The sequence below is a fragment of the Cyprinodon tularosa genome, unplaced genomic scaffold, assembly GCF_016077235.1.
Source record: "Cyprinodon tularosa strain WSP-4 unplaced genomic scaffold, ASM1607723v1 ctg1005, whole genome shotgun sequence".
NCBI classification, from domain to species: Eukaryota; Metazoa; Chordata; class Actinopteri; order Cyprinodontiformes; family Cyprinodontidae; genus Cyprinodon; species Cyprinodon tularosa.
Genome location: NW_024037789.1, coordinates 1 through 142,476, shown reverse-complemented (window position 1 = coordinate 142,476; position 142,476 = coordinate 1). Strand labels below are relative to the sequence as shown.

The 142,476-nt window shown below is 37.8% G+C and overlaps 5 protein-coding genes and 1 long non-coding RNA gene across 16 annotated transcripts; 3 read left to right on the top strand and 3 right to left on the bottom strand.

Annotated features, from left to right (window-relative positions):
* Window positions 1-6,945: 6,945 nt before the first annotated feature.
* On the bottom strand, window positions 6,946-35,392 carry LOC119777612 (transient receptor potential cation channel subfamily M member 4-like). Of its 2 annotated transcripts, none has more exons than XM_038276569.1 (28): window positions 35,164-35,392; window positions 27,167-27,228; window positions 26,905-27,082; window positions 25,689-25,869; window positions 24,104-24,273; window positions 22,224-22,401; window positions 21,176-21,240; window positions 20,842-21,075; window positions 20,392-20,494; window positions 20,188-20,309; window positions 19,764-20,060; window positions 19,564-19,665; window positions 19,329-19,457; window positions 16,499-16,628; window positions 15,389-15,534; window positions 14,230-14,342; window positions 14,030-14,137; window positions 13,346-13,392; window positions 12,996-13,234; window positions 12,697-12,812; window positions 10,960-11,092; window positions 10,698-10,872; window positions 10,243-10,408; window positions 9,982-10,163; window positions 9,220-9,352; window positions 9,028-9,100; window positions 7,270-7,363; window positions 6,946-7,108 (listed from the first exon to the last, which is right to left on the bottom strand). In XM_038276569.1, exons 1-28 carry the CDS (start codon window positions 35,227-35,229, stop codon window positions 7,077-7,079), a joined length of 3,774 nt encoding a protein of 1,257 aa, XP_038132497.1. In that variant the 5' UTR covers window positions 35,230-35,392; the 3' UTR covers window positions 6,946-7,076. The 2 variants fall into 2 exon arrangements, with proteins under 2 accessions (XP_038132497.1, XP_038132505.1); XM_038276577.1 differs by lacking the exon at window positions 35,164-35,392 and adding an exon at window positions 27,302-27,378.
* A 17,378-nt stretch (window positions 35,393-52,770) lies between these two features.
* LOC119777576 (synembryn-A) lies at window positions 52,771-66,790 on the top strand. Of its 4 annotated transcripts, none has more exons than XM_038276536.1 (14): window positions 52,771-52,888; window positions 55,119-55,213; window positions 55,304-55,351; window positions 58,214-58,231; window positions 58,351-58,440; window positions 59,958-60,565; window positions 60,681-60,816; window positions 60,891-61,079; window positions 61,742-61,836; window positions 63,237-63,387; window positions 63,522-63,617; window positions 64,464-64,608; window positions 64,682-64,961; window positions 66,321-66,790. In XM_038276536.1, exons 2-14 carry the CDS (start codon window positions 55,124-55,126, stop codon window positions 66,454-66,456), a joined length of 2,082 nt encoding a protein of 693 aa, XP_038132464.1. In that variant the 5' UTR covers window positions 52,771-52,888; window positions 55,119-55,123; the 3' UTR covers window positions 66,457-66,790. The 4 variants fall into 4 exon arrangements, with proteins under 4 accessions (XP_038132464.1, XP_038132445.1, XP_038132437.1 ...); XM_038276517.1 differs by lacking the exon at window positions 52,771-52,888 and adding an exon at window positions 54,606-54,721; XM_038276509.1 differs by lacking the exon at window positions 52,771-52,888 and adding an exon at window positions 54,653-54,840.
* Window positions 66,463-75,670, bottom strand: irf3 (interferon regulatory factor 3). The gene is made up of 11 exons (XM_038276558.1): window positions 75,359-75,670; window positions 74,160-74,326; window positions 73,040-73,211; window positions 72,863-72,930; window positions 72,693-72,750; window positions 72,552-72,620; window positions 72,186-72,434; window positions 70,511-70,601; window positions 68,652-68,941; window positions 68,451-68,569; window positions 66,463-68,319 (listed from the first exon to the last, which is right to left on the bottom strand). Exons 2-11 carry the CDS (start codon window positions 74,322-74,324, stop codon window positions 68,206-68,208), a joined length of 1,395 nt encoding a protein of 464 aa, XP_038132486.1. The 5' UTR covers window positions 74,325-74,326; window positions 75,359-75,670; the 3' UTR covers window positions 66,463-68,205.
* A 1,229-nt stretch (window positions 75,671-76,899) lies between these two features.
* Window positions 76,900-102,906, bottom strand: LOC119777573 (proline-rich protein 12-like). The gene is given in 16 exon segments (XM_038276495.1): window positions 76,900-78,020; window positions 78,147-78,242; window positions 79,670-79,801; window positions 83,536-83,633; window positions 84,049-84,168; window positions 84,250-85,064; window positions 85,677-85,810; window positions 85,951-86,067; window positions 86,165-86,655; window positions 89,829-90,513; window positions 90,658-90,885; window positions 93,607-96,325; window positions 96,327-98,280; window positions 98,523-98,684; window positions 99,905-100,062; window positions 101,798-102,906. Coding segments are annotated over 16 exon segments (8,124 nt in total). The 5' UTR covers window positions 101,878-102,906; the 3' UTR covers window positions 76,900-77,885.
* Window positions 102,907-106,309: 3,403 nt separating this feature from the next.
* Window positions 106,310-108,452, top strand: LOC119777526. The gene is made up of 2 exons (XR_005279928.1): window positions 106,310-106,436; window positions 108,350-108,452. It is a non-coding gene; the product is annotated as an uncharacterized LOC119777526 (long non-coding RNA).
* A 6,071-nt stretch (window positions 108,453-114,523) lies between these two features.
* Window positions 114,524-135,191, top strand: brsk1a (BR serine/threonine kinase 1a). 7 transcript variants are annotated; one of them, XM_038276443.1, is made up of 19 exons: window positions 114,524-115,701; window positions 115,804-115,898; window positions 116,111-116,196; window positions 116,370-116,510; window positions 116,711-116,827; window positions 120,285-120,318; window positions 120,757-120,825; window positions 120,930-121,076; window positions 123,766-123,797; window positions 123,929-124,093; window positions 126,311-126,408; window positions 126,792-126,945; window positions 127,031-127,091; window positions 129,040-129,670; window positions 130,485-130,533; window positions 130,627-130,750; window positions 131,104-131,314; window positions 131,835-131,924; window positions 132,658-135,191. In XM_038276443.1, the coding sequence occupies exons 1-19, from the start codon at window positions 115,617-115,619 to the stop codon at window positions 132,867-132,869; spliced, it is 2,601 nt and encodes an 866-aa protein (XP_038132371.1). In that variant the 5' UTR covers window positions 114,524-115,616; the 3' UTR covers window positions 132,870-135,191. The 7 variants fall into 7 exon arrangements, with proteins under 7 accessions (XP_038132371.1, XP_038132366.1, XP_038132408.1 ...); XM_038276438.1 differs by having other exon boundaries at window positions 130,470-130,533; XM_038276480.1 differs by having other exon boundaries at window positions 114,525-115,701; window positions 129,394-129,670; window positions 130,470-130,533; window positions 131,061-131,314; window positions 132,658-132,792.
* Window positions 135,192-142,476: the final 7,285 nt, after the last annotated feature.

The window sequence follows — 142,476 nt, the reverse complement described above, 5'->3', positions numbered from 1 at the left end:
TTAAGAGCTTGGTGCTTGGTTTTGTGCTGGCTAATTCCTGGTGGCTGCATGGTTGGGTGTAGATCCCCTTGTTCCGTAGTGCCTTTGCTGGAGCACAGTGTTCCCTTTAGCCCCTGGACTCATGACTGGATCTGCTACAGAGTAGCCAGCTGTCAGGGGGGGTCTACAGGCTAGCCGCTGCAGCCCCCTGTGGTTTTCACAATGTGGCTTCTGGGGAAATAAATCTAAATAAAAATGGCATAGTATTATGAGCTGAGAGTTTTACAAAGCCAGATAAAAGGTTTTAAAATGGTAGCTTGTAAAACGATCACAGGCTCAGACAGAAGTCAGAACAGGAAGACAGAGTGTCAGTTTGATGTATGGAGTGGATTTAAATAGAAATGAAGAAGATTGTAGTGTGCACATTCCACAGTTACATTTTTAGACATGCAGTGTTTTAACTTTCATGTTTGTCTATCAAAGCATTAAAGCAGGTAAAAGGGTAAATGTATTTATTTATATATCTATTAACTATATTTAGATAAATAGTTTACAATGGAATCTTTTAAATATTCCTCGGCTGTATATCTGCATTATCAGGGCAGCTATGGATCAAAAAGTGATTACTCTTTCTCAGTGTGAGCTGCTGCTTCATGCAATTGACAGCTGGTCCAGCAAACTATTTAGAGTAAAGGCTCCTTCAATAATTTGCTCCACTATGTGACCTTCAGTAGAGCCATGTCATGTTGAAACCAGGCACCATGCACCTTTTGTAACATCTATGACACTCCAGTCCTCAGTATATGCTGCTCCCACGAGTTTTAAATGACCTAAATATAATTGAATGAGAAAAGCCAAACCCTAATATAACCTTACAGAACTAGCCATATTTAAAAAGTGCTTCTTATCTCTAAAGAACTCAGCTGTCAGTTGCCCTAAAGGTTTTTTTTCTTTTCAGGCACTGAAATGTGACAGCACCCTTTCTTTTTTCATTCAGATACACGTAACTACAGAATACGCCAGTCATTAGCCCCCTGGGGAAGAGGTTTAAAAAGCCTCACAGCATTACTCATTTTTATGGTAAGGTCAATGTAAGGAATGTAGAAAACCTAACCTTTTTCAAAAATTTTTTGGTGCGGGAAAATTCCACTTAGGTTGTCTTATCTACCTTATCTAACGTTTCCCAACATTTGCACACACAGAAAGAATCATATTTGACCAGGACTCTTAATATAGTCTAAAAACAAAAAAACAAAAAATCTTCCTTTGCTATCCTCCACAATCTTTGCAGTGGTAAAAAGAATCTTGGTCTGGGTCCAGCTTTGTTTTTTCCAATTTGAGCGATTAAAAACTTTTAGATTATGCTCTTATTGTAGATACGGGAAGGTTTCTGCACATTCCAATTCACTCGTAACCATTTTTCTAGGCCTTCAGAAAGTGACATGATGTTTGATGAGCGTTACATGCTTTTTGATTTCTTCTCTCTAAAAAGTCATGTTGACATATTACTTGAAAGGTTCTTCCTTCTTGCTTTGGATGATGTACAGTTCCAGGGGTTAATTTATTTTTTTATTTTAGACAGGTGTTACGATGCATACTAATACAAAAAAGGCAGCTATACATAAAAAAAAAACATGCATGTACCAAAAACCAATCAAACATGTACTAAGTTATCACACCAGTATATTTATGTGAATGCCAACAACAACAAACATTATAAAAACAAAACATAATTTCATGTACAGGTTTACTTTTTCTTGCCCTTCTGAGGCTTTGTGAAGGCATATCTGTGTTTTGCATGGTCCAATATTGTGTCACAAACCTAAAAAAATTATTTACCAGTTTAATAACTGAGAAGCTATTAGTCAGTCTTTATATATTTCTATTGTATAAATGAGAATGTGTTTATTTAAGAGCAACTATGCAAATTAACAAACATCTAGAAAAAGTACACTATATTATATTATTTTCCTTGTGAGTCCCAGATTGTTCATGCATATTTTACTTTTTTTTAAAGTGCTTTAAAGCAGTCCTACCTGTCTTTATCCATGCTGGGTCAGATCCTGAAGTTAGAAAAAAGAAAAAGGCAGGCAGTCAAGGCAGCAGAATAAAGCCTTAGCCTCGCTGCATGCAGTTAGCCAAACCTTGTAGCTAAACCAGGTCCGGGAAAAAGACAGAGGGTACCATCTCCAACTGTCTTTGGACTGCTGATTAATTTTGATGTTCGGCTGATCAGGTGCAAACAGTTTCACTTCCAGCTTCTCTTGGTAAGTTTGCTTCCCTCCTGCAAACTCGGCCTGTCAATCACCCACACAACAATGATAGTTCCTGCCACCCCATAGGCGGTAGCTTTGGTGCACCCAGAATTATCCTATACATCTGTATTGCAGAGGAGCCGATGCGCATGGACAACTTTTAACGAGAGTCAATGAGCAAACATTTTTCCTCCCTAAAGCAGAAATATGTCAGCAATCCGCCAAAAATGAAATTACTCTTTACTTGTCATTAAAGATTAAATATTTATCTTGCATATATAAAAAAATATACCGGTATTATATTTAAAAATATTTACACTTTATAATTTAATTTTAATTTGTTTTTTTATGTCTTAATCAAGGTCATTGGGCTGGTGGGGCGTCACCCGAGCGTCCTCTATCGGCCAGACGCCACTGCTCTAATCTCAGAAGAACAGTTAAAAGCAAATATGCATTCAGCTTCTTTTTTTGAGTGTATGTCATGTTATGCCAATATGGATGTCCCAGAACTAGATTATAGCCCAACAGCTTTGCTTTCATAAGCAGACCATCAAGATTGCTGCCATAAGGCTCCGCTTGGTACTTGTATATGATACTTTATTGAAAATTATTTCAGGCGGAAAGGGAGGTAAGAAATTTTTTTTTTTTTAAACTGCTAAAATAGACAACACAGAAGATATACAATAACTCCTGGAAGTCTGCTTCCACACCTGTATGAGACAAGAAAAAGAAAAAAAGAACCTTAAAGAGCAGCAATTATCCCTTAGATATCCATGTGTGTGGAAGACAAAACCTATGGTGATTACACAATATTATTCAGGGTGGTATATATCTGTAGGCCTCCACCTTCTGACAAATAAAAAATTCAAGTTATGTTAAAAAATTCAAGCTAGTTCTTGAAACACTCTTGTTAAATAAACCCCACTTAATACATTAGATGGAGGAGATCAATATTTTAGGCTAAATAACACATAGACTATGACAGCTCTTGTAATTAACTCAATAGTTACCGAACGAAAATTTGGATCAAAATTCAATTAAACATACACCTAAAAACATAAATTGAAAGAATTACCATAATTTCATCAATTCCTTAAATAAAAAAATCTCAACTTTTATTGTCAGTACACTGTCACAACTACAGAGCAACGAAAGAACTCTCTGCATTTAACCCATCCCCTTGGGGAGCGGTTGACTGCCATTATGCAGCACCTGGGGAGCAGTGTAGGGTTAAGGGGCTTGCTCAGGAACCCAGAGTTGCTCTCTGTGGTATTGGGGCTTGGACTCAGAACCTCCAAGACCCAAGCGCAATGCTATCACCACTTGCGTGTGTCTAAGTGTTTTTAATAATTTGTTTTCAAATCTTGTCATAATGACGGGTGGGTACGAATGTTAAATGTGAGACATTTATGACTAAGTCTGCCCCGCCAGTCACTCAAAACCATTATGATTTTTGGGTGTGAACTTGATTTTGCAATATCGCCCCTTTTTTCCTCATGGATCTACCTTTGCATCACCTTAGGCAGTAAGGATTGGCTCAGTGACACATTGGGTGTTTGTTATATAACTGTTAACTGCTAAGCCTTTCCCACAGACACGCATCTGACTTTTGTTTTAAATACTTGAAAGTGATTTTAGTTGTAGGTGACGTCATTGTGTTTTAAATGCATCACCTTTTGCTGAAGTATCTGCAAGTCTCTGCAACACCTTAAGCTGTCTTCTGTTACGTCTTGTCATTCATTGTTGTTATTGGACTTACAGTTATCAAGATCCACTGAACCCAAGCAGTCCACAAAATGTTTCCAAAGTTAGTGATTTCACTTTTTGTAGCGTCAATAGTAAGAATTCTGTCATTGGTAGGAAAGGAAGTGGGGGATAGTGTGCAGAATGCGGGCAGCCTTTAGCCTTCCGAACAACGCTTCCTCAACTAAAACACATGTGGATAATGCCAGCCAAATTGGGACTACAGCCTTCTTAAAAAGAACTACAAAATTACAAGTTACAGAAATATAGTAAAGAGCTGATGCTCTCCATTATAAAACCAAAACCATATGAAGTGTGTACATTTCGATGTATCACAGAGTACATATGAAGAAATAATATATTTTTCTGGTGGTCTGGGCCTTTAAGTCCTGAAAGGATTGTGGGACTCATTACAGCTCTCTAGCTCCAGATAGGAACATTTCGAGGTCATTATGCAAAAAGAAATAGAAAATAGAAATAGAAAATCCCTTTATTGTCCCACAACGGGAAAATTGTGGTGTTGCAGCAGTAAAAGGTTATAGAAGTGGACCTTAGAAAAGTATATAAAAATAAGAGATAGAAAAATATAGAAAAACATCAATAACAGCTGTGGACATTTTAACAGTAATGGTCATTTGAAAAAAAGCAACAGCAGCGCTTTGCAAAAATGACAGCAGCATGTTATTTAACTGACTAAGACAGAAACTGTACAAAAATCAGCATGAATGTTATAACTTATTGAGGTTGTTGGGAACAGTGATGGTTATAAAGTCTTACAGCTGCTGGGAGGAAGGATCTATGATAACGCTCCCTGGGGCATTTAGTATGCAGCAGTCTGTCACTGAAGGGATATCCAGTTCAGCAACAGCGTCATGCATTAGGTGGGAGACATTATCCAACAGATATGTTAATTTAGGTAAGAACCCTTTTGTTTCCCTCCTGCACTGAGTCCAGAGGGCATCCAATCCAAAGAAGCATTTAGGCTCTTTCTCTCACCTCCTTCCTTACTGCCAGCACTATTGGGAAACTAATCATGGTGAACCCCAGCGCACTTCTACTTTAGCTATAGAGTCTGTATTGTGACTGAGCCTTAGAGTGTAAAAGGAAGTTTTTCAATGGCTTTAGAAGGCACCAAGCCATTTTGAAGTCTGCAGTTCAAAATCTATTGGAGGGATTCACTCAGATATATGTGTAAAAGACAAAAGATGCTGCTGTAAACCAAACTTGTGGACTTCTTGTGTTATACCATGGCTCCAAGAGACATTTTTGAAGTATGCTGCGTTAATTTCTTAATCCTCAGTGACAGCATGGCTAATGAAAGGGTCCTTTGGAGTAATTCAACACCAATTGTTTGCCTGGATAAGTTTGGGACAGGATTGGGATTGGTCATACTAAATATGATTAAAATCAGATTATATAGGTGAAAGTTAGAGCCAAATGGCCAATGCCGGTTGTTGGGCGTCACCATACAGCCACAGTAACTCCTTCAATGAAAAAAGCAAAAGCATCATGTTATCCGTCTTATGACAGGACTGAAGTGGATTAGGTGACAAGGGTCAGAGAGGAACCTTTCCAAGTGGAAAAATTGCCTCTTTTTCTAGGGAGAGTGGGTTCATCGTACCGTTGGGCATCAAGTACAGCACAGTTACTCATGCTGTAATTCTGCCTGTCTGTAGAAAAGTTACAGGGATATTTTTTTTTAAGCAGGAATAAAGACTTGACCTGGTCAAGCCCTATTTACATTTACCAAAAGGTTTTTCTTTTATTACACATTTTAATTTCAAATGTCCTAAAGGGATGCTTACCAAATTTGAAGCCAAAACCATAAAATCCATAGGTGGAGTTTGTCATCCCTCAACATGTGTAAAATCTGAAAAACCTTCCTCTTAATTTTAGAAGATTCCTTTAGAAAATACATCTGAGTCCTTAGGAAAAAAATGCATACTTATCTGGTTATGACTTAGGCTTACTTGAAAGAACTTTTTGTTTACTGGACAGAGCAGCTATATTTAGGAAATGTGTGTTCTGCTTTCAAACTTGTAGTGCCCCAATCCCTTAAAAACATCTACACAGATTCCTCAGTTTTTATTCAGACCCATTTATAATCTGCCCCTCTGTCAGCAGTTTTAGAAACATTTTTTTTGCAGAAAGATGTTGCATGTATTCTCTAGGTTGTTTTTTGGAGAAGGTGGTCTCTAATGAAAACATCTGTTGGGGTTAGCAGCATCCAGGCCAGTCATTTAAAAATGCTGAACATGCTAAAAGGCTTCCTCTGGTCTGAGAACCATTATGAAAAGGTTCAGAGATTATTTTGGAAAGACCGATTTGTGACAAAACAAACCTAGGGTTTTCTCATTACGATACCAGAATACCCTGAGATATTGTCTTCAAATAGAAGCTTCTTCAGAACTGCATTAATTTTTTTTTATCTGTAGAACTTTAGGAAGGGAAATAACTAATGAAAGAAACATGCAGGAATAAAATCTTCTTAAAATTTTTAATAGACTGATTTAAGAACAAAACTGGCCTGGTACTTTACAAATGTAACAGAGTATAAAACAGAAATACAGAGTAATAATGTCTTTAAATACCATTTCAATAAAAGAAATTCCACTGGCTCCTACCTTCTGAAAAATCAGTTATTATGAACAGTACAAAAAGGATCCAAAAATCGACCTAATTTAATAAAAGTCATAAGACAGTAAAAGTAAAATTCTTAGGCTGAATGACAGTTGTAACTTGCCTTAAACAACCACTAATGATTTAAAGAACACCAAGTAGTTTTGAAGCATTAAAGTAAGACTGCATATACTTTTAGCTTACCCCTTCAATTATAGTACAAACAATATAATGCTTATAATGTAAACATAAGGAAAATGTAACTATAACAAGAACAATGAAGGCAATAATATCAGAGAACGAATACTGTTGCAGGTTAGGGTGTGCTGAACGATCATTAGCACTTTTGTTTTCTTTTTAATTTAATGATAATGATGGGTGGAAACAAGTGTTAACAGTTTGTTGCCTTAACCAGCTGTTAGTGTGTCATTTCCCTTTCAGGCCAATCCTTTCTGGCTCACAAATGCTGTCAACAAGGATTTATGATGAACTGGAAGAACTGGGAACAACATCTATGTGGGAAACAGGAGAAAAGAAAAGAAATTACAAGACTTAGAAGTGCATTCCAGCGAAATACCTTCTAGTATGGAGTAACGAACTAAAAAGACCGATATAAATGTGTCAACTGTTCCTAAAGACAGACCCAGCCTTCATGCTTATTCTTGTGATTTACCTCTGAATGTAGGTGGCGGTCGGGGGGGCTTAAATGTACCACTTTGAGCTAAAGTATCCACAATCCACCTCAGGGCATTTGAGCAGTTTTCCATCTAGGCAGAGGAAGAGGGGGGCAAAGTTGAGTTTATTTCGTTATTTTTTCTTAACAGAAGTAAATTTTACCCAACAAAAAAAAAAAAAAAACAATCCTGATTTGAGGATTTTATCATTACTATTTTTTTTTTTTTACCTTAGTAGTGATTATTAAATTCCTGACATATACCATGCCTTATTCATAGGGCAAACTTAGCAGAGGCTCAACTGAGAGAGAAATGTGACCCTAGGAGAGAAATGTGACCATGCTAATGCAGTATAACCACAGTCTTTGACGAGCTGTTCCTTTTAAAAGCAGGAGAACAACATTGTCTGAATGCAATTAAATGGAACAGAGATGTAAACATGATCTGAGCTAAATCAACATGTCATCTCAAAACGGAAGAAGCAAGCTAATATTAGCCTGGAATTCTGACAAGCAAAGACTCAGAACAGTGATGTGCGTTTTCACTGAGGGTTCTTTTTTTTTTCCTAGAAAAAATATGATTAATGTAATGGAACTGTTAAATCTTATATTACACAAAGGAGGAATTTTCTTTTGAATACTCAGAATTGAATGAAAATCAAAAAAGTGGTAGAAAAGTGAAATACACTTTTTTAGGCCTTATACTTATTAATTAGGCAGCTGACAGGAGGCATACATTGCAACATTTTAGCTTGATATGCATGTATAACATTTAGTTATACCTTTGACTATAAAATTTTTACTCATATATATATATATATATATATATGTATAACATTTAGTTATACCTTTGACTATAAAATTTTTACTCATATATATATATATATATATATATATATATATATATATATATATATGTATATTATTTAAATCTGACTGTTACTGCTCTAACAAATAAAATACTTGTCTGTTCAGAAAACAGACTTCAAGTTCAGGGTTCTACTCCCCAGTTCTTGCTCAATGCGTTTTTTTTGCCTGCATCCTAACCCATCTCCTTTTGTAATAGTCATCTGTGGGAGAGGGCTTGGATTATGTGGATCATAATGAAGGCTCTTTTCAGTTCAAAGCAATTGTAAAAGAATAAACATATGGCACGCCATATATTCACGCACCCTGTCTATCAAATAGACAGCGTCATGGAAATTTGGCAAACTAGGACAATGCCAAGAGGCTCGGGTTACACAGACTGCAACTATTTGTGGTATCAATCAGTTTGAACCTAGTTTCACCGATATTACAACTTCCTTTTAACTTGGATAATTCATTTACTGTAAGTGATTTCTTAAGGGGCATAAACAGTAACATCCGTACTAATGTTCTGGAAAGTTCAATAAAATGATTTGGATATTTAACATTTTTGTTTATTTTTTATTTATCTACTACTTGTTCATCACGACATCTCCAATTAAGATTTAAAACTTTGAACATTACATTTGAGAACTACTTCCTTATAACTTCATAATGAAAGGTAAAGCGGTTATTTTCAGATATCCATGTTGGCCCTAACAATTAAAGTACTTGTTGATCTTAATAGGCTGTTCAGATGCAGTGATGCATTCATTGCCAGAATGTAGCTTGGGAATTTTATTATTTTAGGTTTATGTTATTCCTGTCTCTTTTTTTTTGTCATTATATTTTTTAAGGTAAGGCCCGAGCCTTTGCAGGTTCTTGGAAAAAAAAATTTCAGTTGATTTTCACCTCATTCTCGAGAACCCGAAGTCTCTGGTCAAAGTCTCTGTTTTCACTCATATGTTTAGCAACACCATCCATCCTGGGGAGGTAAATAAAAAAAGTAAAATATATATCTAAAATAAATAATCAGTTACAGAAAACAGCATCTTGAACATATTCACCAGTTTAATTTAACTAAAATACGTTATGGGAACTCACTTGACCGACATCCTTTTAAGCCTCTCAGAGTCGCTGCTTTTCTGGATTTTGTTTTGGGCCGACAGAAAATCTTCCTTTTGGATGGTTTCCCATGTCATTAATCTGTTGGCATCCTTCCTATTTAACTGCAAAACTAAAACAGACAATGCAAGATGGTGACGTAACTGTAAATAACAGTAGCCTTTTTCAGAGGGTGGATGGAACAAATGACAGTGAACAAAAGCAGTAAGAATGGCATGAACCATGAAGGGCAAATTATTGACACAATACACCTCAATAACATTTGCTTACTAAAAAAATACCGGGTCAGACACTAATGTTGGACAAGAACGCCTGGCTCATGGTTTGCTCTATTTTAGCCAAAAGGTTCTTTTAACGCAAATATTTTTGTGAACCAGTGTCTTAGAACAAAAATTAAACCATATTTCCAAACAATTAAGCTGCAAAATTTGGTCTGATAGAATTTTAAAGTCTGACATATTGACTTATCAAATCTCTATAATGTTCTTGTTGGTTGGATATACTCCTTATGTCAATGGGAACATTTGGCTCAATTGTAATCAGTATCGCTGTGGCAATTCACAGCATTATCATAGCAAATATTGTTTTGTTTTTTGTGTAACCTTACTTTTGATACAATGCAGTTAGGAGGATTTTTTTTTATCTCCTGGGAACTGAAACTCAAAACATTTACTTGCTAAACAGAAATGCACTTTTTCAAATCAATTAATAGAACACATCTTCTCTGATCAAAATACTGACCAAAGTGCTGAACTTTGACCGAGGGCACTTTTCGGATCTTCCTCTTGATAAAGAGATTGATGTGGGAGAGGATGATGAAGGGAGGAGCCAGTGACGGTCTGGAGTGATACTGAACAATCAGGTTGTAACGTTGAAACTTCCAGTAAGACTCGCTGTTCGCTTGCACTTCAGTGAAAGTGTTGCTGTGTGAATATGACAAAGTTGGTGTAAACATTGAATCTAAAAAAAAGAAATTCAATTGTACGGTCCCCATTTACCTACCTAAACATTGCAATGAGCAGGTTGATGAGAAGGATGTTGGTTACCAGAAGGTAAACGACCAGCAGAATGACAACTAACCAGTTACTCAATGATGTTCTGCATGGTTCTGAACCTCCTTCAATCAGTGTCAGGTTGGTTGTGCATTCAACATCCCAATCTTTTTTAACTGAAGCAGGAAAAACACTGGCATCAGTGGAAATCTCAAAATACACTTTCATTCTTTCATGATTTTACTGGAGGTATTATTTTATCAAGGCCAAAATCAACTCTCCAAAAGCCCATAAACTGACTAAAAATTTATAGATGAACAGACAAATGGAAACAGGGATGGATGATGAAAAGGCAAGTGGACAAAAAAATGGACCGGGAAGATGGAAATTATTTACCATTCTAAACTTTTATTTCTATTCTTCTTCAGACCTGCAAAGTATCTAGATCAAACTCGAACATCTTACCATCTACCTCCTCCACAGGAATCTGTCCATATATGTGCAGGTAAGGCCTGTAGAAAACTCTACGAAGGATACGATCTAACTCAGGATCGTAGGAGTAAAGTAAAGCCTGATTTGTTACGCCATACGCCATGATCCACACTCCCAGGAAAAAGAGGAAGAAGAAGACATCTTTCACCTTTAAAGAAAAAAAAAAGTATCCTGTAATTGTTGCACTATATAAAAAATTAAGTATAATCACAATGTGCTTGAGTAAAATTCTCACCATTTTGCCAACAATGATAATTTTTGGCCCAAGCTCTTTGTGAATGGCAAAAATGTGAATGAGACGAAGAGTAAAGACCATGAAGCCCACGCACAAGACTTCCCTTCCAAACTCAAGAGTCCACCGAAACATCCTAGGACAAATCAAAAGTTCTTTTTAAATTATTGAAGCAACAGCACCATCTAGTGGTCGATCTTTAAATGACATTGAAATCAGTGAAAAGGGGTAATGCTATATAATCTGTAGATATTGTCCAGTGAAATGTAATGAACGAAGTTCTGAAATAAAAGTCTATATTTTTTTTATATAAAGAATTCATTTTCAATTGGAATATTGCATAAAGGTATAGTGGAGGATGTTCTTTTTCTGGGTTGATCATCAAAATAAGCGGTCCTCTTATTGTCAATCATTCAGGTGATGTGTTTACATAATGCCATCTAACGTGCTTGTCCCAATTTTCATTTACTGGTGGAGAGTCTGACATAGTGGTAAAATAGCAGATCTTTTGAAAAAGTAAGCTTGTATGAGCGAAGCAACTATTAAACAGAGCTTGCACAAGGAGAAATGGGCTTGACTACTTTTAATGGTTCAGTTATGGAAAACCTAGGGTTTGAAATGCAAAATCCACAAAGAGTTAAGTTTTAGAACAGTTAGACCTCTCTGGTAAACCCAGGCAAATGAAATACCTCATAATTATATAATTATATTGTGTTTTCCTAGCATAAAGTTACTTAGATACAGACTAATCTGAGCCTTCGCTTAACATGGGAAAAAAATCCTTCAGGAATTTAGGGGACTCTGTCCATATTTGTGCACCATTTGGCATCTTTGACTGGAATCAAGGCAAATAAAGTGAGATGGACAGACATGTTTTTCAGCAATAATGGTGTCCATAAGGCTTATTTATTAAACATTGCTTGTGATCTATACTATAAGTGTGGTTACAAGGAGTGTAAAGATAGATCAAAATCATGCTTAAGTTCACACACTGGTTTAAAATTCCCCAACTGATCAAAATACTTTTTTGCTTGTTTTATTCACTCAATTCTTTAAAAAAAAATTTTTTTTTTTACTTGTTTATAGTGTTGACTCATTGTCAACACTATTTCTCTCATTTTCTCATGTTTCTGAACATCGAATAATTGCTCATGCAGATAAAAATTAAACACTAAAAAAGGGATCACCAATGCCAAGTAGTGGTAGAGGGAGTCTATTTGCAGTCCCTAACTCTAGTCTACCCTAGTCCATGTTAATTAGCGACCATATGGCTAATTAACACATCATTGGGACTCAAATTATTTCTGAAACTTTTTTTTTTTTTTTTTTAATAGCGTTTTCTTTCCCCCTCTGATTTGCATCATGAAGTAGTTTTATGAATAAATCCAAAAAAAGTTGTTTTTTTTCCGCCCCCTTAGGGCTAATTTCCTTAACATGAACATCCACACACCTCTGTTATATCACTGCACTGTTTTAGATATTATTTGTTTTCAGTTCTATTCTTTTTTTAAACCCCTTTACTGCTTTTATCCATATTCATTCTAGTTTTTATTATTCTTTTTATTTTTAACTAGTAGCTAGTTAATAAATGATTAGTCTAGTTTAAGAGTTTTGCAACCAAAGTATTTTAACTAGAGGTAATATGTGCACAGGGCCCCATCCCACAAGGGGATGTTTTTTTAATGGGATAAGTTCAACTTTATGGAAGCTTTGTAAATTATCTACAGCAATATTTAATACCTGCCAACTAATCCCAAGATGAAAAGAGTAATAGCAAGGAGGTCAAACTTATTCCAAACATCCTGAATGTAGACTCGGAGCCTCTGACGCCAGTTCATCACCCCTGAAAAGAAGGTCTGAAGGGGGTAAACATTACAGTAACTGATTGGAAATAAAACAAAGAAACAAGCGTCTAAAGCATTCTAGAGTTTAAACTCATGGCATGGAGATTAAACAACTGACAAACTAGATTATTTCTGTTTTAACAATAACTGGACATTAATCTTTTAAAGTCATTTTACACTGATTATCACACTCACCTCTCTTATCTCCTCACACACCATGGTGAAGACCCAGAAGTACAGAATGTACTCCGTTATGGCTGGACCAGATGGAGGTGGCGGCTTGAAGTCCACCAACAGAACATACGCATACAGGAGGAGAAAGAGGAAGTACATCAAAACGTTCCCCATGAAGGCTGTGACTGGAGCAAACCAGAACTGACGCCAGCGGGACAATATGAACGGACGCTTTGGTGGGGTGTAGATTTCAGGGACATCTGAAATGAAACAAGAAAAGATCTTGAAACCAGCACCAATTATGTTTACTTTTTTTTTTTTCTTCCCTTCCACTTTTTTAACTAACTTTTAACTTCTTTAACATGCCTCACCTCTGCTGATAGGAGTTCCGGGAATGTGGGCCTCTCCGTCAGCTTCCCTAAAAATAAAAGATTTCAGTGAATTAATTCAGTTACTACACAGATGTGTGACTGCATCCACATATTTAAAGTGATTCACTGATTTTATGCAAAACAAGCACAAAGTAGTAGATTATGGTAATGTGAATAAAAAAGCATTTGGTTCCTAAACCTTTTGCAAATTAAAAGGTATGCAAAATTGTGACATATTATTAAGGCTCAGGTTTTAACACGCTTGAAAAACACCTTCAGCCTGGTGAGATTGGACTGTGACCTTCCTCTGCATGAATTTATTTTTTGCCACAGAATGAAATTCCTTTTGATCTGGACTTGTATTTGATTGGATCATTCTAATGCCATAGCTCTAGATCCTGCTTCACTGTTTATACTAAAGCTGCCTGTATCATCATAACACCACCACTAGATATCACATGATGTGTAAAAGTTTCCACAGCAGCATTTCCACAAAGGCTCAGAGTAATTGCCAATGAAAAACTTCACTTATTAATGGTTCACTTTGTGTTGGTCTGCCATGGTTAAAAAAACAAATGTAAAAATGGATTCCCACTTCTACAGAGAACTATAAATCATGCTGAAAATATAGAGAAACTGAGGACAAAAGGCAGAGTATTGAAAATACTTCAGTATAATCCTTACATGTCCTTGATTTCAGAGTAAGAGAAGACAGTTGTTCCATAGTGACTGTGTGCATCTTGACTTGGCTTATCTTCACCATTTTGTTCTTCCTCTTGGTTAATTGTTTCCCTATATGGTAAAAGTGAAGAGTATATCAATGGTTACGATGAGTTTTACACATTCAGAAAGCTAATGTCAATCCTGATATTTGTAGATTTTACCTGAAAGAAATTAAGTCTGTGTAACAGAGGAAAGGGCAGAAAAAAGTGAGCAGAAGCTTCCAGACCTCCGTGTCTCTCTGCATGTCACCCCACCAGATCTGGGACAAGAGAGACTGGAAGAAAAAAAACAAAAAAAAAAAAACAATCATCATAAGACCATCACGGGTTTGATTTGTTTATACACGATACAAAAAAAAGTTTGGCTGTTCTGGTTACCTGCAGTGGACTTAAAGATGGCAGAAAAGGAAGAAAGAAGGACTCTAAAACTAAGACCAGTTACTGTAGAATAGTTTAATGGTCCTTTTACTTTAGTAACTTTTAGAAGTAGACGTACTTTACCAAATCTTTAACTTGATATTCTTGTGAGATCACTCTTACTTGAATTAAATTTCTGTTTACTCAGCATGAGTAACCTGAGTTATGAGAGATCAGCTGGAAATACAGTAAACAGTAGATATTGTACCTGGAAGATCTTTTTACTGCCTAGACAGACGGATATTAATTATTTACTGTAAAGAATGGTTTTATAAGTTTGGGTTGCTAAATGCAAGTAAAAAGGGTTTCTTTTTATTTTTTTAATCATGTTATTTTTTGGGTTGCACTTTATTTATTGAAATAGAATTTGTACTTAAATGCCAACAATTACTCAATGCTTGAGTAGCCCTTTAACAAAGTTCTATTTTACTTTTACTTGAATAACTTTGATTACTAATTACTACTTCTACTTGAATAAAAAAATAAATAAAAATTGCTCTACTCTAACATAAATACATTATTTTTGGCTCCTCTACCACCTCTGTTGACATATGTAAATATATTAACATGTTTAGTTGTCATAAAAATGTTGACAGTCTCACCAGTAGGTGGCAATGGTGGTAACATTAACATAAAAACCTGAAAAACTGAATTTAAATAGCCTAAAGATAAAACAAAGCTTATGTTTCCATGGATGTGATACCAAATTGTATTTTTTAACAGCTAAATGCATGTGCTTTATTATATTTTCAATGGAAACATGAACACAGACTTTAGGGAATTTTTACTTAAGATTGACTTTTCTACCAAAAGTTCCCATTATACACAACAGAAAAAATCCTGCTAAATCTTTTTTTGTGTGTGTGAACAGAGACAAATCAAAGGCCGTAAATTGATGACAGACCTGCACTCCATCATGGCTGAAGAAAGTTCTTGCATCAGCACTCATGCCCATCTGTAAACAGGTGGTGCCTCCCCAAACAGCAGATTTCATTATCAGCAGATCAAAGGAGCGATTTTCATTGCTGCGATAGCAAGAGCTGAAGATATCTTGGACAAAGAAAGGAGGTCAGTTTGTTTTGTGGTTACCGTTAAAAAAAATTCATAAAATGTATTCCTTTACAACTTAATTGAGAACATCGCTGTATTCAAGTTAAGATTACTTTTACAGAATCAAAGCATCTGACAAATAATGAGGTACGTGATAACTAATGCTAAAATTGCATATCTCTGTTTAATCTGAATACACTACAATAGTGGTAAAATTATGAAGTTCAATGCTATTGAAGTAGATATTTAAATCATGTAAAAATCTAAATAATCAAATCACAGAAATATTACTTTATTTCAAATTAACAGTTTCAGGATGGCTGACTATATTATTCATGAGAAGACTTTGAAAAACTGTTATAATGCATGGATATTATGTTGTTGTGCAAACAAATTTGGATTTTATTTGACTATGAAGTGTTTTTCATCCTCCTCACTTAGGTTAAGAAAAGATAGAGAGTTCAGACTGGGACAACAGTGAGCAGAAACAGTAATCATCACATTTTCTAACGTCTAGAGCAAAGGATTGATGAGGCAAGAGCCGCAAGTTTTGCCAATGGCTGATTCACTGTACACAAGTCTAAATGTATGTGGAGCAGAGATCATTAACAAGTCACAACAAAACAGGGTAAACCTGCTAATGTAGCCAAGCTCTTATTTGCTCCACAAGAACGCACTGTCTGTAGAAGGAGTGAAAGATAGGTTTATAGGTTTATCTTATGCACCTCATTACATCACTTTAGCATTCATAACAAATTTTGTTTTATGTTTCTGCTAAAAAAAAAAAAAAAAAAAAAAAGGCTGTCCTGATGGGAATCCAGTTAGGACAAAATATATTCTATCAACAAAGTGCCAACTGCTATTCCCTGTCATAGGTTGGACACAAAAGTACAAATTATTTCTCAACAGCTATATTTATATTGTTTAATAGAAAAAAGTGATGCAGTTTCAGTAACCAGCTCACCATGTGCCCGGTTCTCAAACGTGAGGGCCAATTCTTTCATAGAGAGTTTCATTTCATTTTCCGACTCCAGCTTGGACAGTTCTCGAAGGATTTTACAGCCACTTAAAGCAGTAAGCACCGTCTCTCCTGCCTGACACGGGCGGAAAGGCAAAGGGTTAGAACCAAAAAATAAATAATTTAAAACTTTTTTATTGATTTTATGTCAACACAAAGATTATTTTATACATTTTTTGGTTGAATTATATAACAAGAGTAATACATCAGACAGCGTATTATAATTTTTTAAAATTTCTTCATTATCTAAGTAAAAACAACAACAAAAATCATTATGGGCTTTAGTAACTTATAATTAGTATAATTATAAGCTAATAATTTTGATTTCTGTTAAATAGTATAACAGTTATAAAATATAGTACTTTATTATTATTCAAAAGGAGATTATTATTATTTTCACCAGTTGAAAAGTTTGGTCGGTGGAAGTGGGGATACTTAGGTGGTGCAAAAACATTTTAGTAAACCAAAGAGCGGACTGGGAAGAACAGTTTGGGAACAACTAAACTAAGGTAAACAAAAATGGTAATAATAATAAAAACAACAAAAATGTTTAACTTTATATTCACCAGGAAGGCCCTTAAATATAAACTGCTCTGAAGGAGATACAACCCCCTATCCTCACCAATGTATACTTAAAAATGGAAATACTCCCTCCACTACTGTGGTGACAATGGATGAACACTAGGTGGCACCCCATGAGAACACAGTAGCATTTAATGTTATGACAAACTAAGTAATCTTCAATGCCACTTAAACACAGTCTAGCATTGGAAAGTTTCTATAAGAAATTATTGATATCATAACATGAACTGCTTGCAGTATTGGAACAATTATGTGATGATAGGGTTTGCCATATAGACCATGAGCATATCTTGTCTCTCATCTGGTAAAACTGAAAACCTAACCAGTTCATGCTAAAACATAGACATCTCCAAGCCATACCACCTGCTTTAAAAAGTTCTGCAACTGGCAGCTCTGAAAATTATCCATCATTTCTTTTACAAATGATGCCAAATTGCAATGCAATTTGGCTTCAGAGCAAACCACTCCACTGAATCAGCAAACAGCTTTTTTATAGAAAAGGTGAAAAGTCAATTGGATATATACCCCTGTGTTGGTGCAGTGTTCCTTGACCTTAAAAAGGCTTTCGACACTGTCAACCATGAACTTCTTCTAACAAAATTGTCAGACTTCAATTTCTCACCAGAGGCAATTCAGTGGCTTAAATCATACCTATCCTCAAGAAAACAATGTGTAAAACTTGACAGTATAAAATCATCGGTCTTGGATGTCTCTGTCGGTGTGCCGCAAGGATCAATACTAGGTCCCCTGTTATTCTCCCTGTACATAAATGATCTTCCCAAAATATGTAATAGTGTGAATTTTCAAATGTATGCAGATGACGCTGTAATTTATACTCATGCAAGAAGTGTTAAAGAGGCAGCTTCTATTCTGACCTCAGCCATGGAGCAAGTAAATAACTGGCTTTTTAAATCATGTTTGCTTCTCAATTTCAAAAAAACGGTCTGTTTGATGTTCTCAAAGCAATCAAAAGAAATAAAAAGCTCCGGAGTATTCTTGAGAGGAGAAGAATTACAACTAGTCACAGAATTCAAGTACTTTGGTGTGATACTTGATTCCACTTTGTCCTTTAAAAATCATATCAAAAAACTTGCCAATACTGTCAAATTTAACCTTAAAAATTTTAAACAAATCAGGTCTTTTTTAACACTTGGTGCTGCTAGAATTGTTCTCCACTCAATGATTTTATCTCACATTGAATACTGCATCACAAGTTGGTCTCTCACCACAGTTACCAATTTAAAATTAATTGAATCACTGTACAAAAAATCTCTAAAAGTGTTTGACCAAAAACCTAATTCTTTCCATGTATGTAATATTTTAAACAAGTACAATCTTTTAAATTTTATAAATTTTAAGTATGTATGCTTCATTTATAAAGCTCTACATGGACTAGCCCCACCTCCTATGTCTACTCTGTTCAAACACAAGACTTCAAGTGGCCTGAGAACCAGGGCCTCCTCCAGAGGAGACTGTGAGGTTCCTCACAGAAGAACAACTTTTGGTCAGAACATTCTCTCTGTGAGAGCCACTAACATCTGGAACAGTCTTCCTCTACACATACGGGAGAGCCCTACACCGATCAGCTTCAAAGCCCAACTCAAACTACAGATGAAAACAAACCAGTCATGTAACCACTAAACTCTTAACATTTCCTTGTGATGCTTGTATTGTATGTTATGTTCTTTCTTATGTATTTGCCTGCCTAGGGACTACGGATGGAAACTAGCTTTGTAGCTATAATCCGGCATATTTACATTTGTTTTTATACTGATGTTCATTAATGTGCATTGTCCCTATTCAAATAAATAAAAATATCAAATATCACATTCATGTATTTTCAAGATATTGATTGGCACTGCAAGAACTATCAGACTCCTCACTGAGAAACTTCCAAATGATTAAGGGTGTTCAAACTCCTGTGTTTAACCATTATCACCAACTTCTGCATTAGTTGTACTGCTGAAAGGTTTAGATAAAACAGCCTGCTAATTTTTTGTACCGACACCTTAAAAGAAGGAATAAAAAAACAGTCTTCTCTGAATAACAGTTATCATCCGTCATCTATGTTTACTCATAGAGTACTTGCTCTAAAAAGAAAAAAAAAAAAAAAACCTGCACCTTTGTGATGCAAGACTTTCAATTTCTAGGGATATTTATTATGTTTATGCTTTGTGTCCTAGTGAGATTTTACCATCTCCCAGAAGAAAGTGGCCATTTCACTGCGGTTCTGCAGAACAGCCCAGATGAAGAGTGAAGCCCAGGGGAAAGAGCAGCGCCTGTTCTGATATCTGCGATCTTCACGCAGCAGCTTACTTGCACGCTAGGATCAAGAAATAATCATACAAATATGGTAAGTAACAAGAAAAATTTTAATTTCATGGTGTTGTCTTTCAAACACAATCTAACTATTGAAAAATAAAATGTACCTTGAGAGCTTTCCTTTTGGAACTGATATCCGCTATGCCCAAAACATCATAGTATAACGGCTGGCAGATATCACCCCACAATAAATCCAGGACACCTGACACCTAAAGATGTTGACCAAGAAACATTCAATCATTTTTACTTTTTTCCTCATATTATTTAAGTACTGGATGGCTGTATAGGACAATTAGTAAAACCTCACCTCAAAAAGAGTTATGTCTGTCATTGGTCCACTCACAGGGTTATCTGGATATTTAGAGGGTGAATTTGGCTCACTAGGTGCTGCAGGCACTGTTGTTGTAGTTCCAAGTCTGACCACTAATCTGCGCTGCAGCAGCTGGTATAACAGCGTTGAATCAGGAATAGAGCTGTAAAGCTGTTCCAGTCTGCCATAAGTCAGGTATTGTGCAATGTTTAGGCCATTCTCAGTGAAAAGCTGCACAAACTGGGGTTTATCATTGATCAGGACATCCGTCATGGAATCAATCAGGTCATCATACTGTTTGATGAAAAGTGGGAGAATTACACATTTATCAACAAAAGGCTTTTGATGACCAAGAGAAACGTTTTTAGTTTTTAACTAATAGAGATAAGATGTACAGCATTATGCACTTCTTTCTATTTACCTCCCAATTAATGTCTCCATTGAAAAGTTCACTCTTGGCAATGTCCACCCGGTTCCATGCAACTGCTAGTTTAAGCTCTTCACTGTAAGGACTGTCCTCGACTGATGCACAGTGTTTACTTGCTGTAGGAAAAAAGAAACAAAAAAAACATGTCTAACCACATTAAAAGACACCTAGATGTCTTAGTTCAAAAGTTTTACTCACCTCCAACCAAAGCTTTCAGGAGGACAGTGTCAAAGTCCGTTGGGCTCTCCTGCTCTCCATGGTGAATTAAAATCAGGTCTCTATTTTGATAGATACTTAGAGCCTGGAAACAGATCAGAAAAGAGACATATTAGAAGAAGATAGAAAATGTGTGGGGAAAAAAGTTAACTGGAGGAATAAGAGTCTTTAAAAAGTTCTATTATCTAGGCTAAATGGCTACAGTGGCAACAATACAGGATTATCTTGGACTCCTTAAAGAATAAACATTATTAAACTCTCAGAACCCTATTGTCCAGAAGGTGGCCAAGTGGCTTAAATGCAAACCTGTATATACGTCAACCTTTATATTTTTTATGCATTTATGTCACAGCAGAGAATAGAAGAATGGGAGTGATCAAGATGGATCACTCCCATTCTGCTCACCAAAGAAAGGAAACGTACAGAACTCACCCTTTCTATATGTTTGTCAGTGTCTGATTCCATAGGAAAGTGCTTCTTGACCCGCTCTGAAACTTTCTCTTTCAGATCCACACTTGGACCGGGCTCACCATCCCCTTCACTGGAGGACTGGAGAACTGGGGCAGAGGACACATTTTCCAGGAGATCTGTCAGGAAGTCTGCAAGGCCTCCAGAGCCAGCCAGCACCAGCCAAGGCTTTGAGTTCTTCAGAGAAAGATCCACTCTCTGGCATTAAGCAGAAGATTCATAATTTATCAGTAAAGCAAACATAAAAAATAGCCTGGTTTCTACAATGTTTGATAATCACAAAAAGCAGTAACTCTACCTCTAAAAGGCTTGCGTCTCCTGATATCAACATGCAAAGAACAGGGATGTCAATTGTGCCACTACCTGTTGGGAAAAAGAAAAAAATAATTAGACAAGCACTCCGAGTGTGGATCTCCGCTGAGCAGCAAATTTTGCCCCAAATTGTGACCGACACCTATAGCTAAAACTCGCACATGATCTCAGGTACTGATATCTATTCACTGTATTGCTGATAGGCCGAAAACACTGAAGGCACCTGCAGCCATCTAGGTACTCACCATTCTTACAGAGTTGTGCCCTAAAAATGCCTACGTGTGTGTCCTTTGGCAGCAAAAACAAGAAGTTTCCTGGCTCTGCAAATATGTTTCTCAAGTAATTTTATAGTAAGTGGATGCAATGCACAGACACAGTATAAAATTATATGGCGTCATGCATGTACAATTTGCAAATTTAAAAATACTATAGCATTAACATACATGTACTTGTAATTCAGTCTTGATGTAAAATCTTGGAATTATATGTAATAGATAATTACCATAACAATGTAATCAATACATGTATATTACATGTACATCATCAATTTAGCACATCACATAATGTGTGCTTGTGTAATATTCTTATTATCTGACTACAGTATTATTATACTCCATTAACACACTGCATTTGTTGTGATGGATTTGTATAATGTGTTATATTACAAGACATAGACTTCATACCGACTATGCAATGTAAGGTGCCTATTTTTTACCATAAATTACGATAATCTACAGATGCTATTTGAAAATATTTCAAAAGTCTTAAGCCCCCCTGAAAATGAGAACTTCATCGTTGTTCGATGCTGTAGTGCACATACTGTTTACATTCTGACCAGTCTAACTGGGGAGTACCAATATAGTATGGTTAAAATGATGGGGGAAAAAAAGCATATAGGCAGTGTTGAAATCAACCAAGGTCACAGGTGCATTTTACAAATGTTAGCTAAAGAGTTAAGACAAGTGGATAGATTATTATACTATTCATATTTTTATTCCATTCCTCCAAGTAATATAAAATACCACACTTCTTACCCCATATTCCTGTGGGCTGGTGGGAGATGTAGTCCTCCAGTTTGGTTCTGAAGATCATGTCTCCACCTCTGCGGCCAACACTCCCATCATCCACCAGCAGGAAGGCCTGGTAGTTTTTGTCCAGACTGCAGGAATCCCGAACTGGGTTTTGTACAAAGTACTCTGCAGGAAAGCTGCCCTGCTCAAGGAACAGTTATATTAGATTGGCATTTCAGATAAGAAACATGCAAACTAGATATTTGGGTAAATAAATGTACATTTCTGTATTTAATCTACAGTGAACTTGAGACACCTTAGTTAGAATACCAAGTTTCTGCAAAGTACAAAAAAATAAGGTGCAGATAAATCCTTTTTCACTTTTAATGAAACCCATATGTGTGACAAACAAAAAAATAAACTACAATAATGGGTTTACATTTCTATAAATCCAATCCTAAAACAGAATTTCTATTGAATCACCTTTTGATTATAATACAGCCGGCCTTTAAGTATATCTGCCTACTTGTAAAATTTAGACTCAGGTCTCAGGTCCATCCTTCTAGCAGAAGCCTGGAAGTTCTGTGAATAGCAATGACTGATACCATACTTGGAACTACTTTGACTAAGGGTTCAATTTCTGGCTGAAAGCTCCAAAGTATACCACCACACCTTGATGTCACTGCTACTTATTTTCCATGTTGTAATATGTTGGAGCAATAGCTTATCTACAGCTGAGAGGAACCAGTAAGATAACCTCATCAGGAAGGCAAGCTCTGTCAGTTGATGTCCCCTTAATCTGCCCCAGGTAGTGTGAGATAGATGGACTCTGGCTAAAATATCACTGCTGGACAAAGTCAGCTCTCTAGTTCAGCAACAGCTTCATGAATGGGGTGGAAGACTAAGCGACAGACTGCTGCATCTTAAATGTGTTATCACAGATCCTTCCTTCCAGTAGCTCTAACACTTTATAACCATCTCTGCTCCAAACAAGCTCAATAAACCTTTACATACGTGCTCCTATTAGGACTGTTTTTCACTCAAATAAAATCTCTTGCAGTTGCTGCTATAATTTTCACTTATTTGAAAAAAAATGTTTTAAATTAACCTTTACCATTTAGTATACGTTAACTGCACAGTATTCAACTCAGCAATTTTTTCCCCTAGCTGTACAGCAATGTTTTCTTCCTGCTTTTGTTTATTCACCTTTAAAGTTTATTTTGTGTGAATCTTATTTTAAATGCCTTTGAGTTTGATGCTTTTGCACTGAAATATCTCCATTGCGAGACAAAGGAATTTTCTGTTTTGTTTTATTATGATGCTGTGTAGACTATGTGCAGCTCAAATAGTTCAACCTTGGTGTCTTTGCACTGTAACATTATTTTCAAACTGCATGGTTTTTGATCAGTCTAACCATGCATGTATGGGTTTTTTTAGTAAAACCAAAAAAAAAAAAAAAAAAAAAAAAAAAAACACAACTACATCACAACTACATCATTTTCAAATCTCACAGGCAATTAATTTTGGTCACATTACATTTTACAAGAGTAATTCAATTTAAAAATAAGACACTTCCTTTCTTACTCCAGCCCTTAGATGGCGGTGTTGTCAGGAGTTTAGATACCTTTTTATTAATCTAAATATGGTGGTTTATTCTGAAAATAGAAGCAGCCCCATTTAAGAGAGTTTGTACCTTTACACAGCCACATGGTTGAAAAGTTTTAATAAAGTTTAACAAAGTTCACATGTCATTTATCTCTGTTATTTTCCTTATTGGGACAAATTGCTTTTTAAATGGGTTTGCAGATTTATTACATCTGCTTTATTAGTAAAGATCTCACCCTCTTGAGGAATATTGAAAAAATTGCGAGAAAATGAAAACATTAAAATCTGAAAACAATCACCTGAGGGTTTACGAGTTTCTCTCGTTGGTGTACTAAGCCCCATGGAGCGATGCCTACAGCCAACACCTTGTTGAGGGAGTCTGATGAGGCTGCGGTAGCGTGATCTCGAACTGCCTCACCAACACACTTGCCAACGCCTTCACGTAGGCCTGTTGTCAGGATCCACGCCCCTGGACAGAGAGAATTCAACAGTCATTTACCGAACTCATTATGGGTTCAATATAATTCAAACTGATTTTAGAGGTGCGTGAATTAAACTCGTCCTACTGATTTCTATTTATTCCCTGTATTGCTGATTGGCCGTTGGTAGTACATGGTACAGTACTGTGAGGTCACAAGCCATCATAATGGTACTTAGTTAGACTAATCAGAGTGTAACCAATACATGCGCTACAACATTGAACAACGATGATATTCTCATTTTCAGGGAGGTTTAAGACTTTTAAAATAAAGATAAAGTCATCGCTTTGACACTCACTTGATGTTTCATAGCATTAGTAGATTACTGTCATTTAAGGTAAAAAATAGGCACATCAGAATGCGTATTGAGTACAAATTCTAGAAATCATGTAATATAACATATACAAATCCATCATAACTAAATTAGTGTCTTAATGGAGCATAATGCTGTACTTGGATATTAATATTACACATGCATAGACGCTCTAGTTGATGATGTGCCAAAAGTGCTTAATTGATGATGTACATGTAATACATGCATTTATTACATTGTTATGGTAATTACATTACAGACATTTTTATGGCGTGACTCGATGAAAGTTTGGAGTACCAAGATGGCGGCAGGTGACTTAAGTTTTATCTGTCTATGAGCAATCCAGTGAATAAATAGGGATCAGGGAGTTGTCCACCATAAAGAGTGTGTTAGGACTCTAAAGCTTCCAGTGTCCCTGGAAGCTGAAAAACCTGACTGGTATGTCAGGAATTTTGCAAATGTCTGATTTCTAAATATTCATTAGATCTAGGCGTTTGGTGCAGGCCTCCATGCAACGGTTATAGGAAAGTCAGATTGTGGTTGTAGAATGTCAATGTTTGAGGTTTGCATTAGGTCCAACCCCTCTTCCTCTCAGCTCAAAGATTAAGTTTAGCTTTTCTAAGATATTCAAATTCTTATTCTTAGATGTCACTGACCATTGTAGGTGAGAGTTTAAAATTATGAGACTACGATTAGTTTTATAAGTCATGTCTATTTGTTCAACTGCTTTTAGCTATGCTTGACCCTTAAGCCCTGTGATTATTTGAATGTGGGGGTGTGAGGAGTCTCTCACCCTGCTTCTATAAATGTCTCAGGAACAAGATCCCTCTGGAATCTGTAGTCTGCTCTGTCATGGTAAACCTGTCTTTCCCTATTTTGCAGAATAATTGAAAGGTTTTTGCTTTTTTCTACTTTGCTTAAACAACCGTCTGCTGCGTTCCTTGGTCTTCATGATATATTAAGCTTATTAATGTACACCTCAGAGGCACAACAGCTTGATTCTAAAAATTAGATCATTATTTCAGCTGGATTTATTGAATATTTTAGAATTTACAGAGAAAAAAATACAGTGAGCCTTCATGATGCATTCACCTGCTCTTTGTGAAGCTTTCACGAGTCCCTGTCTGATGACTTCCCTCACCCAGGTCTTCACCTTTGTTCTGCCCTCTCCCCCCACAACAGAAACCACCAGGTTTGGTTTGGAGAGTTTCCAGTGATTCGTCATCAAGCTGTAGACGACAAGCGGCTTGGTGTCCCATGACAGGCGGACAAACTAGGTTCATTAAAAAAGAGATCGAAGCAAATGCAGTTAATTTAAGTTAACAAACACAAATCTTATTGTATCTTAGGGGGAAAAAAATCTGAAATAATCTTTTATGCATTTATAACCATCATATTTCTGCTGACATACTAATATCTGTAATACCTTAAGGTGGATCCATATCATCACTAAATTTTAATAATCTGTTGCCTAAATAAAAGCCACTGAGAAAAGAAAAAAAAAGGGTCTCTTGTCTTCCAAAAAGCATCTTCATAAATATAAACATGTTTAAGAATAAACTGCAAAGACTGACAAAAAAAAATTAAGTTAGAACCTTTGGAAAAGGTATTCTCCCTTTACTATTTCTATAATCACTTCCAGCCCTGACTACCACCTCCAGGATTACACAGAGATGGTGGTATGATGGTTTGGTGCAATCCTGCAACCAGGTATTCTGCTCTTTAACAGAAAATCTTGGTTGAAAAAGGTTTGACCATCATTTTATAACCTAAAGCTTGAGTTGTAGAATTATCTAAAATACTAAAAATGAACTCTTAAATAATCAAGCCATCTGAGCTGCCCTAAAATAATAGCTCAATTAAAGAGGTAGTAGTGATCCCCCCAAGGAAAAAAAAAAAAAAAAAGGACTTAATTAGTAGTCATCGTAAAGATGGGGGGAGAATTAGTCCTGCAGAAGCTGGCATAAGTTATGAGCTTTAGGGGCACCGACTCTTTCATGAGACAATTTTATATTGGGAGGATTACCTGACTGAATAAAATCATTAATCAGAAGATTTCCTTTGTATTACCTCAGGTCATTATTGCTCTTTATTACTTATTATTGCTTTTATCATGTAAAACATTTACATACAACCTGGGGTGCTGAATTTCCTCATCTGATATCAAGCATTGTTTGCCAACGTGTGACCAGAGGTCAGAGGGCAGGATTTTCAAATTTGCTGACAAGCACAGTAAACTCTCTTGAAAACAAAGAACTTTATTGACTTGCTCAGATAAGCTGTATCAAACCAACAGAAAGTCACCTACATAGCTGTGTCTCTTGCTGGCTCCTCCAAATTTCACTTCTCCAAAAGCATCGGTTGGATATTCAGACGAGTGTTGGGCGCTGTCCCAGTGGTTCACAATGGCTGTGCTGAAATAGTCGCCGAGAGCCACGGAGGAGTGGGCTTCTCTCGCTCCCCCACACTGACATAGTGCTTCATTACTGACAGAGAGAGAAAGAGGAGATAACATGCATGACCATCTGATCACCACCCTGCATTTAAAAATTAGCATACAGCAGATTTACCTGGAAGAATCCTCCACAAAGGTGGTGCAGACTCTTTTCTTGATGATCTTTTTGATCCAAGTCTGTAGAGATTTTCAAGAGTTAGATAAGCTGAAGTTATACATTCCCTGCGTCCAGTTTAAATACATTTCTTACCCTTTTATGCATGTTGCTTTCATGTTGCTAAAAAATGCTGCTGAGCGAAATGGCTGCCTCAAGTTCTGACAAGTTTACAGAGATGAGCTGCAGAGGTATGCTCAACCCAAACACCTGAATGTGAATTATAACATAGTGCTGCTGATTCCGCACATGTTTATGGGTAACTACCGGTGCACTGCTGACATTAATCTATTGAACAAACCAGCAACATGCATCCCAAAACCTGATTTCCTAACATATTTCATCAAAAGGAACATATATTTGTTTTGGTGTTTTTTTTTAGATCCAATTTATTTTGGCTATTTTTTATTTTATTTTTTTAAGATAAAAGCCATTCATAAACTGCAACCATTTTTTGGAGATGAAATATCTCCTTCCATTTTGAAAGATTTAAAGAAACCCATATTTTAAACAAAACCAAATCAGTGTCTCCATTAAGCATCTCAGTACAGAGTAGATGATGTGATTAAATCTTCCAGACAGATTGCTGCTGGACCTGATGGACCACAGTAAACCAACGCCAGCAGATGATTTGGCTTTTCTTCAAATTCTCTGGCTGATTCCGGGGATACTCATACCCCTAATGGCCCGCGAATGCATTGCAAGAGGTACATAAATATATTTTTTTGATATGTAGCTAAATTAAATAAGGCAGGGATCTGTTTTTTATTTTCTGGTGACCAAAAAGCTTTTAACAACCAAAAAGTAAGTTTTTCTTATATGTTTGAGTTCACCTGGGGCTGTGACACACATCAAAACCAAACAGAGGAACAGACTGGATGAAGAGAACAGCCTGGGATCAGCTCTTTTCACACTGATCTATTGGAGCTCATCAAAGCAGCTCAGGTGTCGTGATGAAAAAGTAAAACTGATTAGGTCAGTCCGACTATAATTTTTGTTCCGTAGTTTGTTCTCAAATAAACAAGTGATAAGAGTGTTACTCAGAGGCACTCCAGTTTTTTAAAATACAGTTTCATAATATTTAATTTTGTAAATATTTTTATTCCTAACCAACTTTCAGGCAACATATTTATGTTGTTTTTTATTTGAGATGGGAAGAATAAAATGCCTAAGAATTAAACACTCAAATTAAAATATTAAGTAAAATAGTTTTACCTTATAAATCAGCTATTGTACGTTCCACTTTGCGACAATCAATACTTTTGACTGTGAGGTACTCACGGTAAGATAAAATTAACAAAGTGGTACAGTCAAAAAGGTTTGGGAAACCCTGCTCTAAAGGCTGAAGTTAGCCATGCTCCATTACACCCATGTTCTACCCCACTTTATTCTTCCACTAAACTTTCTTTAATATGCTCTACCTTATTGGTATGCATTCATTTTTGCCAAAAGTTAATCTCTTATAGTTTCCTTTTCAGTCGGAGTTGCTAATGTCAGCAGGTCCTAGTGTCATGCAAACTTTGCAAGTATCCCTGCTTCAGGGTTCAGATTTATCAAGTTTTGTGGGGGAAAAAAAAATATTCACATACACCTGGTGTGAGACTAAATTACTTTACTATTACTTTTAAACAAGCCCCATTCGCCAGAGATCAAACATTAACACTTTAATCTGCAGATCAGCATTTGTACTTATACCAAAGACAAAGGAGCAAACAAACAAAACCGGATCCCTTTCCACACAAACTTGCCAGACTCTGTAGGTATGTATCCAACAATCCAGAACATGTTTCTGACATGAGCTGACATGCTTAACATGTTGGGTCTGCTCCATTTAGTCCCTTCACAGGACATGGCTCATCTCTCACATAAGAAGCCTGTTAAAACTGACGCCGATTAAACAATGTGGCCCAGCTTTTATAGAAAATACAGTAACTGCGTTTCTACACAGCATTTTATGGTCAGAGCGTCAGACTCATGGTGTGTTTAGGTACAACTCGTCTATACATAAAAGATCATATAAAATGTGTCCCGTATTGTGAACAGTTGTTTAGAGAATATATATATATATTTTTTCATTTTCATATTCAGGAGATCAAATTCTGTAAATGAAATAAAATTCTGATAATCAGAAATTTTTGGCACCATCATGATTGGACGGTGGAGCTCTGTCCCCTAGTAGTTAGGGGATAGAGCTTGGAGTCCTGAGGTTCTGAGTTCCAGCCCCACTCCCACAGATTGCCACTCTGGGTCTCTGAGCAAGACCCTTAACCCACACTGCTACCTGGGCGCCGTATGATGGCAGCCCCTTGCTCCCAAAGGGGATGGGTTACATGCAGAGTTAAATTTCTCCAACGGTAGATCAATAAAGTAAAATTAGTTATTATTATTGTAAGCCAACAAGAGCACACAATTGAAATTTAGGAGTAAGTATTTTCTAAAATTATTGGGAGTAAAAAAAAAAAAAATGCCACATGTAGCAGCTCAGATGCTGGATTTTTTTTGTCCTCAGAAAGGTTAAACACCCCCTGAAGTCAGACTTCAGCAAATAGCAAAAGGTCCTCAGATGCAGAATTGGTATGGTTGCAGTGCATAATGTGACGTTTGCAAGAGTATAGAATGTATTTAGACTTTTGCTAGGTTGTAATTTTAAATTACACACCATGCAAAGAATGAGGAGAAATATATGGCTGTTGGCCTTTACTGCCAATTTAGTTAGCCTCATGATTTTTGGACAACAATAAGCATATTATGCGAGTTTTCTAACTTGCAACTAGGAATCGCTAAACTTTTATGTGATTCCACTCCCAGGTCATATTTCCATCACATGTATAAAAAGTTGCTGTGCCCAACAAAAGAATGGCTCTGAATCTGTGGTCTAATTTAATAACTCCTCTTTAAGTTAAAGCAAAAAAAAAGTGCTAAACAGTAAAAAGAAGCAGGTTAATGTTTGTTTAGACCAGAGTTTTTTTTTTAACTCTGGTTCTCAAGGCATACTGCTCAGCATCTTCCAAATCTATGTGCCTAATATCCCTGATAAACATGAATGCAGATGTAAATCAGCCATTAGTTGAAAACAAAGATGTGCTTAACCATCTAAAGTATGAAGGGTCTTAGGTCTTAAAGACCAGGCTGGAAAAACACTGTAAAATACTTTCCTAAGAGTAATTCCTATTTGTACAGTTTTCTTTCGGTTTTGTTGGAAATGGTTTGTTGACCGAGACAAAATGTAACCTCCAACTTGCAAATGCCTCTGGTTACGTCATGCATAACAATGTAACCTGGCCAACCAGACTGACTTCCACAGGGCGTAAACCAGTGCGGCAAATCTCAATACTCTCCCATCTAAAACAGACCGGACAAAACAGCGCAGAAGGAGGGCCCATAATACGACAGCAATTTCTGTCACGATAAGTCAAGATTGCAGCTGCAATGGAGTGATGTTTTATGAATGCCTAAAAAAAATGATCGCATCATTAAATTTCAACAATTGGCTGCTGTAAGAGCAAAATAAACTAAGTTTTTGCATCACACCTGTAGTTATCTGATTGGTTCTAACCTGATGACATTGACCCAGTCCGTCCCACCTTTGAACTCGAGCTCTACCAGCTCTTTACCAGACTGATAGTCTGGCTGGCTAGGCTGAAAAGACAACAATGCTTAAAAGAAGTGTTTTGAGCATTTCCACACGTTTTCTACTTTTGTCTTTATTTGCATAAGGTGGTCCTCTCTTACCCATGACTTTAGTGTATTGGAGCGTTTTTAGTGCTCAGATGAATCCATTGCCCAGGGGTAAATGTAGGGTTTTCCATAAAAAAAAACACACGAAAAAAACCCCAGGCCTGTTCAGGAGCTTTCATGATGACTCATACTATGAGGCAAGATGTCGGCAGGTACAATGGAGTTGAGGCCTAACCCTGAAGGTCTGGGGCAGGGTATCAGCAAGCACCTGGTGCCCAGGCTACTCCTCAGGAGTTGTTCCACATATGTCCCTCCAGGAGGAGGCAAACTACACTCCCATTTCTTGTGTTGGAGCCATGTTTCACGTTACTTACTACCACATTTTTTTTCTAGATTTTTTTTTTTTTTGCGCATTTCTTAATGCCAGACAGCTGCCATTTTAATTGCTCTAAATGGCCTGTACTTATATATTGCTTTTTCAAGTCAGGAGGCCCACTGACAGAAGCAAGGCTGCCGTACACTGGCGCCACTGTTCCCTCTGACCACCATCAGTAGGCAATGCAGGTGAAGTGTCTTGACGTAGGACAGGACGACATTGAAAGCCGGAGCTTTAACCGTTAACCATTCGATTTCAGTGCAAACTCCTATACCCAACGCCACTGTCGCATTTAGTTTTGAGTCATGTCAGATCTTTTTTTCTACAAAATTAAACAACTTAATGAACATCCTCCAAGGCTGACAATTCCATATTTTTTGCCAGGGATGGTGCTAAGAGGGAGGCTCAGGACATGCCGGAAGTACTGCTTCTCTTGGATGGCCTGGGACCGTCTCAGGCTTTCCCCACAGGAGCTTAAGGTGGTATTTTTAGGAGATGAAAACCTGCTAATGAGGGGGGGACTAGTATCATCATGCCTTCTATTGCATTTGTTTTAGCTGATAGTCAGTGCCGCCTCCAGAAATGTTTCATAGGGGTGGCCAGATGGGGCCACTAAAAATCTTGGGGTGGCACACTGAAACTAAAAGCCATAATTTCGGGGTTTGAATCTACTGTTGTGGTAAACGCACCTGTAGAAATAAGCAAGACTCAAGTAAACACCTATTCATATCTTGGTTTATTGTTTGATCTTTAATGTTACGCTGCTGGCTGTGCATAATGGGATCAAATGCTAAGCTGATGCTACAACTTACACTGGCCAAGGCAGGACACAGGGTGGCCGTGGCCACCCCGGTCCTAGCCCGGTAACACCACTGCTGATGGTGTAGATATATTATTGTGATGTATTGTAAAAAACACAATGCTCTGCATTACGTATATAATAATTTATGTTAAAATTTTGCAACAACAGATGCCTTATGTTCAAGCATTAAAGGGTGGCTTTGGTTGATCAAACTGAAGTTTTAATTTAATAGAATCAAACTGTAATAGATCTTAGAAATAATTGAATATTGGTTAGAATTATATTTATGAAGTTTCAAATGAACTGAGGTTGACGGTGTTAAATACAAACATACATTTATCAACTGCAGAGGCATAGCCAGAACATTTTTATAAGGGTGGCCAGGCAATAACCAATGTATACTGAGGTGTGGCCAAATGTGGATTGGTGCCAGAACCTCTGGGTAAATCTACACTGTTCCAACAGGAAAATTAATGAGCACAACATCCATATTTTCTAAATAAAGACAAAATATCCTTTCCTACAGCCCTCGCTAAAAAAAATAAACTCATATTTAAACATCTTCCTAAATAAAAGGTATAGTGGATACAATTGTTTCAGGTTTGAGTTCTGGGGTGAACATCTTTTCCATTGTCATTAGTTACTTTTATCAATAATCATTCTGCAAAAAAAAATAAAAAAATTAAAAGTACTAATATCTACATAAAGTATTTAATACCTTTTTATTAAAATATTTATCTATGATTTCACTGAATACTCTTATGGGTTGCAGAGAGAAATCATTTTCTCTTTACCCCATAGAACACAAAATGTAGATCTGAAAAGAGCTTGAATTCTGTACCCATCTTTAATATCAGTACATTGATGTGCATAATTAACCACAGTGTTTTTGTTGTCAAATCCATGTTAATATATGAAATTTTTAAATGTTTTGAATATTCCACTTGAGAGTATTACTGCTGCCACCATCATTCTGTATTACAGGTGCTGGTCATAAAATTAGAATATCATGAAAAAGTAGATTGATTTCAGTAATTCCATTTAAAAAGTGAAACTTGTATATTATATTCATACATTACATACAAACTCATATATTTCAGATGTTTATTTTGTTTAATTTTGATGATTACAAATGACAACAAATGAAAATCTCAAATTCATCATATCAGAAAATTAGAATATTACTGAAGACCAATAAAAACAAAGGATTTATAGAAATGTTGGCCAACTGAAAAGTATGAACATGAAAAGTATGAGCATGTACAGCACTCAGTATTTAGTTGGGCCTCCTTTGGCCTGTATTACTGCAGCAATGCGGCGTGGCATGGAGTCGATCAGTCTGTGGCACTGCTCAGGTGTTATGATAGCCCAGGTTGCTCTAATAGTGGCTTTTAGCTCTTCTGAATTGTTGGGTCCTGTGTATTGCATCTTCTTCTTCACAATACCCCATAGATTTTCTATGGGGTTAAGGTCAGGAGAGTTTGCTGGCCAATTAAGAACAGGGATACCATGGTCCTTCAACCAGGTACTGGTAGCTTTGGCACTGTGTGCAGGTGCCAAGTCCTGTTGGAAAATGAAATCTGCATCTCCAAAAAGTTGGTCAGCTGCAGGAAGCATGAAGTGCTCTAAAACTTCCTGGTATGTGGCTGCGTTGACCCTGGACCTCAGAAAACACAATGGACCAACACCAGCAGATGACATGGCACCCCAAACCATCACTGACTGTGGAAACTTTACACTGGACTTCAAGCAACGTGGATGAAGTGCCTCTCTTCTTTTCCTCCAGACTCTGGGACCTTGATTTCCAAAGGAAATGCAAAATTTACTTTCATCAGAGAACATGACTTTGGACCACTCACCAGCAGTCCAGTCCTGTTTCTCTTTAGCCCAGGCAAGACGCTTCTGACGCTGTCTGTGGTTCAAGAGTGGCTTGACACAAGGAATGCGACAGCAGAAACCCATGTCTTTCATACGTCTGTGTGTGGTGGTTCTTGAAGCACTCACTCCAGCTGCAGTCCACTCTTTGTGAATCTCCCCCACATTTTTGAATGGGTTTTGTTTCACAATCCTCTCCAGGGTGCGGTTATCTCTCTTGCTTGTACACTTTTTTCGACCACATCTTTTCCTTCCCTTCGCCTCTCTATTAATGTGCTTGGACACTGAGCTCTGTGAACAGCCAGCCTCTTTAGCGATGACCTTTTGTGTCTTGCCCTCCTTGTGCAAGGTGTCGATGGTCGTCTTTTGGACAACTGTCAAGTCAGCAGTCTTCCCCATGATTGTGTAGCCTATAGAACTAGACTGAAATACAATTTAAAGGCTTTTGCAGGTGGTTTGAGTTAATTAGCTGATTAGAGTGTGGCACCAGGGGCCATCAATTTTGAACCTTTTCACAATATTCTAATTTTCTGATATGATGAATTTGAGATTTTCATTTGTTGTCATTTGTAATCATCAAAATTAAACAAAATAAACATCTGAAATATATGAGTTTGTATGTAATGTATGAATATAATATACAAGTTTCACTTTTTAAATGGAATTACTGAAATCAATCTACTTTTTCATGATATTCTAATTTTATGACCAGCACCTGTAGAGGTAAAACATGGTAGAGGTGGTCACCCCTGGCCCCCGATCTAGCCCCGCCCCTGATTAACTGAGGGTAAATAATCCAGTGTACATCTCGTGAATTTAGCGTGCAACCGTAAAACGCTGAATAGAGGCGCCGTGGGATATACCCAAACAACAGCGGTAACTAGTAAAACTAGACTTTGAGGTTGTCAGATGTTATATGTGTTGCTGATCGGTGCTTTAGTTCAGTTGATTAGCAACAGATATTAGTCAGCAGACATTCGATTGTTAGTAGAACACGTTTAGCAAGGTTTGGAAATCACCATGATGTTTGCAGCCCCTGTAAATCCATACCCTGCGCGTGACAATCGATGACAGACAGTAATTAGTCTAAATAAGGTTCAAGTAAGGATAAAGTTGCTGTACTGTCAACAATACATACAGTCGCGCGCGGACACATCCTACTTCTGCCATTTCCACTTCCCTCTGCTGTCATTATGAAGTTTCTTTCATTTTGGGTATTTTACCAACCTGCTGCTTCTCAGGTTTACCGCTTTGGTCCGTTTGTCCTCCAACTTCTGCGTTGGTATCTTTCATTTCCTCTCCCGTTTCCGTCCCTGTCAGTGGGTGTTTTTTTTTAGGGTAGGGGGAGAGAGTTAGGGTCTCTTTCTGCCCATTTTCCTTTGCAGTTCCTGATTGTGCTGTCCGCAGTCAGAGAGGAGAGACCTGCAAAGCAGACGCGCCCAACAGGTGAGGGTGTGGTTTGAAAGGAAGCGGCTGGTCGACTTATACAGTAGGCTTGGCTTGTTGAAACCACAGGTATTTGATACTCACAACGTTGAATGCTGGTAGATATCATAGCTGTTCAAACAGACACATATGATGCACTTAAAGTCTATAACACCTTACAACAGGGATGCTGTAGTTCAGTCCTTAAGAGCTACTATCCTGCAACTTTTTGATGCCCTCCATGTTAAACACACCTGCATATAATGAGTGGCTAATTATACAGGGACGGAGCTAGATGGGGGGCCAGGCCACCCTTAGCTAATCATTGGCCCCACTATTTTTTTCCCTCTAATACAGATGGTGGCAGCAGTAATACTCTCAGTTGAACCACACCCCATACCAGTAAGTGGTGGTAATATTACTAAATTTTTGTTGCCAACTGCCAATAAATCCAAGAAGAAGAAGTTGTTGCCGATTCGTAGTAGGTGCGTTTCTAAGTCGCTTGTGGAGAAATGGCCTGGGCTGTCAGTAGCGAGGAAACAGGAAGCGATTCTTGTTCGATGGAGGAAGTAAATAGTGAAAACGACGAAGATTGGAAGAGGGTAGTGTCAAAAAATGAGAAAAAGCAGAAGGGGGGTCCAGTTCAGAACAGTCCAGCGATGAGCAATGTAGAAATTCCACAGGAAAACAAAATGAGTACAAAGTCATATTCAAACTAGTTAATCAGGGAGACTCTTTTGATTGGAATCCGGTTCAGTTAACAAAATTGATAAATAAACTTGTAGGAGAAGTCTGAAGTGCCAGAATACTCTATAGTAGAGACCTATTAATCAATTGCAGAGACAGCGCTCAGCAAGGCAAAGCTATACGAATTAAAAAGATTGAGGGGAGAAGAGTTCAGTAGGCTTAGTGGAGAACAAAAAGATTAGCAGGGGAGTCATTGGAGGAGTTCCTCTAAAAGTATTTGAAAAAGAGATTCTAGAAAACATAAGTGGTGCAAAAGTAAAAGAAGTGAAACGGTTGAAAACAACAAGAAATAGAGAAAGGTGTGAGAGCGAATCTGCGTTAATTAGAATTGAAGAAGAGCAGTTGCCCAGCAAAGCTTTCATTTGTTACATGAGCTACAATGTCAAAGTGTACAATCCTCTGCTTCTGAGATTTTATAAATGCCAAAAATTCTGACATATAGCAGCAGTATGTAAATGAAAACAACGGTGTGGAAGGTGTGCTCTAGAGCACAAATATGGAAAATGGGGGAAAGAAGTTAAAATCAAATGCTGTAACTGTGGTGGAGAACATACTGCTGCATATTGTGGCTGTGAAGTGAGTAAAAGGTCTGAGGAAATTAGAAAAGTGACATTTTAGCTTGGAATTTCATTTGCTGAAGCTGCAAAAAGGATCCCATCCCAGTCAGAAAAACCCAAACCAACAGTTCAGCAAATGAAAAGTTCAAAACCTCTGGAGCAGCGTCCCAAAATGGCAGAAGATTCATCGATTGTAAAAAAAAAAAGAACGATTTTGTTTTTTTTATGGTAGAGGTAATCAATTGTAGTGCTCAGACGACAAGAAAAAACGAAAAAACCAAAATAATAGTGAAAGCTGCAGAAAAGTATCTCGAAGTTAGAGATTTAAACTGGGAAATGGTGAAAAACATGATGGGAAAACAAATAGGACCATCAGAAACCAGCAGAGTGATGATGACTTAAAGATAAATTAGAAATTATGAGGACAAATTTGATGAAGTATTTATTATGTTGGGTTAAGTTAAACAGTTTCGAAAAATATTATTATTATTTTATTATTATTTATTTAGTTAAATGGGGTAAAGAGAAAATCATGTGTCTCTCTAGGAGTCTGCAGTGAAATCAAAGATAAATAATAATTTAAATAAAAACTTATCAAATAATCAATTTATTTAGATATTAATGCATGTAAATATACATTTTATGCAGAAAGTTTATTGATAAGTAGGTAAGTAATGGCAATGGAAAAGATTGATGCCCCAGAACACAAAACTGAAAGAGTTTTATCCACTATACCTTTTATCTATAAATTACAGATGTTTAAATATATGCGTCTCCTTGTTAGCAAAGGCTGTTGGAAAGTATAGTTTGTCTTTATTTATAAAATATGGATGTTTTGCTCGTTAATTTCCGTTTGGAACAGTGTAGATTGACCCTGAGGTTCTGGTGCCTATCCGCTTCTGGTCACCCCTCAGTGTTCATTGGTTATTGCCTGGGCACACTTATAAAAAAATTCTGGCTACTCCTCTGTGGTTACCATGCCTCTGCTGAGCTAAATTAGGGAGATTCAGGTGTGTTGGAGAAGAGATGCATCTTAAATTTACAGATTGGAAGCTCTTGAAGACTGGATTTGAGCACTCCCTACAGTCACCATGCTTGTCTGTCTGTCTAAAATGTCTCCTAATATTTTATGTTTGTAAAAAACAACCTACACAGTAATGGGCTTGACTCTCCCCTAAAGGAAAATTTCACCATGATGTCCCCAGTTTAAAACCCTTAAATGAGATGCTGCAGGAATTGCAGGAGTTACCATAGTGCGACAATGATGCACCACAAGCATCTGCTGTGCAATGCTGTCCAGCCAGTTGGCAAAAAGATTCCTAAAGTTTTCCCTCCCTAACAAATGACACAATTTTCTGTTTTGGAAACAGTTGTGGTCATGAAAAACACATGCAATTACTGCACCAATCACTGCTGTTTAACATGTATGAGGATAAAGAGGCTGGTTTCCAGTTTATCTCAAAGCTCAACCCCACCCCCCAAAAAATTGTTTTTTATACATTTGTTGATCGAAAAAAAAGGTTAATCAGTGAAGTATCATGGCACATTGATTATTGAATACTAATACTAATATATACAGAAGATCAAATTAGAATCTGTTCACTTCACTTTAAATCTATATATGATGAAACTACATGTATATTTTTTGTTATATGAATTGGAACTGCTTGTTTTCTGGTGTATCTTCAGGAGACGCTTGTTTTGAATTGCATGGAGATGGACAGTTACTGTACAGAGTGAACTCCGTTTAGCCACCTCCAAGAATAAACGTTCCCTCAGAGGCTGAGTTGAAGGACACTGTACAATCCCTCTCTTTGGAAACTTGGACCACTGCCCTGACCTGCATGTCCACTGGGGTTGTCCCATCCTCAGTGTTACTCTGAAGAGCCATGTCAGCTGGGACATCCCATAGAGACTCCAGAAGTTTCAACATCTAGGAAGCTATGTGACAGCCCTTGTTTGTTAACATATGGTCTAATAGTATTAGTTTGTTGTTTAAGATGAAAGAACATATAGATAAATATAAATCATTTTAGCCCATCTTTTATTTAATTTTAAGAATTGTCTCTAAAACTTTGAAAAAACAAAAAGAGCAGAGTATTTATCCAAAATTGTACAAAAAAATCAGAAGATCTAATAGTACCCCATCTAAAAACTATCACTCTAGAATCCATTCATTTGAAAAAAACTGGAAACACAATCTACAAATATGTTAAACCAAATATATTTCAAATAGAGGCATACACTTTCATTATTAAATATATACCAGTTTTTTTGTTTGTTTTGTTGAGGTTTTTTTTTTTTGTATTTTAGTCAATAAAGTAAAGGTTTAGGGTCTTAAGGCCAAGAATAAGTCTGATTTGCTGCAGTTTATACAAGCTGATAGATATATAAAGCTCAAAAGTTCTTTGTTTTTTCTCCTGATCCTTATTAAAAAGGAAGTTTAACAAAAACAAGATTGACTAGCAGAGGTGGATGAGGCATCAGTTTAAAAAACAAAACAGTAAAAATGAAGTAAAATGAATCAGCTTTACTTGACAAGCTTAAACAAACAAAGAATTAAATTTTGGTTCCGTTTGGCTCACACAGAAGATATTTCACATTTAAATATATGAATAAAATGGGGTAAATTCTGTTTGAATTCTAAATATGTATAGTCATTTCAATACGCACAGTTCAATTAGATTAAATATGCATGAACTGATCTTGGTACCCTGACTATTCATGAGTGAGACATCCTGGGGAAAGCAGCTGTCTCTGTGGCAGCTAGTTTTTGGAAAACACTGACTGTAGCCTGAACCTGAAACTTAAGTCCTAAACAGTTTTTTAGGATGTGAGGTCTGCAGAGACTTTCGAGGACAGGTTCTGAGAGAGATCAGTTAGAACCTCTGTCAGGCTTTCTGGGCCAGCCACCTCCAATAAGGATCCACAAAAATCAGAACGTTTTTGATATGAGGTAAACTGCAGATTTTTAGTGGCGATCGTTAAAAGGAGTTACATTACATTTAGCATGCAAGTATCTCATCTGAATGCAAAAAGCATGGGTGGCAATCGTGCCTCCAATTGCCAAAAACAATGTTCTATGGAGGATGTAGGAAGTCTAAGGTAGGATGTGCATTTGAACATGACCACCACAAGGGGGCATAACAGGACAAATAAAAGATTGAGATAACCATTAACAGTAAGGAGAAATTAGTTCACTATCTCTAACCCTGAATGTTTGTGTGCTGATGGTTCTCCAGCTTGGTTCCCATCTGTGGAACACTCATTCTAATTCAATTTTAGGCCTTTTTACCTTTTATAACTTTTTTTTTTTTTGTCAAAATGTATTTTTCTTCAATAGTTTCCAGGTTATGTGACCCACTCACTCAAAGTTATAGCATTTAATTCCATTATACAAGACTGATTTATGAAAGATGGAGATAAAAGCTCTGAGAACTATACAGTAAAGTGATTTTTTAATATTCAATAAAATTTGTCCTAAAAAGTCAACGGTTGCCAACATTCAAATATTTCGATTACATTTCTAATAGTGATTTCTTATTGCCAAAAAGGTATAAAATTGATAGTAATGTGTGGACAAGTAATTTTATAATATTTTGCCCAAATTTAAACAATTTATTAATGAAAATGTATGTTTTAGATACATTTTTAAACCTGTTTTATTTCAAAGAAAGGCCTTGCAGCTTATGGGTATGTATAGCGAGTCAACTTTCAATGAATTAGGTCTACTTGAAATACTGAAAAGAAAAAAGAAATGCCTCTTTAAAAAACATATGATTGACTTAACTGATATGTCTTGTCTGAGAAAAACAGCATAAATAAAATCAGTCAACATTCTGAGATTAAAAACTTGGTGTTTTTCCTTAGATGCTTTCTATTGATAGTTAGCTTCATACCTATATTCACACTAATATTAGAGGAAATGTTGACATTATTAACTATTCAGTCTAGCAGCTTTTTGACAACAAAAACAAATGAAAACATGTGTAAATTCAGGTGTTAAGGGGTTATTAAGACCTCTTTGGGTCAAACAGTTATGTGTCTCAGGATTATACAACAAGTGAGTCAGTTTGCAGCTGGGGCTGTTATATGGATTGGTTTTGAGGGAACAGTCAGTGACCTTAGATAAGAGAAGATCAGTATCGCTGTGTGGCACCTACTCCTGGTAAAGCTGTCAGGAGGAAATGTCCATTGTTGAACCAAATTAGACTCAGTCCCCTGAGGGTCTTTTACTGAAGGTTTAGTACTTCTTGTAGCAGCTCTAAGGAGTAGAGCTTTATGTATTAAAACATATAGATAATTTATAATTTGAAAGTTTGTCATTGTTCAGAGAAGATTTCATTTAAATGCATCAAGGGTGAATTAGCTTTCAATGGCTTTATCATCCAAGAAGATAATCCAGCTACTACCAAGGTTCCAACCTACCATGCGCTGAACACTGTTAGAACGCCAGTGTTACTTTCAAACTTTTTTTTGTGTTTCTAAAAGAGTCCCTACCAGTACAGACATTATTCCTACAAAATTTCAACCTAAACTACAATCTGCAGCTTAAACAAACAAACAAAAAAACATCTGGAGACAGGATTATTATCAAATAATAAAAGGATTGAGCTATTTAGCCGTATAGGTAAAGGTAAAAAAAGTGCTAAAGAAATTGAGGCAAATTTTCTAAACCATCACTACACTGGCGTTGGCTTCCAGTGGTACTATTGTACTGTACAATGTTATCTAAGCAGTTCCTGTTACTCATGGGCATTAAAATGAGTCTTAGCAAGTTCAACTTACAACTACAGAAGCATGTTACATGCTATTATGAATGTAATGAGCTATTAGAAACCAAAACTATGGCTGTGTTTTAATCACCCCTTTTTATTTTGCGTCTATGTTGTTTAGCTGCACTTCAAACTTGGAACCCAGAAATATACACTGTAACTTGCTAATAAACCTGGACACTTGGCTTCAAATCAAATGAAGTCGACACTTGTATAAAAGCATAATGAACGTTTTGGGAAACAGTTTAGCTGCACTTTTAAGGAATCGTTTGTACCTGTAGAGAAAAGTATTTTATCCCTGAGATTGTAAGCAGTCGAAAAAGTCTCTAGACTAGATTATTTTTAGGATTTGGTTTTAAAACATAGTCAAATTAGATACAAGGCTTTTTCAGACAGTTCCTGACTTTCAAGGTAAATAGACATTAGTAGGAGGAAAACACACAAATGGTCAGACAGCTCGACCACAGTGACGGAGTGTCTGTTGGAATTTTCCATCTGATTTTTCCGTTTCATTTCACCATAACCGAATCGACATAAACAGGTCTTAAAAAAAGTGACTCTGGAGAACTCACTTCATCAGTCAAATAAGTCCCCCCTCTAGTTCCTGCTAGCTCACTTTTATTACCCACAAAACATAAACCTTGGCCAGTCGACAAACTTAAATGGAATGGACAGACATGTCGCACAACTATCTAGACTTTTTTTTTTAATTTTCCCCTGGAAATATTCTTTATTTCTTATCTCTTCCTCTCATATTCCTCTCCATTCTTAGGGAAATTACATTTAGTCTTTTCCTAATGAAAAAAGAGACTTCTAAATTTCCCTCACAGCAGGAAATTATTTATTTCTTTTTATGAAAGTAAATGGTCCCTAGTGCCAAACCAGGCATGCAGCTCTTTCTATTTTTCGGAAGGCATCTGTAGGCAGCAGAGAGAGAGAAAAAGAAAAAAAGACGTGTCTGTCCGACTGCCGAAACTGTTGGACTCAAACCAACTTCTCTTCCTAGTATGCAGTTCTGACTAAAAACCACTACGTACAACGACTGGAAAAACTTTATTTCTTCATCTAATCTTCACATTTGCAACTAATCCACTCTGAGTAATTTTCCTGTCTTTAAATGTATAAAAAACTCACTTAAAGCTACAGTGTGTAATAATTACAGGGATATAAAGTCAGAAATGTAATATATTATACATAACTATGTTATTTATCATCACCTATGAGCTCAGCCTTTTAACCATAATATTTGCGTTGCCTTAGAATTCGTTATTTATAATTACATAGGAGCGGGTCTCGCAGCCATGGAGGCAGACATCTTTGCGCTACGGCAAGCGCAGAGGCAACAAACTAGCGATTGCGAGATCTCCCATTACGCTCGAAAATAACTATGGCAAGTTGAGAGAGATGAACTGAGACGGTACTGAACAGTAGATGGCAGTATTATGCCTGAGAAGCGTTTAGTCTGCCTGAAACCAAAGAAGAAGAAGAAGCAGGTATACTGCGCCTCAGTAACAAGAAAGGTGAACAAGGCGGCAGGCGTTAGTGACTTTGCAAACTGTTTGGCACTGTGTGGCCAAACATCAGACGAATGGAGGATCATGCCTACTCTGTATCACAACGAAAAGCGGCGGACACCGAACCCCCGTCATCTAAGAAGCGGAAACACGACGAGAATAAACGCAAGCGTGACAAGAAACGACAAAAAACACGGATCAACATTGGCACGGCATTTACACGATGCAAGTCACTGATGGAGGAAAAAGGTTTTCAAAGTGACGCTCAAGTTGCCAGTTTTCTCTTGGACAGGTAATTAATCCTACACACACAATTGTCTAATATCACTGCAGTTTTTGGAGTACAGGATGCTCAGACCTGTCTAAAACAATAACATGCTGCGTGATGATGCTGTTACTCTCCAGTATACTTATTCAGCATCGTCCCTGACGTTTCACAGGTAATGATTCAGTAATTTTCTGTAAAATAATTTTCTGGATATATACCTCGGTTACTTCTCTCCGGCTCCTTTGGAGATCTTCAAGCCTTTCCTCCTCTGCTCTAGTCACCCCGCTGGCTCCCCTCTCTCGCCTGGCCCTAGCTGCATGCCCTCGCCCTCTTCCTCTCCCTCTTCCTCGCCTTGTAACCCCCGTGCCACAAACAAGACTTGGACTCTGTAAACGGGGAATATATATTCTTCCAGCGAACACAATCTCGCTGTTAAACTAATGACTACAATTACTTCGTCTGTTTATATCACCATGCAAAGCAGCTCACCAAAACGTCACAACGACGTAGAAAAAATAACGGGTATATTTATTATCTAAAGTCTACATGAAATCTATACCCTACACAGACTAATGAAATACTATCTGTAAAATTATCTATGTAAACAAACCTCATCACTTGAGAAGGTAGGTGATTCCGACGTCGTGGAAGACATTTTGTCCCGTAACGCTCGCCGTACTGTTGGGGGGGAGAAGCGGTGGGGGGGAGACGTTCATGTTGCTGCAGTCTGCAGTCTGGACGTTAGATGTCGCTGAAAATTACACACTGTAGCTTTAAGCTCACTTAAGAACCAACAACACAGCCAACAGGTTCACCTCAAAGATTTTCCCATAAAGTAAACCTATATAACATTTAAAATGAGAAATGGGAATATCCAGTTTTCATGCAGTATATGACACAACTTCATTTAAAACTAGTCTTTGAACTTTATGAGTTACTGAGACATTGAGGTCAGCCTAATGAGGATTTCCACGCTTTTTTCCTTAATATAAAACAGATTTAAACTTCTGTTTATCTAAACACTTTCCTGCAAACTTTGACCTAAATAAAAGCAATAGAGAAAAATCCATGAATTATCAATAAAATGGCACCTTTTTAATCACGTCCCCCAGGTATGTTCAGTTCAACGCTGTAAACTAACATTTAAAAAAAAAAAAATCCCATTGGTAATTTATCTGCCTATCTTTTGTTACTATGACAAATTTTACTAGTGGTCTCTTTTTTTTATTTAAAAAAAATCCACAACAGGAGCTTTTTACCAATTAGCGTAATTCTAAGATACTTTACTGCATTGATGGCTTGCTGGGACTCTCTCTTTAAATGTCTTGTGTTGTAAAGTGCATGTAGATTAAATGTGTTGTGATTCATTTTTATAAAGATAAATTAATATTTAATTGATATGTGTTTCAATAATTGCATTCAAAAAGTTAAAATGAAATACTAGTGTTACACACAGATTTATTCAAAGCCTTTATTTTTAATAGTTTTTATAAGTATGGCTTACACCCTTTGAGCAATACAGATGTATTTTTCTCAGAAAAACTAGAAAATTACTTAAGTACAAGAAAAACACATTTGACACAGAAATTACCCAAAAGTTTATTCTTCTGAACTTTTCCTTCCACTTAACTTTCCATTGATTTGCTGAGATACAGCACCCTGTGAAGAACCAGCTTCTTTATCAATGACTCATAGTGGCCCTCCCTTTATTAGGAGGCTGTTGATTAATCACATACTGCATCCATTTAATGAAGCTATATATAACAATCAATTTACTGAAATAAATTATCAGGAGTGATAATGTAATACACTGAGATATACTTGTACAGTACCAGATAGTTAAAGAACATATAAACCAATGGAAACTCTCTTTTAAGCTGCTATTCTTTCCAGTGTTATCGTCCATATCCCTGCGGGTCGCTGGCCTTCCTGGACTCCTCTTTCCCGTTTGTCTTGCTGATTTGGTATAACGTGTTGGCTAGGTTGTGGAGCTGACACGTCCCAAGCTGGCATCCTCGCAGAGAAGCACGGCGAGGACGTAACTTTGTATTCATGCTGTCGCTGATAAAGAAAAGAAAAGAAGTTATATTACAAAAAAATCAGCAGTTTGCAGTTACATTTATTTCAACACAAATCTGAAGCAACAAAGGGATTAAAGAAAGCACAGCTTTAAGAGTTGATCAAAACTTTCTGGATTTTTTTTTATTTTTAAGTCTTAATCTGTAACTGTTTCCAGCTGTTAAATTATCGCTACTGTGAAACGATTGGGAGCAGGATTGGAAATGCAGACCTGTGTTTCAGAGCGAGCAGCTCAAACTGTTTGTCATCAGAGTGAAACGGGATGATCCTCATTTTGGGAGCATGTTGCCTCTGCCTGATCTCTGACTTCTCCATATTCAGAGTCTGGAGTGCCCCCCCTGGGTGGTCAGTGCCCGCTCTGATCCTGTTTGAACAAGACGGTGAAGCAATTTGTTAAAATAATCCCAATTACAATCCCTCTGTCAGGGTTTTCTGATGATTAAAAAAACTAATTTACAATAGGCCTAACCAGTTACTAATAAATATCAACACAGTCCTAATTCATTCAACTGTTAAGACTTAATAAACAACAAATGAGCAGGTATATTGGATTATCTAAAGGTTGAACAATGTGATTAAAGTCTGCTTTAGAAATAATGTTTCTGCATTACTAAATGATGTACATTATTTTTTTTTATGGAAACATCAAAACTGATAACTAATATCTGAGTTAACTATGAGTTAACTACTACTTTTTTTTCCCTGGACAGAAAAAAAACTAAAATGATGAAATAAAAAAGTAAATGTAAAGACTAAAACTAGGTAAGGGACAAGAAATGCATCAACATAAATTAAGCTCAACTGCTACATTTCTATAAGGGCTTTAAAATGATTTTTTTAAGATGTTATAGATACATTGTTATATATTTTTATGAGGATATCACCAGAAAACATCCGACAAAGAATCCAATGAGGGGAATCAGATTTTCATAACATAGGTATTTACTTCTTATGTATACACATGGATTCTTCTAATATTATTTCTGTGCTTTTTTGAAGCCAATAAAAAGTTTTCATTTCTCCAAAAGAGAAACGATATTCAGGATTCGGAAGAAAACGGTCCCTAATAAAGGTTTCATTACCGAAGGCCTAACTTTTAGAAAGTAATTTAAAGTGCAGGTTGTAACCATCCTCAGTTCTTATATCAAAGTGTTGCCTGATTATTTTATTTACATTATATTATTTAACAGGGAGTGGGGTAGTGCTGACCTTTGGATTTGTCTCAGAGGGGAGGCAGAAGTCAAAGTCACGATCAGCAGCAGCAGAAAGGTAATCTCCATACCGCCCCTACCTATATTTAAAGAGGGGGAATATATAAAAGAAAAGTTAATCTGACTAAATAGCTGTGAGAAAAGAATATGTTATAATATATTCTACTTACAGGCAAAATGGGATACTCTGTTGTTGGTTCTTGCAGAAACCATCAGCGTCGTCTTGTTGAATGGCAATATCCCAAGTCTGTCTCTCTCCTCCGCCACAGGTCCTTTTAAAGATCACGCCAGGGTGGGGGGTGTGGTGTTCTTACATGTTGTTTTAAATGTTAGGAGCTTATTAGACCCACTCCCACTCACCTGCAATAAATAAGTAACGTTGGCAGTCTTGTTCTTTGTTTACAGGACCCAGCATAAACAGTCATTAAGCACAAACATCCAAACAAAACATTGGACTTGTACTTCATGTGACCTTGTTAAGTTTTGTTATGTTTACATTGATCTCCCCCACCCCACCCCCACCCACTCTCCCCACACACCCTCCTCCATCTCTCTCCTCTCTGCTACACTTGCTAAAGAGCAATTGTTCCAGAAATCACTCATTTATTTCCATCACCTGCAGGAAGCCCGCTATGCCCAGAATAACCTCTGATTCTCCTGCGAGCCTTTCTTTATCGCCTCTTTATTTTTTTCCCTGTACCTTTTCCCCTTTTCCTTCATTGTGTTTAATCTTGAAATGTCCTTCACTCACATCCACATCCCCCACCAACTTTGTTTGAACAAAAAAAAAACAGCTTCTTGATCTTGCAGCTGTCCTCAAAATGAAAACAAAAGTTTTGCAGAGATCCTGAAAACACTGTAGTAGACATGGTTACGTTTTCATAACATTTGAACTCATTCACATTGTGCCGCATGACAACCACACACTTTAATCTGTTTTTTAATTAAATTCAATTCAATTCAGTTTATTTATATAGCACCAATTCGCAACATGTCATCTCAAGGCACTTTGCATTTCACAGGAATTTGACAGACCAACGCAATCACCAGTGTGTTGAACCGTGTGGAAAATAGGAAAAGTGGATCCTTTCCTTTTTAATATACTTTCATAATAACAATAATGTAGTGCACATTTGTATGGTGCCCACTTTAATCTGATACCCCTAATCTTTAAATAGAACTCCTGTGTGTTTTACTCTAAATGCAGCTGTTGTATAAATGCCCCAGAGGCTTGTTGCAGGAAATTTATACACAAATTTATAACAGCAGCACCATGAAGACTAAGGAAAGCAACAAACATGTTTGGAGGAATATGTGGAGAAGTTAATAGAGGAAAATGAATGGCACACTGGGCAGATTTTAATTATAGGACAAACTTTAATGGGCAAGATATGACCCACATACAAGGAGTATGTGTAAACTTTTGAGGAAGTAAGAGGAAGACTCCAAAGCACTTTACCCTACATTGATTTATTCATTCATACATTAATGCATGCATTCACACACTGATGAGGGCAAGTTGTTTTGTAGATCTAGCTGCTTGTGACCCCCTTGCAGATGCTAGGCTGCCCTGCACAGACGCCACCATCAGTCGGTAATTTGGGTGAAGTGTCTTGCTCAAGGACACAACAACTGAGACAGAGCTGAGGTTCAAACCTCTGGTTATAAGGCTGACTCCTGCATGGTTCGCCATTGTCAAGTCCACTGATGAGAAAAAGATTCGTAAGTACAGTTATGTTTATGTAAAGCCAATTTATTTTTTATTTTTTTGAGGGGGGGAGGGGTGTAAAGCAGAGTAGCTGACTCCTCAGGCTGTACTGTATAGTGTCTTTATTTTTGTCCATCATTGTTTTGTGCAATTACTCTTATTTGCATATATATGTTGCTAAGGATTGCGATTAGAAATTAAAATTAATAATAAATTGTTTGAATTCAAAATAATAAAATACATTTTATTATTTTTGATAAACAGCTACTAGCTTTGAGTGACTCATTCATCATGAGGGGTTCTGGTGCCTATCTCCAGCTGTCAATGGGGTACACCCTGGACAGGTCGCCAGTACCTCGCAGGGCAACACATAGACAAACAACTATTCATGCAAACACTCACACCTAAGAAATTAGAGAAGCCAGTTAACCTAACGGTCATGTTTTTGAACAGTAGGAGGAATCTGGTGTACCCGTAGAGAACTCATGCTTGCACAGGAAGAACATGCAAACTTCATCCAGGCTGGGAATTGAACCCAGAACCTTCTTGCTGCAAGGCAGCAGTGCTACCCACTGCGTCACTATGCAGCCCCTTGGATGATTATACTTAACAATTTACATAACGATTTGTAACATCATTTTACCAGTAAATATGGTTATTTACTGTAAATTAGTTGTAGAACTGTGTTTGAATTAACCACTATTAAATTTAAATAATTTGAATCTAAAATTAAAATTGCCTTGTTTGAGACTAGTAAAACACATGCACAAGAGTAACACATGTGCAGAGTTTCTCCCCCTAAATAAAAAATCGGGATGTAAATGTAATATTTAGTGTATTTTTTTCCTTTAAAACTGTTGCAGTAAAAAATAAAATAGTTAGCCTAACGGACACCCTCCCCAGCACCTGAAGGGATAGAGAGATTAAGTTTTTTCATTACTTTTGAGACCCTTATTTTCTTAGTTTTGTTTCTAATCATTCAAACTCTAATGGGTGATTGGTAAATCAAATAAATAATATTTCTGTGGTGTGACCAACTGAGAACATATGTTTACTGTACTTTGTCTTAAACAAGAGTAAGACACTGACTTTCTGGCGCTTAAAGTGGGTTCGCCATCACACAGAAGGGAACACTTGCAGCGGGCATGCAGATCTATACATGTGAGTGAAAATAGGCACATTCCCACACAACAGTAACAGCGAGGTGCTGCAACAATGGACTCTGATAAGCAAGTTTTCAAGGTCATGAAAACAATGAAACCCTGGAGTAAAACATTTTCATGCTTGTGGTTATTGTGAAGGAAATTCCAAAATCCCAGTGGCAATATTGGTTGAAGAAAATCCCAACTATCAATTATGGACACTATTGGATCAGAAAATCTGAATGGCTTGAATATTTCCGCAAGGTACTGCATATATTCACCAAACCTTCTGAAAACTGCCACAAGAATGTGATTTTTTTTTTTTTCAAATCTGGATTTCCACAAATAGTGTAAAGCCACAGGGTGCTCTTTTCACATTTGATCACCAATTGGATTCTACGACTCCATCCCACAAGTCCATTTAGAACTCTTTGTGTGACTCCCAGCACTTAGTCATCCCCGGTGTGTGTGAACAAAAGAGCTCCAGCACTCAACTGATTATTATTTTACCTCTGATTAATCGCAGATTATGTCCAGCAGTAATCAGATAGAGACCAGGGATTGTGTTCCCATAAGGAAGTGCAACCTCAGTTCAGCTATCCCTGTTTACCTGCTGTGGTCTGCCTGTGAAATTATGACTCAATCATAGTACAATTTTCATTTCATTTTTCAAAAATGTTTGACTACTTTTAAAAAGTGTTTTACAGTCATACTTTTAAATATAGGATAGGAGTACAAACATAAATCAGTAAAATATGATTTATTTTTTTATTTTTCAAAACTATTTTTTTCTCATTAATTGGAGGCAATGGAAATCGCATATTATCGGTATATATACATATATATAAATATATATATATATATATATATATATATATATATATATAAAAGGATTTATATTTTCCGCCTGTATATATATATATATATATATATATATATATATATATATATGTATACATATATAAAATGATTTATATTTTCCGCCTGTACAAACTTGTAATGTTGCTCTTTCTCTTCAGGTGCTTAAGAACATAAAAACTTAACAGAAATAAAAAAATAAATTATCAAAACCATAATTCTGTCATAATTGTTGTAAATATAGACTTTTTTCATTCAAGAGACATGATTAAATGTTGTTTTGAAACTGATATTACAGTTTATTTTCAGTTGCATACAGGCAAAAATTAGCACAGCTAGCTAAAGCTGGAGGTTAGAAATTATTTTAGTCTGTATACTATTTAGGCAAATGGTTCCCAAGGATGTCGTTTTATGCCAATGAATAATAGCCGCCATTTGAAAAGTTTATCCAGCAATAAAAGGCTCCTATTGTTCCCTGAGTGACTAATAAATGACCAAAGGTTAAATTGTGTGGTTCAAGCTGTCATCCTTCCTATAGTAGAAGTTCACAAAGGTCACCGGTCTCTTGAAGCTTTGACCTACTAATATCCTGCACCTGATCAATCATGGAAATTATTATGTTTACTTCCATGTATGTACTTTGTGAGGACTCCTCTGGTCCTTTCTCCCACTATCTCTGACGTATTGAGCATCCTGTTGTTTTAAGTTGCTGCTACGAGCCTCCGCAGGCCTGTTTCCTCCACTCAGTAAACACAAGAAAGAGTATCCTGACAGGAAAGCGTGTCTTTTATACACATGATATAAGCTCATTTATTTCATCATGGAAAAATGTTGTCATAAGCGTGTGAACTGGTTCGTAAGCTTTCTGGTAAACTGGATGTAACATCTGGAAGATTGGTCAGCAGCCTTTTGCCTGGTAAAAGCCTTAAAACTAAATGATAGTCTATAACAAGGCTTGATAGTTGATTTTAATAGATCCAATATGGTAGGCTTGAATTGTTTTGATCTTTTTGTCTTGATAGAAATGTTTCTATTCAGCCACATCTGAGGGTTTTTGAGGATGAAATATTTGTTTGCAGTTAAATTTCAGTGTTTCTGCTGGACTTTTGTCCAAATCTCAACTAGGTCACAACAAAACATTTTATAATTTTGTCTTTTTCTGAGATGGGCTACCTAATGTGCTTTGGATTATTATCCTAAACTATGTGCGCTTAAAGTATAAAACTGTTATATTCTCCTTTTACATCAATTAAAGCAAATTAAACCAAACCAGGAAAATCCCAAATCAAATGTAAATCAAATGTAAAATCATATTATACGGGTATACTTGCCAAAATGATTGATGATAATCAAAACAGCAGTAAAATAAACCCATAAAAAGGAACTCATTTGCAAAACTACAATATTAAGTACAAAAATACTATTGAATCTTTTACTCATAAAGCTACATTTATGTTTGACTATTTTGTTCACCTAAACAGATTCAGTTAAATTAGTTCCTGTAAATGTAGTTGATGTTCAAGCTGTTTCCAGACTTAAGGGGAATAAAAAGAAAAGTTTTTTTTTTTTTTGTTTTTTTTTTTTTTTTTTACCAAAAACAGTTTCTAAAGGAGTGAAATATGTTAAATGGGGGGAAACCAAACCATGGCTTCATACATAATCACCTCTGACCCCCTTCTTGGGGGGAATTTTTTTTTGTATTTATTTTATTTGTATTTATTTATTTTATTTTTCATTATGAAGGTCTACTGAGGTTTAGATGTTTTCCTGGATTCCTTTTTGACCGCCTGGATGTATCGTGGAGTTCTGCTTTGGAGGCATTGCCTCTCCTAAAAAGTTTCTTTATTGTTCCATGTTTATCCATTTGGGTTAAGTGGTTCTCACAGGTATGGTTTTCAAAGCGAGTGTCAAAGCCTTAGAAAATCTTTTTTTTTTTTTATTAGTTTGCAAATCAACAAATAAATGTAAGTGATTGTTATTTGTGTTATTATCTGTTCTTAAATGTCCTTATATGACCAGTTTAATATTCTAATCAGAATAAAGTGAAGACAGAGACCATTCTGTAATAGATTTAAAATTTTATGAATGTCAGAAAAAAAATGTAAGGCTTGTCAGACAATGACTCCATGGATATTAAAACCAAATAGCAAATTGAAACTGCTTTTTCTCTGTACAAGTTTGTAAATAAATACACATAACAACAGATATAGGTCCTAGAACCTGCATAAAATAATTAAAAGGTGTTGCATTTCAACAAACAAACTCATCTTAAATTTAAAAAATTATAATAATTAAAACAGGCTAAATCCTAATTTCTCTCTTTATTTATGTGGTAAACAGTGTGTGGGGAAAAAAACAAAGGTTGGCCCTTTTATTAAATTGTAAAAAAAAAAAAGGACTTGCTTAACTAGAATCCAGTCCCTCTTTCTAACAATCAACAACATGCAGGTGTGAATGAAATCTGATAACTTTGCTATTTTGCCCTAATCTACCTCTCTTAGTATTAAATTCCCCACCAATTGTACAACTGGAGCAAAACAAAGCATTGGATCAGCTGTCCTCAAGTGTGGCCAAGCAGGAAGAAGGGCAAAAGCAAAGTCCTCTCTTTTTATAGATTTTCCCCCATCTGTATCTCACATTAACCCCTTCACAATAAGGGACAATACAGGTTTGTTTTTTATTTTATTTTATTTATTTAATTTTTATTTTTTCTTTCTCCAATTAAATAGATTTTATAGTTTTTAGAAGGTTTGATTATTTTTACTTCGTACTCCTATTTTTATAATTCTTAGTTTTAGTTTTTCACTATTTCTAGCAGTTGTATTGATTGTTTCATACTTTGGGTGATTTTATGTGCATGCTTCAAAAAAGGACTATTATATTCATATAATTGTGTATATAAGCAAGAAAAACTCAACACAATACCATTTTCAGACACTGCTTTAGTTGACTTTAAACGACTCCTGAGGGGGGGAAAAACAACTTTGTTCACTTTGCAAGGCTTAAAAAAATAATAAACATGAAAGCGAAGGGTATATTTCTACAAATTTAATATGTTTTATCCCTTGTAGGACACTCAGTGAAATACTAGAGGACAGGACAAGAAATAATTACTTTTGTAATATTCATAAAATATGTATTTTGATGGCAAAATTTAAGGTCAATGTAATAACAAGAAATGGCCACCTACCCGAATATATTAAGAAAAGTGACAAAAGTGCTTCTATAAAAAGTTCATGAAAAACCCTCAAGAAAGAAAAACTTTTTTTTTTGGTACAACTTAACCGTAGACCATTATTTCTGATATAGACACACTTAATTACTTTTACTTGGCTTATTAACTTTTTAACTTTTCCTTTAGCTTTTTACCTTTTTTTTCTTAACTTTTTTTCAGCTCAATTTACAGTCACAAATATTTCAGTCAAGGGCTCATCTAATTGGTTAAATGCCAAAATAACATATACAGCCACATAACAGTATCTTTGCTCGATGGCTGGATATATATTTTGTGCGTATAGACCTGTCTTATGGAGGGGGCAGCTCTTTTTGTAAGGGGTAAGCAAATGATCAAAAATGGTAACTTGCCCTATAAAGGGATTTAATTAGTTATGAAAACTTGTGGTTTGTTTCCCCTCAATTACAGTTCATATTTCAGTTTCAGTTTTTTTAAACTATTTTGTTTTCTATTTACTCAACTTATCTTTGATATAAACATTTGAATAAAGATCCTAAAGATTCATGGGTGACAAAAAAACAAGAGGTAAATATTTTTTTTTAGCTCTTTAGATCAGTGTTTTTCAATCCTGGTCCTCAAGGCACCCTGCCCTGCATGTTTTAGATGTTTCCCAGTTTTCACACACCTGTTATCAATTGATAGCAGATTATCAGGCTTTGCTGAACTGCAATCATCTGAATCAAGTTTGCTGAACCTCAGAAACATCCAAAACATGCAGAGCAGGGTGCCTTGAGGACCAGGATTGAAAAACACTGCTTTAGATCTATGTCAAAATAAGCTGATCAAAAGTGAAAGCACTGCCATCTTGTGGAAGCACAAATAAACATAGTTGGAGTTACATTCAATTGCTATATTTCATTCTCAATTTTGTTTAAATGATACTTTATTGAGAATAGGCAAAAATACTGACAGTATCTGAGATTACTTAGCAGTTCTCCCCACCAAAAATAAATCCAGCCTGGTCACAAAAATATGCAAAGTTTAACTGAAGAAAGGCTGAGTTTTATGGGTGTTTTAGTCTCTGCTGAGCGATAGAAGTAAACTTTCCGTTATAGCTGAACAAAACAGGGATTGGAAACCTCAGGCAGGTTGAAAGGTCAATACAGGGAGATATAAGCTTAGAATCCATTAGTGGATTATAACCATAAACACTCAATGGCTCCTACATCTCCCTTGGATTGCCTTGGATTAAAGAGAGAGAGAAACAGACAGACAGACAGGCTGGCCGCATCACAGTGACTGGAGAGCAGTTGAATTGAAGCAAAGGTAAGGAAACATTCGTGGATTGAGACAAGTAACAGCCTGTCAAAGGAAGGCTAAAGGATCTGCAATCACTTTGAGCTCTGAGATTGAAGGTAATCTTTCTCACCTGGAAGTTGCTGACGGTAGGTTTGCACATTGTTTTAATCTGGGAAATTATAGGAATGCTATGCGTTTATTTGCATCTTTGAAATCTGCACAAAATGATGAGGAACAGATGAAAAACTTTGCCTAAAAAAGTAAATTTCTGTTATTCATATCAGGAACTCTAAAAATTTCTTGCCTTTTATGTCGTGATTTTGGTTGACCTATGGCCTTCATGTTGCTCACTGTTCTGTTCTCATCCTCATTACTGTTGTGTAAGTTTAATTTAGTTATTGCCTTGGTTTGCTTGTGTCCGCAGGAAGCATGGACGTGGATATCGAGGGGATTATCCAATGCATCAAGCAAGGAGATGAAAATGGTGTTCAGATGCAGCTGCAGAAGTTTAACAAAGAGGTAATACAGACAGAGGGAAAGTCATGGATTCCTCATACCGGGGTGACATCAGATCATCTTTTATTCTGATTTGAGTCTGTTCGTCTGCAGTACGGCCAGTGCTTCTTCTTTGATGCAGACGAGAGTGAGAGGAGGAGGGTGAGTCCCTGCTGTGTCCGGAGAAAGTTTAGACCCACGTCCTTCTGCTGAGCCCTGTGCACCTTCATGCCTTCATCTCCTGTCCTCCCCACCCCCACTAGGCAGTCTGGCTGTGATTAGTAATTCTGCTGCATCAGTCCTCCCTGATCCTCTGTCTCTGCCTGCTCAGAGTGATTGAGTTCAGACAGCCCAGCTGCAAAACAATTACAAGAAACTGCTAGATTAAAAATGTGTGTTTTTAGGTATTTCAGGAAGCATATTTTAGCTTATTTGAAATGAATCTATCCAAATATTTTTTATCAGATACTTTTCTTTGCATTGAGATCCCAGTCTAGTTCAGTGCAGCCTCATTACCAGCCGGGCCTGGGCTTGGCCTATACTTTTACAGGTTTTTGGGAATACTGTTTGTAGTTAATCATGTTTTATCACATCTTATATTAAGACAGCATCCTCAGAAACACCAATAATGGCCCTTCAACAGTTGCTTAAAGCAGCAATCTTTCTGCTTTTTCCCTGCATCACTGTTTAACTGGCTTTTTTTCATTTTAAACAGTTCAACAAAAAAAGTATATTCAAAGTCGTTTTCTGTCATCTGCACATCTTCACCCCTATAAATCTGAATCAAATAAATTATTTACATTTTTATAATTTCTTGGTCCAATCGGGAATCAGAACCATAACAGATGGCAATATGTTGCAACAGGATCTTTGAATCTCTGATATTTTCCTTTTCAAAGTAACCTTTAACTCTACTAATGTGTTTCTTCTCACCAGAGATAATGTTAATGACTTATAGAAATCCAATGAGAGCCTCGACCTGAACCTGGCAGAGAATCTGAGAAAAGAGTAAAAGATTAGACAAAGATTGCTTAGAATTAAAAATAATTAGAATAACAATGGAAACATGCAAAAGGATGCTCAGAAATTAGAAAAAATAATGGTTTTGGTTGTTACTATACCAGTTAATTCAATTAATTTTCAAGAAGAATATCATTTTTTAATATGCTTTAAAATATAAAGTAATAACAAAAAACAAAACAGGGGTTTCAATGAAACCCCTGTGTAAAAGCCAGTTGAAAACAGATTGCACTGATGATTTAAAACATGTTTTAAACCACAATAACTTGTAGTAGTCTGCTCTGACCCTTCCTGTAAATATCATCAGTGTTTAAACAGGTGGGCTGGTTCGACCAGCTTTTTTCTTCCATGGAATTCAGAGGGAACGCTGCTCAAATGGAAGCAATGTTCAACTTCATGGTGTCTCGTTAAAATATCCAACTCCCTGGAAAATTTTATTTGTTCTGAATAGGCTGCTTTTGGCATAAACACTAATTCACCTCCAGGATGTTGGATACAGAGACACTCTGTCTATGTGCACTTATAACAGGCCTGATTTAAGTAGGACTGGGGATGAAAGACTTCAGCAGATATTGATATCTGATATTAATATTGCTATTATGGCCTATGACCAATATTTACTAATATTCACTATAAATATAAACACACCAGCAATCTTTTTTCTCTGCTTCAGTTTAACACAACATGGCAACAACATGGAAATAAACAGTTTTTTAAATGGTCTCAGATTTACTCAAACTGATATTTTAAAAAATGATGAACATTGGTTGGTGCTGATGTTAGCACCTATATCCCAGACCTTTTTGTTCATCTTTGCAAAGGAATTTTGATGATTCAGACCCCTTAATATTTATCTCAGTTAACCTTTAATGGCCTTTATGTAGTCGTTATCGGGGGGGGGTTCATATATGACTACATCTTTGCATAACAAAGCTCTAACCTGGTCATAGACAATGAGTCTAGAAGTGTTGCTGAGTCCATCCAGCTCAGTTTTTAACAGAATTAGAAAATGAGGACATGTTTCTGAAACTGTTCTGTTATTTTTGAATCCTCGTAAAAAAAAAAAAAAAAAAAAAAAATGTCCCTCTTTAGATTTAGCCCATGTAAAATACCCTTTATTCCCAGACATCTTACAGACATGGGGTCATTGAAACTACAGTAATTAACTGTAAAAATTATTAATTATTAATATATTTTATTAAAAAAAAAAAGTAATTCTTTATCCACATGTTGATAAAGAATACTGTGTTATATTGGAATTAGATATAGATTTGTGAGATTAGTAGATTGTTGGATTATCTTTGATGAACCTTTTACTCCACATCCCAATTTTTGTAATAGCAATCTTGGTTTAATCTAATGGGATTAATTGTGAAATTCAAGCATTTTATGAACAATTATATCAACAGTTTTTAAAGAAATTTTAAATTAAAAATAGGGTTAAAAATATACACTCTAGTTACTTTTTTGGGTAGAAAATGGTTGGTTGACAGGTAGGGACATGGAGTGTATGAAATGGCTGGGAATGAAAGGGCAAGTTGCGTGTGCAAAACCAGAGTAAAAAGTAGCAAAGTGAAAATTTGACCCAGAGCAGGACAAAAACATCAATAAATGGGAAAATACAAAGTAAAACTGCCTTTTTAAAAAGCAATGACTCATGAGTTTTGTCTCTGATCCTGGACCAGCAATCTGTGTTGCACCACTGACTCAACCTTTTGCATTTAACCTAGAAGCAGACATTCAGTTTTGGCTCCTTATTTCTGTTCTCGTCCTTCCCTGTAACACAGCACCAGCTAATAAACACAGCTGTTACAAACGTATGCTTTTAATTTTGCCACTGCTTTAAAGTGCATGTTTTCAGCTTCTGATTTCTGAAAACTAACTTTGATGTGAACAAAACACCTAGTCTTCATAAAATAACTTTACTTTTTTTACATGTTTTTCTTTTGCTTTCCTCTGTTGCAAACCTGCCTGAATCATGAATTGATTATTTGATTCCCACAGCAAAGAAAACTAGAAGAGGTAAAGTACTGCCAAGCTTAGATACTGAAGTCCAGTCCTTTAATGGGGACAAAACACAATGATAAACTATAGTATAGTGAAAAAAATGTGTTTATATAGTCTTTGCATTGTTTCATCAGTTCAGGAAGAATAAAGTGAGGGACTATGCAGATTCCGAATCGGACAACGATGACTTTGAGCAGGAAGATCTTGGACTCCTCCAAAGACAGGTAATCATACTGCCGTTCTGTAATAATAGCACTCCAAATAAATAAAAATAACATAACAGTAATGATAACAACATTTGCTGTATATTCCAAAATGAATAAGTAAATTGTAAAGTCTTTTTTAGCTTCTAGCCCTGTTATCAAACTAAGGTTCAGTTGTCATTAAATTTTCGTTGCAGTATTGTTTTGTCGGATAATAAGGGAAGGACAAAAGATGTTTAGGCCATAGAGAAAAGGTATTTTGTCCTTTTCTCTTTGGAAAATCTCTCTAAACCATCTAACTTTTTTTCTACCGCATTTTTGCACAATAAATATTTGTTTTTGCACTACTGTAAACTTCCACATCAATACATCTTGCACTATGTTTTTTTTTTTCCCACATTGTTAACATTCTGCTGCACCTTATGAAATGGACATGTTCATTCACTGCTAAGCTGCTACATATTCTCTATCTTAAAGCTATACAAAATGAAATTTCGTTTTGTATACACTGTGTATACAAAAAACGATCATTAAAGTTGTCTAAGTCATTTTGCTGAATCCTTCTCTTCTGTTCAGCTCAGCTGAAGGGTTCCTGTAGGTTTCAGGACTGGGTGGGGGTGGTGGTTTTTGATATAGTGAGTACGGCGCACTACCTCAGATGGCATGGCCTGCGCAGCAAATTAACACTCCATCTCAGTTCAAAGCTCACAACATTTTCAAATTTTTTGATGCATGTCCGTACCCTGTGCAGCATGGCTGACTAACAACAGTGAGCCTGGAATCAAAGAGCAATTTGGCTGTTTTCTTCATAAATACAGGCGAAATTTGCTTATAAAAAGTTTCAAATCCAGAATACTTACAGATGTACTCAGCCATAAAGTTTTATCTCAATACAAGACATATCAAACAAATCAACATTGTTTTAGTTTGATAAGCTTATGATAAGTTTAATTAGTTGTTGCTTTTCCCAAATAGTGTTCATTTGGGGTAATTGGGGTGGGAATATAAAAGGAGGGACTCCACTAGGTCAACATTCATCCAAGAATTACCACTGATTCTTAGGCCAGAAAGGGCAACAGATTGATTATGTGTCTGGTGAATTAAGACCAATTTTAATTCCAGTTTACTGGAGAAGGCCAATGAATTACTCTGTAGATATCGTGATTTTTCTGAAAGTTAATGATGTCTAGCTACCTAACAAGAGCATTGGAACAGCAATAGGCACACAGCATCACAGTTCCTCCACTGTGACTGACACTGGGCATGAGGAGCTTTTCTATGCCAGACCCTATTGAAATACAGCAGTGCTCTCTTCTGAGCTTTGGAGATTTTGTTTATCTTCCGTAGCATCCCTGCGCAGGGCTGCAAGATACACTCCGGTCCTCTTCTAGCTAAGCTGTTGTTTGATGGACAAACTGAAAGTAAAGGAATCCTGTCATTACCTTTATTCTGAAGGGCTTGTTAGAGGTACAATCATTATACCACATAGGATTTTCAGAACTAAAGTGGATGGATCTTTTTTCTCTTCCCCTTCTCAGAATCTGGCTGTCATCATTGTGAGGTTAATGAGGACAGGAGTTAAATCCAGTCTGCTGAGAGTTTCTCTGCACTCGCTAAGGATCCTGAGCAGGGACAAACAGATCTTGGGCCATTTAGTGACCGACGGCGCTCTGCTAACATTGGCCAAACTGGCTGGCCTAACTGCGAACGATGCCAGTGAGGAAGCCAACGACCCCGACTCTGATTTCTACGACAACATCATAGCTTCCCTTGCAGAGGCCAAAATGCTGCAGGGGCGCATTGATGAGGATGGGGGCGAGGGGGAGGCCATGGACCAGAATGAGGAATTCCCTGACGCGGATGAGGACTCCAAGAGCGCCAACAGCGACGCCTATGGTGGTGATCAGGACAGCGACAGCTGGTTGGGCAGCCACAGGACCAGCATCAATGAGATGCACAGAGGGAGCGGCCATCAGAAGGTCCTGGAGAGAGGGAGGAAAGACCGAAGAGAGAGCAAGATGGAGGGGGGCGTGGAGGAGGAGGAGGGGGAGCAGGGAGAAGAGGTGCTGAGAAAAGAAGCAATGAAGGTTCTGTGTAATGTGGTGTACAACAGCACCTGGGCTCAGGAGAGGTTCAGCGCTCTCAGGTTGGTCCAACACAAACTCCACAAGAGGAAACCATTCAAGAACTTTCTGAACATTCACAACTACCGCATAACCACATTTCCAGTAATCCAACCTTTTACCTCTTACTATCTTTAGGCTCATGAACGGCCTCATTGAGTGCATATCCTCCAGTGTAAACTGGTCGTCTCCCTCCAGCATTCAGTTCTACGAGCTACGCCTCATTTTTCTCATCACGGCGCTCAGACCTGAACTCAGCGCTCAGCTTAAACAGGTACAACTACTTCATAAGATGTTTAGGAAAAATCTGATCTAGAGTTCTTTAACTGGGTGTTTTTCTTCCTCCAGGAGGGCGGGGTCCCCATTCTCACAGCGGCCCTGGAGAGCTGCTTAGAGGTCCAGTGGAAGGAGCCGTACGAGTGTGTGCTGGAGCCCGAAGCAGCACCTATCTCCCTGGAAGCCTCGCAGCGCATCATTGAGATCCTCAAGATCCTCTTCAACATCACATACAGCTCGCACAAGCAGGAGCCAAGTGAGGTCAGACTTTTATGTCAGATCAATAAAACTAGATATATTTTCTCATCAGGTCGTGCCAGGGTAGGATTTTCTGTTTTTGCTGTAAATCATTATTTAATGGAATAATCCCTCTAAGCTACAGTGGAAATATGCTTCTGGTGACGTCACATAAGATAAGAAAACCAATATTTGAAGTAAGGCCATCTGTAGTTTCAGGTTTTTTTCTGTTTTATTTAACTTTTATGGAAGCCTGCTTCCACCACTCTCCTGAAAAGAAAAAAAAACCTTGTAACTATGACTTCTTAGAGATCTTTTCATTATTATAAGATCCTATCTTACAATTAAGAGATACTATCCTATAATTATGAGATGGGATCTCATAAACTTTGTAGACAAATTCCTCTTTCAAAGGTGTTCAAGTTTGTTCTGTAGCAGTTTGTGAGGAGGACCGTGGTTGGCTGAGATTACCTTATTCATCTTAGACTTTCAGAAATCACTTCAGTTTTTTTTTTTTTTTTTTTTTTTAAAAGCTTATGATCTAGTATCTAGGATCACCTGCTTCTTCTTCCTCCAAAATAAAGTAGACTAGAGAAGTAAAAAAAAGTTACCAATAGAAACTAATTTTTGGCTTCACCAAATCCTTATTTGTGTCCTGAGAAAGACTCTGTACTCTGATTGCACAGGACGACGCAGCTCTTTACCGACACCTGGTGGCCATCCTGCGTCTCTGCCTGATGAGGAAGTGCACGCTGCCTGAGGACACTGATGAGTTACAGGGGTGAGGCGGAATTATGTCTTAATCATCCCTTAAATGAATAAAGTATGATAGATGTTTTTATATGTGCAAAGTACAGTTATAAACAAGGTTTATTCTGACAAATGTATTTTCTATCCATTAGTAATTAACAGGGATACAAAAGAACATTGATTATTTAATAAATTCATTACATATGGTTATATTTCTAAATATAAAATGGTCAGAGATGACTTTACCCACTGATATACCAACATGTGCCGGATTCATGTAAGATTCATGTGAGCTTTGCAGTAGAACTCAATACTTAAAATATTTTATATTTAATCTTTCTTATTGAAAGAAGAAAAACAGAACTAATACCTGCTTTTCAAAGTCATTAAAAAACAAAAATTCTCTAATTCTAAATCAGTGACCTCCATATGTCTCCTTAATTGGTAAAACAGCATTGGATCAAAAATCAATCAAGAATGTATTCTGGTTACATCAGAACAAGGTGGAACTGTTTTAGCTACATGCAAAACGCTACACAGCATCCCCATGGTGACGCATGGGGACGAAATGGTTTAGTGCAAAGCAGGTTTAAATGTCAGAATGGCCTAGTCAAAGTTCAGACCTAATTCCAATGAACTGCAGCTGTAATTACAGTAAATTGTTGTTTGATGGTGCTTGCCACATGTTTAGCTTTCCTCTTTTTAAGATCTCTCAAAAGAAAATTATCAGCTTTTTTTCCACTTCACAATTATCCACCACTTTGTGTTTGTTGTCACATTGAAATACCAATAAAGTACATATTTGCCAAAGTTCCTAAGGTATGAAGACGTTTGAAATCAGGCTTTGACAACTGAATCCTATTCTCAGTTAAATTACTTTAAGCTTCTGAATAGAATCTCATTTTCTTTCCCCTCAATGAATCAGGGCTGCAACTAAGTTATTTTGAAAATTGTTTAATCGACTAATAACCGGATAGCAAAAGGTTCCTTAAAGAAGGTTTTTTATGAAATTAAACTAGGTGAAACTGAAAGTTTTCCACTTAAGGAGTTCACAATAGAGCATATTGACAGACGAAAACATTTTTTTTATCCTACATGCAAAATGTTTTTATATTCTTTACAATTTTGATATAATTCCTGCCCTAATTGGGTAGCTCTGTCAGCTAAAGACATGTTTTAGAGTCTCTATACTCCAGTTAATGAATAATCGATTACTAAATTAGTTGACAATTATTTCAACAATCTATTAATCATGATTAATCCGATTGATTGTTTCAGCCCTACAATGAATAGAGAACAGATTCAAAGACCAACAGAATTTATCTTAAATGTTCATTAATTATTCTATATACTTAATGAGTTTTTATTGATTTAGTTAAGGTTTTTTTTTTTGTCCTGTGCGGCAAAAACTAACTCTGTATGATGCTGCAGTCACACAGTGAACCTGCTGACAGCGCTCCCGCTCCGGTGTCTTAATGTGCTGCTCACGGTGCCTCTGGGGCCAAAATCCAAGCAAAGTCTGGGAGTCAACATGGACTGTGTCCACACACTGCTGATGTTCATGGAGCGGCGCCTGGAGGCGGTGAGGGAGAAAGCATTTGCATGGAACAATTCTCTAAAACTTGTTTATGAAAGTTTCCTTAGGAAAGTGCATTAAAAAGTATATAAGATTATCCAGTAATCCTTAATACATTTTTTGCTAAATGTGCTTCTCAGGGGGAAAGAGTCAAAGAGAAGCTGACACCAATCCTCAGTCTCCTGTCAGAGAGCTGCAGGGCCCACAGAGAAACTCGCCTGTACATCAGGAAACATGTAATGTTACCCTAAACTGATCTCATGTTATCGTGTTTATTAATTTATTTTCCCCGTCACAGTTGAAAGAATATGTAACAAACATCTTTAATCTGATAACAAGCTGCTTTGTCTCTGCAGCAGAGGCCAAAAGGTTTGAGCCTGGCAGGAACATTATTATTAACTTCCTGCTTCAGTTTTTATGTTCCTGATTTGCATCATTTCTGTTTTACTGTGAATTAAATTATTGAAAAAGTTCATGAAAAATAAAAGAAATCACTTTTTGCCCTGCCTGAAGAAGATTGTAGTTAGCTCAGGAGATTACCTCACAGAAGGTCCAGCAGCAACAACTGGGGACATTTCCTAGAGAGAGTTTAATTAAGGCAGGCATGCCCAAAGTTGGTCTTCTAGTGATTTTTATTGATAGCTGACTAACAGGCCTTTGATGAACTGCAATAATCAGAATCAGCTGTGTTAATGTAAGGTAACTTCTAAAACCTGCAGGAAAGTCTATATCGAGGAGGACCGACTTTGGACATGCCTGAACTAAGGGATAATGGTGGACAAGTTCTATTTCTAAAAAACATCTATTGGAAAAACTTGAGTATGCTTAATCTACCTAAAACGAGGTATTTCATAATCCAGACTTCTTCTAACGAAATTTCGTTTTGTATACACAATGTGTATCCATAACGACAATAAAAGTTGTATACGTCTTCTACCATCTGCCCAACCACCTTGCTTTATAATCCTGTCTCATACTTTGTCTTTTTTCATAATATGTCTCCTTTTTTTTCCTTTTTGTGAGAAAATCCTCAACTTTATCTGTAAGTTTTTTTTTTGTGTTTTTTTTTAACCTGTTATTAGATCCTTCCTCCTCTGAGAGATGTATCACATAGACCAGAGGAAGGGGACACAGTGAAGAGTCGCCTGGTCCGACTCATGACTCATTTGGACACAGATGTAAAACACTGCGCTGCTGACCTCCTCTTTGTCCTCTGCAAGGAAAATGGTAAACTTCCTCCTTTATTTGAATCAAAAGAGGCTGATCATGAACATAATCCAGCTCTGTCTTTGGTTTCCAGTGCGGCGTTTTGTCAAATACACTGGCTACGGTAACGCAGCGGGTCTGCTGGCCACCAGGGGACTGCTGGGTGGTCAGGGGCCCAGGAGCTCCACCTCTGACGCCCAGTACTCCAGCGACTCCGATTCAGACACCGAGGAGTACCGACAGGTCAAAGACCGTGTCAACATGGTGACGGGGCGGGTGGAGGCGGAGCAGCCAAACCCTATGGAGGGCATGACGGAGGAGGAGAAGGAGGAGGAGGCCAGGAGGCTGATCATGCTCTTTAACAAGCTGTCCAAGTAGGCCAAACGATAAACAGTGAAAATATCTGAACTTTAAAGTGTTGTTCAATTGCTTTGAATAAATCCACAGCAACATCCACACCTATTAATACTCCTCATAAAATGTATAAAAAGCCTAAAATATATATATATATATATTTTATAGAAGCCACATAATTTTAGACAGAACATTTTTAGATATTCAAAGCTTTTATCTGAGAACATTCAATCATTTTAAATGTTTAATAAAATCTCCTGGACCACACATAATCAGAGCATTAGAAAGAGATTATGAGCAGAGAGAGATTTTAAACAGTTAGTGACGCCATGCCCTTCATACATGCAGCTTTCTATGGCAGTTTGGAGCAAAACCAGGCCCACAGCATTACAGATCCATCACTATACTTACCAACAGGCACCAGCCTTTTTTTTGTTTTGTTTTTACTATTTTGAATTTCTTTACAGACCAAATAAACTCTGTAATCCTTGATAACATTTTTTTTGGCCTGTTAGTCCACCACTGCTGATATGGGACCCCTAATCCAAACTAATTCATCTTTATTTATAAAGCACTTTCAAATTTCTCGAAAGACCAAAGTGCTGTACAATATAAGAACATAAAAAACATAAAAGACATAACAAAATTGATATCAGAACGATAAAATCCATAATAAAATAAAATAAAAATTACTTTCAATTATTTATCACAGGCTAAAATCAACATCTCACATAGGTTTGAAAGTTAATGCAAAAAGATGAGTTTTAAGACGCGATTTAAAAACAGTCAGAGAGGTAGACCTATTAATTTGCATTGGAAAGTCGTTCCACATTTTGTTAACTAACCCCCAGATTAAGTGCATTACAATATTCCAGCCGGGTAGTGATGAAGGCGTGGATTATTGTCTCTAAATTATCTCTAGAGAGAATGGGCTTCATTTTAGTCAACTGCCCTAACTGAAAGAAACATTTCTTTACAGTTTCCTTTATCTGGCTGTCAAATTTAGGATCAGCATCTACGTTGACATCAAGGTTTTTGATAACTGACCTTCTGTACTGGGCTGGACAACCTGGTTCAATGGAGGCTAGCTCAGATGTGCTAAAAATCATGATCTTGGTCTTACTCTTATTAAAATCTAAAAACTTAAGGGCCATCCAGGTTTTAAGTGGTGCTCAAAAGAAAAAATTAAAATGTTTGAATATTTGAATGACCTTATCCTGCCGTACATTTCTGAGCATCTTCATACTTTTTTGGTCCCTGAGATGAGTTGAATAGAAGCTCCTGCAGGTCAACTAGGAAGCTCAGAGTGAGAAGAAAACTGGTACTTTTTGGAAAAGAGTTAATTTGTTCTAATGTTTTGCGTTTGTTTTTTTTTCCAGAGATAACATCATCCAGCCAATGGGAGTAGATGAAGAGGGGAAACTTGTCCCGATGAAGGGACTGGAGGAAACGACCCTTGCAGAGGAAGCAAATGCCGAGCCGGACAACGAAGCAGAATCAGACAAAGAGGACTGAAACATGTTAAATTTGTTCCTTTTCTTTATTGATAAGGTTTTTCTAAACATTGCAATGCTGACATTTGGTTGGTACAGTAATTGGTTTATCTGGTTAGAGACCCATACAAGAAACAGGATAGAAAATGTTTGATAGTCACAGAAATCAAAAAAGGCTTAAAAGAATAATTTCAGACTAAAAAAACACATTTAGAGCAGCTTTCTTACAAGTCTGATGTACAATTGTGGCTCTTATTTGTGTGGTAGTTCCTGAGAAGAAAACAATTTCATTATGATTCTAACCGTGTTTGATTAAAGTTTGTTCTCTCTAAGTAATAAAAATACAGTTTATCTCAGCCCAGTGAAAATCATTCCAGTATTTCTTAATATGTAACATCCTAGAGTTTTTACAAACATGAGATGAAATCAACAGCGTGCAATGCAGATTATATGGTACAGTTGTGTTTTATGGGATTATTTTGGAGCAGATGCATCATAAATTAACAGGATGCTATCTTAAACTTGGTGAGATAAATTTATATCTTGCTGCTTTTTTAAAATCAAATATTTATGGATACATGTATTCATGCATATGTAACACACAGCAAGGCTTACTTTAGAAATATGCTGCCCCATAGTGGTTGGAGTCTTTTCACTATATATTTTACCTCATTTTCATACAGAAAACATTTTTACCAAATTCATATCTATTGTTTGTATTGTATTCAAACAAAAATATAAAAAATGTTGGTATCTTTTTAAAAGTAAAAATATATTTTTGAGACAGTGATTCAGACAAGGCCAACATATTTTCCCATACCACACTCCATAAATATTTTTCAAGTAAATCCCAGGTCTTTAAATTTAATGGCTTCCCTAACAGTAGTTCCTTTAAAGTAAACAGAGGCATTTTATTCATTTCTTTAGGTTGGAAAAAAAGTGGATAACATGCCAATCAGGCAAAGCAACAAGAAAACAGCTATCTAACCTTATCATTTTGTATACTTTGAGCTTTAATTGAAAAATTTCCAACAAGAAAAAATCCTAACATTTTTTGTAGAACTGCAGGTAAAGTTTAGATACTGTAAAGAAAACAAAGTACTTCGGTGATTTTATTACATCCTCCAAAGTACAAATACAAGTAGAGAATGCTGGATGTACACAAGAGTCAACTTAACTTATTTTTTTTTTGCAGTAAACCCTTTGTACTTGGAGTTTAATGCTTTTATAGAACATTAATTAAAATTCTGTTATAAAAAAATGCTTTATTTATACCAAAGGGGAAAGTAAATAATAATTGTTGTTGTGCTTCATCTAAGCTAGGTGCTTTACCTATATATTTACTGTAGGTTGGTAAAAAAAAAATGTATTTATGTTATTTTTTTAATATAATGTAGTAACTAAGATCATAATTAGGACAAATTTGTCACTAGTGTTTTGAGCAATCTATGTGCAAGTCCAGAATTGTACAGAATTATCTGAGGTGGATGTTTTTGGGGTTTTTTGCATCAAAATGTTTGACAAATATCATAATTTTAAATTACAGTATAATGAATTTTACACATTATGCATGAAAAAATAAAGTCTATAACTTGAATTAAAATATAAATATAAATGAAACCCAAATTTATAGTTAAACATGTATTTATTTGTGACGTCCCAGCTAACGCAGCACGACAATGTGGTGATCTGTTTGATGTCAAAAAGCTTCCAAAGATGAGAAACTGAGATATTCTCACATCATAAAGGGCAGAAAAACAACAGAAACTCATCAGCAGAGATCCATCATTTCTTCAAGAGAGGTCTGCAGTTCTACAGACTGTAGAGAGGAGGCGCCAAACTCAACAGCAATATTCTTAAGAAGATCCATTGAAGTCAGAACCACCTGAGAGAGAAGAAAGGAAACCAAAAGCCACATTCAGATAATCGTGACAGCTGTACGTATTTATGTTGAGTTCCTTGATTGATTTTTCTTTTTTCAACAGCCAACTCTTTTAACTGAAAGCATTTCCTCACCTCTACCATTATGAGTTTTTTCTCCCAGGGCCTGTTCTCAGGGTCAGGCCACTTTTCCCCCAGACAGAAGAACAGAGAGCACGACGGGGAGTCCTTCCCATTAATAAAATCTATTATTCCTACAAGAAGGAGAAAAAAAAAACCTGCATCATGTATTCACAGGGATTACCTTACATTAAGGTAGATATTCCCTTTACTCACCTTGGATAAATTCCTTGACATAGTAAAGAGGTTCAAGCTTCATTTTAGAAACCTCCCTTGGCTGTCTGCTGTTGTCAAACTTGGATAAACTCCAGTAAGCTTTGACATCTCCTCGCCGCTGTCCGTAGATCACGCTCTCCAACGTGCCCACGTCAAGGCCGTTGCCAAGACTGTTCAAAAGCCTTTGGGTCAGAGCAGCTTGGGTTTGATCCAGAATGCCATCAGGTCTTGGCAGAGAGACAAGAGAGAGTCCAGTCTCCTGATCCACAATGGTACCGGTTAGATCAGGCCTGAAGTGAAGACAAGGTGGACAGGGTTACAAGTATGAAGCAGCTATCGATCGATTCCTTGACTCAAAGTGAGTCAGTTCCAATCATACTATCAATAATAGACTGTATTTAGGCACTTTTTTCATTTTAAGCAACGCTAAGTTGTCATATTCTGCTTTAAAATAGAAACCTATAAACTTTAGTTTGAGACGTCCACTTAACTGGAGATTTTAGACAAAAGGTAAAAAAATAAAAACCATGCAATACACTCATTTTAGACGGGATGTTTGTGGATGTTTTTTATTCTTTTCAACTAAAATACTAAACTAGCTTTTCTTTTGTTTTACTTTAAAAGGCAAACTTTTCTTCAGAAGATATCTGTAAGATTAGTAAATTCTTGTCTTTATTTTTTCCTTTGCCTAGGCAGAAAGTCCTTAAAAAAACAACTAATCAAACAGACAAAAAACAAAACTAAATGATGTTTCTGGAGTGGCCTATTCAAAGTCTGAATTTAAATGCTTAATTACATATGATTAAGTAAGCTTAAACCATTTTTTGATGTGAAAAGTGTGGCTGGTGTTCTTATACGGGGATGTATGAGACAAAAGCAGCCATCAAAACATCTAAAGCAGTTACTATGTTTATGGGGTAATTACATAATTACATCAGACCAGGATGGTTTGTAGAGGGACTACATAAATAAAGTCAGAACTAGAAAACTGCTGTTTGTATTTGTTTAAGCTATATTTGGTTTGATGAACTGAAACATTTGTTTGACAACCTGGAAAAAACAAAGAAATCTGTGAGACAGATTTATTCTTCCAGATCTGAGGACGTATTTTCTCTCCTTCCTTTTTAGACCATATTAGAATAGTTAGATCAGGGGTGTCCAAAGTGTGACCCAGAGGGTGATTTGCAGCCTTTTGAATACATTTCTTTACTCTCAGGCCCCCAAAAACAATGTAAAAATACTACAAATTATATTTTAAATGACAAGGGTAAAAGCATGAACATAAAAAATGTATATTGTATTTTAATGTACTAAAAAATATTCTTCTTTTGTAAGCCAGTGATTAACCTTGACCAAATCTAACAGATGTTCAGAGTCTCATGTTTGCAGCTGGGAATAAACTAAAATCATTTTTCAGATTTTATTTCCAAAAACCTTTTTCTTTTGAATATTGCATGTTTAATTTATTTTTTCCGATAAGAAAAAACACAAAATATTTCACAATAGATAGAATTTTTGCATTTGTAATTAAAAAAACAAAAACAAAGCAGATTTAGACAGAAGTTTAGACTGGCTTTTAATGTTTAATAGCTGTATTTTAATTCTCCATTACTATTATATTTTATCCTGCACCAAAAAAAATTTAATTCTAGAACCTCGGACTGCTAAGAGTGTAACAAAGCCTTCTTTGAATCCGTATGGAGAGGAATCGCGCCATTTAAGTCATTACATCATAGGAAACTTCTCTTCTTGATTTCCTTTCATTTTGAATAGATGTAGAGAAGATTTAAAGTGAGTTTCTACTCAGCTACTTTGAGGTGGAACATTGGATAACTCAAACACTTAGTCTAATTTGTTACCTGTAAACTAGGCGGAGTCCGTTTTCATTATGAACCAACTGCTCAGAGACCTTCACTCCTCTGTAGTATACGCACACCTTAAACTGGGTCACTGAAGAATTCACAAAGAGAAGAAGTACTTTAAAAAGATGATTAATAACGCCTGAATTCTTACATTAAAATGCATCAAAAAGAGACTCTGCTGGGATAGTTTCAAACTCATCTTTGTAGGATTTCACAGATTTCAATAAGATATACCGGTATACAATTTCAACCCACAGTCCTCAATTGCTATAAACAATGTTTTGGCTTAAGGTTTGATCCCTATTAGTTTTTAAAATGTTGATGTTTATCAAAGAGGTGTGTGTGTTTTCATAAAAAACATGTTTTAAGTGAACTTTGCTGTTTACCTAGATTTTCTTTTTTTTATTTGAAATAATTTTTTTCATTATTTATTTATTTTTTCTTCAATTCCTTTTTCAAATATCAGATTTTTCAAATAAATTTCATCTTTCTAAATTGTATATATATTTTTCTATTTATTTGTTTTTTTTAAGACTGTATTTTCACTTTTTTTTTTTTTTTTTTGCTTTTTAATTCGTAAATGAATTCATACATTAATAAAAAAAAAACAGTATTAATAATAATAAAAAATGTTTTATTAATAATAAAAATACTTAATATTACAAAATGTCAAAAATGGGAAAAATAAATTTTGAAAAACTAAATAAGCAAAAAGAATCTAAGGAAACAACAAAGTAACTGTTTAAACCTTTTTTTATCAAAAAGTTTTTTAAAGTTTAACATCTGAATTGCATTTTATTCAAATTAAATTTTACAAAATCAGCCATAATATGAGTTACTGCAACGTTAAATTTTGCTTTGGGATTAATACAGTATTTTTTAACAGAATTGAATTGATATAATTAATAAAATCATCATGAAAACCCATAATATTTGGGTTTGCTTCCCTTTCTTCAGCAGTAAAGATTCATTTCTAAAGAAGATGGAGAGTTAAAAAGCAAAGCATTTTCCAGTAAAGGGAACTAGATGTTGGATGAAACCAGATTGGTTCCCCACAGCAGAAAATGCCAAGCACTGCAAAAACATTTGAGGAGGCAAATATATTGATTTGCCAATGGAATGGGTATTTTTGGTCTTAAAATAAGCTAATGAGATAATATGTACTTGAAATAAGACAATGCAATTGTTTTTGCTTATTTTAAATGTAACCTGTCTCGTTACATTGGCAAAATGTCTCACTTACCTCCACATTTCAAGAACAAATTCACTTATTTTCAGAAAAAAATGACTTATTTAGATCCACATTTTTTGCAGTAATGCACTGGTTAAAATGGCATTGCCCTAGTTTAAGATGTATGGAATATATATATGTTAACACCAAAGAAACCGACCAACTGAGATGACCTTACTACTGATAAATTAAAATGATCAGATTAAACAAGGATCTTAACCAAAAAACATGGTTTTAACAGTTCGAATAAATAATTCAAACCCAAAGCTGGCAGTCTCATGACAGATTTCTGTAAAGTACTGATCAACCTTGTATGTCAGTATGTCATATATTCTCTGTTGGCATTTTCCTGTATGTTCAGTAAATTCTCCATTTGACAGCAGCCTCCATTCACTAACCCCCAACCCAACCCCCAACCCCACCCCCCGCCCCACAACTCACTGAAATTATCTCCATCTCTGGTTTGGTACATCGTTTGCAGGAACTGCTCTGCCTGCTGCCCATCACCGAAGCCCGGCCCCTCTGCTCCCCCCACTGGATGTGCCGGTTGCTCTGGCAACCCAGTTTCACAGGCTGCACCCTGAAACATTACTGGATCTTGCTGTTGCCCAGGCAACTGATGTGCACCAATCAAAACCTGATTCTGCTGCTGCTGTTGCTCAGTAGGTGGCTGAAAGCCTGTGGTTCCCTCTGTGGAAAAGTTGGGAGAAAATGGAAAAGTGTTTGCAGAGAAAGAAGCTCAGGTAACCATTTGTTTTCTGCTGCTGCTGCTGCAGCAGAGAAGAGGAGACGAGGTGATGTCAATACCTGCTTCAGGGCCAATACTGAGTCCTCTCAGACACTCCTGAAGGATATCCTGGCTGGCTGAGCAATCTGCTGACAGATATCAGTATGTTTGAATAAAATCCAACAGTTATTTCTCAAACAGTTTTAAAGCTCCTTTCTTACCTGGCAACAGAATATCCTGCTCACGATAAACCTCATCGAAGAATGAGACAGCCTTACTCTGAAAATCACAGAAATTCATAAATGCATTTTAATCTCTGTCATTTTTGAATACTCAACCAATATTTAAACAACATATAAATATGCAAAACATTCAGTTCATCATTTCATACCTCCTGAACTGCATAGGCGTTAAAATTACTGGAGTCATCCTGCTCTTGGGACCCAGAGGAAGAGTTCGCTATTGGGTGAGAAAAAAAAATCGATGCAATGGTTAAAGGATCAATAATTACCAGATATAATGATATATTCTGATAATCTAATGAATTTCGAAGGATATCCACCCTCACCTCCTGCTGCAGAGCCCTCAGGCCAACGATAGACTTTATGTGGGTTAGCAGCATCGTTCTTTTTGTCTGAAACCATTTTGAAGCCCTTTGCCCTGAGGGCGCTGCGGAAGTTTCTCTTCCACACGGAGGGGTCTCCCTGAGCCTGGCCGTTTCCACTAACCTCTGCCCAAGCCTGCAAGGGAAAGCAACACATTTACACTCCTCTGCTAATATATTCATACCTATTAATCCTTTACACATTTTGTCAGGCATGTATTTATATTTTGCCTCAAGTTTTCCAATATAATGCTTTCGAAAACTAATTCCCACAGCATGGTGTGTTCATGGGGAGTAAAATGTAAAAATACAGGGCAGAAGTCCATTGTTTGTAACAGTCAGAACTAACAAACCTCCATGTTTTTTTTAAACAGGTAGAAGTGTAAAAGTGCGGTTGTTTTTAGAGAAAAAGTACATGTTTAATCATTTCTATTCTTAAATAGACGTGCAGCAAATACATGTAATAAATGGATTATTTGATATTCAGCCCAAATAAAGGGAATATATTAATAGTTGTTTTTAAATCTGAACACATTTCAGTCTGACCAACAAAACTTTTGTGCACATTAACATAGCAAATTTTATTTTTCTGCTGGAAACATGCATTTTGCATATGGGCCAAGAAGCTGAACCGTTGTCGTCTCAACAACCCCAAGAGCCATTGTTGGCCTCTCAGTTGCTCCTCTGATGAATGCTACCCTTACGAGCCTGTCGCATGTAGGTGGACGGTCATGTATTGGTATGTTTTTGGCTGAGAAATACACTTTCCACAAAACATGGCTCTGAGAAATGTTCAAGGCTTGGAATAATGTTTATCGGCTCTCCAGAACATTCACTTAGGCCTTCAAAGAACAAATACATTTACTGACCTGCCCTGTCCCTACTGAAGGAAAGAATTCCCAAAGCATAATGATGCCACCACCTTGCTTTACAGGACCTATGTTGATTGTTTCTATTTATACCAGGATTCAGTTTATTAATTAATTGGGGGTGAATTTAATTACACTCTAGAAAGATTAATGCTTTATATCATTTACAGTAGGATGCAGGAGGTCTAACTATCATTATGGTTGCAGATACTGACCTTAAAGATGAGAACGTCGGCGTCGGAGGAGTCCTGCCTGAGAGCGTGCTTCCATGGGATGCAGAACTCTGTTTTTTCAGGGTTTGTCCACTGGACACCTGGATACCTCCCACTGTCAATGTTGGCCCTCAGCCATGGCATCAGCAGAGGTTTGGAATGGGCCATTTCTGCAAAGGGCAGAGAAAGAGATGTTTTCCAGAAGCAGATTAAACTTGCAGGTAGCTTGATAAGTAAAAGTTTCTACAAGATATTTTCATGGTATCATGACATACTTTCCTTGTTTGAACTATGTAATATTACAGAGTATTATGGGGGGGAGTGTTGGCCTAGTTAGAGCTGTGTGCTTGTATTCTGAGAAGGTTGCAAGTACCCGGTTCGATTCCTACAGCCTGATCAAGGCCCTTAACACCACACTGCTCCCTGGGTGCCGCACAATGGCAGCCCACTGCTCCCCAAGAGGATGGGTTAAATACAGAGGTAAATTTAATTATTATTTACAATTAATAGTAATTATTAAACTCTAATTATTGTGAAGTTATGAGCACAAGTATCAGCAAACAATTATGATATTAAATGTTAACTATTATTTTTTTTTAGATCCACACCTTTGTATATTAATGCTAAATCACCGTGGATTGCATGATTTAATTATAAAAGGAAATTTAAGCAGTTATAACAATATGGAGTTACACTTTGCTCTTCTCCCTTAAGTCATTTTTTATTTGTTTTTCTATAAGTGATACTATTTAAAAAAGGTGATCACTGAAAACAGTCCAACTAGACATAGTAACTGACTAAATTAAGTTAGAAGATGGATTAAATCCTTGTGAAATCTTTGAAAGTGGCTATTTGTAGATGCTGTTTCTCACTTCCTAAAAAAAATCTGAAAAAATAGGCGTTTAGAGAAATAATAATAAAACAGACAAGAAAAATACACTGATATCAGAAAATAAGCATATAGAACTATAGGGTAAAATCAGACTACACTTTCAATTTACAGATTAAATTACAAATTACATATAAATTGTTATGCAGACAAATATGTTTATAGAGACAGATATATACATATAAAATGAGCCACATGTAACACATCTTTAGTTAGTGATATAAATATACTTTATAAATGATATTCAGTTACTTTAATGGTTCTATATACTGTCTCTTTTGTCACATAATCAAAATAAATTAGCCTCTCGTACCTTTGGTGATGAAGTTTCGGTTCGTTCAGCCAAAGTCCGGTTGTTTTTAGTTTTGTTTTTAGTCTAACTGACTTTAGTAGAGCGCATTCAGCAGAGGAAGGTGACCAGCTGTCATCCACTCAGCCTCGGCTTCGGATGATTTCTGACTCTCGGAGTTTCAGACTTCTGGGGAAACTCCGACTGTTTTGTTTCGTTTTCCTAAAATGACGTCACCACGTCCCGTCGGTCTCGCTTACTGGGGCAAATCACGCGCACAAACACACTCACGACGCTTAATTTGACACACTTCTGAGGACCTTTCTTATAGAAGTGCTAAAATAAGGTGACTTAAAAGTGATTTTTTAATATTATATATATATATATATATATATATATATATATATATATATATATATATGTATTTTTTTTTTTAAATATATTATTCTTAACTTGAGTTTGAATGCAGTGCTTTTAAAAGCAAAAGTTTGTCTCATGTTTTTTGTGCACCTTTGTTTATATATATATATATATATAAAATCTAAACTCCAATTAATGTGTCTTTAAAATGACAATATTTTCTTTCAGATTTTAATAACAAAAATTTGAGCGACATATGTCTCTAAACTACATGCTTTCAGACTCACCATGACTTGAGACTATATAGAGACTATACCTCACCATTTGTTGTAATAACACCACTGTTATTAAAAAAAGCATATAGGATAACAAAAAATATATATAAAAAATTCCATATTCCTATATTTAGTAGTTAAAATATAGACATTTTGATAAATTTAGGTTTGAAGCCATCGGCCCATATAGGTTATTGTTAAAGGTTCAATATAGGTTTATTAAATCCACAAAATAAGATGAAGCTTTGACAAACAGAGCACTGAACTCATCATTTACTGACATTGTATCACACAAAGGTTGACTCCGTTGAGTGACTTGATAGTAACTGATTGCGTGAAGAAATCTTCAAAAATCTCATAAGTTGACAATTCCGTTTGTTCGCAGACATAAAAAAAACTCCCACTGATATAAGACGAAATATGTGGTTGAAACATGGCAAAATATGAAATATTTCAAGGGATGTGAGGATTTTCTAAATAACCTAAGCATTTTTATTTTCATTTTTAACATTTGAAGATACAAAATGCAAAGCTTAAAAATTAACTGTGTGTTAAAATTCATCCGATTCTTGCGAAAAAAAAAAAAGCTTCTATAAATCTGTTTGCAATCCTCTGGTGGTGAGCGCCACCACACAGTGAAACACACAAAGTAAGAGAAATGAAACCGTTGGTTCTTTGTAGATTTTATTTGTTTTTCAAATACAGGAGAGTTAATGTACAGAAGGACAAAGAGTTTCATCAAGAACTGTACAGTATTTACACGTTTTTCTTTCCTTTTTTATGGAAAATCGGATTGTTTTCAAAATAACTCATAGTATGCACAGACATCAAAATGATAAAAATGAAATGACTATTTCCTCTTTAAATATTACTTATTTATACTCCTCCTTTCCACATGGGAAAGGGATAGTTCTTTTTCTTTGCACCTGCATGACTGATGATTGAACTGAAGCACAACAATGTTAAGTTTCAAATAAATGCAACCATTCTTTTTTCATTCTTTTTTTCCATTCTTTTTTTTTATTTTACACCCACTGTATTTGATACAATATTTCTGTCTGGACGTCTGTTCTTTTGTATAGAGGGGAAGACGATTTGGATATGTGGGTTATGATTGTATACTGATCCTGTGGAAAATAAAAAGCTAGTTAAAACGTCTGGGGCAGCAAACCAGCGCGTGTGAGAGTTTTTAAGTTAAAAACCTCATATAAATAATAAAAATGCGTTCATATATTACCACACGGCCAACTGGTGCTGCCCTTTCACGTAGCACATGACAACAAGAGAGCGTTCTTAACACTTTTCATGTTTCTATCCACGATCACGCTGCTCACGGCACGCTCTGCACGCAGATTAAAAAGCACTCTCGCCACCTTCCAGTCTTCTCAAAAGCCGAAAGCTGATGTTAGTCTTTTCAAAAAATAATTTATGTAAAAACTAAGCGGTGATAGTTTCTCTTTGAACTATTGTCTTTTATGACACACAGTTAACAAGACGTCAGTGACTCCTCCGTTGACTTGGTTTTTCGGCTCCTCCTCTTCTTCGTCCTCCTTGTTCATCCCCGTTTTTATCTCCTTTTTTTTTTTTTTTTAAACAAAGATCCGGAGCCTTCGATGCCCCACCTTTTAATCCAGTAGGGTCCGACTCTCACAAAGTAAGACATATCTTTAGTGATTGGTCAACAACAAGACAAAATAAAAACAGGCCAGTGTCCGAGGTCAGGTCAACACGCCTTCTTCTCCGTCAAGGGCCTTAAAAACTCCTTGCTCGGATCTGAACAGATTCTGAAGAGGGGCTGGGGGCTGTACAGTAGGATTCATCTGTTTTTTTATTTCTTTTTCAGATTCTCTTCTTATTCATTTATTTTTTTTTAAAGTCATACTTTAGCTCTCTGTGTATCTCCTTATGAGGCAAACTCAGGCTTTGGTGCTGAGTGTGAGCAGCTCTATGAAGGAGCCAAAGAGGGTGTCCAGCCAGCTCTGGTTGGCCATGCACTGCTGCACCACTTCCTCTTGGCCCGGGTCCTCAGCCGCCTGCTCAATGGTGTTGGTCTGTAGAAGTGAAATGGAAACAAAGACAACTCTGAGCAAAGCGGGGCAATGAGCCAAACTGCAAGTATTCACCAACTAGAGCTGCAAAAATCATAAAACGTGATCAAGTTTTAAAGAATAACTGACCTCTTTCTTGCACTGTAGGAAGGTGTGGTATTTATAGTGATGCAAGGAGTGGTAGAGACTGTATATCCGGTAGGTTTCAGATGATAGTTTAAGGTCCTGAAAAAGAGAAATTAGTTAGTTTTATTGTGAAATTATACATTCTTTTTTTTAAAAAAGCTTTTACTTTGACTAGGTCATTCTAATTCATGAATATTTTCAAACTAACCCATTTATCTAGTTATGGCTCTATAGTTAGGGCTGTTTTGCGGCAGAGAGGTGAACCCCAACCCAGTTTTAAGCACCCTCTACCATGTTTTTTTTTGTCAGAATTGTCCAAAATGTTGCTAAATCTTTCAATCTTCCATCTCTGAATAAAAAAACATCCCCACACCATGATACCGCTACCACCGTGTTTTACAGATGGGACGCTGGTTCTCTGCCCCACATAACTTTTTTGCAATCAGGTCAAACATTTGTTTTTATAATTTTATTTGAGGGTACCAGAGTGATAGGACTGAAAACCAATATAGACCTCTTGTCAGATTTGAATAAAAGCAATGTCTTTTGTTTACTTCATTAGTACATGCAAAATCTCCATGAAATACATTGCACTTACAGTATAAAGTAATGTTAGAGGAAAGATATGGCCAAATGTACAAAAGCTAGACTAAGGGAAATAAATAAATAGTCTTAAGTATTAGATATCTCTGCACCCACACAGAATTCCCACCAAGTTTTAAAATGTCCTTTTTTATTTTATGTCTTTCTTTTTTTACTGTGTTTTGCATGCATTATCATTATGAAAACCAAGCAAGGATGAAAAGACTCAATTTCTACAGGTATCAGTGCAAAATTAAGAAATAAAATAATTTGGATAGATCTGGTTGTGGTTGGGTTGAGTTACTAAGACAAAAAACCCTGCAAAATCCTTCTGACCCATAAGCCAGTCAGTCAGTAAAACATTGCTGATAAAGTGGTACTGCTTATCTAAAGAGCTGAGAACCAAAAACAACAAAAAAGGAAATAATCTTAATTTTAATGAGTGAATAAGTCAAGGTTATTTAAAAAGAATAGAAACAGAAACTTTTTTTTTTCTAAGAACTATTAAGTAATAAAAAAACAACAAATTTATTGTTTTTTAATATTTATCAATTACATTTATAGCCTGCAGTGCAGGCCACATGAAAGCAGCGATTTAGGAACCTCAGATCATACAGTTTGGAAATGGCTTTTATAAGGAAAAAAAACCAAAACAACTTGAATGAATTGAAACACTATGTAAGCTCCAGTTTCAAATTAACAGTTTACTCCAAATGATGCATTTTTAGAGCTGTAATAGAGCGCCACATACAGGCCAAACATAGTGTTGCGAGAATTAAGACAATTCCAGAGATAATGATAGTGACTGCTTGGGAGAACGCTGGATTTAATAGTAGTGAATTCTGTTTCAACATTTTTTATTTTGTTTTTTTAGACCTTTGATGTGTTTTTAAATAGGAGGAAATCTATTTAAGATGTTTTACACTTAAAGAAAGCTTTCCTACCTGTGGTTTAGGCAGGGTTTTCTTGACACGGTTGAGGGTCTTTCGGTTGTAAGCGTCACCAGCAAGCCGCACCCTCACCACTCTGGTGTCCAGAGAGTCTGCCATCATTTGGGGGTAAGCATGCAGAACATCCTGTCAAGAAAAAAAAAAAAAGGTTTTTAATTTAGAAATAGGTAAAAAGGTATAGCAAATGCTTTCAATATTATTGGTTTTCTATTTGAAAGGAAAATGTTGGTTACAAATACTGGAATATTGCATTTTGAAAGGATTTATCAGACTTTTTAGGTTTTTCAAGTTTTTAATCAGATTGATTTTCTTTTTATTTCTGTGAAAGTAGGCATTTCAAGCTAATTTTATAAACAACAGTCTGATGTGAACACATGCTCTTATTGTCCCCTCAACATTTTAGTGTCCATTTCTCTAAAACTCTGTATTTTCAAACATGAAAAAAAAAAAAAAATTTTTACCACATAATTTTTAAAGTGCCAATCCACTGCACCCTAATAGAATAACCAAGCAAAATTACAGGACAACATGATATATTTATACATTATCAGACATAAAATCGGTGCCAGTGTAATTTTTTTCATCTCACCTCCTTCAAAGGGACAGATATTCTTTATCTCAAGAACATTTATCATAATTCCAACATTTCCCAGTGTCCCTTCATTTTTAAAAGTAAAATATATTTAATAATATTTCTCCACATATTCAGTAGATGAAAATAAAAATCCTTATTGGTAGTATGATAATGAAACTTAATAGGGATAGTGATCTATTTAACTAAATTGTAACTCGGACTGGTGCAAAACATACAGAACTCTTTGAGAGAAATAAATGTAAAACAGCTGTTATTTTTAAAACTGGGTAAACAAAAGCTAAACTGTCATGACTGTACGAGTTTTGAGTGTCTTCCGACACACCCTGAAATGTTTTAATCACCTTATATAGACGCCCAATGCCACGAAGAATCAGAAGCTTATTAAAAACAATGTAAACAGAAATCTAAAAAGGAAATTAGTGGGGAGGAAAATCATGAAAATACAAGGAAAACTCTGACATTTTTATTTGACTAAACAACAATGGGAGAGATCTAGTCGAGGAAGTTCTATGTGTCTCTTTATCTGACTTCATATCATGAAGTAATAATATTTTATTTAAAAACACATAATTATTTTGTATCTGGTATAGGCACTACTTTGGATGAAATCAAAGAAAGTTCTCCATTAGAAAAAAATAATCTAAAAATTAGGTAAAAACCTTTTTCATACTTTGTTGATGATGTCATTCGTTTGTAAATCATTTATCAATTTGAGAGTTCAAAGCTAATGTTAATGAGCATTTCAGACAGAATGCAAAGAGCACACTTTTATGCTTTGAAACCTATTATTTTCAACTCTGCTTGCAGGCAGAGTAGTTTGCCAGAGTTTAGTATGTGTCAGTTATGTATTGAGTGAGCCTGTATGAGACTTGAAAGCACACCAGTTTCACTATGCACTTAGATTGAAATCTATGTAAAGACCTTGGTGGCACAAATAAAGTAGAGCTTATAACAATGGTTTGCAGTACATCAGAACCACTGAGTCAAAACGGTTGTCAACACAATCAGGAGAGTTTGGTTAAGCAGAACCTATTGAAAAATTAGGGGGATGTTCCTTTAGTTTGGAACAGATGGATTCAGAGACTCTTCTCTTGGCTAAAGAGAATAAAGACCAGACTTTTGCTCACTGTTCCAACATCCGCTCTTTAGATACAACTTAATTTGAAAAAAGATTCTTAAAGTTCTAGAGATTCTAGAGAAAGACTGGGGAGGCAGTGATGTTTTGATGCCATTTGCTAATATTGTTCTACTGTGTGTATTCTAGTCCAAAGCCAGCGCAGCCATCTGCCAGGAAATCTCACAGCCCAAATGCTTCCCTTTGTTGACAAGCTTTATGTAGACGCATATTTCATTTTCTAGCATGAGCTGGTACCGTCCCACACTTTAGGTTCAGATATCCGTCATATTGACTAAATATGTTAAGGCTAAATCAATACATCACCCTCTTTAAGATAGACCACTATAACTAATTTGAAATTCACAAGATTATTAAGCAGCTCATCCATTTTGTTTTGTAATACTTGCAGAAGAAAGCGTTTGGTTTTTTTTTAAATATAACTCCTGATGCTTGTAAGAGTTTGAACATGAAAAATTCATGCTGTTTTTTTTTTTGTGGGTTGATGTAAATCATTTTGTTAGATGGTCATATGATATCACATCATATCACCCACAGATAGGTTGACTGAATGGAACCCAAATTGAATCATGACAGACTTTGATAAGGCATCAAAGTAATAAAATCATTTATTGTTTTTTTAACAAACACATATAATGTATTGGGGCTGCACAGTGGTGCAGTGGGTGCCTTGCAGCAAGAAGGTTACGGCCTGGTTCTTTCTGCATGGAGTCTGCATATTCTCTCTGTGCATACATGGGTTCTCTCCGGGTACTCCGGCTTCTTTTCACAGTCCAAAAACATGACTTTTAGGTTAAATGGCTTCTCTAAATTCTCCTTAGGTGTTTGTCTGTGCGTGAATGGTTGTATGTCCTGTGTGTCTCTGTGTTGCCCTGCGATGGACTGGCGACCTGTCCAGGTACCCCGCCTCTCCTCAATTGACAGCTGGAGATAGGCACCAGCACCCTTCGCGACCCCAGCAGGGATAAGCGTGTCGAAAAATGGATGGATAATCAACAGAATCCTCAGATACCTGTGATCTCTTCTGGTCCTACGTTAGGCGTGACCAGCTGCAGGCAGAGCATTTGGCTTCGCTACTGTGGCCACATTATACAGATGCATACTCATGCATATAATATACCATAGACATTTGGTTCCAGATACACACTACTACTAAATACTAAGCAGCTACTGACACATGCAACAACATTGTGTAATCATCATAGGTTTTGCTTCTTATATACACAGATTAAGTTGCTGTCTATGGGATACTCTCTCTTCTGTGGATAGTGTGGTGTTTTTTTTTCTTTGCTGTTTTTTGTTGTCCGTTTATTTCCGTCTCATTTCATGCAAGTGTGGAAGCAGATTTCTAGTAGATCCTATATACATTCTTCGTTGTTTGCTTTGTTTTTTTTTCTTATTTTCCTTTCTCTCTCCCATCCCTTCCTCTCACTGTCCATCTCTTTCTCTCGCGTTAATTCTTATTCCCTATCCCTTTCTCACTTCAAATTTCGTCTCCAGGTCCGCTGCATACTATCTTATTCCCTAAAGGGTTTCTAATAAAGCTTCATACATAATTAGCAAGTGGAATCTAATGGCTACAACCTTAAAGGTCTACTTGTGAAACCAAATCAATTCCCAGAGCTATATTGGTAAAAAAAAAAAAAAAAAAAAGAAAAAAGAAAAAGACAAAAAAAAGAAAAAAAAGGTAACGTAAACATGGACATTTTTCTCAATATGCTGTAATTTCCGTAATAAATATACTTTTATTGGTCTGATGTAAAATTCTCTGTTTTACAATCACAGATTTAGTTTTTACATTTCCCCTAAAGCAGAATCTAGGTGAACAGAAACCTTTAAATACCGTTTATCACTCTCTGTGTATTAAATCTACATGATAATTTTAACATTTTGAAATTCATTATTTTTTTAAAATAAACTTTGCAATCATATTTTAAATTAAAAACATGTACCTGCAGATGTCTGCAACAGTGGTGTGTACAAATAGCATGGATCCAAATGAATGTGAATCAAATGAAAAGAAGAATTTAGCAGAAAAACCAAAACAAAAATGGGCCATTCCGCGTCACGTACGTAACCCATCAAAGATCAAAGCTTGTTAAAAGGAAAAAGCAAGTGAGAATCGATTACCTGGTGCTGAGAACTCATGCTGACTTTTCTCAGTAACCTTCTCTTCTGTTCACCCAGGATGCTGTCAATCTTCCTCATCGGGGGCAGGTACAGCTCATCTGTAAGCCAATCAAGGTTAGAGGAATTTTATTCGTCAGCAGTCATACGGCTTCTTTTTAATATCAAGGACCGAATGTAAAGCCGCCTGTTCCGTGCATTCCCACGACTTCTCTCCAGTCGTCACACCTTGTTTATCTAAGCTTGAAGAATTCATTAAAAGGCTGCTATGAATATGCACACTCAACTGTCAGCTAATCCTGTCCTGCTTTGATGTAACTTTGCTCAGCTGGCCCAGCAGCTGACACTTGGCAGCAGTGCTGGATATTCAACCTGACCATACTTTCTATTTTAAAAACAAAATTCTCTTGCTAATGTCTTTAAATAAATCGGAGTGTAAGGAATTTGAAATAGAAAAAATAAGTAATCAGATAGGAAAATCTGGTTAGGTTGGGCTGCTGAGGCAGGAGTTCTCACCGTCTGTGTCTTCCAGAGCTTGGATCATGTCTGGGTCCAAGGCTGTGCTCACCAGCATCTCCACGTAGCTCCTGAACATCTCCCTCATGGCACGATTGTTCACTCCTCCCTTAACTGGCACTAGAGGAGAGAATTAACAGTTTAAAGCAGCAAAATAGAAATAAATTGGGTAAAATACTAATGATTAAAATAATCTCTCACTTTCATTCTCACTCGCCGCCTCATCAGAGGAGTCAGAGTCAGAAGACGAGGGTACAGATGAGGGTACATTCAGCCACTTCTTTCTTTTCTTGGGTGGAGGTTCAGCTTTTACTTTGGTGGACTTTGACTTGGGTGGTCGCTCAGGTTTCTCCTTCTTCTCCAGGGTTTTCTTGTCCTCCTTTGCTCTAGCGCGGTCCACAGTTGCGGCGCGTTTTTCCACCTTCTCCTGTTGCTGCTGTATCCGCCTCTCCGTCTTCTCCTGCTGTGGATGTATCCGCTTCTCAGTTTTCTCCTGTTGAGGCAGCGTCCGCTTCTCTGCCTTCTCCTGTTGAGGAGGGGTCCGCTTCTCCGCTTTCTCCTGTTGAGGCGGGGTCCGCTTCTCCGCTCTCTCCTGTTGAGGCGGGGTCCGCTTCTCCAGCTTCTCTTGCTGCGGCTGTACCCGCTTCTCAGCCTTCTCCTGCTGCGTTTGTGCTCGCTTCTCCGCCTTTTCCTGCTGCATCTGTATCCGTTTCTCCGCCTTTTCCTGTTGCATCTGTACCCGCCTCTCTGCTTTTTCTTGCTGCGTCTGTACCCGTTTCACCCTCTCTCTCTCCTTCTCGGGCTCCTTCTCTTTCTCCTTGGCTTTGGACACAGCGGCAGCTACCTCCTTCTTGTCTTGTTGTTCTGCAGCTGTTGCCGGCTTTGATGTTTTCTCTTTTTGTTCACGATGGAAAGGTGGAGTCACTCGTTCATCTTTCTCTGCCGCTCTAGGTGGAGGTGGTGGTGGTGGTGCCTGTGGAGCAGGTGGGGATGCCATCCTTGGAAGAGACTGTCGCCTATTGAATGAAATAAAGTTTGGAGCTCAACTTCTTGCACAAAATAAATTGAAAATATAGAAAATGAATAGAAAATATACTGAGGATAATTTAGATCATACACTACTATCAAAACAATGAAAAGCTGATGATGGATAGCCTTCTTGATTTAACAGTACTTTACAGTTTGTATCAGTATGCAGAATCAATGCTGTCTATGATGAACTCTAGATTGCGTGATAAATCCTAAATCTTTTTGTATTTATGTAATGTATGCAGTGCAAAAGAGTGTGAAGTTACTCCATTTGTTTATAATATTAAATTATGTTTCTGCTGTAAATTATTTATCATTAATTATTAACATATCTGAAGCACAGTGTTCAGGATTTTGTTGCAAGTCACCACATTAATGTGTTAAATCAGTGCATTTATGCAAAATAATTTAATAAAAATTTATGTTTTGCTAAATATTCTCATATCACCCAGACAAATCAATGTTGCAAACTTTCATAAATTCTCCTAATCACATTAAATGGCAAAATAATAAAAAACAAATGTGTCAACAATGAATGGCCCCTGTCTTTAGAAGATCCCTGCACAAAGGCCAGGAATGTAACTGTTAAGGAAAGTTACCTGAGTCCTGGAGCAGCTCGCCGCCAAGGTCTCCGGGAGCAAACCCTCACGTAGTCCTTTTTGTTAAAGTTCTCAAGAAACTTCACATATATCCTCTGGTACCGTCTTTTTGCATCTCCAAAGTAGCCAAGATACTAAAAACAAAAAAATGTTTCCACAATGTGTAAAGGTAGCTAACAAAGAAGATAAACTTTTAGGATATTTTCTTGTTCTTATGTTTCAAAATGTTGGAACAGGTGTGGTTAGACCACTAGAAGCCTGGGAGTGAACTCACATTGCTTGTGGCGCAAAACTGCCTCTGCCCATCTTTGATCTCTGGACTGAACTTTTGTAGCAGGGCTTTCTGCACTCTCCAGATGGGCGGAGGCTCCCGGCCTGTCTGCAGAGCCAGCTGTGCACAAACACAGGACCCACAGTTGTTTGTTAGAGAAACAGAGACGCATATACAATCAAAGGCATACCAAAACAATTAGAAAAAATATAAATACCTTAAGAGTCCGAATATCCTCCACCCGCACCACAAATTCATCCCTTTCTCTAAAGATGCCCTCCCCTCCACTCTCACTCTCATCTTCCTCGCTTTCCCCAACAATGGCTGCATCTTCCTGCTTCTGGGCGAGGTGCAGAGATGTGATCTTAGGAGCAGGAGGCTCCTCAGGAGAGGCAGGAGACTCTGGGGACGGCACGGGAGACTCTTTTCGAGCTGAGGGTGGAGGAGGAGGAGGAGGAGAAGCCGGAGGTGGTGTGGCAGGCTGAGGAACGGTGGCTGGTTCAGGAGGGGAAGTTGGAGAAGGAGATCTAGGAGCAGCCGGGCTCAGGGGCTGGAATTCCTCCTGTTGCTCTTCTTGCGGAGGTTGCGGTGAAGGGAGAGAGAGGGGAGGAAGGGGGGAGTGAGACGGAGTAGAGGATGAGGCAGGAGATGGAGGGACAGATTGTTGTTCGGGAGTCGCTGGCTCTGGTTGAACCTCTGGAAGAGGAGCTAGAAAGGAAGAAGGAGATAAAAAAAATAAAAATGTTGGTGTCACAGTCCGTTCAGATGGTAATCAAGTAAAGTGGCTGCAGACTATGCGGTCTCTGGAAGATACTCCACCTCTCATCTGGGAGTTTTACTCACTTCTGTTAATGGTTGGAGGGTTTCTCATTTGTAAAGCTTAGCTCTGACATTTCCACTAAAAGGGTGGTCAGTTTTATACGAGCCGCAGACCCGTCTGTTTCTCCTGAGACTAGTCTGACTGAACTGTTTACCAGTGTGACCAGAGGTATTTGAGGAGGCTTTTCAAGGTGTGAACAGAGAAAAGAAGCTGAGGCCTAGTCGAGGTGTTAATTATGGTTTTTTTGTTTGTTTTTTAAATCAATTTTATTCCTACACTCCACCTCCTTCAATATGAACACTAGAAGGTACACAAAACCAAAACACACAAATACTTTGTCACCACTGGAGAAAGAATGACTGCCATAAGCATAGAAACTAACAATTGGCATCACAAACCCTCATTTGGAAAGACTGGACATGTGGCTGTGAAAAAATTAAGCATTTTAAAATTTAAAACTCTTATTTCTCAGCCATCAAGGTACAAAGACATTTACTGTAATTTCATAACAAAAAAAGAGCAATTATGGGGTTTTAACAGACACTGAAGGAATAAGAAAGACAATTTGGGTTTTATTTTAAAGCTCTCGGTAACAGGACTTTCAACCACATTTAAATTTCTACCCATCGTTGAAGCAAAGGTTACATAATTCGACCACATGATTTTTGTGGTATTTATTAGGAAAATAATAAGAATGGCAATAAAAAAAATGTAAAACATCCTTGCTGACTTTCTTAGAAAACTGCGAGACAGTGACCACATGACTCTGCAGTCAAATTCTCAGTACTGCTACTAAAGACACACTAATCCTGAAACTGGCTTATTAAGGACGCCAGCAGTATTAAGAAGTGAGATTTTATCACTAACCTGTGCAACATTATAATGTCAAATCTCTAAATATTTGTGGAGAAAATAATAAAAGTGAAATCCTCAAAAAAAAAAAAAATCCAAATTTAAAACAGTTATAGTATTGTGCGCTCAAAATTCCTAAGAATAAATTCCCAAACACATAAGTCCATATATTTAAATAAAAGAGAGAGGCTCTTCTAGCTATTATTTAGATAGCTGAATCCAATGAACATCTCATTAGCAGGAGCTCTGGATGACTGAATACTGATAAGAAAAGTCAGCTTTTAAATTTAGGTTAATTGGAGAGGAGATGCATTTAAAAGCTGTGCTGCAGTGGGAAAAGACGAGTTTAAATTTCACATTTCAGCAGACAGTGCACAATTCAAAGTGCTATACAGAAGAGAAAACGAAAAGTACACTGCAATGGCATAGGGAGCGACACAAATAATTTAACAGAATAAAAGTGAACAATTAAAATGATAATTTATATTTTTAAAAATGTTTAAATGATAACCCCAACCCTATCCCAGAACAAAAAAATAATAGCCCATACGAGTTTTATCTTCTTACTTTAAAAATTGCATTAATACTTTCACATTATATTCTAAGCTGCGCAGTATGTTGGCATCAACTTCAGTGAAACTGGGATGATATCGATGACTGATGTTAATTTTGGTGGCGGTTGTGTTTTCGCAGCTAGAGCAGGGTGGGGTCGGCCATGTGGTATTTGTTTGGATAAGTGACAGGGATGCAGCGCAAAACTTGTGGGATGTTAAACTAAAGCAGAGAGGCGATGTTACGGGTGTGGTTGCATTTTTTTTTCATGGTGCTGAATATCAGTAAACATCAGTCACAGGAGAAATTTTATTTTTATTTTTTTTTAGTTCTGGATAACCAGGAACCATTTAGATACCTTAAGTTGTTGTTTAAGAAGACATAAAATAAAACCTTAAAACATAAAAAGCCAAACATTAAAATGTAGCATTGATTTTTCCTTAATCTTAAGAAAACATTGACCATAAGAGAAAAATATCAAAACTAAATAAGGATGCAATGAGTTGCGGATTTCAGATATCAGGTTTTTGATATCTACATTTTTTGGCATCTTATATTAAAGTTTTCTGATCTGTAAATTATTATTTTTGGTGGATTCCCGTTTAACTTATAATATAAACACAAATACTGTATTTATGACATTCAAAGTAATTTATTCTACGTTAACAGTCATACCTTATTCATGCCAAGAGCCTGTTTATGCCTGTCATGATATGTGTAAGTGTTGTTGCTGTAAAACAGATGAGTAAGGATATTCTAAAGCAAAAAGACTACAGAGCATCCATTTTTCATTGCTTTAGAAAGCTACTACAAGCCATTAGTACGGTTAGCTTGGCTAGCAGCAAGCTAAGTGAGGTCCTAAACTTAATCAAAAGGCTCCCAACAATTTCATATTGATTAGGAGTTAAATGATCATATAATTTAACAAATTATTTAAAAAAAGAGCCTTTCCTCAGCCTTTGTGTTATCTGCCTCAAGTCCTGCTCTCTCTCTACCAATTAAAGCTTTTTTTCCCCCATTTTTCTTCTTTGTGAGAAAGACTGCTGTTATTTATCGTTCACTCTCAGAAAATGATTGGATTTCCAACAATAAAGGCCAATAATGCGAGACAAAAAAAAACAAAACATCTTGTGACTTTTATTGATTACAGCCACAAGCCAATTTATTGCTGCATCTCTAGAGCAAAGCTAAGCAAAGATATCCATCCATTTGTTCCATAAAAATAAGTAAACGGCTGCTTTTAGAAACAGGCCGACTACAACCAAACAGAAAAAAGCCCCTAAAAGCTCCACCTAAGGCAGGCGCATGGTTTGGTAATGGTGGCCATCTAGGTTAAAAACAGAAGAAAAAAAAACTGAACTTAGGTTTCAAGATCACTCAAACACAACCTTGCAAGTCTATAAAAGCAACTGCCAATCACAATGACCTTAGAAACTCACAGGAAAGACAGACCTGCAAATCATGTGGTCGATGACCATTTTGAGTAGCTGTCCCAGCAGCAGATTATGAATCTGAAAGCCTCTAACCATTATCAGAGAGTCACTGTTTCTGCTTCTGGTTTAGTTAGACAACCTAAAGCATTTGTAATAACATAAGAATAAACTATATATATATATATATATATATATATATATATATTTGAAAAAGTTAAACTCACCATCAAGTTTAGGAGCGCCCAGAGTTTCTAGCTGGGGTTCCATCTCCTCCGTTATATCTCTCTCTTCTTCTTCTGGTGTACTCCTTTCTTCTTCGTTCTCCTCATCTTTCTCCTCTTCCATGTCAGCTTCCTCTGGAGGAAGGATGTCGGGCTCCTCAGACTCCGGCTGAGAGTGTGTGGTTTGCACAGCTGGCTGTGGACTTAGCGCGGGAGGCTCCATTTCAGGGGTGAGAGGAGCCTGAATAGACTGAGTCTGGGGCTGAGGAGGTAGAGGGGCCTGGATGTTTGAGGTCAGCTGAGGAGTGTCATACAGAGCCGAAATGGCAGAGGAGATACTCTTCTGAAGATCCTGGTTCTTTCCGACCGAATCTTCCTCATCGGAGGAGAAAGATGGCAAAGTCTCCAAGTTTCTCTTCAGCTCATCTTCCAAGCGCTTGGGGCTGGGGCAGTTGCCAAGAGCCAGCCCCCCATTCCCCTCACTGTCTCCAAACGGAGGTGGTGGCGGTGGGGGAGGTGGTGCAGGAGAGAGAGGGCGCAGACCCCCTGCTTTACAGGGTGACGTTTCGCCGTTGTCATGTTCCATTCCTGGTGAGATGTCCAACCCCGGAGGCCTCTTCCCCGTCTTTAGGAAGTCCAAAAACGAAGCCACAAAGCCAGCTTTAGTCTCTGAATCCTTCTCATCTCCCTGGAAGAATCAAAAGAGAGAACATAGCTCAGCTGTAGGAGAAATCCTCACCACTATTAACCCGTGAACTTTATTTTACATCTACTTAAATGTAACTCAAGCATTCTGCGCTCATAGCAGGGCAATTTATCTTCTAGCCTTTACCCTTTCATCCAGTCCTTCTTCATCCACTCCTTCACTTATCATCTGGCTTTTCTGTTTGTTCTTGTCCTGGCTTCTAGTACTGTCAGTGCTGCAGGGGGGTCCAGGACTTAAACCGAGTGAGGGAGCGGAGCCAACCGAGCCGTCTGACAAAGCAGGATCGGTGCCAGACAAAGAGTCTGTCCTCAGCAAGGCGTCAGAGGAGGACAGAGTACCAACTGGCAACTTGATCTGCAGGAAAATAAAGAACAGTTATGAAGCTCATGATGATTTAAAAGTTTTATCAAAACAGGAATGTTGAGAAGCAGCAGTAGGAGAGCAGTAAAGGAGAAATACCAATCATCCGCAGGCACATTTTATATATTAACCTCCCCTCCCTCCTTCCACCATGCAGACATTACATTTAATACCTCCTGCTTCACACAATGCCAAAAGCACTGCACACATTTTCTGCAATAGTTTGAGGCAGAGGTTTACATACAGTGAACAATGATGTATTTGAACAGCTCTTGGCTTAACTTCTAGTGATAAAAAAAAAAACATTTGCTGCTTGTTTTGTTGTTGTCATGGTGTATTATTTTTTTATTCATAGAAATGTTCCTTTAATATGTTCAAAATTTTCATTAGATTTTTGAGGAACAACAAACTTGTTTTGTGCCATCAATAAGGCCCTTGGATCATCTTGGCTGTAAGTTTGACCCATTCCTCCAATCAGAAATTTGACAGCTGATTCAAGCTGCTTTCTTCCCATTTGCTACAGCTTTTAATTTTTTTTTTAGAATATTATTTTCCTTTCATTTTCAGAAACTGTTATCCAATTAATGGTTCATAAACTACAATCTAAAGCCAACCAACTTAAAGGAATAGTACACCCAAAACATGATTAGCCTTCATTTTCTACTCATCCCCATGCTGAACAACACTCTGGAGTACTTTTTTTGATATCTCAAATGCATCTGGAGATCTGGGAGACTTTTTGCTGTCTGCTGACATTCAAATAATGGAGGTCTACGGTGCCCGAGACAGAAAGGTCCATAAAAGTCCACAAAAAACGTGTCAATATTCCTCCATACTGCTCGTCCAATGTATTCCAAGTGTCCTGAGTGGGTAGCATCCAGAATTTACTCGAAACGAAGTCATTTAGAATGTTTTGAGAGCATAAACAGTAGTGTATAGGACTTCCTGAAAGCGCGCGCATGCAAGTTCACGACGCTACGGAAACCGCGGCAGACCAAACCGGATGAAAGTACGCATTCAGCTCGGCAAAGAACTCATGCTCTTCCTCAACACTGAAGTCCTAAGACATTTTTCTTTCGTTGTTTCTTTCTTTGCACAGGTAAACAGCACATTTCTTCTTCTACGCTTGCATTATCGGCAGAGCAGACGCTGGATGCGCACTTTCATCTGGTTTGGTCTGCCGGCTTCCGTAGCGTCGTGAACGTGCGGGCGCGCGCTTTCAGGAAATCCTATACACTAATGTTTATGCTCTAAAAACATTCTAAATCACTTCGTTTCGAGTAAATTATGGACGCTACCCACTCAGGACACTTGGAATACATTGGACGAGCAATATGGAGGAATATTGACACGTTTTTTGTGGACTTTTATGGACCTTTCTGCCTCGGGCACCATAGACCTCCATTATTTGAATGTCAGCAGACAGCAAGAAGCCTCCCAGATCTCCAGATGCATTTGAGATATCAAAAAAGTACTCCAGAGTGTTGTTCAGCATGGGGGTGAGTAGAAAATGAAGGCTAATCATGTTTTGGGTGTACTATTCCTTTAAATAACATGTCTGCTGATGAAAGCCAACATTTTTCCAAAAGCTGTTGGATTATGAGGCTTTGTTATAACTTGTTAATACAGGGTTTATACAGGAATGAGCAACTCTAATTTAATGCTTTGTAATGCTCTTTTAATGCTCTTAATAATAATTTTATTGCAACAAGTATCAATGACTCATATATACACAGCAAATTCCTTCTTCATCTTTACTGTCGGCAGCCTTCAATTCCTCGATTTCCAGCCACTTTTGTTGAAATTAGCATTTTCCCCCATTCTACAGCTTCTTCTCCGCCTTGAGCTTGTTTTCCGAGCATACGGCTTGACGATCAGCAGAAGCAGTTCCGCGCAAATATATTGCAGTTATTTTTTGCATATTTGCAAATATATACATCTTTTAAGAAATTGTTTTTATAACATTTTTTTAAATAAAGCATTTTAAATGCCAATGTAATCACATTTAATTAATTTTAATGCGAATTCAGGCCTTAATTAGAAAAATTATTATTTAATGACTTTTAATGATTTTTAATGACCCCCGGAAACCCTGTAATAGTTAAAATACGCTACTTAAATTTTATAGTGCTGTGGATATAGATTTAAGCACATATTGACCCTTTTCATTTCTGAACTAAGTTGTATTTAGGGCTGAAACAATCGATTATTTGAATAATCATCAACTAATTTAGTAATCAATTGTCAACTGGAGTATAGAAACAATGCCTTTAGCTGACAGAGCAACAGACTTAAACAGTAATTATATCAAAATTTAAAAAAAATATATATATATATAAATATTTTGCATTTAAGATTTAAAAAAACTTTTTCGTCTGTAAATATGCTCTATTCAGAACTCCTCAATTGGAAAAGTTTTAGTTTCACCTGCTTTAATTTCGGAAAAAAATTCTTCTTTAAAGGGACCTTTGGCTATCCGATAATTAATCGAAAAAAATAATTCACAGACCAATCAATTTGCAAAATAATACTTTGTTGTATTTTAAACCCACATAAATGAATCATTAAAAGCAACTCAGGAAACTAAAACTAATTACTAATTAATCTTAATTTACGCCCAGTTCATTAAATATCAAATCCATAACCAATGTTTGGGGCATGATCCTGATCACACCTGGGATTTATTTTGCTTCTATTGGACAGAGAACCACTGACCTTGAGAGGTGGGATGGGCTCGTGATGCTGCTGCGGCTGGTGATGGAGCTGCTGTGACTGCTGCTGCTGAAGGTGATGCGAGTGCATCTGATCCTGCTCCTTCCCGCTCATCTCCATGTACATATCCTCCCTCCTTCCTCCTCTACCTCGGCTTCCTCGCCCTCTGCCTCGACCTCGTCCCTCCACGCTGAACCCCCCTCCAACTGCTGAGCCGCCCATTTCACCCATCATGCCCCGCGGGGTGTAGGGCTCAGGCATAGGGCGGATACGTGGTCTACCCCTTGGCCTCGGAGGCCCCTCCCTCTTTGGCCTGGTAGGCTTTCGGCCTCTCTTCTTGGGTCCGTCTGGAGGAAGAATAGAGTGCGAACCCATAGAAGTGTAGCCAGAGGAGTGGTAAAAATCGATGTCGCCCATTAGAGGGCTCAGGGATCCTCCTCCTCCCTTTCTGCAGCTAGACACCAAATCTGGTAAAAGGTCAGGAAGCCTGCGGCTGTTCAGCCGGATGTCAGCAGGCTGGTCGGCTTTATCTTCATCATCCTCAAATTCATATTCTTGGGCATAACTTTTCTTAGGTAGTGTGTTGGGGTCCCTGCGCTCCTTCAGCAGGTGGAACGAACTGGATTTCAGGAGTTTTTTGGGACGAGATGAGCAGAAAATTGGAGACTGGAGGCCTCCTGAACCTGCACCCGAGCCGGTTCCTCCAGGACCAGAGGAAAGCTTAGCTCCGTTGTTGTTCGGACCGGCTGCATTAGAGCCCATACCCAAAGCTGGGGGCTGAGACTGGATCAGACCCAACTGTTCGGTGTTGACCGTGGAGGGAAGCTCATGCGTCTTAAGAGAGTCTAGATCCAGAGTCATGGTGTTGTTGTTGGCTTCTTCCAGACCATGACAGTACTGTTCATATGCCTGATCGCCACCATGGTGACCCATCATGTTGTAGCCTGGTCCACCACCTCCTGCTGCTCCTCCCGCACCCTGTCCAGCTTTCATCGAATCCATTCCTTCTTGCCCAGGATGGCTTTCGTTCATCTCCTCTTGTCCTGGACCGGCACCGCCACTACAGCTCGATTTATAGTCCTCCGCGCAAAACATGTCCTCCATTCCTGGGAAAAAGGAACGGTCCTCGTCTTGAAGCAGGGAATCCGGGAAGCAGATTGAGGTTAAAGGTACGAACCGGTTGCTCTGCTGGTTCTGCTCTGCTTTCTCTACTGGGCTGACTGTATCAAACTGGTGCGGATCCGAGCGTTGTTGGTCCATTTGGCTCTGCTGTGTGGCAAGCTGGCTTGGGAGTGGCTGCTGTGAGTCGGGCTGAGACTGGGGGTGGGCTGCGGCCGAGGGTTGGGGTATGTGGTGAGGGTGAGGCGGCTGCTGCTGAGGGTGGGGCTGGGTATGAGGGAGGTGGGGGTGGGTTTGCTGTTGTTGCTGCTGAGCATGATGCTGTGATAGATGATGCATGTGAGACGGCGTGGATAAACCGATGTCAGGCTCAGCCAGGAAGGAGTGGAGCTCAGGGGCCGAGTGATGGGGTTGCTGCGGCTGATGGTGGGGAGGGTGCTGCCTCTGAGGCTCCTGCTGCTGCCTGTGGCGCTCGCCGCCGCTCCTGCCCGCGCTGCCCGGTCCACCGCGTCTGTCCTCTGCGACACCAACATCACCGCTGGAGGTCTGAGAGAGAGAGCGCTCCAGCATGTCCAGGGAGGACACCACTGAGCTCTGTTTGACCTGGCTCTGGTCATGCTGATGGGGTCCGTGGTTGTAGTGGGCGGCTGCCACTTCCAAAGCTTGGGACTGCAGCTGAAGCTGGAGCTGGGTGGTTTGAGACTGGGACTGACCCGGATGTTTACTGGAGCCCAGTCTCCCACCGGCACCTTCCATCACAGCTTGTTGCTGGCTAATAGAGTGCTGCTGCTGTTGGCTATGGGAGTCCATTTTGTGGTGCTGTTGGTGCTGCGAGTGAGAATCGATTTTGTGGTGCTGCGGATGCTGATGGGAGTCCATTTTCTGGTGCTGCTGATGCTGAGGGTGGGGATCCATTTTCTGGTGCTGTTGGTGTTGGCGATGGGAGTCCATCTTGTGGTGCGGCTGATGAGGCTCAAGCTTGTTGCGGGTGGTGTGGGACAGAACCGACTGGAGCAGGTGTGGCGGCTGGCGGGATTGATCCGTTGGGGAGTCCATGAGGGACACGGCAGCTTGGGACTGAGGGTGCTGCTGCTGCAGCTCCGGCGTTTTACGAGGGTAAGGAATTTCCGCGCTTCCTTGGGGCTTCTTCTGGAGCTCCATTTGGTGAGGTGGCATCTGCGAATGTGACGACACATGTTGACTGTGTGAGGAGTGTTGGGCAGCGAGGGAGTGCTGGGAGTATGGGTCACCCCGGCCGTAGTGAACAACGGAGCCGAGGCCGTCGTGATGATGGAGGTGCGAGTGGACTTGCTCGGCACTTCCTCGTCCGTTGCCGTTTCTGCTGCTCCCCACGGATCTGTCACTCCTTTGTTGCTGCTGTTGTGTCTGATGGTGGTGTTGTTGCTGTTGATGCTGCTGTTGTTTCTTAAGTGACATCTCTAGCTGGTTGTCCAGCCCAGAAATGGACCCCCCAGAACCTGTATTCCCCACACCGGCAGTGGATGTTGCGCTGTGTGTACGTATAACGCTCTGGGGGTGGTACCTCTCCTCGGGGGTCTTGCTCATGTCATAACTCATGCCTTTGCCCGAGTCGCTTGTGGGGGGGTACCGACTGAGGCTGTGGTTGTGTTTGCTGAGACGTCTGCTGGGGCTGTGGTTGAGAGTGGTGATGAGCAGCCTGAGGAGCGGGGCTTGCTTGGGCTTGAAGGAGATGCTGAATCAAGAACTCATCGTCATCGTCCACTTCCTCTTGGGATCTCTGAGAGCCCACACCCATCATGGACGTGTCCGGTTTTGCCTTTGAGGAGTTGGAATGATACGACTGAGGTTGGGAGGTGGGACCTCTGGTATCAGGGTACGCCTGGGGGGACGCGAGAAAAGTGGGCGAGAGAACTGAGGGAATGTATTTATTTGACCCAGCACCTCCTGGAGACTGAGTGGGACATGTTGGCACGGGGGAATGCAAACCTGGCCGGATGATGGCGGAGTTACCGGATGGGGAGGGACTGGAGTCTGGAATATGATAGGAACCTCCCCCGCTTCCTCCTCCACCTCTCTCACTGGTCATGCTATTTCCTGCTGCTCCACCTGATCCGGAGTTCCCACTCCCTCCGCCGCTGCTGCTTCCTCCCCCAGACGCTCCACTACCTGATGACCCGCTTGACCTTAACAGGGCAGGTGAGTGACCTGGAGCTCCATAACCAAGGGATGGGCTCCCTGCTCCACCCAGAGAGGAGGGGAGTGACCCATAAGCAGAATCAGCTCCATATAGATCGGTGGAATACGAATGGCTCCGCCCACCTAAACTTCCATAACCTTTTCCACCTGTACCAGAGCTCAAGTCTTGGGCTTGGGGTGAGTTGAAGCCCCCATAGGACTGTGTCAGGTGGGAAGTAGGGGGCTGATTAGGAGAATATGACTGAGTCTGTTGTTGAGGTGGAGTCTGTCCGGTAAGCGCAGATGTGGGGGTCTTTACTGGGGGTACTGGGGAGCCGTAGCCAGACAGACAGGACTTGGGGAGAGATTGCGGAGCTGAAGTAGAGGTGGAAGGAGGCTGTTGCTGAGGGGTAGGGGGAGGCGGAGCCGGTTGAGGAGGTGGCTGCTGTCGGGACGGAGCAGCGCTGGAGCTGGAGGTGGGAATTGAGTTTGAAGGATGAGCACCTGATGTTGCAGAAGATGACGACGAGGAAGAGGAGGTCGAAGAAGCTGAGGGGGGCGTATGAGGTGTTCTTGATGATGACGCGGAACTGCCTGAAGAATAGCCACTACTGGAACTACTTTTTGTACCCTTTCCAGCTGATGAAGAGGACGAAGAGGAAGATGAGGAGTAGGGAGGCTGAATGATGGGTCGATATTGTTCAGTGCGAGAGGCGGGCTTATGGTCAGACGAGGGGCTCTGGTCGCCCAGCGGGCTACAGGGAAGGCCAGCGTGCCTGTGGTGAGTGGCGATCTGTTGGTAACCTGCTCCTCCACAGCTGAGATAGTGCTGGAGAGAGTGAGCAGCCGAGGACGAGAGCTGTGACTGAGCGGGCGTGGGCCGCTGGTAGTGCTTGATGACGCTGTCCTGTCGGGGCATGGCCCTTTCCTGAGCCGAGTTAGACTGCGATTGGGACTGAGGCTGAGGCTGGGCTGAGGAGAACACTGAGGGGTTATAAAGCTGAGAGGATTGATCTTGAAGCTGAGAGGACAATAGATTGAACTGGTGGGACTGCAGATGCCTGGCAGAAGACGCCTGGGCTGACGTGGCACCAGTGGGGTCCTGACTGCCTCTGTAGGCAGCAGCTGCAGCACCCTGGGAGGACAGGAGTCGATCAAAACCCAAGCTGGACTGGGATGGCGCTTTTATGTGTATAAGGGGGTCATGGGGGGAGAGCAGACCATTGGACGTGGGGCTAAATGTGGGCGTGTCCTGGAGGGAAAGGGAGGCTGTGGGGAAAGAGCGACTGGAGAAGGATGCTGGATGCTGATAGGCTGATAGGGCTGAAGAGGAAGGGAAGGATCCAGAGCCAGGAAGGGCTCCAGAGATGAATAGTTCAGGAGGAGCAGGCGTGTGCATCGCTGTTAGAAAGAGGAAGATATTACACAATTACTGAGAAATAAAACATTACTCAAGTTACAAAAACACATTTAAAGGTGGTTTCGAATACAATTTAAACCTTAAAGATTTTAAAAGAATGTTCCACCACACAAATAGACAGAATTATAATTTAGACAAACACTTCCGACATTTTTCTAATGTCATATTGACATTAGGTCTGCTTAAATGTCAACACAACAGGGAGGACATAACATGGCCCCACCTGTCTGCCAGGACGGTGTGCGGAACTGAGAGAGGAGGGAAGAGGCAGAGGGTGGAGGCTGGGGACCTCGGGACTCCAGAGCTGAGATCAGGTTCATGACCGAGGCGTCAGGAGCAGAGGGGCTGGCGTGGTGTAAGCCAGTGTCAAAAAGCCCAGAAAGACCTTAAAGGAGGAAAAAACAAAATATTAAACTTCTGATTGAAAATTTAAATATAAAAAAACATTTAAACACAGAGAGGTACAAAACATAGAAATAACAAGCTAAGAGATAAAGAATTGAAGGTTCTGTAAAGCATCACTGTGTAACATCTAGCCACTAGGGGCACTAAACCTGTAACTTGCAGGTATAGCATCCATGAAACCTACAGGCAACACCAAACTATCGCAAATTTAAATGCTTTCTGTTGTTTCTTGGGAATCAGATATTAGACAACTTTGGACCTGCAGAAATCATGGAGTTACTTGTAAGACGAGAACAGATTTACCCCTCAAACATCAGAGAACTAAAAAATGATGCCTGATCAGGTTAGGGTAACATCTGTGCTTTTGTCTTGATTACGCTCGTTACGTGAGCTGTTATGAAAAGTAGCCCGTCATAGAGCATCAATACAAGAAACCGTTGTAAATTAACCCAAGAAAATAACATAATGCATCTTACTTAAGCTAATAATTGTTTATTTATGTTCAACTCGCCAGCCTTTTGATGTAGGCGTTTTACCCACTTCCAATTAATGACAGGCTAAAGACTTGCTGGTTTTCTGTTTATCAGACCCTGATCCATTCCTTTTAATGAAGGGAACTTTTTGGACCAAACAGTGAAACATGTACATAATCAGGTGTCCCAACAGGACAATGATCCCAAACTTACTCTAAAAATTACATGTTCAAATGCAAATAATACAGATGTATGTAGTGGAGGGTAAAGAATATGTGAGAATTAAATAAATCTAAATTGCATTCAAAGCTTTTCTTTAAATCTCCTTTTGTTTCCTTTTAATCCATCAAAATGATATATTATATGATTATTTGAATAGTTAATAACAAAAACTGAAGTTAATTGTATATTTATGCCTTAATAAAAGAGTATGTAAACTTCTGAGCAGAATTGCACCTTCATATTCATGATATGTTGTAACATGATCAAGTCTCAGGTTTACAGTATTAGCTTTTGATCAATGTTGCCCAAAACCTGCAGAGAATCTGTAAAGCTGCATTAAAAACGAAGGCCGGTTTTGGCACTCTGCTTTTCAAATTCCATTGATCCCTAATTTGGACATTTGTCAGTGACAATAACCTGCCAGAACCTGCTCAGTCTGACACAATACCTCACTGCAGGAGGGCCCATTATGTTGGGGACATGGAAGATATGACATTTATCTTACCCAAACTCCGTCCAGCTGCTCCCCAAGCCCCGCCTTGGCCAGAGCTCCCTGGGTGGTGATTGGTGGCATAGCCCTGCAGAGGGTGTGGGGTGGAGTAGGCTTGTCTGTGAAGGAGCTCAGAGTCAGGGTGGGATGATCTGGAACTCCCATATACCAGACTGGGGAGGGAGAGGATATAGGGAAAGGGGGGGTGGAGGTGTCAATCAGTCTTCAGAGTATATTAACATAAATCTAATCAGTTCCCTAAATGTGACCCCTGAAAATGACAAGGAAGAGGCTAATTATTATGCACACCAAATCTCACAAGTGTATTTCTATTTTTCAATTAATATGTCATTTTTAATTTAAAATTAACTCAATTTGTTTTTTAAATTACAATTATTTTTTAATAGAAGCAAAAAGTATTAAAGTTAAGTCATTCTTAAAAGAATGACACAGTTACAACCATACCCAGTTTATTAATGACTATTACAGTAGTCATAAATCTGTCAAGCCCACATAAGGGAGGTGGGTGGGTGGGGGGTGCACTTAATTTCAAAATGATGGTTTATTTGCAATCAATAACATGCATTCACAAGGAAATGTCATTACATGCTTGCACTAAGGTCCTTTATCTGGTATTTGCAGCCGAATAATTTCGCCTTACAGAAGGCAGATGAAATGCGTGGCTGCTTCATCAAATGCATGCTAGCATTTGTGCTGCTTGGTAGCATCACTGGGGAGTAATGCAGAGGCTAGGCCCCGACTGTGAAAGGCCTGCGCTGCGTATGAATACAGCACATCACACCATGGTGCAAAGTGCAGCTAAATTAAAATGAAAATATTTAGCAGCTTAAACCGCAGAAGAACAATTAGCATGTCAGTAAATGCTAATTAGCAAAGCAATGCAGCCAACAACTGGGTTGTGCATGCCGACCCAAACGTAAGCTAAACTGCATGCAAAAATAATGGATCATGTATATTTGTTTACCAAAATCGGATTTCTTAAAACGCAAATGCTGATCCTTAGAGGTTAAACACACAAATGGATAATTGCTTAAAGGTTTCTAGCAGAAGGATCGGGTTTGCTTGGAAAGGCCTCAGCTATGCTTCCCTGCAAACACAGAGCACTAGCACGCAGGCTAACTAAAGCTAAAATTCAGAGCTTCCTCTCGCATTCTCTGCAGCTCCCATCCTCATATCTCATGCATTTACGTGAACTGATTCAAGTCGAATCAAAATACAAATTGCACCTTCGATGCATATGGGATTTTTTCGTCAGAGCTATAATATGCAAATGAGCACCGAATCCAACTGAAGCCCATCACTAATCATCTAAATCGCAAATGTATCCAAATGGGAATCAAAACAGTGTCTGCATCGGCCCCGTAAACATCACCTCACAAGACTGGTTTTTATTGTGTTTTACAATGCAATACGAGTTTAATTAATACGCTTCAGTTTATCTTGTTGATTGCTGTCGGGGAGGGAGGGGGTTGCTGCGTCTGCACTCCTCGCAGTTTCCCCATCAATCCCTATGAATTTGTCTGTGTTCAGGCCTGCAACACAGGGAACAATAATTCCAATGGACACTCAGACATCCCCCACCTCCATCCATCCCGCCTGGTCCTACCTAAAAGCCCATGTCTGTCAATCACATTCAATTCACCCCCCCTTTACTCCCCCAGCCTTTTCCTTTCTCCACCCCGCCCACCCCCACGACACACGTTTATCCATTCCTGTTTATAATAATATTACTATGCAAACTCTGTGGATGACAATGCATTACGCACGGTGGTATAAATGAGGCTCCTGGCTCCAATTTGTTTACACTGAAGAGGGGGGTCACATCATGCCCTGCACAAAGTAGCATGGATTTGATGCATGCACATTGTCTGGATCCCGATGCATTACCTTTTTGCCGTTCTGTCGTAACTCCATCCTGCTCCTGCGCCCAAATCACCAAATCCTGTTCCCGGGTAATTTCTATCCATTTATGAGCGGTACAATGCGTGAAAGCAACGAGAACAAAAATCCAGTCTTTCCACGTTCTCGCTTTCAAGCTATTTTCCCCGGTTTCATAAGCAAGTCCTCAGGAGTGGAAAACAGCATATTGAAAGAGAAATGGTGGGGAGGAGGAGAAAGCTGGATGAAAAAAGAGGGGGGTCTACGGGGTTACAATCCAACCACCTCCAAAAAAAGCCAGTCTTTCACCTTTTCCAGTGCCTTTATCATTTCCTCGGCCTGAAAGCAGTCATGGTCATGATGAAGATGCCGCGAATTTGCTCGCTGATGGGCGAATAGCTGTTTAAACATTTGACTTAAACGCGTCCTTTTTTCCACCGTCTCTCCTCCCCTTTCTTCAGGCTAGCTACGCTGATGCTAGCACTAGAAAAGATAGCAATCGACGGGGCCACGTTGGTAGCAATCATTCCCCCATGGACGAGCAAAAAGAAAATCCCCAATTTGAAAATCTCTTTTTTTTCCCTCCTGCCTCTCTCTTTGCATGCAAATGGTTCCCACCCCCCCTCCTCCGGAGCGGAACTGTGAGAAGCTAGCAGCAGATGCTAGCTGTCAGCAACGACGCATCAAAATAAAACAGGGCTGCTTTTATTTCGCCCCCAAATACACGCTCCTCTCTTTTCTCCAAAGGCCATCCGAGTAAAAAACCAAACAGGGTCGTTCGCACCTCGACCGGTGACGTAGGAGCACGAAAAAATGAATAAAAACCGAACGAGGAAGTGCAAAGAAACAGGCCGCGTTTTAATATTTTTTACTCATTTTCCTCCGGAGACGCCATTTTTGAAGGCGGATAGCCGCTGTCCGTCCTCCCTCTCCTCCTGTGTGTCTCAGTCGGTGTCTGCTGTGACCTCCATTCACCGGCTACCAGTCTGCCAACAAGCCCTGCTCGCTCTTCCACATTTTCATTCTTTGAAGAGAGAGGGGGAAAAAAACTATTAATCAACACCAAACACCGAGCAGCTCGCCCCGCGCGCTGCAGTTTGCTGAGACGCATTCGAGTACAAACAGATAAAACCCTCCTGATAACCAGATTTATTGAGCTGCAATATTTATGTTGAAAATTCATAATTTCACACACATCACACATATTTTCAAGCTAAATGCTGCCATTAGCTTGTATTTTAATGCCTATATAGTGCAGCCACTACAAGTCAATGAAGGATGATGATGATACTAAGAAAAAAATGTGAACAAATTTTTTTGAAATTGGTGAAAAATCTTTTTTTATTATAAAAATAAATAGTACATAAAAATACAAGGGATAAGACATTTTCTATCTATCTATCTATCTATCTATCTATCTATCTATCTATCTATCTATCTATCTATCTATCTATCTATCTATCTATCTATCTATCTGAAATCAGTGAATGATGACTTCAAGTCTCAGCAAAAATGAGAATCAGGTGTCTTTACTCCAGGTATGTAGATAATAAAACGTAAATGTAATAATAAAAAATAACGAAATAAAGAAATAAAAAGAATCAAAGGAAATGCAAATACTTTCACATATATAACACACATATAACAGTTTAAGTTATAGTAAGATTACTAGTTTTACGTATAACGATGTGCCTTGTGAATTTTTTCTTTTTCTGAGATGGGATGGGCTACCTGTATAACGAAAAAATAGTTGCATATATATATATATATATATATATATATATATATATATATATATATATATATATATATATATATATATATATATATATATATATATATATATATATATATATATATATATATATATATATATATATATATATATATATATATAAACATGTATACATATATATAAACAAATATATTAAAACATGTTTTAATTTAATGTTTTAAATTTCTCTTAGACTGTATCTGACCCAATTTGGCCTCCCACTGGGACTACTTGTTTCAGATCCCATTCAGGTGCTCTCCTTCTAACATGGCAACAGTTGTTCATGTGCCTCTGGTAAAGCTTATTATTTAGAGAACCTGCCTACCAGAAAATATGTACATAATTATTTAGGCCAGCAGATGGCACACTGAGCTTTCTAGTAATTATAGTGATGAAGGGATCCTTGAGCTCTGGCTCAGGAGCTAGATCTGGTTCACACCTACTTGAGGTATTTTTTTTTTTTCTGACAGCAATAAATAAAATAAATTGGAACATTTCTGAAAATGTAACTTAATTTAAGATCTTGATTTACATAACATAAAACATAATATTTAGGTTCTGAAAGATATTTTCAAGCCTTTCTTTCTTATTACAAAAATCTTTTGGTCACATCTAAGAAACTAACAAGACCTAAAAATACCTTAGTTATTTTTATAAAATTGAAACAAATTGCAGGTTTAAGTAAAACTATTTATGTAAAACATGATTAAAGTTTAATATACACTAAATATGTCTATAATCTGACAACATTTTCTAATATATTTCCCATTTTATTTAATAGAATTATTGAACCAATTTTTCTCCCACAAATTCCGCAGGCCTGAGTATTCGTTTTCGTGTGAGTGTTTGCTGCCCTCTAGTGGAGAATTTGGGTTCTCCAGGTTAAAAACAATAAAACATTCATTAAAGAGATGAGTTACAGTATTATTGCAAGCTTCACCACTATCAAGGTAAAAATTCTTATTGATTATACATTTTGGATAAAAAATAAAACAATTTCTCCAATCACAGCTGCACATCTTTCTATCAATGTCTATCAGTTTATCACATGTAGAAACATTTTCCACAGAATATGATTTAGTGCTGGACTTTAATTTGGTCATTCTAATACAAGCATACAGTTTCACTTAAACTTTCATATTGCAACCCTGTTTGTTTGTGTGTTTAGGGTAATTTTCCTGCTGAAAGGTTCATCACCTCCCAGATTTATTTTTGCACAACTGATAGAACTGGAGGCTTCTGAAGATAGTTCCATCAAGGGGTGAGGTGGGGAAAATTGCACACATTAAACTATTTCTACTCTATTTCTAAAATTAAAAAGACATTTTATTCATTTTTCTGTGCTAGGTTGTTTTACTTCTAAAAAAATGTATTAACAACAGATCACAAGATGTTCAAACATTTAAACAGTATATAAGTCACTGTAGGTTAAGCATCTCTAAATAAAATGCACACTTATATACGAACCATGTTTTGGATTAATGTAGATAAAATCACTTCAAGGCTAACTTAGTTTTACATGACAGGTAAATAATTCTGATAATAATATAGAAAGCTATGTATGTCGCTTTCTTAATTCAGATTGTTTTGGCATATTTTGTCGAGTAAGTTACTCAACACAGCCAGATTTGTTTAGTTTTTATCATATGGAGGAGCAATAAAAAATGAAGCATGTTTTAGCTGTTCCTACTATACATTTTTAAGTTAACTTTAAAGAAACAGAGGGAATTGATTATCTCAATTAGTTTTAAAAAGTTATGATTCACATGAATCGTTATCCTGTAAATATGCTAAATGGGAAATAAAATCAAAACATTCTCACATTTTTACGTTAATGATATGTTAATAGACAAGAAAGTACGATAAATTTAAAATTTGAAGCAAATTTAGAGTTTGCAGGGAATCACTGGATAACTGATAATTAATTTTTATGCTTAAAAACCGAAAAACATTGTATCATGTGCAAAATATGTTTCCTTCCCTCATCCTTTCTTAAAATTAAATCCATTTCCTTTTTTCTTTCTTTTTTTGCATCCAAATGCAAATGCACCTCTCACTGATGACCCCCTTAAGCCAACAAACTGGTTTAAACAAAACCCAGAAAACCAGAAAAGCCCTCTTTGCCTGACCTCATGCAGAGAGCACTTAAGAGAACTTTGTGATGCATAACAGTTAACCCCAGAGGTCATGCATGCACACAATCATTTGAAGAATTACAAAACAAAAGATATAAAATAGGGAATTTCACTAAGATAAGATAGTTGATATATTTAAGAAAAAACAATTAGTGATCAAGAAATCCATTTAATATGTTTGAAGCCCAGATTACTCTAAAAGTAAAGCTTTACTAAAATCTGTAAACCTGGGAAACATTTAATCCACGTGGTTTGGTTACCAAATAAATAAATAAAAAAGACAGGAGGTTATATGAAATTGCATTTTTCATTTTTCTAATTTATGCTTCCTTATTAATGCGCTGTACTGTCCTAGCATTCTGTTAAACTTTTTTTTTTCAATTTTTTTTGGTTTCAAAATCTAAAACTAACAATATCTTTAAAGGGACAAATACTTCTCACAAGACATTTGTGTATTTCTTTCCCCAAGTAATTAATGTTTAGACTTATACTTGCTTTCAGCAAAAAAAAAAAAAGGGAACATTTCAATATGAACATAAAATATGCATTTCAGAACAAAATAAACAGTTCCTCAGAATGTCATGTGTGGTCACCGTCATACCCTCCTCCCAACTCTTATTTCCTTCTCTCTCTCGACTGCAGCTGCAGCACACCTCCGGCTCCCCTCAGTCCGAATGCCAGTTCCTGTTGACGCAGTGCCAGCACCATGCCAGATCATCAAGGAGGACGCTGACAAGTGGTGAGTTTTAACAGGAAGGACGTACAGCTGCCGTCTGATCGAAATGATCAAATCAATCACCACAACATTGCCAAAAGTATATTAACAACATTAAGCAACAGTCATTTGTTTACATTATTTGACAAACGGCAGGAACATTTTAATGTCCTTGAACAAGGAGGTATTGAGATGCATAAATAGATCAGAAGTTTAAAAATACTCGCATGAGGACGGTCCATACTAGGGTGTCGTTTCATGTTACAGTCATGTTAAATGGCACCTCTGCTAAAGATGTTGACCAAGAAAAAAAAATGGATCGGTCTTTTACTTTTCTTGATACTGGAAAATCTAAGAATAAAAGTAATCCAAGTTTATGTTTATGCTACTTTACATAATATTTATAACAAAAGCACAATTGCCACAATCAGTGGTTCCTTTTCTGTAAAAACTTTGTCCAATAGGACGGAACTTATTTCTTGCCTATATTCATGAGTTATGCAGAGATCCTGACCTTCGCTCTCCTCTCTTCCTCTTGCAGCACTAGGTCTCTCTAGGGTTTAGGTTTAGGGACTAAGCTAAACATGGAAGATGCTTTTTTTGGTTTGGTGACTCATTTTTCTGTCATAGCTTCTGTTGGCTCCATTTCCAGTTAACTGGCAGAGGCCAAGAGATTGTTATTCAGAATTTTCTGATATACCACACGATCACTTAACCAAGGTTTCCAGCATTCGACCCACAGTAGGGCCCACAACTTCATAGAACCTCTACCATACTTGCCAATTACCATTAGATGCTTTTCCACTTACTTTTTATGCTTATGTGGAACCAATGATTGGTGGGTTTGGCTTTCATATGGAAGCAACCAGTATCATTGGTTGTTTTTTTCAAGGCCCATGGTTCCAGTAAAAGTTCCTGCAAAGTTTATAAACTTTAGACGTTAAAAGCCATGTTGGCTGTACAAAAAAAAAAAAGAAAAAAAAACTACATCTGGCATCCTTTCCAAACAGCTGGATAGTATCTGAGCAGCATCATTCAGCTGCTGGGGAACCCTGATGACCCTAGGGTGCCACTTGTTGCTGCTGTAACACTGATTTTTGGAGACTCTTCTCACCCCCTTACCACCCTGCTGATGCTGCAGGATAAACATAATCTAACTTCCTTTTAGCAAAAGAATTATATGTCCTTTTATCAGAGATTGATAATCCAGATCCAGAGAGCAAAAATCCTTTAGAGATATTAGTTCAAACCATTTTCATTTCCAGCCCCAGAGGGCAGATCTGGGGCTAATCACCTGGTTAGGTAAACCGGATGTGGGAAAACTTGGCAGGGTTTTTATTCTTTGGATCTGGATTATCCACCCCTGCTTATTGCATTTATTTCTAAGGAAGATAAAAAGTTACAATAAAAGAATTAGAAAGGTAAATAACAGCTTCTTCAATATTTACTTTGAAGGCATGGATGTTAGTATTCAGATTTTGTAAACAGCAACAAAAAAAACAAACAAAAACCTATTTCCTCTAAATACATATAGTCAAATGAAAGATTTTTTTTAAAATGCACTTTAGGATTTTATGCAGAAAATAAAACAAGAATTTAATGTAGAGTTAAAAAAAACACATTAATCAGCGCTACTGGCTAATTTGACCGTCTCTTTAAGAAGGAGCAGATGTTTGGTGCATGGCTCATGCTCCAATGTTTTTTTTATAAAACAGCTGCACTGATTTAATCTGGAAAAAAACAAAAAAACAACACAAACAAAAAAAAAAAACAAAAAACATTGCAGGTTGTGATAAAAGAAAAAAAAAACACTTCTAGAAAGTATTTAATTACATTTCTAGGTGAGAGCAGTTATTACATGTGGTCCAATTAGCAGGGGTCATATAAAGGCCTTGTGTGTTTAGGTGTAAAGTCTAAAGTCTTATCTGGTGTTTTAGCCTTCAAGAAAAGAAAGACGACTGTAAGGATCTAATGGATGCCTTTCAGGCCTGCATAAAAACGCTGTCTGAGGGATCCTAGTAAATGAAGAAACATGGATTTTTAAAAAAGTAAGTTCACACAAAACCCTATAATGTATTATTCCATACTTATTTGCATATCATGAAGGGAAAGCTTTGGTTATTCAAAGAAATAAACTTAGAAATATTTATAAGTTAGATATAAGGAAAAAAAAAAAAGAAGAATCCATGTTCACTTCACAGTGCATATAGTCAAATTGATTTAGAAACCAGGGATTTCTGCACAGTTTCATTGATTCTCCTCTTCAGAATGTTTAAGCAAATGACTGAATGAACCTGCTTGTTGAAAATGCTAATTTGTTTCCTTCTCATTCTTCTTACTTCTTGTTCTGAAATGTGCAGGACGTCTGACGGGACCATTTGGAAAACCATTAAATAACCCAAGGAAGAGAGACGTTTCCATACAGCCCTCAGGAGATCCTACATAGTTCCTAAACCACTGAAATCCATTTTTTTGCAAAACCTTAAAAACAAAGACTATTATTGCAACCACATTATTATTCTGAGCATAAAACCCAGTCATTGCATGAAGCAGTACACTCCTTTAACAGTGTTAAAGTGTCATAGAAATAACACAATTGTCTACGTTTCTCGGTCAGAAAGAAGCACACATGCATGAGAAGTGATTCTAGCTGAATGCTTAAGAGACTCTGAAGGTTGTAGGTCTCTACTCTCTGAAGGATCATAATGTCATCGTACTGTTTCACCCACAGTGTCAGTTTGTGTGACCCGAGAACAAAATGATTGTAGCTACATTCAGTTTATTCCCATTAATATACTGTAGATATTTTAAATAATATTTCATATTTAATATTTTTCCTCTGTAAAAAAACCCTTACCTAATATATTTGCCTATTCTAGGGCTTTCCAAAAAAGTTAAAAAACAATCCACTGGACTTATCACTCATTTTTCTAGGGATTTACAGAGCACAGAATGGAGATACCAGAAAACTCAAGATGAATGATGTAGCTCCAATATGTGCAATGCTACACTTGTTCAAATTAAGATAATAAATTATAAACAAATAAACCGTTGTGTTTTTCTCTTAGTTAATCACAGATCTGATAAAGACATTTCAACTTTCATTAATAAAAAAAATCTTATATATCACACTGATCTGTAGTTAGGGGTTTTCACCTCTTGAAAAGCTGTTTTAAGTCTTTACTCTTTTTGCAAAAAAAAAAAAAATGGTAATCTTTGCTTAATCCCTTCATGAGCGCCTGCATAGAGCTGTCTAATGGGACTCCTTCAGCCTCTGGGAACTAATGTATGGATTAGGAGAATGTGCAAAGATTACAACTAGAGTAAAGCTACAGGAGGTGTTGATGGAGAATTTAAAACGAGAATAGAACTGAAGGAGGGATCTTTGCAAGATTAAAACATCAAGCTTATACTAATGTGTACTATCTTATTATTTAATTTTATACTATTTAAGTTGCCTTATGTTAGATACTTCTTTTTTAAGTGTCAAACAGAGAGTTTTAAGAGTATTTTTCTTCATACATTTTTTTGATTTGTGATTAAAAAAACAAAAACAGCATCCTATTACCATAGAAAGAAAAAAAAAGCAATCAAGAGATACAGATGAAGATGATATTCAGGGACTTATCCAGTGAAGAAAAACTTTAATAATAGAAAGCTGTCTCCGTGGTTTAATGCAGAGCTGTGCACTTTGAAGCAAAACGCTAGAAAATTGGAGAGAAAATGCCGCTCTACATGCCTACAGGAATCCCAGCTAGTCTGGAAAAAAAAGTTTAATGCTGTATAAAAGGACCCTTCATAAAGCAAGAGCAGAACATTTCTTTTCATTAATAGGAGAGAATAAGAAAACTTTTTTAATACAGATGCTTAACTCACCCAGAGCCATAGCTCTGTTGAACCATCCATCCCACCTGCTCTAAGCACTAAACTGCCTGGAGATGACATGTGTTGTTAATTGGAGCTGTATAAATAAACTGAATTGAATCTTCCAATAAAAGTGTCAATTTAGAATTTTGAAAACCTTTAATCCTTTTCCCAGATTATCCATGTACAAGTTTCATTGCCTTTTTGCTATGCTGTGTTCACTATGAGATCAACTCGTACAGAGCAGGAGGTTTGTAGACTAAATCAAGTTATTAATAAATAAAATTATTATTTAATCTATCAGCAGGTGACAAAAAAATTATACAGTTTATCATAGTTTATTTTGTCATCTGCAAAGATCTTGTGCAAGGCATAAGTACTGCTGGAAAATATGGTACAACAAACTTGAGTAAGATCTTAAAGTTGGCATCTGGTTCTCAGAGTACTAGAAAATCTGCACTATGTTTGATTACTGATAATCTGACTGATCAAACAGATTATTTAAAGCAGTATTTGTGAAACTAAAAGTGTAGATAGATAGATAGATAGATAGATACATCTTCTTCCACATGTTTACTACGTATCTTACATGACTTGTGGTAAACACATGACCTTCAAAACAATTTTTTCGTCAGCTTTACCGTAGAGGCCAGATTTGTATGCTTCACAACAAATAGCCTTTCTGTTATCCAGTTAAGACATCAAGTCACAATGTCAGCCAGCTTTCATTTAGTATTGTCTTTTTTTTGGCTTTGTCCTAACAGCTTCTATAACAAACCTTTAACCTTACAGAACAGCCAAGTTTTGGCTGAGCTTGCACAGACTGCTTGGTGGAATCTCCACTGACAATCTCATTTTCCATCACGCTTTTTCCCTGCTGGGGTCGCTAGGGGTTCTGGTGCCTATCTCCAGGTGTCTACAGGCGAGAGGCGAGGTACACCCTGGACATGTCGCCAGTCCATCGCAGGGCAACACACAGACAAACAGAGCAACCATTCACACAAACACTCACACCTAAGTAGAATTTAGAGAAGCCAATTAACCTAACAGTCATGTTTGGACTGTGGGAGGAAGCTGGGGTACCCAGAGAGAACCCACGCATGCACAGGGACACTTTGTAAACTTTGCAAAAAGACCCCAGGAATCAAACCCAGAACCTTCTCATTGCAAGACAGCAATGCTACCCACTCCCTCACAGAGACGTAGCCAGAAAATTTTTATAAGGGTGGCCAGGCAAAAATCAATGTAGACCGAGGGCTGGCCAAAAGGATAGGGGCCAGAACCTCAGGGTCAATCTACACTGTTTCAACAGGAAAATTAATGAGCACAACATCCATATTTTCTAAATAAAGACAAACTATCTTTTCCTACAGCCTTTGCCAACAAATAGACGAGTATATTTAAAAATCCGTGCTTCCTCGATGAAAGATATAGTGGATACAATTCTTTCAGATTTGAGTTCTGGGGCCAACATCTTTATCCATTGTCATCACTTACCTACTTTTATCAATAATCATTCTGCCAAAAATATATATTAACAAATACTAATATCTACAAAAATTGATTATTTAATACGTTTTTATTAAAATAGTTATCTATGATTTCACTGAATACTCCTAAATGACTTGCAGAGAACATTATTTTCTCTTTACCCCATATAACTTAAAATGTGGTTCTGACTGTTGCAACCAGCTGTATTAGAGGGAAAAAATGGTAGGGGTGGCCAATGATTGACTAAGGCTACGTTCGCACTGCAGCCTGAACTGACCCAAATCCAATTTTTTGGCCCACATGTGACCTAGATCTGATCTTTTCTGGGCTGTCTGAACAAAACAGATCTGATTTTTTCCAATCCGACCCAGGCCACTTGGCAATGTGGTCCTGAATCCTATACGAATCTGATCTTTTCAAATGCAACCTGTGTGTGAACGGCCAGGGCCGATTCATCCAACCTGAACGTCATTATTACCCGACAAACGTCATTATCATGCTTCTTGCTACGCAGAAGCGGCAAGAAAAACAACAACCATGATGGACGATGATGCGGAGAGCTGTATTTATGTTTAACCATATTGAAAAGATTGAGTGTGCACTGGCACTACCATCCATGTTTACTTCTGGAAAAAAAGAGCATGCAGGCCTGTGACGTCATTGCGTCCTCTACTGCGCATGCGGGACACTTGCGTTGTATGACTGCAGTTCACACAGGAAATCACATACATGTCGCATATGGTTGAAAATATGAACGGCACCGTAAAAAATCGGGTTACGCAAAAAAAATCAGAATTGAGCATCAAGGCCTGCAGTGTGAACCATGGCCACCACTGCCCCCCCATCTAGCTCCACCCCTGCTGCCTCAATGTATTGAAAAAGAAATAAAGGGTTGCATAATTACAAATGCATTCCACGCTTGATTATTATTTTTATTTTTTAAAGTATTATTCTATTGCATTGAAGTCTTTGGAATTTGTAGTTGTGGCAAAATAAAAAAAAATAATATATATATATATATGTATATATATATATATATATATATATATATATATATATATATATATATATATCAAAAAAAATGTTTTCTCACCCCTCGTGGGGTGGTATGTGTCATCCTCAAGCTCGGGTCCTCTACCAGAGGCCTGGGAGTTTGAGGGTTCTGCGCAGTATCTTAGCTGTTCCTAGGACTGCGCTCTTCTGGACAGAGACCTCTGATGTTTTACCTGGAATCTGCTGTAGCCACTCTCCCAGTTTGGGGGTCACAGCCCCCAGTGCTCCAATTACCACTGGCACCACTGCTGCTCTTACTTTCCACATCTTTTCTAGCTCCTCCTTCAGTCCTTGGTATTTCTCAAGCTTCTCGTGTTCTTTCTTCTTGATGTTGCTGTCGCTTGGGATTGCCACATCTATCACTACTGCCTTCTTCTGCTGTTTGTCGATCAACACGATGTCTGGTTGGTTAGCCATCACCTGTTTGTCAGTCTGGATCTTGAAGTCCCATAGGATCTTAGCTCGGTCATTCTCAACTACCTTAGGAGGTGTCTTCCATTTTGACCTTGGGACTTCCAGCCCATACTCATGGCAGATGTTCCTGTACACTATGACAGCCACCTGGTTGTGGCGTTCCATGTATGCACTTCCTGCCTGCATTTTACACCCCGCTGTTATGTGCTGTATTGTTTCAGGGGCATCTTTGCACAGCCTGCATCGGGGGTCCTGCCTGGTGTGGTAGACCCTGGCCTCTATTGATCTTGTACTGAGTGCCTGTCCTTGTGCTGCCAAGATTAGTGCCTCTGTGCTGTCCTTCAGTCCAGCCTTTTCCAGCCACTGGTAGGATTTTTTGATATCAGCCACTTCTTCTATTTGTCTGTGGTATACGCCGTGCAGCGGCTTGTCCCTCCATGATGGTTCTCCTTCCTCTTTCTTGTCCTCACTTTCGGTTTTCTCCTGCCTGAGGTACTCACCAAGCCATTTGTCTTTGGGGGCCATCTTTCTGATGTACTCCTGGATCTTAGTTGTTTCATCCTGGACAGTGGTCTTGACACTCACTAGCCCTCGGCCTCCCTCGCTACGCTTGGTGTACAGTCTCAGAGTGCTGGATTTGGGGTGGAACCCTCCATGCATTGTGAGGAGCTTTCTCGTCTTGATGTCAGTAGCCTCTATCTCCTCCTTTGGCCAGTTTATTATACCAGCGGGGTATCTGATGACTGGTAGGGCATATGTGTTGATGGCTTGGATCTTGTTTTTCCCATTCAGCTGGCTTTTCAGGACCTGCCTTACTCTTTGTAGGTATTTAGCTGTGGCAGTCTTTCTTGCCATCTCCTCGTGGTTTCCGTTAGCCTGTGGCACCCCAAGGTATATATATATATATATATATATATATATATATATATATATATATATATATATATATATATATATATATATATATATGTTTGCAAAACACTAACTGTGTTTGCAAAACACTAACTGTACGTATCATTGCCTAAACCTGCTGATTTAAGTACTGCAGGCCTGCTAGGTTACTGTAAAATCACTCCCATCCACCATCTCAACCGCAGGCGATGTTTACACGTCTTTTCATGACAACATATAGGGAGGTGTCCTCTTTATGATCTGCGGCCCACATTGTGGCAGGTGCTGAGTTGAATGCAGAGATAAGCGTATTTTGAGGAAGCCGAGCAGGAGGGCGGAGAACAGAAGCCAAGAGAAGAGAGGATGGAGAAGGAGTGAGACCCGGATGCTGATGCGAGCGGGGCGAGGGAGGGGAAGAGGGGAGCAAAAATATCGATTTACGGCAAGAAAACGGAGTATCATCCGAGGGGGGCCTTTCGCTGCCGAGAACTGGGATCAGAATCCAGGAGGAAGATAGTGTTTTTTTCCACCTATGTGTGTTTCCACCCATGGAGGACACGCCGAAGGAGAGAAGGGGAGGAAGATGCTGTGAGCCGCCACTTGCAGTGATGTAGGGAGGCAGAGACGAGCAGAGGCAGGGGACGGGGGAGGACTACGCTATATAATATAACAGAAATAATAGAAAAAAATATATATAAATATATATTTAAAGATGGTTGTCCGGCGAGGACTGCGCGTTTTAGCTCGAAAAACCGAGAGGATGTGGCAGCCGTGTGACAAAAGTGACCGTTTGGCGAAGCCGAGAAACTTCAAGCGGGGTCGGTGTTTGTGACAGGCGCGAGGCGGCCGTTGGTCGAAGCATCGAAGCTAAAGCTAGCCTCAGATAGCATGCTGTAAAAAAAAACAGGCCTGACAGAGAAACATAACATTTATTACGCTCTCACAGCCAACAAATGCGCATTAATATTGGACATTTCGTTGTTATACACCAACAGAAAATGGCATAAGTAAAGACTTTGAAAAAGACGGCTTGTTTTACAGCTATATGTTAATGGCATAATATATAGATGTAATACATTTACACTAATAAGCTAATGTAAATACGTGACATGTACTAGGTAGCCTGCAGTACCCTTTGTTCATTTCCAGAGCACTAGTTGGTATTTTAACTCAGAAAGCTTTGATACAAGCTTTCACCTCAGTTTCTGTAATTTAAACTCTATATTTTTGTCAAATTTCGTCTTTCAACAGGAAGATATTTATCTCAGCTTAATTGAACAAACTTCTTTTTATTATAAAAGGGTTTGACTTTCTTCTTTTTCCCATGATACATGTTAGTCACCTTGAAATTGCTGTGATATACCTGAATATAAAGTTGAAGGTAACATCCTGCATCAACTTATAGAAAACCTGTATCATACCAGAGATATTGCAATAAATCAGAGTGCAGTATTAGTTCTAATTGTGTATTAAGCTGTCAGTGGGAGCAGTATGAGTAAGGAACTGTCTCTGAGTCAGTCTGCTCAATATGTTGGGCCCTATCGACTGGAGAAGACTCTGGGGAAGGGACAAACAGGTGAGAGCACACATACTCATTGTAAAATGAAGAATGTCAATCTGATCTTTTTTTCCCCTCGATGCTGAATCAATAGGATTTTTGTCTCTTTTTTATCTTTAGGGCTGGTCAAACTCGGTGTCCACTGTATCACGGGTCAGAAGGTAGCGATAAAAATAGTCAACCGAGAGAAGCTGTCTGAGTCGGTCCTGATGAAGGTATAGTATGGCACCTTTGATGTTACCAATTTGCATGGATCTATGTGAGATTCATACTGTAAAAAAAGAATGCTTGGTGTTAAACGAAATGTATGGCTCATTTTAAATGAATAAGAAATTGTCTCTGTACCTTAGTCCTTGTGCTTTAGAGTGATCACTGCCTTCAGACTCTTTTGTATTTTAATTTTTATCCTTCTCTTCTTTGTAACTAGGTTGAGAGGGAGATAGCCATTCTGAAACTGATCGAGCATCCGCATGTGTTGAAGCTGCATGACGTTTATGAGAACAACAAATATCTGTGAGTTCCCTCTGCATTTTGGAAGTTCTGGAATGGAATTCTGCTCGTTCATTCTTTCTTTGGGAGTTAGATGGAGACAGAAATTACTTAAAGAAGGGTCTGAAATATCTATTAGAAATCTATTCCACTTTTTGCAATATGGAAATAAATGATAATGTTCTGCTTGTTGACAGATACCTGGTGTTGGAGCATGTGTCTGGAGGAGAGCTCTTTGACTACTTGGTGAAAAAGGGACGTCTAACCCCAAAAGAAGCCAGAAAGTTCTTCAGGCAGATCATTTCTGCTTTGGATTTCTGTCACAGTCATTCCATCTGGTGGGTTTTAACTGTTTTAGCCCTCACTCTTAGACTTTGAACAGGTCATTTAATAGATGACTATTCTGGCTTTCTAAATGTGCAATCCCTATTATTTAAATAATAAAGAATCACTCCCAGTTTGAGTGTAGAGAACACATAATTTGTAGCTGGAGGAAATGGACAAAATGATTTAATCTGTACATGTTGTGTTTTTGCAGTCACAGAGACTTGAAGCCGGAGAACTTGCTGCTCGATGAAAAGAACAACATTCGTATTGCTGACTTCGGGATGGCCTCTCTGCAGGTGGGGGACAGCCTGCTGGAGACCAGCTGTGGGTAAGTACCAGCCCTGTGTGTGAGATTATAAATCATGTTTTCATACATGAATGTTTTCATATTTGACTTTTTTTGAGAACAGACGGAACGTAAAATATTATGTTTTAATTAAATACATCGGCTGCCTAATTTATTGGCTCACATTGTGCTAAATTGTGTACATAGCCTTGTAATAAAGCACTGAAAACATTTCATCCGAGTACATTTGTTCTCAGAACAAGAAAATATACTTTTCACTTACTAAATCAGAATCACATTAAATCATACCCTATGTTTAATACCTTACACAACCACTTATTCACAATAAGACAGTAAGGTGTGCAAAATGAGGGAGGGTTCTTTAAACATTAATTCTTTCCTGATTGAGATCCTCTACATTCTTTTGTTCCCACTTATCCTCTCATCTTCTGAACCTACAAGTTTCTCTAAAATCTAAATCTAGGATTATTTATTTATTTCTTGCTTCTGTTATATGTGTCATGATTCTGCTTTTTGTGGACTTTTTGGTTCTGTTTAAGTTTCTTTTTGAGTTACACTTTGATTTATGTCATTCTGTGTTTTCTTGGTCATTGATTTATTTTCCATTTTGTGTCATTGTAGTTGTATTTTAGTTAAATTTAAGCAGTGTGGTATTTTTTGAGCCACTCTCTGTTGCCCTCTTGTGCCAGTCTCCTTTCCCCGTAGCTCCCTTGTAGTTGCTTCTATCCACACCTGCTCCCTATCACCTAATTAGCCCATTCTTTTTTCTCCCATATATATATATATACATATATTAGTGCTGTCAAAATTATCGCGTTATTATCGCGTTAACGCGAGGCCATTTTAACGGCGATAATTTTTTTAACGTGAGATTAACGCTATGTGGTTTTATGGTACAATTTTCCAAGTACATCCCGCTGCAGCCTGCGGAAAGGCGGGGCTATTTTTTCCCCCAGTGTATGCATTTCTCATAGGCTTCAAGAGCGGAGCTCCTCAAGGAAAAAAGACGCTCATACACTGGGTGACGCTAGTGCCTTTTCTTTAAGCCCCACCACCAACAAACAAGTTGAGTGTCTGGTGCCTAGTAGCAACCTGAAATACGCTGAGAAAACAGATTACTGAGGTGAAATGGAATCTGCCACGGCACTCTTGCCGTCTGTGTACGCCACAGGTCGGTATCGCGTGTGTGTGTGTGTGTGTGTGTGTGTGTGTGGGTGGGTGGGTGCTTGTGTGTGTGTTCTCATTTTTGTTAAGAGGCTGAAAAGTAACTTTCTAGAGCATAGACTACCTCCATCTAGTGATGTCGGTCTATTGATTTTGATGTATTGATTGAAAATTGTTCATTATTATCTTGGTTAATTAACATCTAATGTTAACTGTACTACATTTTATAGCAGTAGGGTAAAATGCTTGTCTTTGTTCAAAAGACTGTATTAACTGTAAAGACTGTCTTTTACATCAGGCTGTTTTCAGGGCCTACATATTTATTTTTTGCAACATGCCTCCCCATCTTCTTGCCGTATGTTTCTATGGCATAAATCAGTGTCTGTGACCTGTTTTCATTTAAAAAAAAGAACATTGGCACAAACCTAGCCTGTATGTATTTTTTGTATGTCATCGAGAGTATTTAAATGATTTTCAATCATAAAAAAAATTTGCGATTAAAATGCGATTAATCGCGAGTTAACTCAGGCATTGATGCGATTAATCGCGATTAAAAAAATTTAATCGATTGACAGCACTAATATATATATATATATATATATATATATATATATATATATATATATATATATATATATACCTCCTGGGCAATTCCTCAATGCTGGATTCTCTTCATTGCTTCGCTCCTCATTTATGTTTCTCCCTGGCGTCTCCTAGGCTGTGTCCGAATGTCCGCCCTAATCACTATATAGGGCACTAGATTGTGGTTACGCAATTTTAAATGAGTATCCGAACGTCTAGTGGATGGAAAAGTAGTGGACTTGAAATTTCCCACGATGCACCTTGAAAAGTGATTATCCATGATCACTAGATGAGCAGATATATCCCAGAATGCAACCGCTTTTTGTACTTACTTAATCATGTTTAGTTACTTTAACACAATTGTTTTATGTCCTACCCTGCTAACATGAAACAATTGTGTTAAGTAACTAAATATGATTAAGTAAATGCCAAAAACTGCTGCATTTTTTTTCCAGAATGCTTTGCGAGGAGAGCTCTCCTTCAAAGTGTCTTGGGAATTTTTGTCACAGCGGCTCGCTGTTGCCTACGCCTGTCGTTACCCAACAGCACCGACAAATAACAAAGACGGCACTGGCACCGTGTGGGGAGGCTGAGTCATGTGACCAATGAGGAGGGAAAAGTAGCGGTCATCTGTCCGAACTGAGTTCACTATAAATTCCACTATAAAGTCCACACTCTCTATAGTGACTGAGGGACTTAGAGGTTATGGCGGACGTTCGGACACAGCCCTAGTTTTTGGCTACCTGATTATTATTCCTGGATTCGTATTCCTGTTACCATCTACATCTTAATTAAATCTGCAAGAACTCATCTCTGCATTTGGGTCCTCAACTAACTTCCACAGAACCTGGCAATATGATACAAAAACAAAAAAATACTTAAATTCAACTCAATTAAAAAAAGAGGTTGATTTTGTGACTAGAGAACTATCCATCCATCTTCCTCAGCTAATTCCATCATGGTCATAGTGGGGCCGGTGCCGATCTTTGGTAGTCTATGGGTGAGAGGCGGGGTAGACGTAGCCAGTCTGTCGCAGGGCGCTCTAGTGAGTTATTTCTGTGGAAATAAAGTCCTATGGTTTGGATCATTATCCCATTAATAGACCAAATGATAATACATTTTTTTAAATCCCAGAATCAACCAGAATATTACCAGTATTTGTTATCTCCTGAGGTCCCCATCCTGATTGATCCTGTTGGTATGAAATTCTCCTCAAAATAATTATCCTGTAATAGTAGTTAGGGGGGGACACATGAGATAGCCTTTTCCATTTTTCAGAGAGCCTCGGTGTCATGTCAATTATATTTCAGAGGAAGTCAAGAATCCAATGTTAATAAAATGAGGTGCTTAATTATTAGAGGTATTGATTAGTTGTAGTGAAGGAAAGTTGTTGAAAAAAAGTAATTTCTTTCCACTGGATGCTCATATTAAAGGTTGGACTATAATACTTTTGGTAGAGAATTATACTTAAATATTGTAAGGTTTTTACACATCTTTACTATGGTTGCCAATATATGAGGCCAGGTTTGTATAGTTTAAAGAAAAATAACAAATTGTTTGCTCAGAAATGAATACAATACATCTTAGCTTTTACTTTTTAGAAAGAGTCCATGCAACTATAAAATTACTTTTTATGCTGTTATTATTTTGAGGTTAGTACCACTCCTGTCATTACCCCCATATTGTATAAAGAAAGTAATGTTTCCTGTGACACACTTCTGTTTAATTTCAGATCACCACATTATGCCTGTCCTGAAGTTATACGGGTAAGGAACCTGCCTTCTCTCTGTGTCCTCCTTCAATGCCTCTACCTGTGATGAATATGAGCAAATGATTTTGTTCAAATATTGATTCTGAAGCAAATTCCCTCGGCTACATGAACTGAACAGTGAACTTATGAACTACCTCTCATGCGATACTAAACCTGAGATTTGTCTTGTTTTAATGTGCTCATCTATTGTCAAAGTGAATTTTCATATTGCGATCAGCACTTAAAAGATTATCCAGCTCCATGAATAAAATGTTTTTTTCATAGTGTTGGTAGAGACAGAAGAAGTGAAAGGATTAAAATGGATTAGAGCGTTTCTCCTGACAGAATGTAGTCAAGTTTAAGCCTCTGTAACACATAATTAAGCTAAATTTAGTGAATTCTTGCATATATCTTGAATCATCTTTTGTGATTTATTTTATTTTATCTTTGACAGGGGGAGAAGTATGATGGGAGGAGAGCAGATGTGTGGAGCTGTGGGGTCATCCTTTTTGCCCTCCTGGTGGTCAGTTTTAAACTTAAGCTTTAACTGTTTTGTAGGGGTTTGTTTTATTTCATTTTAAAGTGTTTGTCTCTCTGTAATTTTTACTTTCTCCCTCTTATCTACAGGGTGCCCTGCCTTTTGACCATGACAACTTACGCCAGCTCCTGGAAAAGGTGAAGAGCGGTGTGTTCCACATGCCGCACTTCATCCCTCCGGACTGCCAGTCACTGCTCAAAGGCATGATAGAGGTTAACCCCGAGAAGAGGCTCACGGTATGTTATCCAACAAATTACTCCAAGAATACCGCAGACAATATTAGGATGACTCTGATTTATGCATTTCAACTAGTAGCTTCTATGTACAGTTTATTTTTTACAAACAGAAATAGTAGTGCTTTTACTGGGATTGTATGTAATAGAAACAAACATAGTCAGGGTTCTCGCCATCATATTTAAGCGTAGCTGAAGTTTGTCCTGCCATGCTGAAATTCAGCCCGCTAAGCTCATAAAAAATTAACATAGCAGCCCTTTGACTGGCATCTGGCCTCCCTCCCCCAGGGGTCTGTCCAGCGCATTTCAGAACAATTGTTGCACTGAAAGTTGTTAAAATGACACTGAAATTAGTCCAGTACACTGACTTTTAATGAGTATAACAGTCACAGAAAGAAAGAAAAAGGAGTGAGCTTAATTTACAGAGAGACAGATAGCGAAAGACAATATAGTTAATCATAGTAGTGAAGTGAAGGAAAAGCATACAACCTTTAAAATATATATTTTTTTTAAGAAAAATCTGATGTTTATGTCTTGCATTTCAGTCCAGCCTTATTTACTTTGAAAGCCCTAAATAAAATGTTTCAATCATCTTAGGTTGTCACATAATTAATAGCTGGAGGGTTCCTTTAATCTAAATCCAACTGTTCTATGAAGACTTCAGGATTTGTAAGAGAACATTAAAGAACAAGAAGCATAAAGTTGAGTGTTGTTTAGATTTAAACTATTACAATCCCTTGTTTTAATCCTATTGATTCTGGTTTTTTATTCTTTTAAGGGAAAGGTAATAAAAGTTAAGGTGTAGCTGGCTAACCAGAGTTAAAAAAGTCTGAACGTCTCTATCAAATATGATTCTAGGATTTTTTTTGAATAAAAGTTATAATATATTTTACGAAATTGTATATACATATTTGATAAATACAAAGCTATGACTCTAATATAAATTTTATAGTTTTCACATTTATGTATATCTAGTGTCTGATGGTGCAGGTACCGCATAAGACTTATTCTGTTATTTTACTGCCCTGATTCTGAGTGTGGTGATGCTGCAGGTGTTGGGCTAAGGAAGGCATTCCTGCAAAATGTATGTGCTTTGTTTAACACACTGAATATGGAAGGATTGATATTATACTTTTGTGCACAGAGGAACGATCCGATTTCCTACTTGGTTGGAATCGGGTAAAACATTTCATGAAAGAAGGAAAAGATGAAAAAGGCTTCACTCTTCTGCAGAAGTTATTCTCTGAATGCAATTCCCTGAGGGAACCTGCCTTAACACAACGCAGGTGCAGAGTGTCAGAGACAAAGCTCTCATCCTGACCTCGTTGGTGTTATATCGTGTTGGCCATACACCATCCTTGTCGTTTCTTTAATTAAAACTACGTCACACTTTCAAATGATTTCACACAAAAAGATTGTTACACACTCCTGCAGATTTTCCTTCTCTGGTATTAGTGGCTTCTTATACCATCCGCAATGAATGCCGGTTAGCATTGAAACCTAACCTTGCATATAAAATATATACAATTCTGGGAGAATTAAAAGGTCAGGACCATTTCCAATCGATTCATGGTGCCCAACCACACAAGAGCATCACAAAGAATACATCAGGTCAAGGTGAGCAGAAGAAGAATTTGTCAGAAAAGCACATTATTAGCCTATGGTAAGTCTGAAGGAGCTGAAGCAGGTAGGAGAAGCTCAGACAGCTAATGGCCTGCTGCACTGGGGTTTAAATAATCCCATAAGACTTTCTGTTAACAGTAAAACATCTGTCATACAGAGGGAACAGAAAATCTGTTGAAGCATATAGTAAGGTTTCAGGAGACTAAAACAACATTTTTTTGGTCGATATGCTAAAGTGATAGTAAACTAATATTGCTCATAACTCAGGGGTAACCAATGTGGTGCCCGTGGACACCATCAGGGGCCTCATAGGGTGCGTATGGCATCTTCTGAAACTCATCAGTAGGCTAAGATTGTTTTTTTTTTTTATTCCGTTAGTGTTCTTTTTTAATAATCTATAGAGAATTTCATCATTTTAACCATACAGAGTATTTAGGCATTTATAGAGATTTCAAAATGGCAATTAGGGGTTAAAAGAAACATAAACATGGTGGTGGCAGCATCATGCAGTGTGACAGCGAGAACATATTCATGTTTTAAAATGACTCAAGGCCTTAGCTTTTAAAATCCATTGTTTGACAAGAAAATTGAAGCTCACAGAGATTTTCTGTCCATATGACCAAGCTCGATCTTCCAACGATTACCAGGAAAAATATTCAGTCAACAGATTTGAAGAGCTAATAGCAACATACCTCTAAACACTTTTAGTTGTAAGGGGTGCTGATTTTGATTAGCAAAAAACATTAAAACCGCTTCAAAATTATGCCTATTTTCTTTAGATCTTTATATAAAACAATAATAAATGTGTTCTACGATTGTCAATAATACTTATTTAAGGCATTGTCCATCTGTATTATAACCTTTATTGTGATATATTTGTCTTCTTCCATTTTAGCAAGGAATAAAGCTATAAACTGGGATTATTTAGAGATGAAGAAATTTATCCTTAGCAAATAAAAGAAAAAATAGAAATCTTAGGCAAACTGTATGCATGGCCCAGCTCTGTTGCCATCTGGCTGTGAACAGACTGTAGAAACTAATGGTCCCATCTGCCTCCTTTCTTTTACAGCTAGAGGCCATCCAGAAACATTCTTGGTATCAGTGAGTAAACCTTCATTATTTCATCCTAATTTTTTTTAGACTGTTGTCAAAGCATGTTGCACCAGGTTGTTTGTATTTTTAATTGTGTTAATCCAAGTCTGGATTTGTGCTGTTTTATGTGCGGTCCATAGGGGCGGTCGTAATGAGCCATGTCCCGAGCAGCCTCCTCCAAGGCGGGTGTGTGTGAGGAGAATCTTGTCTCTGACCGAGCTGGACCCAGATGTGTTGGAAAGCATGCACTCTCTAGGATGTTTCCGTGACCGAGTCAAGCTTACCAGGGATTTACAATGTGAAGAGTAAGACTGCTTTCATTAAAAATATGAATATGATATTGAATATGCCTTACAAAGCAACACCTGTGTTATAGATACAGATATACAAAACAATAGCTTTTTGATTTTACAGTAGGCTTAAACATATCAGTCCTTTCTGCACATTTTCGTCAGCTGTGAGAGAGCATATATATAAACAAATGTACAGTCTATACTAATATACTTAATAAACAAAGACTGCAAACGCTAGACATTAGAGCAGATAAAATTCAATTCAGATTTTTTATATAGCGCCAAATCGCAACACATTCCATCTCAAGACACTTAAAAAGGACAATTCAATCAGATCAAACAGTCAAATTGATTCAGAGTTTTCTGTCTAAGGAAAACAAGCAGGTTGCATCAACTCATTGACTCGAAGGCAATCCCTCACACCAAGCATGCATGTAGCGACAGTAGAGAGGAAAAACTACCATTTAACAGGAAGAAACCTCCAGCAGAACCAGGCTAGGTGTGAGCGGCAATCTGCCGAAGTCTACTGGGGTTCAATGAGACAGAACCAGACATACAGAAAGAAGCAGAGATACAAAAGGCAGTTTTCAACCAGCTCCACAGGCGGCCCGTCCAGGAAACACACAGCTAAGCAGACAGGCTCTGAGCCAGCTCCCATGTCAGGATGAAGAGAGCATATAAAGTTAGTCACAGTCAGAGAAACAGGACTACACCAAAAAAACAGGCCAAGCTCCAACATCTATAAACAAAGGTGTTGATGGCAGCAGCACAGCTGATATTTCTCTCCAGGACAGCCAAACAGGAACAGACCAGATAGAGCTACTATGAGAAAAAGCAGAGAGAGCATAACGTTAGCGATTAAACCAACAAATTTTGCAGAATGGGAGAATAAAAATAGATAGAAGCAGAGTGATGAAAAATTGGTCCCTATGTCCTCCAACAGCCTAAGCTTATAGCAGCATAACTGTAGCGATAGCTCTGGGTAACCTGAGCCACACCAGCTGTAAGCTGTATCTAAAAGGAAATAACAGGCAGAACAGCACACGTTCCCTCACAGAAATTCAGGTAAAATGAATGACTTACTGTGGAGGAAAGATCTCTCTGATCCAATACAACATTTTATAATTCAGTTATGAAAATTGGCTTTGGAGATATTCACCAAACACAAAAGAGGTGATATAAGTACCTACAATTATATTTTATTTTATCTTAACCGATTGGTTCATTCAAATTACATGATGTATGTTTTTTAAGGCTACAATACACCAGAGATAGACCAGGAGTGTATAAGTTCTTGACCTGAGCCTGTAGAATCAGACGAAGGTGGTGTATTTTGGCCAGCTACACAGAATCTCTGTGAAAAGAATAATGGTAAATAATAATATGTTTGGTTTAAAACATTTATCCTACCCGATGGCCTGCATGTGGTTGATCAATGCCAGGGTGATTTCTGAGATTACAACTTTTTTTCTGAAGCTGGTTGTAAAGCACGTCTACATGCAGTAAAAAAAAAAACTAGACAGCTTCATCACATAGCTGTTGGCCTCATTTTATTTTTCCCCAGTGATCCAAACTTTCATGCTTGCTCATTCTCTGTTGCAGAGGAAATATTTTCAGCGAGCAAAATCTTTTTTATTTGATGTTAATGAGTAGCAAACCATTGATGATTTTCACTGTTATATACGGTTGACTGTTTTGGTTTAATTCTGCTTAAATGTTATCATAGACTGGTGAAAATTCAGTGTTGAGTAACCATAATTTGGTGAAAATAATGAAATGATTCATACTGCATGCAGCCACACACTATTATGTAAAGCTGGCTATTATAATGTAATTTATCATAAAGTATATGTTGCGAAAGTATATTTTCTATATACCCCTCAATATTAAGTTGGGTGGCACCCTAGCGCCCCCTAAAGGCCAGCTCCTACTGACTTTAGTCTACGCTCCACTTATCCTGCCATTTTAATGTTAGAAGGCACCAAAATCATAAACCAGGATTCACATTGTATTGAGCTTCACACTGATTTGGAAATCTGTTTGTTTTAAATCATCTTAAAAGGTTTTCCTCTTAAACAAAAGTATGTGGCTCCATGTTTTGGTTGAAATGTCACAATTATTTGTCATAAAAAAAGGTAAACTCTTCTGTAGGATCATTTTATTATGAGCTAAACAGGCTTGTGAGACTTTATTAATTTTTTTGTTGTTGCATTTCTTTATTTATCCTAGAGAAAACCAGGAGAAGATGATTTATTACCTACTGCTGGACAGGAAGGAACGCTACCCAAGCTATGAGGATGAGGACCTGCCTCCACGCAATGATGTTGGTGAGTCATTAGGGGGCAGGAGCGAACCATTTAAGAAAGGAGGCTCCTTTTCTTAGCCCTTTACGTCAATATTTTGTTTCCCTTCGTTTCAAAAACACGAAACGTGATGGGACATTTGTCCAGTGAGAAAGCTAAGAATAACACAGTGAATGAAAAGCCACCAGATGATTAGAAATGTAAATATAGCAACATCATCAGGACCATAAATCCATCTTAGTCAAAGGGAGATCTCATTTAAAATCTGTTATTTATTTTTAGAAACACTTCAAGATCCCATTTGCTCTATTTTAAGAGCAGTCATGCTCTAAGAACTTACAGTTTGGTTAAATAAGATAACCAGTTTAAAACTGACAGAATTGTACCTTTACACTGATGTCCCCCAGCAGACCCTCCCCGGAAGCGTGTTGACTCTCCCATGCTGACCCGACATGGTCGCTGTCGTCCTGAGAGGAAAAGTCTAGAGGTGCTAAGTGTGACGGAGCAGGGCTCTCCCACGCCACCTCGCAGGGCTCTGGATACAGCTGCACACAGTCAGAGGTAGTGTTCTCTTTTCCTCCATGTGTGCAGTTAATACAGCCTTCAAGACATAAAGAGTTGACTTTATACTGTTTGTCTTCTTCAGGTCTCGCTCTGTCAGCGGAGCTTCTAGTGGTCTCTCCTCGAGTCCTCTCAGCAGTCCCAGGGTAAGGATAAGTTCAAAGACTGTTGAGACATTTTATTATAAAATTATTTTCTACAGGCTTTACATATCCAGAGGCCTGTACAAATATTTATTCACCTTGAACTTTTCAACATTTTGTCACATAACCACATTTTTGAATGGGATTTAGGAGGATTTTATTTAGTTGATCGTCAAACAGCATTTCATGATTAAAAAGTAAAAATGAAAGTATAGATTTTTTTAATTTGTGTTTAGAAACCTTTAAAGTAATATTTGCCTGTTAACTCTGTTCCCCCTAAATAAAATCCAGAGAGAAATAATATAAAATAATCGCGGCATAACTGAAAGTTTTATATTAAGGACTCTAAGGTTTCTTAGAAAATATTATAACACAAAACAGCATTAATAAGGAGCAACTACACAGCAGACATGTCAGAAACAAAGCCGAGGAAAAGTTAAAAGTATGGTGAGGGTATAAAGCTTTAAACATTTCAAAAAGCTCTTTTGGATCCTTTATTTGAAAATAGAAGTTTGTCAAACTGGCCAAGATATCCATCTAAACCGACAAATCAGGCAAAGAAGAGCATTATGCCAGGAAGCCAGTGATAACTAGTCAGGCTGTAAAGATCCACAGCATGGAGGAATCTTTATTAAGATAATTTATTTCTTATTTGGCCCTGAAAGCGACATCTTAGTGTTAAAAGACACAAGGAGTCTTTATTCTAGTTTGCTGTAAGCTATATAGGAGATGCAGCAAATGGGAGAAAACTGTTTTGTGGTTTTAAGAGTGTAGAATGATTGAAACCAAATCATTAATCTAAAAAAAAACCTCACTGCTAATCACCATTTCCACTCTGCCAGTTATGTGAAACACAGTGACGAAAGCATCGTGTGTCAGGAGTTCTCTTTTTTTTTTTAGCAAGGACAGGAAAGCTTTGCAAAACTGATATACATATATATAGTAAATGTCAATCCTGGAGAACAACTGTTGGAGGCTGCTAATAACTTGACAAAAGGATGGAGGCACAACTTTTCATGAGCACAATGATCCTGAACATAAAACTAGAGCTTGCATGGAAACCAATCAGCCCTTTTCCTTTTTACTTCAATGTTATGTCCCACCTTGGTATCAGTTAGCTTACCAAATAAAATGTTTACTGGTTTCTACTCCTAAGAAGTCACTATATCTCTTTGCTTTCCTTAATAGCTCTACAGTTTGAGATGGGTGGACTCTAAATGAATGTGTTTGGAGATTTTAACATAAAGTGACCCTCTTGTTGTCTTTTCTATGGCTTTTGCAGAACTTTTAATGTGTTATTGTTGTGTTTTATAACTGATGTTTAATCCTGTTGCATAGCAACCAGTTCTTAATGTTTTGTGCTTAACTTTTTACAATGAACTTCTTCACTAATCAGTTTGTGGTCAATGTTTTTAAAGTTTAAGCTGTTAACTATGAAGCCATTTTCTACAACTTCCTGTGCTATCCATGTATCAATGTCTTCAGTCATTTACACACATCATCACACCACTTCCAGTTCCCCAAATTAAAATCTGTCTCAATGGGAAGTTTGCATATTTTCCCTTTATTTCATTCCTCTTCTAAGTTGTACATGAAGTGGTTCAATTAGAAATTATTTAGAAATAACAAGTGTTTTTTTTTTTTTTTACTTAAAGTGGTCTTTGTTTGAATCCTTCCCCTGCTTTACAGTAACAGCATCACTGCCACTGCCCTGTTTCTGCACTTCTAACTTTGTCGCTTTAGAAAATAACAGTTAAAGCAAACTGCCAGCTTTCCTAATCGACAGTTCTATTTGCGTTAAGCACGTTCACTGATCATAAGGTGCACTCTTCTGCCATTAAGCATGATATTCATTTCCATCCTTTCTCCATTTTCCATCCCTTCTCTTTCTTGTTTTCCATCTCTCTCCTCCCCCCACCACTCCCACACTCCTCCAAATCCACTCTCCCAGTCCTACCAGAGCCCCGTCTTCACTTTCAGCCAATCAGACGTCACCTGCGCCACTGCTTCCCCCCTCACAAAGGAGTCCAAACAGGGAAACACCACCACTCCTCGTTCAGCACGCTCTCATGACAAGGCCAAAGCGTCCCCCAACCCCAAGACCCAGACCCTGCCCACCAAAGGACCCACTGACCGTCCCCACCTGCAGGCCATCAAATCCCTGCCCCTGCACAACCCATCCTCTCGCTCGCCCTCCCCTTCCCCACTCCTGTCACCCATTCCCCGCTTCTTCTTCCCTTCGTCCTCTGTCCTTAAGTCAGTCACTAAGAGTTTCTACCCAAACTCTGCCCACTCTGTGCCACAGGTAACCCCCCAGGGCTCTCCGCTGCCCACACCGTTGGGCACCCCCGTTCACCATCCCCACCACCCCTCCACCACCCCGCCCTCCTCTTCCTCGTCCTCATCCTCATCACGGGCAGAAGGAGGCGGAGGGGTAGGTTCGCTGTCGCTCACCCCTCCCTCCAGCCCAGGAGGGGGTGGTGGCATGGGGGCCAGCAGCCCCGCCCACTGGAGGACTCGCCTCAATTCCTTCAAAAACAACCTGCTGGGATCGCCCAGATTCCATCGCCGCAAGCTACAAGGTGAGATTCAATATTATGTTATGTGAGAGAAAACCCACATAGATTTTTGTCCTCAAGGTTTGAGATTACAGCCATAAACCTCAGTATCTGTTGGGTTGTCTATTACAGACGAACACAAATGATACATGAAGAAATTAGAACATGGTTTGTTAGCATTTATTGCAAATAAAACAACAAAAACAGGGTGCTACCATTTTTAAAATAAATACACCCAAGTGGAAGTAGGTTAAATAACTTAAGTCAGTTCAAAGTTTTGATTTATACTCAGACTTTTTGCATCCTGGCTACTGTTCTTTGTTTACAAGATCGTCTAAATTTATTTTCTAATAAAGTTCTGTCAAATATAAAAAAGACCAGACAGAAGTTAAATTTCCCTCCCTCCCTACCTCCTTGAAATCAAACAAAAATGTTGTCAAACATTTCTTGACTTTATGACCTTTGAACTTAAGGTAATAACTTTAACACAAAATGAGGTAGCTGGATTGATTGATTTGTATAATTTGCTCTTTTTTTTAACCTTCTTTTTTTCCTCTTTAATGTATTCCTCAGGCGTGATAATAAATATTAAAAATCAAACCTCACTTTAGGGCCATTGCTTACTTCTCAGGTTTTTACTTGTGAAGATCTTTGAAAATGTGCTGCTTTGTGTTGGGCTAAGCATAAACCCCCACATACACTGAAGTTTGTGTTTGTAACGTGTGCAAATGTAGATTCTTTGTTTTAGCCACACAAATAAAATGATTATCTAGCATAAAACCTTCACGGCTTCCAGCTGTTTATGACATTAACTTGAATTTAGATTTATCTCTCCCAGTTCCTACATCAGAGGACATGTCCAGTCTGACGCCAGAATCCAGCCCTGAGTAGGTCACATACCTAAACTTTTAATATCCCACTTTATCCCGTGGGCTGTGCATTTTCTCTCATTGCTTGCCTTTTTTCACTTTGACTGCAAGGCTGGCGAAGAAGTCCTGGTTCGGGAACTTCATCGGTTTGGAGAAGGAGGAGCAGATTTTTGTGGTGATCAGGGACAAACCCTTGAGTTCTGTTAAAGCCGACATCGTCCACGCCTTCCTGTCAGTGAGTATCTGATGGGAGTTTTCCTACACGCTGCTCTCTGTCAACTTTTGCTTGTACATAAGCGTTGCTCTGACCGGGAGAAAAGCCTTCACATGTACTCTCATGCTGTGCACCTCATTGCTTTTCATTTTCTCACTCTTCTCTTTATTTGATTTATTATTATTTTTTGTTTAATCTCGCTCACTTGTGGCATGTACGCTGAGCACTTTGCTTTCACCAATGGCTCACTCTCTGTCTCTCCTGTCCTCACCCTCACCCTTTGTCTCCCTATGCTCACGTCCGACCCCATGTACCTCTCCCGCCTCGTAAGTCTGTCGGTCTCTCTGCTTCTTCTCTGTCTCCGCACCACACAGATCCCGTCGCTCAGCCACAGCGTCATCTCCCAGACCAGCTTCAGGGCAGAGTACAAGTCCTCCGGCGGTCCCTCCGTCTTCCAGAAGCCCGTCAAGTTCCAAGTGGACATTGCCTTCTCAGAGAGCGAGAGGGAACGCGAAAGGGAGAGGAGCGAGAGGGAGGGGAGGAGGGAAACAGGAATCTACAGCGTGACGTTCTCCCTCATATCAGGCAAATGCAACGTATTTTTAGTTTTCTAACAGAAAACCTTTTTGTCACAACCACAGCTAGAGCTGCAAGATGCTAACTAAACTTATAGGAAGTGGATTTCACACTTACTTTGGTTATGTTCAACCTGTTAAATGATTTTGTTGTGAAATAATAAGCTAAATGGGAACCAGAGGAAGAGGCAGAAGAAATATAATGCGACTCACATGAGTTTTTTTGTAATTCATAGAAAATAAAGTGCTGCGGTTTCTTCATCAAATCGTTACAGTCGTGAAACGCCCACATCTTCTATCTCAGTGCTTCAGAGCAATAAAGCCTTAAGGGGCTTTGAAAATTTCACCCAATGCCAAAACCCCCCTGAATTAAACTTTTAAGTCAGTTTGAATTCTTCCGTTGTATCTCAAGTTGTTTTCTCTTTTCAAGCATTATTAAGTTTATTCTCAAGCTTTGATGTTTGATATAAATATAGTATTATCATATTTAATCTTGCTTCTTTTCTTTTCTGGTTTTGATGGATCCACAGGCCCGAGTCGCAGGTTCAGACGAGTGGTGGAAACGATTCAGGCCCAGCTTCTGAGCTCTCATGATCAGCCACTGGTGCAAGCCCTATGTGGTAAGGCTGCTTAATCTTGAGCTAGGGCCTTTTCTTTTTATACTTTTAAAATTAGTCGAAAAGGTTTGAGAAGTGTCTACATTTGATATGAGAAATGCTTATCAACTCTGAACTTAGCCTCCATCCTCTCAGAGATGGATTTGATAAATCAGTGTCCTCGTCAACAGCTCAAGTGTGTTTGAACATAGGGTTACAAAATGATGGCTAGCCATTCTAATTAAAGATTTTTTGGTCAACAGCAGGAAACCCAGATCTTAAGGAAGTAAAGCCATCCAAGAACATCCCACTACTATCTCCATGTTTGATTGTTATTGTAATGTTCCTTTTTGGGATGATCTGAGTATCTGAAGTTACAGGAAATACACCTTCTAAGAATATTTTATTTTTCTTGTCAGCCTATGGAATGTATCCTTTTGGTCAGCAATGGTTTTGGCCTTCGATTTCTCTACTGGATCCAGCTGATCCCATCTTATTGCTAATTTAGCATTTCTCATTGTACATAGTTTTTTGTTGTTAAAAAATTTGTTGTAATTTTTGACCTGTAAATCTGAGGGATGCATACCTGTGTTTTTTGAGTGGTGGATATCGATTCTCTCTCGGTTCACTACAGTGTCAAAGCAGAACTTCCCAGAGGTCAATGGCTTTATTTTGATTGGTGCATTGTGGCTTTTTGGGCATTAGCAAGTATGCACCTGACATACATTGGGAGTGACTTTCCTGTTCTGCTGTGTTGATCCCTTCCCAGATGAGAAGAACAGTCGTCCCCACGGGACCCCCACCCGCCAAAACTCGAGGCGCTCTGAGGGTGGGGGCGACCGGTGCGAGTGGGGCGACCGAGCAGACGGTGGAGGCATAGGAGGCAGCGGAGGAGTTCTGCAGCGCAGAGGCTCAGCAAAAGAGAGAACCCGCCTACTGTCCTCTAATGGAACCCAGTCCCAACCGTAGGATAGGAAGCATGAACCCGCTGCAGGATGCTCGAGCTGCACCAGAAACCAGAAAGTAATAACTCCATCTTTAAGTATCCATGCGAGCTATGAGCCACCTCTATTCTTCCTAGACCAAGTTACTTAAATTCCTAAACATAACGAGGACTGATCCATTTTCCCTTCCAGCATATTTTTTGCTAAAATAACCTTGATGTTCTGGATCACCATTAATCCTACCTTCAAAAGAGGAAGAAGATTTGAGGAACCACCCTTAAATAAATAAAAAGAGTTTGAAAATGAGGAAGATGGTATCCGACCATTAGAACCTACTTTCCTAGATAAAAAAGATAACATTTCTGAAATGCAGATGTGCATGCCAGTTAGCAAAACAAATCCTCCATTGGAAGCTAACTCTACCAGATAAGTTAGTCTATGAAACCATTGGTCTGCAGTTTCTGCCATCTAAAATTACTCCTTAGATAAACAGTTGCGCACATGTCCCCATCAAGCAACGTGCAGATAAAAGTCCGTCTTGAGAGAAATGTAAATGTATCGCAGCATAAGAACTTCCAAGATTAGCAACCTGATACCACCTGAATAAATGGGGCGAGCTGATCCATAAGAAACTGCATCCTTGAGTTCCAGCAGTGGCTTTTGTTGATTAAAAGAAAGCCAACAAGTAAGCTAATTAAGTGAATGTGAAAAAAAAACATATTTTTTTTATTTTTTTTTTTTTTTCAGTTGTGTTAATGTGTTTACTTTTATTTGAGGATGTCTGTAGCGCAGTGATGTTGGTAAAGACGGCAGCAGAAACAGCTTGTTGTTGCAGAACGTTGCTTGTTGGCAAACATTGATCTCGAGCTGTTTTGTATTTCCTTTTTACTCAGAGACAGTATGAAACAATGCATCTATGATTTTGCATTGGAACCTCATTGCTCTGAAATTGTGTTTTAGTTTGAACAAATATATGAACATTACCAGATGAATGGGGGGGGGGGGGCATTGTTAATACATGAATAGATCTCTGAACCTCATTTGAGCTGTTTGTGCCCAGACTGAATAAGAAGAGCATTCCTGACCTTTGGATCAAACAGATAGCACCTCTCATCAGAAGCATTTCTTCTATCGTCATTGTATTCACGTACTGACTTGTAAAAAAAAAAAAAGCAAAAAAAAAAAAAAAACAACAGGAAACTCGTGTGGACATTTTCATGATACTGGACTCACAAGGTTTGCACAGGACTTCAGAGTAAGAAGCAAGCTTTTCCCAACAACCCTGCTCTTCTCATTTGAGTGTTCGCCATCGAGCCAAGCGGTCCATCAATGTGCCCGCGGCCATCTTTACGTCACCGCTATAGGACAAGCTGGACGTAGCAACTCGGACATCCACATGTTACTCCAATACTCCATCAGACCAGTCAGTGTTCTTCACCAGTCTTCCATACAGCACAATATGCAACAAAAGTGCAGGAGTTTCATGCTTTATTTATTTATTTATGTATTTATTTGTTTATTTATTTATATATTTATTTATTTATTTATTTATTTATTTATTTATGTATTTATTTATTTATTTCAGATTTTGGTTTTGCCATCAATTTATTTATAAAGTGTATTTCATGTCATCAATACCATTCTAATAGCAAATTCTATCATCTAATTCACTTAAAATCTGGATTTTCTTTGAACGCTCCTTTTCTGTTCTTATAGAAGCGTCAACTCGTCTCTCCTCTGTGACCTTTGTCTAAATCTGGTGTTTCTCATGCTTATGTCTGGTATCTGGAATCTGTGTGAGACTGATGATTGACGACTGAGTGAGGGTGAGATTAAAGCTTTGCAGCACATTTACTTTAAGCTGATCTTTGCATGGCGATTTCGCCCAACCTAATCATATCAAACTAATTATCAAAGCCAAACTCTTAACGGGCATTGTCCGTTTTCTTTTTTTCCTTACACATTTAATGTTTGTTTCACTCATTTTATCCTTCTCTTCATCCTGTATTGTGTACCCATCATCACAACAGAAAATGTATAGTTGTTCGTCTCACTGTTAGTGCACACTTTTACGATCGCACACCTTCATTTTCTGTTTCATGTCAAATCACCTTCACTTTCATTGACCTAGCCCTGGCTAAGATTGTAAACTATCCTCCATTCATATGGGTCAGTAGAATAAGGTGTTTAAAAAAAAATGAAATGTCTGTATCATAATTTAAATATAAAAAGTGCACTATTATTACTATTGCCTGTGATAAAAGAACAATTATGATTGAATTGATGCTCAAAATAAAGAGAGATTCACATTATTGTTATGGTGACAATAATAAACCCTAAATTGATATATGTGTCTTTTTAATTTCTTGGCTGGAAAGATGTAGAGATGCAGTGATTTAGCCTGTCTGTTTTTATATGCATGTATTTTATGCTTTTCTTTATGTGTTTTTTTTATGGTTAATTTCAGATTTGTTTAAAACAGGTCTCAGATTAAGTTAATCAAATTTCTTATTCAGGAACGTTTACTTGTATTCTGTACAACTGGAACAAAATCTTTCAGCCTGACGTGAGAATGCTGGATTTCAGGAAATTTTAACACCAATTAGACTTAGGAAAAATTTTGTGAAGAGGACCAGGGTGGTCTCGAATAGCTGGACATTCAGCAAGCATTTCAAGGTAAGTTATAAGAACCATGTGGTCTGGTTCATGTGTTTCATTAAGATGGTTCTCTGCTGTTTCCTACAGAATTCTTTGCTTGTTTTTTTCTGGCTGAAGTTGTCATCAGGCTGACAGACTAATAATAAGACAAATTCTGCAAGTTAAAACCAAACCGTGTGGATTTACAGTAAAGCCTCTGTCATCTGCATCTTTTCAGTCAACAGAGGGAAGAGTCCTGTCACTCTGTCCTTTTCAGGAACACAGATTTAGGCAGAAATAGCGTAAGACTGGATGGAATATGAATATGTGTCCTAAAGATTGAAATGAAATCACTGAGTCCCATATTAAGATTTAACCTCTTACTATGCTACTTGAATGATTGAGAGTTTATACCTAAATCTGTGAAAACCTGCCTCTCTTTGCAAGTACCTCTTGTTACGTCATTAGAACAAAAACAGCGGAATTGGCCATGTTCTGTGAAACTTTAAAACTTTTTTTAGTTGTGTAGATGCATAAATTTACCAGCTGTTTTTATTACGTCTGTGTATATAAACAGCATTGCGTAATGTGTTAGACTTGAATCGAAATATATTTGTATAGATTGTTTTGGGTTATCATGGTGCGTTCAATTGCATCACAGCCTGCAGGTTGACAAATGTAAACGAGAATGACTATGAATTAAACGACGGCTTACTTGAAGGCTTTTAAATATGAAATATTTCTTTTTTAATTAGACTTGTGTGCAATGGCTACTGCATGCTTTGGGGGTCTTGATTTAGTTTATATAGTACGCTTAGGCATACTAATGTTAATGAAATTTCATTAACAAAAAAAACAACTAACAAAATATTTTTGTTTTTCTTCAGAACAATAAACATAATAGGTTATTCTGTAACGTATTTGAAATCTCAATCCAAAACTATCATTTTGGGGACATTGACGTCAACTCGTAATTCCATAATTTTCGACGCCCTTTGAAGGCAGCACCAACTCATCCTCGTGAGCATCTGTTGTGGAGGGCAGTCGCGGAGGAGGAAGGCGAACGCGGCAGGACTATCTGGGGGCGACGTCAGAAGTTAATAGTTACTGCTTCACTATATTTTGGACGTTTTCCACCCATTTCAGTAGAATCAGGTAAGCTATGGACTTGCCGCCACTAAAGTGGCAACAGTCGCATCTTTTGCCGCGCGTTAGCAAAGCTTCATCAGTGGCCGTGTTTTGGGATGGGCGCGCGGCTAAGTAGCACTAGCATCAGCTTTTTTAGCTACAGCTTGGTCTGGCGTCTCGTAACCATATAAATTAACTGAAGAGGGCATTTTTATTCACATAGAGGACAAGTACGAGCTTATTTTGTGTGCGTTTTTGCTTATCTTTACATTAAAATCCACTCTTCTTTGGAATGGTCTCGTATTGACTGTTACTCTCTTGCCCTGTCACATGAATTCAGCTGTTTAAGCAATGCACAATTCCCCTATAGCTATTAAACATTAACTTCTGTGAATTAAAAATTAACTCGTACAAAAAAGAGAGAAAATAAATAAGCAGAGCGCAACTATTGCTTTGTAAAACAGCGCACATTACATAAACATACAAATGTTTCCTTTTACAATTGTTTGCTTATGAAGGTAAACAGACTGCCCTTACAATATACATGCTACCCTTCTTTTGATGCAAGGATGGGAATCCTTCTACACTTCCTCTGAAAGGGCTAATCCAAATGACCAGAGCCTTCTTGGGTTGTAATGGTGTCTAAATATGATTATTACTGTTTTAGGAACTCCTTATGTTGCTAGTTAAATTATAAAATCTCATATTTACATTTGGCATTTCTTTCTTGGAAGTGTTTCTGCTCATATACAGCAGCAATAGGAAGACTCATACTGTAAATATTTTCAGATGACACACTGGTATTTGTGGTTGTCATTATTGTTTTTCGGCATCTTGTGTTTTTCCACCTTCTGTTCATCCTTCTCAAACAGGAAAGTTTGGTCAGATTTGTTTTCCCGTCTCAAAGCCTTTAAATTCACTGATCAAGCTTTTCTTGACCAACATCATTCCCCAGTTTGCTCTACCAGCTGATTGACTTTGATTGGCTTTAACAATTAAGAGTGAATATGGGTAACAGGTTCTTTGATGGTGGTAGTTGCTTTTTATTTGGACAAAAAACAGAGGAAGCTTAACATAAGTTGGGCCCTGACCATTATCTGAGTTTAATTTACCTATAAAAAATACCCCCCTGTTAAAGTGGCGGCATGTAATAAGCTTTTGTAATATGTACAATCTAAAAAAGGCGAGAGTTCTGTTGATGTATTCAATGGAGGAAAAGAATTTGATGATGACTTTTACAAAAAGTCAAGGATTCTTCTTCAGCATCTGCCCAAAGTCTATGGTATTTCACAAGAAAGAATTGCAACATTTGAGGTAATATTTTCATTACATTATCTAAGATAATCTTGTAACAAGTCATCTTTCTTTGTTGTGTATTTTTCATGCAGACACCGTAGTAATCTAAATACCTCAGAGGCATTTACCTTTGTCCTAGTTTACACAAACCATACTCTTACTTCCTGCTATGGTCAAGGATGTGGAATTGTCTTAAGTTCTGGATAATCTAAATAAGAGATATATATAATTTTTTGTGTGAATCTGATAATATTCACACCTTTTTAAAAGAAATTCACCATATTCCATTAAGTTGTAAGTCCTTGAGTAAAAGTACTTCAGAATCAAGTTCATTTTCCAGTAGGACAACAACCCTAAATGTTCAACCTGAGCTAAATAAGTCTGGTTTAGATTACAGCACGTTTATGTCTCAGCAGACCACAGAAAATACAGCATTAAATCCATTTAGCATGTTGTGAAAAAATCTTTTGTTAATCTATATTAGGGGAGGTGTTTTGCAGAGAAGACGTATAGGTGCACAGGTTTGCATACAGAGCTGAAAATCTGTTTAAAAAATCCCAGTGAAAGACTCACAGTGGTAATTCCAAAGAAGATATTTCCACAAAGTATGGACTCAGTTTAGCTGAATACAGTTAATTGATAGAGTTCTTTTAGATTCTCAGTTGTGAAAAAGAGAACAATCTATTTTTTTTGTCTTAGACCGAAGTTGAATAAATTTTTTTATCATGTTATATCACAAACTCCTGTTAAATGTAGGCTTAAACAGGGCAAAATTTGAAAATAGTAGAGCCCCAAATGTCTTTGAAGTTGTGACAAGCTGCCAGAGGCAAATAATTTTGCCCTGATGTTTTTACAGTTGGTGTGATTGTATGTTTGACCTGGGATTGTAAATATTTCCGTTTCTGAAATGAAAAAACCAGGCTCCAGGAACCTTTCTTGGTGAATTTCTGAGTTGTGAAACAAAATATCTAATCAGACTATTCTCTGCCAGGTGTTTATTTGTTGAAGTGAGTTCTTGTTTCCTCATTCTATAAACAAAAGTATATTTGTGGCTTCATTAAGGCAGAGGCAGCTCTCAGGCTGTTTCAGCATTTCAGTTTTTTGTCTGCTAATGCAGCCATAGTCACATACAAACTCTTGCTGTGTTGTCTCAGACCAGATGAGGTAACCACTACTGAAATTGGCTTAATTCCGTCAGCAATGCTAGATCTTCCGGATCTACCATGAAGTGTGTGTGGATAATAATTGTGTGCTTTTTTTGGAATAAAAGCAGAGCATGTTTTCATTTTGTTAATGTTTTAAAGCTTCATGGTGACTAAACCTCGGGCCATTATCCATAACCTACTTTTGAAGATATAAATCAATTTTTTTGTGTGAGAAGCAGGAATCTGCCTGAACATACCACCGCTTCCACATCAGCATCATCCAGTCAGTGATTCCCCACCAAAAGCTGTCAGTTTCCTGCTGACTTAAAGGGGGTCAAATGTAATGTGGTCTCAGCTAAATGTGCTTACGCAAAATGCACATATTTCAGAGTTTGTTGTGTCATCTGTCTCTGCACAGAATACTGAGCTGCATATAGGGCCGAGTTTGATTTTATCCTCTGCATACAAAGTGTTTAACACTATTTTTCACCTTTTGTTAAATTATAGTCACAAATGTCTTTGATTTTATTTTGTTTTCCCATACAGACCAACAAAAAATAGGGCTTAATTGGAAAGGGAAATCCTATATATCAGACATTTCAGAAAAATTAGGTGTGCATTTGAATATAAAACTCTATTATACTTCTTTATAAAATCCTATTGATTAAATTGCTTTCCATATTACCTAGACCTCCAAACAGAGATAAAACAGTCACATAAAGATGAAGAAAATTTAAAGCAGGTTAGAAAAGGATCTACGTTTAAGTTTCCCATAAACCTCTTATCCCTCCAATTCATTGTTGAAATACAGTGGCTTCACAATATATCACAGATGATCAAAGATGCTCTCACAACATCACAGTGCCTAAAATTACCATGACAAAGAGCTGCCTGGACCGTAAGAAATATTATTGTGTCTTTATAATGACAAAGCTTGTCCTCTAATCAACTTAAACGTTTTAGTAAAACATTCATAATTCTTGGCCTAGACAAAGTCGAGGGCCAAATCCAGTGGACAACACTTGAGGGGGGGGGGGGGGGGGGGGGGGTGCAAACATTTCAGGCTACACTAAAAGGTTATTTTTTTTTCTTTTTTTTTTTAAACACAGCACTTAATCTGGGGTATTTATGCAAATGCATAAAAACAATGGAAATGTATCATAATCCCTGTAAAATACAGGTTTGTTGCTGTAATATGCGGTAAAAAGTTCAAAAGGTCTGAACAGATTTGCAAGTGGCTGTAAATGAGTCACTAATTAGCAATGCCTATGGGATGTTGCTCAAACTATTTACATGACATTCCTTTCCCCCGTGTCTCTTAATAAATATTCATGGTTGTTTTATGTTGTTTATAGTCTTCTTATCTACACACTTTATGCTGTAATCTCGCTGCAGCTATCAGGATTCGAGATTCCAGGCCTTTTTCAAAGTAACGTTGTTTCCAAGCAGACATTCAGCCTTGATTATATCAACAACTGATACTCAACCTGATAATGTTGAATTAAGCCCCTAATAATTCATCCTTCTTTTACGCTGCTGCTCTATGTATAACAGTATCTGAACAATAATATTGAATAAAAAACAATGAACATATAAATGTCTCACATGGTTTTGTTTTCCTCAGATATTTATGGAGGACCTGTCTACAGATTCAAATCATTTCATAGATAACTGTATCTAAAGAATGTTCAAACAATTTTCTAGTGGCGCTCCTCCTACAGGACCTTAAAATAGCCCAGCTGCTTAAAGCTGTTTGTCTTACTATGAAAAAGAACCATCAATCATCTCGGAAACATATAGATTACCATCACAAGAGCTTAGAGGAGGGTGTATTTAGGTAAAAAAATGATTTAGTGCTGCCTTAAATGTTTGTGCATGCTTTTTGTTTGCCCCTGGGGTTCCTCTGGATCTAAAGTAGGAATATTTTTGGTCCTCTCCTGGATCTCTTCATCAGGTCCTTGCTTCAGCTGCTGCTACTATGGCGGAGGCCCACCAGGCAGTGGCTTTCCAGTTCACTGTCACTCCAGAGGGCATCGATCTGCAGCTGTCTCACCAGGCTCTCTCTGAGATATACCTCTCTGGGGTCCGCTCATGGAAGAAGCGCATCATCAGAGTTAAGGTAGAGGAGTTTGAAACTGTTTAAATTATATATTTTGTTGTTGTTCATTGGATATGTAACAAAACTGCTTTAAACCAGCACGTTTTTGTGGGTCTGTTCTTATATTTACGTCAACTTTTCCAAGTATTTAGAAATAAATCCAACATTAATTTAATGCAGATTTCTAATTTTGTAAAGGTTTGACCCAGTTTACCCCTTTGCTCCCACCTTCAGGCCCGGGATGTTTTGACGTCACATTTTATTCCACATCCAACGCAAGCTTATTTGTAAACAAAACCCAACATGTTGTGCCTCTTTAAAATCAGGCAATCTTTAGTAAACATCCATTAACTAAATTCAAAGCCAAATATACTCCACAAACATTTTCGATTAACTATTACGTGGGCTTATTCACCAATCTGTTTGCTTCCAAAAATCAAGCAGAAGTTCCTTTCTCAGAGTCCGGAACACGTCAGAAACGTCCTGCATGAGTAATTGTAGTCTTTGCGCAGGTAGAACTCTACAAATCAGAGTCTGATCAAACATTGATTGACATGTTTTTTAAGCCAATAAGATAAGCTCTGCAATAAAGTATTGGAAGTTTAGTGTGGGCTGAAAAGATGGTGCTTATTTTTGTGCATAAGAAGTGAGAGGAGAAATAAATGGATTCACACAGAAAATGTATAGTCAGAATTCTGAGAGCTGAAAATGTAAAATATTATAAAATAAAGTGCTTGAATGAAACTTTTGCGTGAAGCTACATATAATTTTTTTTTCAATTATTAGAATTAGTCATAAAATTCTACTAATCCAATTTGGTACTTTTGGTTCTAATCTGGAAGAATTGTGTTGAATGGACCTTTTGCATACAAAAAGAGTCAGTTTCACAATGCTTATGACTAGAGACCTGAAATTCTACACAATAGTTGTTCACAACATGAACAACAAGTGCAGAAAAATGGAGAGGTCAACTTTGAAATATACCCAAAATATAGATTATTGAAATTTTTTTTTTTTTATGCGAGTAGGGAAAAAAAAAAAGATTCTTTGGGACGTGTTTTACAGTTGCATTGCTTAAGCAGTGTTTTATAACGCACAGAGTTTGCACATATATCTCCAGAAACTGGAATACCTTTGCGTTCAGATGAGATGCATCACAATCATGTGTGATGTATATTATTTTCTGGCCAATGGCATTTGAGTATATTGGGCAAATAGTTTGTTCATAAGCTACAAAAAGGTGGGAGCTAAGGGGTTAAGTTAGTCTTCCGTCATTAAGTCTGTATCTTGATGTTTTGTTTATGACTGACGGATGAATAGAGGTAATA

What these genes read in the sequence shown, in the direction of transcription:
- LOC119777612 (XM_038276569.1), bottom strand. Translation starts at nt 35,229, where the DNA reads ATGAAAGATACCAACGCAGAAGTTGGAGGACAAACGGACCAAAGCGGT. An exon ending in GTAAACCTGAGAAGCAGCAG is followed by an intron (nt 27,229 to 35,163) that starts GTTGGTAAAATA and finishes AAATCTCTACAG; the next exon opens with ACTTGGATCAAAAAGATCAT. An exon ending in CAGACATAACTCTTTTTGAG is followed by an intron (nt 19,666 to 19,763) that starts GTGAGGTTTTAC and finishes CAACATCTTTAG; the next exon opens with GTGTCAGGTGTCCTGGATTT.
- brsk1a (XM_038276438.1), top strand. Translation starts at nt 115,617, where the DNA reads ATGAGTAAGGAACTGTCTCTGAGTCAGTCTGCTCAATATGTTGGGCCC. An exon ending in TCCTTTTTGCCCTCCTGGTG is followed by an intron (nt 120,826 to 120,929) that starts GTCAGTTTTAAA and finishes TCTTATCTACAG; the next exon opens with GGTGCCCTGCCTTTTGACCA. An exon ending in ACGCCAGAATCCAGCCCTGA is followed by an intron (nt 130,534 to 130,626) that starts GTAGGTCACATA and finishes TTTGACTGCAAG; the next exon opens with GCTGGCGAAGAAGTCCTGGT.
- irf3 (XM_038276558.1), bottom strand. Translation starts at nt 74,324, where the DNA reads ATGGCCCATTCCAAACCTCTGCTGATGCCATGGCTGAGGGCCAACATT. An exon ending in CAGTATTGGCCCTGAAGCAG is followed by an intron (nt 72,435 to 72,551) that starts GTATTGACATCA and finishes ACTTTTCCACAG; the next exon opens with AGGGAACCACAGGCTTTCAG. An exon ending in GGACTCCGCCTAGTTTACAG is followed by an intron (nt 68,942 to 70,510) that starts GTAACAAATTAG and finishes TCTTCACTTCAG; the next exon opens with GCCTGATCTAACCGGTACCA.
- LOC119777576 (XM_038276536.1), top strand. Translation starts at nt 55,124, where the DNA reads ATGGACGTGGATATCGAGGGGATTATCCAATGCATCAAGCAAGGAGAT. An exon ending in GACACTGATGAGTTACAGGG is followed by an intron (nt 61,837 to 63,236) that starts GTGAGGCGGAAT and finishes ATGATGCTGCAG; the next exon opens with TCACACAGTGAACCTGCTGA. An exon ending in TGGAGCGGCGCCTGGAGGCG is followed by an intron (nt 63,388 to 63,521) that starts GTGAGGGAGAAA and finishes TGTGCTTCTCAG; the next exon opens with GGGGAAAGAGTCAAAGAGAA.